Here is a 144,179-nt window from a genome sequence, read left to right as displayed (position 1 = left end):
TACATGTACAGGTGATAAACATGAACAAAAGTCATAAAAACTTGAAATGGTTTAATGAAAATGCAGAATTGTCATGTGGAAAATGTATGCAGGGGTATGTAACTGAAACCTTATTTAAACATCAATTACTTTAAGTAACACGAGGGGAAGCAGGTACTCATGGATCCAACAGGGTGCCTGGTCTCCCAGGGGTAGAAGCGGAACACAGGTACCTGTGGAGTCCGGATCAGGCGGGTGGTCTCTGGGAATGACAAGCAGGCTGTGACAGTCTCTCCCCTTCTGTGGGGGTCTCTGGCAATGGCAGGCAGGCTGTGATGGTCTCTCCCCCCTTCTGTGGGGTCTTTGGCAATGGAAGGCAGGCTGTAATGGTCTCTCCCCCCTTCTGTGGGGTCTCTGGCAATGGCAGGCAGCCTGTGATAGTCTGTCCCCTTCTGTGGAGTCTCTGGCAATGGCAGGCAGGTTGTGATGGTCTCCCCCCCTTCTGTGGGGTCTCTGGCAATGGCAGGCAGGCTGTCTCTGGCTATCTCTCCCCTCCTGTGGGGTCTCTATGAGGCTGGGGGTGGGCTTGGACAGTCTAGTCACAAAGGTCCCGCCGTAGTTGGGGATCCTTTGATGACTGCACAATGGAATGCACCTGGAGCGTCCGCCACCAGCCTCTTAAGCTCATGCGGGCTGCTTCCTGGTCGCCTTGGCACCTGGGGCACGCCGGCGCTGGCGTGCCTCGTTGCCCGGCAACAAGGCATGCCCCCTGGGCAGGGGTTGCGCTCTCTTGAGCGCAACCTTTGTTCCAGGACATCTGCAAGCACTGGAGCTCTGCGTGCCCACGCTGCGGATGTCAGGGCTGAGATGGCGTCAGCTAGACGCCAGGAGGTTCGCACTTCTCCATGGAGAGGTGTGAATCTCGCCACCTCCTCGCTGCCTGAAGAGGAAGAGACAGGTCGGGGTGGTGGAAGTCTCACTTCTCATCCTGCGGCAGCAGGATGAGAGGGGGAGGGGGAACACTAGACCCCAGGGATGAATAAGGCTGGTGACAGGGACATCCTGGGGGCAGGGATGATGTCAGCCTAGATGAAAGGCCATTTGGGAGGTGTGCGGCGAGCTAGCAGCAAGCTGGCCGGGAGGGAGGGGGGCCCACAATTATTGAATTAGGCCATTGAGTTAGGCCATTTGGCCGAGTGACATAGGGGACAATTGGAACGATACAGAGCAGGATGCTGAGGGCATGTGATACAGGGCATTAATAAGGGGATTAATAATTGGCAGGCCCCTATACCGTGACAGTATCAATTTTATTTGTTAGCACTGTCCGAATAAAAATCTGTTTGATATGTTGAAAAGCAAACAATTTCCAAGAGGTGTATTTTATTTTTCACATAATTGTATGCTATTGGATGTTTTCCCCATCGATTTTCTGGGACAAGACTGCTCCCAGGCCAGCATCAGAGGCATCTGTTTGCACAAGAAATTCCTAAATAAAAATGGGTGTTGGTAACACTGATAGCGTAAGCTGCTTGGTTGGGATGGATGGAATTGATAAAACATGCTGTAACAAGTTGCATAGATGCAGATTTTCACTGCTGCTGCTCATATGTGCTTATCCCCGCTGGTATATATTCATGAAACGGTATGCTTTATTTGTAATAACACCACTGTTCTTGCCAGGTTACACTTCTCATGTTTGGTCTTACTGAATTATTGAATTCTTTAAATTTTTGCATAGCTGATTTATGTCTTAGACTAACTAGCTTCCGACCGCCCTATAGCAGCTTTACTGCTACAGGGCAACCACTATGTGCAGAATCATTATTATACAGGATTTATATAGCGCCAACAGTTTGTTCAGCGCTTTACAATATAACAGGAGATAATACAATAACAATACAGTTCAATACAAGAGGGATTTGAGGGCCCTGCTCCTTGGAGCTTGCCCAGTGGCATTAGTACAGTGACAGTGCTTTTGATTAGCACTGATCACTGTATTAGTGTCACTAGAGATGTACGTGGCAGTTAGTCAGTTCCCACCCAGCATCAGTTAGTGTCATACTGCCCACCATACTATTACAGTCCTGCTATAAGTTGCTGATCATTGCCATTACTAGTATAAAAAAAAACTGTATTTATACAATTGCTATTATTTTCATGCAAACAAATTAATATACACTTACTGGGTTTTGTTTTTTACCAAATACATATAGCAGAATGCATTTTGGCATAAATCCAATAAGACATTCTATTTTTTTATTGGATATGTTTTATAGGTAAGTATTATAAATAAAAAAATATATACTTTTTTAAAATTTTTGGTCTTAAACACAGAGGTGAAAAAAACACCAGAAGAAAGCTCTATTTGTGTGAAAAATATTACATACATTTGTATTCGTGTACAGGGTTGTATGACCGCACAGTTGTCAGTTAAAGTAGAGCAGCGCAGTATAGCAAAAAATGGCCTGGTCATGAAGGAGGGTACATTTTCTGGAGGGCAAGTGGTTAAGAGCATCATACTTTATAACATTTTCTCTACGAATGCCATAAAGACAACTCCAAGCATTTCCTTTTCTCGTTCAAATGTTTTTATTTATTGTCAAGGGAAAAACTCAGCATTCACGGATACATCAGTAATCTCTTAGCTGTTATATAAAAGGAGTTTATATGTACAGTTGTGTCCAAAATTATTCAACCCCCAATGCTGTAAAGGGGTTTAGGGACTATAGTGTACATTTGGAATTGTATTCAGAATCAAATCCTACAAGGACGTTGTAACTACCCAAATGCAACTAAAATGACATCAATTGTTTATGTAATACAGTAGTAAATGGTTCTTATGTGGTTTCTTCATTGCCACAATTATTCAACCCCTTAAAGACTACCACTCTGAAGAACAGAGGTTCATACAGGTGCTTTCCATCAGGTATTGAAAACACCTGTGGATGTCACCGAGCAGCAATCAAGCATAATAAGCACCAATTAGGCAGCTTTAAAATGACTGTGATACTCAGCTCCTTCTAGACATTTACTGGTGTGGTTACAAACATGGTGAAGGCAAGAGAATGGTCCAGGAAGACAAGAGAAGAGGTGATTTCTCTTCACAGGAAGGGCAATGGCTATAAGAAGATTGCAAAGATGTTAAACATACCAAGAGACACCTTAGGAAGCATCATTCGCAAATTCAAGGCAAAGGGCACTGTTGAAACGCTACCTGGTCGTGGCAGAAAGAAGATGCTGACTTCGACTGCTGTGCGCTACCTGAAGCGTAGAGTGGAGAGAAGTCCCCGTGTGACTGCTGAGGAACTGAGAAAAGATTTGTCAGATGTGGGTACAGAAGTTTCAGCCCAGACAATAAGACGCACACTGCGTAATGAAGGCCTCCGTGCCAGAACTCCCAGGCGTACCCCCTTGCTGTCTCCAAAGAATAAGAAGAGTCGACTGCAGTATGCCAAAAGCCATGTGGACAAACCACAAAAGTTGTGGGATAGTGTTCTGTGGACTGATGAAACAAAATTAGAACTGTTTGGGCCCATGGATCAACGCTATGTTTGGAGGAGGAAGAACAAGGCCTATGATGAAAAGAACACCTTGCCTACTGTGAAGCATGGTGGAGGGTCAATCATGCTTTGGGGCTGTTTTGCTTCTGCAGGTACAGGGAAGCTTCAGCGTGTGCAAGGTACCATGAATTCTCTTCAGTACCAGGAGATATTGGATGGAAACGTGATGCAGTCCGTCACACACCTGAGGCTTGGGAGACGTTGGACCTTTCAACAGGACAATGATCCCAAGCATACCTCCAAGTCCACTAGAGCATGGTTGCAGAGGAAAGGCTGGAACATTTTGGAGTGGCCATCGCAGTCACCAGACTTAAATCCGATTGAGAACCTCTGGTGGGACTTAAAGAAAGCAGTTGCAGTGCGCAAGCCTAAGAATGTGACTGAACTGGAGGCCTTTGCCCATGAAGAATGGGCGAAGATACCCGTAGATCGCTGCAAGACACTTGTGTCAAGCTATGCTTCACGTTTAAAAGCTGTTATAACTGTAAAAGGATGCTGTACTAAGTACTAAGATTGAATGTCACTTGGGGGTTGAATAAAACTGATAATGCTGTGAGCACAGAAAAGACATTTGTGGTTATTTCATTATAACTGTTATGTTATATTTGTCTGACCTACAAGTGCCTCTTTAATGTAAATGTAAGCAAGATGACTGAATGATCAAAAGCAATGTCAAACTGGCCAAAACACTCAATTTCAGTGGGGGTTGAATAATTTTGGACACAACTGTAAGACACTAAATGCAAAGGTGTTAGAAAACATTGTAAATGCAGAAATAAGAAAAGAGAAGGGGGGGAGAAAGAGTGTGTTGGGGGTGCCATGAGTTTGACTGTAGAAGCAAAAGGGACACCAAGCTGACAAGGATGTTCAGTAGGTCAGGGCTCTAGCAAAGATTTATAAAAACAAGTAGGGAGGAATTATGTCACCCAGGGGTATCATAAGTCAGTGTATGCAGATACCCTGTCTCCCAAAGTGGTATCCATTTTAACATGAATCATGGCATGCATAACCATGTTCTTCATTTTAGTAAGGCACAGTCTAGGCATCTTCCTGACTTTTGCAAACCTTGCTTATCAGCAGTGGTAACCTTCAGGAGTAGTTTAAAATGTTGTTTAGAGAGCTCAGTAGTATTCCTCTTAAGAATCACCATGTTGGGCTCAGGAGTAAGGGCTCTATCAAACAGCTTAGAAAGGGTCCCGAACACTTCAGTCCAAATGAGGGGGAAGGTCCCATCACATATGAATGTGAGTGCCTGGCCCCCCACAACCTCTAAAACAAGTGGGTGAGTACTTTGGTACATATTTTTTGATCTGGAAGGGACCAAATACCACTGTGATAGTATCTTAAATGAATTCTCAGTGACGGCCATGGTCTGAGAATAGGACTCAAATATCTACCCATTCCTTAGGCTCTAAACTGACAGTAAGGTCAGTCATCCACTTATTTCAAATTCTACTAAAAAAAAAAGAAATCTGCAGGGCACACTGCATAAGAGCCAACTGCAGGAGCAAGGAAAAACATATAAATCTTGAGGAAATAAAGGCAATTTACAAACAGGATAACTTGAAGGACCTGGTCGCAAGTCTCAGGAAAAGGAACAGACAGGAAACAAAGCATAATAATCAACATATCTACCGAAACAAATGGTCAAAAACTGTTTTTTTAGGTGGACATCTCTCAGCAGAGAGAATCAGAGCATTGTGGAGAAGGTGTAGAGCCAAATCGGGAGAGATCATGACTCAGTGTGCATCATTTGTGCAGTGTGGTGCAGATTTGCATCCCAGAGTTGTGTAACACTGAGAAGACTGCTAGGGGGAGAGAGACATACCTCCAGTTGCCATGGAAGCTGTAGTTGGAGCAAGTCCAAGTTTCTGCAGGGTACATTGCCGTTCAGTGGACCACCTGCATGTATATTGAGTACCTCAGAAGGTGAAATGTAGGGCAAATTGAAATCCCCAGCAGTATTTAAAATGGTGGTCTGTAAGGACCTTGAGGTGGGGTTTCATCGCTCTCCTCTTGGTGGTAGTAAGTGGGGCAAGGTCTGTAAGAAGCTGGTACAAGTGACCCTGGAAGGAGAGATCAGATTCATCCTGCACTGCCTGCAGGAGCTCCTCTCTACATATGTAGTAGTGCAGCTTCACTGTTATGTTCTGAGGTATGAGGTAGGCCATCTAGCTGGAGTCGCATGCTGGCCTGGTGGACATAGTCTGGTTCCAAGTGCTTCATGGAGATAGCTGGAGATAACTTATGAAAGAAAACAATACTTGTGGATTAAAGTTCCAGTATCAATTCTGGGAGATGACAAATGTGAAGATTGGAATGCTGGGACCTGTGTGCAGGTGACAATTATTATTATTATTTTTTTTACATACTCTCACCAGTCAGTGTACCTGATTACCGCCGCACCAGTTATATAATGACACTGTATTGCATTGGTGACAGCATGTAAAAAAAAAATTGTGAAAAATATTTTTTCATTTCTTCATTTTCCACAAAATGATGACAAAATATGACAACTTAAAAAAAACTTGCCATGTTTCTTATTAAATACCTCAGACTGTCTACTTTCCAAGAAGCTGTCATTTGGGGGGTGTATGTACTGTCCTGGCGTTTTTAGGCCTCAAGAAACGAGATTGGCTGTCATTTATCAATTTTTAGATATATATCATAGTTTCCTAACAACTAAATAAGAAACATTGATTTGGGTTATTTCCACCAAAAAATGTAACAGAATACATTTTGGCCTAAGTTTGTGTAGAAAGATTATTTATTTGCAAAATTTTATAATAGGTTGCAGGAAAGAAAATCTATTTAAAATGAGGGGTGTAGCCAGACTTTTCTGTGGAGGCTGGAGAAAGCAAGGAACTCCATCACATGCTCAAGGCTGTGCTATACATTAGAGCCCACACACAGTAGCATGCAAGCTTTTACTAAGTGATTCCATACGCAGATAAGGGTTTCTGGCTTCATTGTGATGACATGTGAGTGCAATTCATTTGGATTTTATTTTATTCAAATTATTAAAGTGTTTAACTGCCTAGATTGTGTGCTTCCCTGTGTTTGTCTCTTTCTATATATCTGCATTTCCCTGTGCATATGTGGGATAGCTGCAGAGGACCAAAATGTGATACTTTTTATGCAGTATTTTGAATGGTTGATATTCTTAAGACCCTTCTTAATTGCAGAGAGCATGGATGATGTCAAGAATCTATTTGTTACCAATCACATATAAGGAATTAAAAACCAGCATTTTTGCTTCTACATAATTGGATAATGGAAGTCAGCAGAACTTCAGCTAATTTCCTGGGCTTTGGAAAATATTCCTTGCTTCCTAAAAGCAAGGAATATAAATTGACAGAATTTGCTGAAGATGTGCTCCTATTAATTTCTGAACCAATTACCCACCTTCCTAATGTTGTTAAAGAGCTGGCAGATTTTTGCATTTTTCAAACCTAAAAATCAACTATTTGAAATTTACTTTTTGATTATCACCCTTCCAACTTAAACAGTAGCAACTTGCCAACATAATTTTTCATTTACACAGCATACAGGAGTAATTACATATTTAGGGATACAACTGTCAGCCACTCTTTCAAAGCTTCACACTGATAAATTCTAAATATAATTAAATATAATTATAAATGAGGCCTTGTTTTTCATGGTTTGGGAGAGCATCACTTTAGAAAATAAATGTCCTCCCATGCCTTCTTTATGTTATGCCTATGATTACAGTAAAACTACCATCCACATTTTCCATCCACTTTAGTTCTTTAATCTGGAAGACTGCCACCACTAGAGTTAGTCTTTACCACCTGGCCCTACCAAAACATGTAAAGTGGTACTTTTGGGTCTACAAGCTGACAAGACCTACAGATTGGCACCTTCATTCAGCTGAAAGTATGGGTTGCCTTGATCAACCTTTAATGCAAGACATTTTTTAGTGACTTTGCTCATGGGAGAAACGCAAAGATATTGATTAACCTTTGCTTATCAGGGCATCATCTTCATAGCTTCCCCAGCGTATGTAAGTGGTCTTCTTTGTACACAGTCCTGGACCCTTAACCTCCCTGAGACACAACCCAGACTTTCCTCCTGGAATATACTGAACTTTCAAATCACTGTCCCTATTGGAAACTGGTAACTAGCCAATTTTTTGCAAAGGGTATATTTTAAGATGATCAGGATTTAACCTTTCAATCCAAACTGACTCTCATTACCTTGTGGCTCTACCTTCAAGTTAGGCAATTTATGAACCAACCCCAGAAAAGATTCCTATATAGTAGGAACTTATATCATTACAAAAGCTCTGTCTTTTGGATTCCCTCCAACAACATTTGATCTCAACTATTTATGTATATTTGATTACTGGTTTGCCTTCAACCAAAGGTACAACTTCCTTTGGGAAAAGGACTTAAAGCTAAGCATTTCAAATGAAGAGTGGGAAGCAATTCCCTGCATGATACAGAAGGGCTGCTTTAATGAAGTCATTCTGATGAAGCACTTTGGGTGGGGCTTGACCCTTGTGATGCTATCACACTTGTGAGGCCATTTACACATGCCTGCATACCTGATTTAATAATGATGTTTGTGCAGTGAATCTTGTTTTATCTTGCTCTTTTGCATGCTGCTGTTGTTTTTATATACTGTATGAGAGCTGCTTACCTGTGAAAGTACTGGATCATGGAGAAGAAGGAGGACTTGTGGCTTTTAGATCATATTATTGAGTTAAAGTGGCCAGTAACTTGAGGTGAAGAAATTACAGTGCAGCTTTTAAGAGAGGAGTGCCGTTTGCTTTAAGTTTGGCTAACGTTTTCACCTTCTCCATCACGTTATTGGGAGTGTTACTTTACATCAACACATGGATTGTTTCACATTTGCACATATCCCTTGGACATTGGAATTTGTTATGCAATTGTACATTGCAACAAGTTCATATCACAGCATACGGATAAATTGAGGTTTGATTATTATTATAATATTTAGTTAATATTTATGTTAATTATATATTAACATATTGGGGATAATTTCAATGTTCACGCGCTTAGTATTTATTACATAAACCTATAGGGTCAATATTTAAATTTTGTAAATTGGTTTAATTAGTGCTCTAATTATAGGACCTTAGGACTTAATAAGACCTATTGGTATATGTTAATCCTTTGATTTACCTGGCTAAAGGTTTAAATTGTTGTCAAAACACATGGGTAGAGATGCTAAAATGGCATTATATTGGAAAGAGAGATGGTGTAAAATGTCTCTACCACTGCTGAATAATGGATGTTCAAGTTGGATGCATGGGGCCTTTTTCACACTTTCTGTAAACCAGTTGTACCTGTTGTCCAAAATATGTACCTTACTGTCCTTAAAAGTTTTCATCATCCCTATTAGCTGTCATTGAACTATTGCCAACATTTTCATAGCAACCCTAAATGTGGGAACCTTGCAACTACACTGCTGTAAGTATAAATAGGAGTCTGGATGCCAATGACAGCTGGTGGATTTTGTACTGACTCGGGCCAGACTTGCTGTCATAGACTAATTACAACAATTGTAAAACAGCAATGCAATACTTTAGAAATTTAGAAAAAAGAAATTTCAAGTTATCGTTGTGTCAAGAAGAAATTACTTATGCCAGGGGTAAAAAGAAAAAATATTTATTGGTAGTCACTGAAACATTTTTTTCATATTCATTTCATAACATTACAGCTTTGATATAATAATAACAATAATAATAATAATAATAATAATAATAACAAGAAGAAGAAGAATATTGATAAACTATATACGTAGTGTTGCATAATCAGAGAGCCCTAAGCATCTATTAGTTTGCATTCAAACATGAGGGCCAAAATAGCCAAAAGCCATTTAGCCAGAAGACAATTAGACTTTTTTGCACTCTGATTTGGATTAACATAGGAAACATGTATTTAATTATGCATTAAGCTCTTTTTTCCCTCCTAATCACCAGAAAAATGGTTTTGCTTAGCATTCGTATAGGAAAGACAGAAGAGAAAAAGAGTGAGAGAGAGAGAGAGAAAAAACTGAATCAGGAAACATGGAAGCATAAAAACCCTGAAAGGAATCTTTTTTGAATTTTGATAATAATATTATTCAAAATATGAATGTCCAAGGGAATATACTCCCAACGATAAATTTAAAAACAGAGAAAATTAAAATAGGAAAAAGTAATAGAATGTTTTCTATGCAGGCAGATTGGTGATTAATGTGTAGGCACCATCTTTTTTAATAAAACAGAGTTATAATATTAACACTGTGCTACATGCATCACCTTCCATTCACCTACCCCAGAAGTCCTAATAAAACAAAATCCTTATCCCAGAGTCGAGTGCTCTCTAGAGAGGAGACAAAAGAAGACATTGAGTAGTATACAAATGTTAAGCCTCCTAGCATTATTCCCCTGCTGCTCTTCTACCACCCCTTTCGTTTCTTTCTTCTGACATGATGAATGAAGCAAATGCAGAAGAATTTTTCTTCATCTGGCTGAAAAAAAGCATTACCTTCGATGCTGAAACTAAATTACTACCCTGACTCATGATCTGGAGATATGAGACAGATTTTCGCCTTATTATTGCAGTTGAATTATTCAGTGGTGCCCATTAGCAAAACGATAGCATGACAATTTTATATTTAGACTATCTTGCTGACTGCATAGCAACTTACATCTAAAACTCGTTTAAACAGCTTCTGACAAGAGGCATGTACAGTCACTGCAATTAGTGAGTAGGTGAATATGCTAATAGCTTATTTTGACTAAAGTGGAAACATATTGTGAGCTAGCAACATCTATATTTCCACACCCATAGCCTTTTATCTAACCAAAACACTTTAATTACAAATGGAAGGTATAAGTGTTCTCTTTAATGTCATTACTGATAAAGCATATTCCCAGTAGAACCATGAAAGACTCATTCTTCTTATTAGTACATTTTATTGTAAAAATGCCATACATTTTCTTTCAGACTTTCTTCTGTGTAATTCATAAACTGTCAAACCAATCCTTTTCCACTTTGTTAAAAGCTGTTGCCTTCTCGGATTGTTATATTGCAGTGTTTCAAAATTGAATCTTGGTGATCTGATGTCATTTCAGTTTGACAGACTGTAGACTTCTCTGCAACTTTTTCTCAAGGATGTCCTATAACTTTCTTAATCTTCTGTGAACAGATGGTCTTTTTTAAATGAAGAATGATTAATCTGAAATTTAAAGTGGCATTGCATACTTCTTCAGAAGTGTGGAATATTTTAAACACCTGTAAATGCAATATTTAATGATGGCAAGCTAAAGAAGCATTCTGAGTTTTCCTGTTACATTTATCACTAATTATATTATAATCATAAGCATTTTTCACTCTGTAGTTGATTACATAGTTAGGTATTGTAAGCATAGGAAAACAAACAGATCGTAACAAAAGGCATCATCTTGCATAAATAAGACAGGATAATTGAAGGGAATGTAGGTGTATCATCAGAAGTCACATTCTCAGCTGATAATTTTAATGCACAATATATTATCTTATAGATAGCAAAAAATTCCAAAGCCTGTTCTGAAGCTTATTCACCTGTGTGAGCACTTTTTCCCAGCAAACATAGTATGTGTACTTCTAATCCAGTGGTGGAGGACTAATCTAGGGGGCAGGGGGGATTTGTTCCTGGGTCAGTTCTAATAGCAGATCTGGTGGCCCCATAAATCTGTACTTATTATGAAAGGTCTAATTGGTTGTGTTTGCTATCCAGGCCAAAGGTTTCCAATCCTCCTCCTTCATTGCTCATACTTATTTTTTTAGAGCCTAGTAAAGATCATATGTTTGTTAGTGGGCAGTACAGTGGCTAAATGGTTAGCACTTATGCCTGGCAGTACTAGGGTCATTGATTTGAATCCCAGCCACGCCACCACCTGCCTGGAGTTCGCATGTTCTTCCTTTGCCTGCGTGGGTTTCCTCACACACTCCAAAGACATGCTGGTAGGTAAATTGGCCCTAGTATGTGTATGTATGAATATAATTTAGGGACCTTACATTGTGCGCCTGAATTGTGAATTTACAATATATATGTAAAGTGCTGTGTAAACTGGCAGCGCTATATAAGTACCTGAAATAAACAAATAAAATAGTAATCTGGAACACAATATTTAATTTTTTGAGAATAGAAATTGGTGAATTATAGTAAAAAATAATGTTGCTATGGACTGTCCCATTTCATTGTGAATTTAAGTTCAAGCAAACTGATGCACTTGTGACTAGTAGTCATGGGATGGAGATGGATCCCTCTTTCTCAGCATTCTTCTTCTCTGTCTATAACTTTATTCCTCTTCCCTCTCTCCACCTCCCTCCCCCACTTTTTCCCTCCTCTCCTTTCTTATTCCCCCCCCCCCCCCCCCGCTCTTGTTGTTCCTTCTCTTGTCTTCCACAAACACAATTACCCTTTCCTTGACATTTGTTTTACACCCCATTTGCTAGCCTTGGAAAGTATTCTCTCCATTCTCTCATTATGGGATATGCTCATCATACATAACTAACATGTCTTTTTGTGCTTTAAATGGGTGTACCTGTATGAATACAAAGTTGTGATTATTTAGCAAACAGTACCTTTTGTTATCCCTTACTCAATTGTAACAATTGCGATTCCTTGTTTTTTTTGTATTTGCCTTCAATAAAGTGTTTGTGGAACTAAAAAAAAATTATTGATAGCATTCACCTTTTTTATTTTAACAACTCAAAGTCAAACACTTGTACATAAGTATAAAACCGAATATTTGTTCACAATTAAAGTAATTGGGCTTTCCAAAATATGTTGCCAAGAAGTTCACATATTTTAACTGAAATAGTTATAACTTTAACAATTGGGAGGTCACCCTGAATATACCCTGAGAGTGGATTTTTACTATATTTCCCAAGTTTTCTTGAATTCTTGGGGACAAGAATTTGCAGGGAGAATAAACAGCTAGATCATTGTTCCTTGTAAACAGAATTCTGTGTTTTGGACACAACCTATAAGTTTGAGTCAAAATCACTGGCTGAAATCAGCTGTGTCTGGACCTGGAAAAAAGATTGCAATATACAGGTACATTGCCCAGCCTGGAGCTGCTGCCCGCTCTCAGTACAACTACTGTAGGCAGAATTAATAAGTACCTCTCTCATTAAACTTTTACAAAAGTTACTATACTATGGAATTTTGATAATGCAATATCTAAAAAGGTGTTTAACTTTAATCCATATCAATTTGGCTAGTTTCAGGATAAGTAGGTGATATTTGTGAGGAAATAGCTTATGGGTTTTCAGGAATATCAACATCAGACTGATCTGAAGAACATGTGCCAAGTGTGTTTCCAAGTTATGGGGAACTACAGGGAGGACTCATGTAACTAGGTGTTTTGGCTGTCCTGCCAAGTAATATAAAAACATATCCAACAGGGCCATACCAACTTCCTCTTTAGGCCTTTGTAGTGTGGATTTTTTCACTTTAACTCCATTGGTACTCCATGCAAAGAATGAGAACTGGAGGGTAAAGGGGAACTTTAATTTCATGAAAAAATATAGCAAATAAAAATTTTTTATAATATATAGAATTGCTACACAAGCCGAATTGTAACACTGTTCAACAAACTTTTATTTTTTGCCAGTTTTGGAAACAAAAGGATCCATTTCTTAATGAATTTCACATTCTGAGTTCAAATATAACAATGAAATTTGTCAATTGGCTCTAGTTTTTCTGTAAACGGAAAGTTTTCTACTATAGGCGTAATGACTACATAATGCACAATAATTATATAGATAGATGTCTTTCCACAAATATAAAGCAAGTGATATTGACTACAGGAGATTCCACTGTTGTAGTCTTGACCCCAAAAGCTCTGCCTTGTTCTTCGGAAGATCCAGGTCTCTGATAAGATCGCTCAATTCCACTTGTGTAATGAGGTGTGGTTCAGTGGGTGTGGATGGAAGAAAGTCTGGGTCATGTGAGGTTGACGGTTGATGACTACACGCTTCAGGTTCTTCCTCACTTGACTCAACCACGAAGGATTCTGGTGCTTTAGGAATTGGTAGCCCCTCTCCATGAGGAACTGGACGTATTGCCGATGGAATATTTGGATAGTGCACAGATAACTTGTTCTTCTTATTTAGCCCTTTTACAATTGGAGGCACCATACAAAAGTAACAATTACTAACATGATCTGTTGGCTCTCTCCAAATCATTGGCACAGCGAAAGGCATAGATGCCTTTTTTCCATTCAACCATTGCTCCAGTGCCGTCCCACAAGAATTGCAGCATATATGTGGTGCCCAGCTCTTGTCCTGGTCTCCTATCTTGCAGCCAAAATACAAGTTGTAGGCTTTCTTAATCATTCCTGTTATCCTCCTTTTTTGTGAGATAAAAGTTATTTTACCGCAGATATAGCAGAAATTATCTGCTTTATTCACACAAGTTCGAGGCATTACTGAGTAGCCTATATAAGCATAAAACGAAATGTAAAGACGCTGTCGAACTACAATCAGCTACAGATACTGCAGCTTTTATGCAGTGAAGTGATGCAATTAAAGGCTAATATTGCATCATCTCAGTATACATGCAATTTTCTATTGGTCACCAGTATCAATTGCGCAATATGCAGCTGAAGTTGCATCATAATTTTGAATGGCTTATGTCATTAGATGGGTGAATATATCATGGAAACTAGAGCCAATCAACATTTTTTAGGGTCATTTTCGTTTTCAGCACCCCAAAATTATGTAAGATTAGCTAATTTTATGCCCAAAACTTTTTACCTGTTGAACAGTGTAATTTAATGTTAATAAAAATGTTTTTTTCCTTTTCAACCAGGGGTTGCTGAAATTTTCTGTAAAATTCAAAGCAAAATGGCAACCTGGAGGCCTTCTGTACATAGTCATTTCCTGCTTGTGTGATAGGCTCACTTATTTTCCCAGAAGTGTGCACTAACATACAAGTAACATTTTAGGCATCCTCTGTACTAGGAGTTATAAACCATTCAGAAACCAGACTTTCAAGGACATTAGGACTTAGAAAAATATAACTTTTTCTTAAGATCAGGTAGGACTCAAAGTTTGTTAAAATCCTGCAATATATACTGTATCCAGAGGGTTTTTTTAATCAAAAGTGAAGTTGCCCTTTAAGTTCCTTGAAAAAGGATTTTGGTACTGTCACAGGCATATGTGTAAGTAGATACAATTAGGCTGTAGGATGCTTCAACGTAAGTTGATTATGCCTGCAACAGACAGGGCCAGCTTAGACCACACAGGTACTTAAAGAAAGGCACACTGGTGAGAGGTTACAAATTTGTTGTAGAAGACATGGACTCCAGTGGAATCAGGACAGAGTTTTGCCAGGTAAAGTGATATTAAACCCAAAACCAAAAATGTAATATATAGCAGTTCACTCATTTCTAGATGTAGTGGCTATCTTTTCTTTTTTTCTAGGCTTTTTCCTTCTGTTTTCCCCTGGTGATCTGGCCAGTAAAACACCTCCTGTATTATACAAACACTACTCTGGATGAAAGAGCACAAGGGGTAGATTTAGACATCAGCATTGTCAGTCTACGGGAATGGGAGTGTTAGAAACACTAGTCTAGGGTCTCTCCTCCATCAGTTGGCCATGGGGCACAGCTGGGGTGCTCGAAGGGGTCGAGCAGGCAGGCAGGGAAGGCAGCCCCGCTACCCCTCCTCTCCCTCCATCCTGGCCCCTTCATCCCCGAAGGCCAGACCCCCATGGTCCTCCCTCTATGGACCGTCCCCTCCTGAGGGGCCGCATGGCTGTCTGTGTTTATCGTGTTCTGTACTGTACATTGTAAACCCTATTGAGATTCCCCCTGTATGGTAAATTTTGTTGCCCTGTATTACTTGCTTAAATGTTTGTAATGGCATATTTTTCACCCAATAAAAGACACAAATAAGAAAAACAACAGACTTACTGGCTGAATCACCAGATAAAAATAGTAGAAAGAAATCCTAAAAAGGAAAATAATACAGCCATCACTTTTAAGAATTTGTAAGCAGCAATATAATAAATATTTGCTTTTGGGTTTAATACTGCTTTAATCACCAAAGGGTAATCTCTTTAAAGTACTTATTTTACTTGATGTTAATGGCAAGGGTCTCTATTGCTCTAGCAAAAGAGAAGGGAAGCCGGGGGCAACCCTGCCTCACATTCATTAAAAGAGCAAAGGATGAGGAAATTAGTGTGAAGCATGAGGAAATTAGAAGTATCTACCCAATAAAATACATGGATAAGACAAACAACTGACTTATTTGGTGAATCACTAGATGAAAACAGTAGAAAGAAAGCCTAAAAATGAAAATAATACAGCCATCACGAATTAAGAATTGGTAAGCTGCAATATTTTAATTCTTTGCTTTTGGGTTTATTACTGCTTTAATCAACAAAGGGTAATCTTTCTAAAGCACTTCTTTTATGTGATGTTAATGGTAAGGGTCTTTATTGCTCTAGCAAAGAGAAGGGAAGCAAGGGGCAACACTGCCTCATGTTCATTAAAAGAGCGAAGGATGAGGAAATTAGTAATACAAGTACTGTATACTATACTTTGGGTAAGTCGTAGAGAATAGCATTTTATTTTCAGTCAAAGCATTCCAAACAAGCACATAAATTGGGTCATTCAATAGAGTCAAAAGCAGTGTCTAAATATGCCAAGGCACTTATCTCTTGGATGCACCCTTATAGCTGAGGCACAATTTGGGCAATGCTGATATTAATTATGGTTGACTTCCATGCATAAAGCCTACCTAGTCATCATGAGAGTGTGACAGCATTCATACTAGTAGGCAATATTTTGTTAACATTTTGTAATTAAGATAAATTAGAGAAATGGGTCTATAGTAGATGTATTCCAGCAGGTCCTTTTTAGGTTTCAACAGGAGTACAATAGTCACATCATACCTACTTTTCTGTAATTTCCCATGTGTAAATGCTTCCTTATAGACCAGTTTTAAGCCTGGAGCAATATTATCCATTTATCCTTTTCTGGACTTCTAAAGGCAGTCCATCAGGGACTGATTCTTTAACAGAATATAGATCTGAGACCGCCTATTTAATCTCGATCTCTATGATTTCTTTGTCCAACATTTGCACTTAGGCTGTGGACTACAGAGGGAATCCAAGTGCCCTTAAGTAAGATTGAATATCATTAAGGGCATTAGTGAGCATAGACGTAGAGTACACATTTGTCTATAGAATTCACATAAATGATTCAGTATGTCTTTAACATCAGTGATAATTAAACCCTCTGCGTTACAAATTTTAAAGACTGAGGTTGAGGGTTGTTGCTGCTTAGCAATACTGATTACTAATGCTAGAGCTGTTGCCACTTTTGTTAAACAGAAACTGTCCTTTGTTAAGCATTACCCAATGCTTCAAGGTGTTTTGAGTGGCACACGCACTTTAAGAATGGAAAAACATCACTGGAAGACGATGAGAGATCAGGAAGACCTTCCACGAGCTCAACACCCTAAAATGTCGAAATGTCGAAACCATTTAGCAACGTGTATGATGATCGTTGGAGAACAACTTACAACACTGCTGCCATTGTAGGAGTGTCATACAGAACAGTCCAGGCAATCCTCATGTAATTTGGACATGCTCCGTGTTGCTGCCAAGTTTGTCCCCAGGCTGCAGTGATCTCATTTCCGCACCCACCCTACTCACCAGATTTGGCTCCTGTGGACTTCACTTTCTTTCTGAAGATGAAGATCCAGCTCAAGGTTGCCGTTTTGACATTTCAGAGATCCAGCGTGAATAGCAGAAGCTGAGTGATGCTTCCAGGACATGTTCCAGAAGTGGCAGGAACACTGAGAGTACTGTATTGCTGTTCAAGGGGACTATTTTCAAGATGACAGTGTGTAAACATAGATAAACAAAGTCTAAAAAGAGCTAGTCTTGAAACTTTTTGATACCATGTTGTATAGTTGTGACACATTCTCTCAAGTCATATGATTCAATTCAGTAAGGTTTGCTACAAAAATAAGTTCAGCACCATACCAAGCCTTGACTAGTTCCTCTTATTTGATTTTGATTCATTAGTCCCTACTAAGGGTAGATGAAGGAAAAGTGGATGATGGTCAGGCATCTCTTGTTAGATAAGCTACAGAGTTCAACATAGTTAAAGTGGAGCTCCACCCAAAAGGGGATGTTCCGCTTTAAGGACTGCTGCTCAGCTCCCCATTAAGGATTGGCACCTTTTGGGAAGCGGGGGGGGGGGGGGGGGAGTTGCAGGTACCCGTTCCCACTTTCGATCTGATTGCCACGGTGATCGGAAATGGAAGGTGTTCTCCATCCCTCCCTCCCTGTAGTCTTTTGGGACACGTGACAGGTCCCAGAAGACTACAGGACCATTCACAAGGCACAGCGCTACTCGCGCATGCGCAGTGGGTACCCGGCTGTGAAGCCACAAGCTATCACAGCCAGGTGCCCACACTGAAGATGCCAGCCTCCTGGAATACAGGACGACGGCCGGTGAAATGAGCTGCGGGGAACACACCACGAGACCGAGGGACAGGTAAGTGGCTGTTTTTTAAAAGTCAGCAGCTACAGTTTTTGTAGCTGCTGACTTTTATTTTTTGATAGGTTGAGTTTTAGCGTTGAGCAACATAAGATCAATAAGACCAAATGGGGGGGGGAGGGGTGTTACTAAAACTGGTGCGCACAGAATCTTGTGCAGCTGTGAATAGTAATCTATAAGCTTCTATGTTTTATTGTCAAAGTTTAAAGTTTTACTAAACCCAGGACCCTGCATTCATGATATCTAGTCTCCTACAGTACACAGAACATGGAAATGCAATTATTTTAGTAAATATAAACTGCTAAATAACTTTTCTCATCAGCGGTATATAGCAGTCTTCTGACTTCTATCAGTTTCCAGCTGAGCACTAGTTAAAGCTTGTAGGAGGAGTTTTAATTCTCATCTGGCTGTCCTATGAGGTTGCATAACACCTGACCACCTATCTGGACAGTGCTGATTGGCCCTGTGATGATCAAATGCACCCTCCCAAAAAATAAAAAAACTCTCTAGCAATACACACCAAACAGAGCATGTACAGAGTGCCTCCTAGAGATCTGTACTATCAGCAAATGGACTGGGGACTGTGGAAGAAGGGGAGGATCAAAGAAGACAGGATCAAACAGCATTTTTATACAATGCATATGATTAACCCCTTAAGTTCTACAGTGAATATAACAAGCATGCTTCACTATATATACAGACTGATTTTCCTGTTGTGGGTTTAGTAACACTTTCTCTGAACAAGCTGAAGTTGGAAGGTTATTGGTTACTATGCACAGTTGCACCAGATTCTGAGTGTACCAGTTTTATTAAATCTCCCCATTGTCTCTCTGCTGTGGATGAAACCCAAGAATGCTTTAGTAGGACTGTCTCCAAAGATCAGTCCAGTCCAGCTCTGTAACTATTGTAGATTGGTAGGGCAAGGAAAGAAGGAAGGTTAGTACTGATTGAAAAGATACTTTTATTACAGAAGCATCAAAAACAACATGATACGTGTAATCGGGGTACATCTCACCCTATACTGCGACGCAGCGCACCACATAGCAATATAGTTCCAAGCATACAATAAATACATTCAGAAATAAATACATTCGCTCAGCGGTATGATGCCTGACGTGATGTGCAGAGGATGAATCCCCCGACCGCCACGTCATGCATAACGCCGCTTACCCCAAAAACTGTAACATTCTAATACACATTACGTTTCCTAATAATACTAGTGCATGCAAAGACGAAAACCGGATATTACGATCAACAATAGGCATCGGGTGAGTGTGGGGAGAGGAAGAAAAGGGGGGGGGGGAAAGAAACACAGGCCCGAAGCTTTATTGAAAGACAAAGACACGCAAGGGAGAGTAGGGGGAAGGGGGAAATCTTCAGACGTCCTCTTCCTCCTTAAAGTCCATCAAGGAATAGTCTCTGAGCAGACTGAAGATCAGTCTGTGGCAGTCCTCAATGGACATCCTCTCCCGCTGGTGGATGAGGCGCTTTCTGGCGCACCATAAAGCGTCCTTAAAACAACACAGCACCCGCCAGGCGCCGTCAATGTCCTCCAGAGAAAAGGTTCCACAGAACAGTCCATTCAACACCCCAAAGTGAGTGATGGCTGTCTGTGGTACAAAGTCCTTGAGTTCAGGTTCCAGGGCCCCCAACAGGGCCTGAGCAAATGAGCACTCCCAGAAAACGTGGTAAGACGTTTCCTCGTGGATGATGCAGAAGGGGCAGTGTCTGTATCTGCTCAGGTTCCTGGCATGCATAAATGTCCTGAGAGGCAACCCCCCTGGATTGCCATCCATGCCAGGTCTTTGTGCCTGTTGGTAAGAATGTTGGAAGAAACATTCCTCCAGACCACCTTGCAGGTGTCTGAAGGCAGGCCTGGAACCGACTCCAAAATGTCGCTGGCTCAGATGAGCTTGTAGATAGTCTTTGGCTTCCACAAGTCAGGCTTGACTCCCTGCAGCCCTTGCTCCCTGATGAACTTGAAGGTATCCAAGTAGTACCAAGGAGTGTCCCAGTTGTAGGGGATGGAACTATCCCAAGTGTCCCACCCCAGGGACCTCCAGAGAGGCAACAGGAAGAAGCGAGACATTGCGTTCCCGCCAGAATCCATAATCCGTCTGGGCAAAGTTCTGCGGACGCAGTTGCAAGCAAAGAACACCCTCAGCTGGGTGGCGATGTCGGGCACGCCCTTACCGCCCTTGAGGGGTTCCTTGAACATGACTGCCCGCTTCACTCTGTCCATCTTGGAGCCCCAGATGAAGTGAAACACCGCCCTGGTGATGGCCTTACAGGTGTTGACCCGAGGGGGCCAGGCCTGGGCGAGGTACTGCAACACAGGGAGAATCTCGCTGCGGAGTACCAGTGTCTTCCCTTCGATGGTGAGGTCTCTGAGGCTCCAGAGTCCAAACTTTTGACGCATCTTGGCCAGTCTCTCCTCCCAAGACTTCAGGGCTGCGCCCTCGGCACCAAACCAAACTCCCAAAATCTTCATGAAGTCTGTCTTGATGCCAAAGGGCATGGATGCAGAAGAAGGCAGGAACCACTTTCCGAAGAGCATGACTTCCGACTTCCCGCAGTTGACCTTTGCCCCCGAAGCTTGGCCGAAGTCCTCGCAGGTCTGGACGAGCAGATCGATGGAGCGCTGGTTGGCACAGAACACCGTCACGTCGTCCATGTAGAGCGAGCACTTCACTTCCCGTCTGTCTGGTCCCGGTGCGGTGATTCCCCCGATCTCTGGATTCCATCTGATGCATTCGGCGAAGAGCTCTATACAGCAAACAAAAAGCAGAGGTGAGAGAGGACAGCCTTGTCTGACCCCGGAGAGGACCGGGAAGGGGTCAGTCTTCCAGCCGTTCACCTGCACGGAACTACAAATGCCGTTGTACATCATATCCACAACCGAACAGAACATTTCCCCAAGACCAAACCTGCGCAGGGCTCTGCACATAAACCCATGGGAGACACGGTCAAAGGCCTTTTCCTGGTCAAGACTGACCAGGGCCGCGTGCACACGGCGGTCTTTGATGTACTGGACCGTGTCCCGGACAAGCGCTAGGCTGTCCGCAATCCTGCGGCCAGGAATGCCACAAGTCTGATCTGGGTGGATTATCTGTCCGATGACAGCCTTCAACCTGTTCGCCATAACTTTGGCGAGGATCTTGTAGTCCACGTTCAAGAGAGAGATGGGACGCCAATTTTTCAAGTCACATCTCTCCCCCTTACGCTTGTACAGGATCGTGATCATCCCCTCCCTCAACGAAGGAGGCATCTTGCCCTCCACCACCATCTCCTCGTACAGCTCGAGCAGGTTCCGGGCCCACGAGATCCCACAGCGCTACATAGAGCTCCGCTGGGAGACCGTCGCAGCCCGGGGTCCTGCCTCGCCTAAAGGATTTAGCGGCAGAGTGCAGTTCCTCCAACGTCAAGGGGGCGTTGGTGGCCGACAAACCTGCAGGATCAATAGCATTAGAGATACCTGACAAGAACCTGTCGGCCGCTGCCGTGTCTGTTGCTTTGGGGGAGTAGAGGTCGGAGTAGTAGTCGCTGACCACTTCCATCAAGGCCTCCTTCCCCTTCTGGAGTGTTCCAGTCTTGTCACGCAGCTCAGACAGGGGAGTGTGTCCTGAGTGGAGTTTCCTGAAAAAGAAAGAGTTACACTTCTCACCTTTCTCTAGATGCTCCCCCTTGGCACGGAAGACAATGTGCCTGGATTCTTCCTCAAAGTGCTTTTTCAAGCTCTTCTTGGTGTCCTCCAGGTCTTGCCTCACATCCCAGCCACAGAGATGAAGGTCCTGCAGGGACTGCAGCTGACGCTGCAGCCTCCTGAGTTCCCTCCTCCTGGCACACACTTGCTGGCGTCCCCTGGCCTGAAAGAAGCTGCGCAGCTTGACTTTCACGAACTCCCACCAGTCGCTTACCTTGGGAAAGAAAGACTTCTCCCCTCGCCAGGTACCGTAGGTTTCCCTGAGTTCCTCTAGCAGTTCCTCATCGTCCAGCAGGGTGCAATTCAGCTTCCAGGAGCCTGGGCCCGGGGCAAAGCCCTCTCCCAGAGCACCTTGAAAGTGAATGGCCCTGTGGTCAGAGAAAAAGCAGGGAACCATGGAGAACCCGCTTTGCCTGACTGCCCTGGAGGTGAGCACAAAGTCAATCCTGGAGCGCACAGATCCATCGGGGCGGCTCCATGAGTAGTTCACGGAACCGCGCCCCACGGATCCCACTGCGTCTCGCAGGGAAGCCTCCGCAATCATCTCCCGGAGCAGCTTCGAGGTGGCGTCGAGTTTTGCGTACATGCTGGAGCTGCGCCCATCCTCCTCTATCGGACAGTTAAAATCACCGCCGATTACTACTGTTCTCATTGTGGCGAGTTGCGTCCGCAGGGTTTGGAAAAGTTCCAGCCGCGCGTTCTTCTCCGGGGAGGCGTACACGTTGATGAGCCTAACGGGCTCCCCCGGCCACGAACCGTCTATGACCAGAAGGCGGCCACAGACGAGCTCATGGACGGAGTCAACAGTGAAACGTCCTCCCCTGATAAGAACCGCAACCCCTGCGGACTTGCAATCACCACCCCCAGACCAGTAGGAGGGACCGTGGGTCCACTGGGAGGACAAATGAGTGTACCTCCCCAGAGGGGGAAGTGCGCACTCCTGAAGCATGTACACATCACTCTGCTGTGTGGAGAGAAAGGTCAGCACAGTCTGCCTCCTAGACACATCCTTGATGCTCCTCACATTAATGGAAAAGATAGAGATCTCAGCCATCATGGGAAAGAGATGAAGGGGTTAGTCGGCAGGGGCTGTGCTTACCTCCCCTGGGGAGGGGGGGCAACCTCTTCGGCCTGGCCAGGGTCCTGGCTCAGTCCGATCTGGTTGAGGACCTCGTTGAGGACCTCGTCGAAGTCAGTGGAGAGATCTGGCCCCGACCGGGTCAGAGCCATCTCTTCTTCCACCTCTTCCTCTTCCTCCAGTGTGTCGAGGTCCTCCCCCACGGGGTCGGGACCTGCGGCATTCTGGAGGACGGCAGGCCATTTGGTGGCGGAGGAGGGTTCCTCCGCCGCCGGGCTAGCCTGCTCCTTCTTCCGCTTCCTGATCCCCGCCGCAGAACTGCTGACGGGGGTGGCAGGGGGAAGGGGCGGGAAATCCTCCTGTGAGGACAGGTCAGGGGGGGTGGAACCGGGCCGGGGAGGGGTGGGGCAGGGGGGCCAGGGGTGGGAGGGGCAGGGGCGGGAGGGGCTGGAGGGACAGGGGCGGGGGGGCAGGAGGGGCAGGGGTGGGGGGGGCAGGAGGGGCAGGGGCGGGAGGGGCAGGAGGGCTGGGGGCAGGGGGGGGAGGAGGGCCAGGGGCGGGGGGACCAGGGTCCGGGGGGGCTGGGGTGGGGGGAGGGGGGTTCCTCTTACCTGGGTCCTTTGGGGGTTTCTGTGTTGCTGGTTTGGCGGCAGAGCCCTTGCTCAGGGCCCCAGCATACGTCCTGCTTCTCTCTGGGCAGTCCCTGTAGACGTGCTCTGACCGTCCACAGAGGTTTCAGGTTTTGGACCTCGGGCAATCCTTGGTCTCGTGACCTGCAGACCGGCAGAACCTACATGAAAGCACATGGCAATCCTTACCCTCGTGCCCCGGCTGTCCGCACCTGCGGCATGACTGGGGTTGATCCGGGTAGTGTAGGAGTCCTGCTGACGCTCCCAGGGAAAAGCACTGCTGCAGGTGTTGGAGATCTCCAGCGGGACGATCTCTCAGCAATCTGCAAAACACAGACCACTTACCTGTCCAGAAGCCGTTGGCGTCTAGTATCCGGACTGGGTCCTTCAACACGACGCAAAACCTTTGGAGGTAGGTGGCGATGTCTCTACCAGGGACGTGAGGGTTCCTCATGGACACCGTGATCCGCCTTTCGCCCCTTTGAATGGGAGAGTTCGCGGTGAACTTTCGGAAGAGGGAGTCGGGTCCAGAGGTCTTCACTGCCTCCCAGTACCTTCTGCATACCTGTAGAGAAACAAAAGTCACGAAGAAAATACCTTTCATGAAGGATTGCACCGACAGGGTCTCTGCCTTGCTAAATCCTTGTTCAAGGATCATTTTCTTCCCAAAGACTTCCGGGGTCATGTCCGGGACTCTGCCTTCCACTTCTTTCAGCCGCAGCACGACTGTCTGCTTCATCCAGGGCTCCAGTGGAGGGAGACCGTCTGCAGGGCCGGAGCGATCTGAGGTGGAGGTGGAGGCGGAGGGGGCTTCTCCCGGGATCTTGGCGGGGGCGGTGGTGGCGTTCTGTGGCTTCTTCGCAGTTTGCTTATTCTTCCCCATCTTCTCAGGAGTTCTCAGGAGGGCTTCCCAGAGATCTTGATCGGATTCCTTTTCCTTCTTCTTCCTCGGCGGCTTCACTCTCGCTTGCTTAGCCTTTGAAAAGGCTATTGAGCGTCTACTGCCCGGAGGTAGTAACGCAGAGTGAACAAGGGGGGGAAGATCACAAACTCGTTCTGCGTGGGGGCTAAGCCAAAAAACCCAATAGCAGCAAGCAGGTGAAGCTGAATTTAATCGACGATCCTACAAGGCCGAGAAGAGGGTACCCCACACAGACCAAATGGCTGGGATAGATGCAAGTGGTTCTCAACATCCTAGCTGGAAGCAGGGACACCCCTAAAGGCAAGGTCGATACTACACTTGATCTTAGCCAAAAGGCCGAGAAGCGAAGGTTAGTACTGCCCTGTCTGTCCAAGGCAGGCTTTTTTTAATATGAATCCTCCATGCACATTTTTTCCAAACTATAGAGCTTGAGAAAGGGGAACAATTCAGGGAGATATGACCTGTAGCACTCAAGCTACAGTGAGAGGTGGGTGTGGTTAAATTACTCTGAATATTCAATGTGGCTTAAAAGGCTCAGAGCCAGCATGCAGTATACATCACACATGTATACTGCATTCCTTGTACTTACAAAATACCCCTTAGTTATAGTGTGCATAAATGGGATTCTTACAGGCATACAGTATATACTGTATACCTCAAACAAAGATCTTTATTTTTAAATTGAAAATTCTTCATTACATATGCCTTTCACAGCACAAAATATAGACACAGCTAATAGAGATGAGCGAATTATTCAAAAATTTGATTCGGCTGATTCGCCGAATTTGCGGAATAAATTCGATTCGATGCGAATTTATTCGCTGCGAATGTAACTTATTAAAAGGGTTTCTAGGCTTCAGAGAGCCTTTATATTAGTGCAGAACACTGTACCTTTAATTTAAATGCCCTTGGAGTCTGCTGGGGAAGAGAAATAATACTGTCAGTCAGTATGACATGCAGATGAGTGCCGTCGATCTTAGAATCACCGCACACTTCACTCATTTGGACAGTCACGGGGCACGACGAAGAAGATGAAGAAGAAGAAGAAGATGAAGAAGAAGATGAAGAAGAAGATGAAGAAGAAGAAGATGAAGAAGAAGATGATGAAGAAGATGATGATGAAGAAGAAGATGATGAAGAAGAAGATGATGATGAAGAAGATGATGATAAAGAAGATGATGATGAAGAAGATGATGATGAAGAAGAAGATCATGAAGAAGAAGATGATGAAGAAGAAGAAGATGAAGAAGAAGAAGAAGAAGATGATGAAGAAGAAGATGAAGAAGAAGAAGAAGAAGAAGAGGATGAGGAGGAAGAAGAAGAAGAAGAAGAAGAAGAAGAAGAGGATGAGGATGAAGAAGAAGAAGATGAGGATGAGGATGAAGATGAAGAAGAAGAAGAAGAAGGATAAGAAGAAGAAGAAGAAGGATAAGAAGAAGAAGAAGATGAGGATGAAGAAGAAGAAGAAGATGAGGATGAAGAAGAAGAAGAAGAAGATGAGGAAGATGAGGATGAAGAAGAAGAAGAAGGATAAGAAGAAGAAGAAGAAGATGAGGATGAAGAAGAAGATGAGGATGAAGAAGAAGAAGAAGGATAAGAAGAAGAAGAAGAAGGATAAGAAGAGGAAGAAGAAGAAGAAGAAGGATAAGAAGAAGAAGAAGAAGATGAGGATGATGAAGAAGAAGATGAGGATGAGGATGAAGAAGAAGAAGAAGAAGAAGGATAAGAAGAAGAAGAAGAAGAAGAAGGATAAGAAGAAGAAGAAGATGAGGATGAAGAAGAAGATGAGGAAGATGAGGATGAAGAAGAAGAAGAGGAAGAAGAAGAAGAAGAAGGATAAGAAGAAGAAGAAGATGAGGATGAAGAAGAAGAAGAAGATGAGGATGAGGATGAAGAAGAAGAAGAAGAAGGATAAGAAGAAGAAGAAGAAGGAGAAGAAGAAGAAGAAGAAGAAGGATAAGAAGAAGAAGGATAAGAAGAAGAAGAAGGATAAGATGAAGAAGAAGAAGAAGATGAGGATGAAGAAGAAGAAGAAGATGAGGATGAGGATGAAGAAGAAGAAGAAGAAGAAGAAGGAGAAGAAGAAGAAGAAGGATAAGAAGAAGAAGAAGGATAAGATGAAGAAGAAGATGAGGATGAAGAAGAAGAAGAAGAAGAAGAAGATGAGGATGAAGAAGAAGAAGAAGAAAAAGAAGAAGAAGAAGATGAGGATGAAGAAGAAGAAGAAGAAGATGAGGAAGATGAGGATGAGGATGAAGAAGAAGAAGGATAAGAAGGAGAAGAAGAAGAAGATGAGGATGAAGAAGAAGAAGAAGAAGAAGATGAGGATGAGGATGAAGAAGAAGAAGAAGAATAAGAAGGATAAGAAGAAGAAGAAGAAGAAGAAGAAGGATAAGAAGAACAAGAAGAAGAAGAAGAAGAAGAAGAAGAAGGATAAGAAGAAGAAGAAGAAGGATAAGAAGAAGAAGATGAGGATGAAGAAGAAGAAGAAGAAGATGAGGATGAAGAAGAAGAAGAAGATGAGGATGAAGAAGAAGAAGAAGAAGATGAGGATGAAGAAGAAGAAGAAGAAGATGAGGAAGATGAGGAAGAAGAAGAAGAAGAAGAAGAAGAAGAAGGATAAGAAGAAGAAGAAGAAGAAGATGAGGATGAGGATGAAGAAGAAGAAGAAGAAGGATAAGAAGAAGAAGAAGAAGAAGAAGAAGAAGAAGGATAAGAAGAAGATGAGGAAGATGAGGATGAAGAAGAAGAAGAAGAAGAAGTAGGATGAAAATAAGAAGAATTCCAGTACAGCAAAAAGTGTATCTGCAGAGAGCTCCGCTATTTCTGACAGTTCTCTGACAGTTCCTTCACATTTACAGCGGTTGAAACATTGTATCTATTTGTTTCCGAATAAAAACATCTGTATCCTAAATGGAAACAAATAGATACAATGTTTCAACCGCTGTAAATGTGAAGGAACTGTCAGAGAACTGTCAGAAATAGCGGAGCTCTCTGCAGGGACACTTTTTGCCGGCTGTAGAAGGGATGAAAATCGGCCGATCGGGAAAAATTTGATTCGTGCATCCGAAGTTTGCTAATTTTCGGATTCGGTGCGAATCAAATTTTTCCTAATATTCGAAACGAATTCCACTTCGCCAAGTTCGATTCGCTCATCTCTAACAGCTAACACTTTGTCTTATCTTACTGTAAAGGAGAACTTTCTGCATTTGCGGCATACAGTATGTCCCTGTAAGCATACAGCTCTGTATGCGATTTCCTCTGGGAACAGCATATAGCTGCTATGTATTTTCGCCTGTCAATGATTTCAACAGGTTTCTGATAGTGGACTGTGTGCTGCACATGTGCCTCTTGGGCACCAAATTACATCTTCATATCCAGCACATAAGCATACTGGATTTGCCATAGAATAAATGAAACCTTTTTATGTAATTTACTTTAGCTTTAATAAATATGGCTCTGTTTCTGTAGCTTCATAAATTAGTCTGGAAAGATGTAAATGGAGGAGTTCTTATAAATGATCAACTGCACTTTTAGAGTGCAACTGTTCTTGCAAAGTGCAATATCTATTTGTCTTTAATAAATCCATCCTTTTGGATTAGTTGAAATTTGTTATTATTGTGATTTGGGATACATCCAATTCTCTGAATCACGCAAATTTTGTTTGAATTTTGATTCAATTTGTAATAAAATAAATAGCACATGCCTACTTATCACCTTCTAGCTGACTAGCCAGCACCTGCCCATCACTTGTCTACTACCAACCAGTCCCTTCTCATTACCTGCCTGTTCCAATCTGCTTTTTACATGCTTCAAACACTCTGCCAGCAAAAGGGATTTGACAACTTAGCTGTCTCATTGAAATGCCTTATCCAAAAGACTGGCCTTGTTGTTGCTCTCTTCTTCTGCATAGTTGCTAGATGAACCAGTGCATACATCATATCCAGGTGAGAGCACTTCCAGTGACGACGCCCTTCCAGCTCTCCTGGCATGCACACCTCTGGTGGGTGTCCTTTTGGTGTTCAAGCTTTTACATCACCTCTCCCTCTTTTGTTCAAGTGGCCACAGTATTGGGTAATGTAAAGTCTAAGATTTAAAATCATAGCATAGAGCCACTGTACAGCATTAGTGGAGCACCAGTCTATGACATTACGATAATTAAAGTGAACTTTGTCATCATCTGGAAATTGTTTTGTATTGATTATTTGGACAGTTCCACTGACTCACCAGGTGCAATCACTACTATTATTTGATCTTTATCAGCATATTACACACTTGAGAGCACCATACTATTTGACATTTCCATTTCTTACCAACCAGACTCATTGGTACTGTTGGCCTGCACAAAGTGTGGATCAGTAGCCCCATGGCAGATGTACATAGTGCATTGGCACACAGACTATGTTGCCATGAATGCTTGTTTGTAACGCATTTGTTCTAACAATTGGAGCATAAGTCACATATAGAATAAAAAAGTGGAAAGTCATAGCATTGGGACTGGAGGAGCTTACTATCAGATGCAATGCAAAGCCAAGTTCTGGTAAGTGCAATTCAAAAAGGAAGGGAGTATATATGTTGGAGGTGGTTTTGTCCTTGGGAATTGCATTGGATGAGGGACGCTTTGCTTGTAAGTCACTCTATGCATTACTTGCTTTTGACCCCTGTACCCTCTGCACAGTGCCAGGACAAGGTCATCCAGCTCTCAGGCAAAACTGTGCTCCTCCTTTTTGTTCATAATGTGTGAGATTAGGGGATTCACTTAGGGAGTGTGCAACCTGCACCTCCTCCTGGCTCTCTCCTTTCTGCTCTAAACACTGGGCTGACAGGAGTAGTGATGTTGCTGCCACTACTCCTGTCAGCCTTGTAACATAAGGAATTCAGCACAGGGTGCCCACATCCCTGCAATAAACCATTGCTCCCAAGGCACCCCCTTCCTGCCCACCCCTTGTCCCGGCCCTGCCTCTGCATTCTGTGCTTTAATTACTCCTTACCCCTGCACCCTGTGTGTTACCTACTCCTCACTTGGGCACTCTGTGAATTTCTTTCTCCTGCCCTCTGCAGTCTGTGGGATACTTACCCCTATTTGTGTTATTTACTTCTGAACCCTGCATTATGTGCATTACTTGCTCCTGACCTTTGTATGTTATGCAGTCCTGACTTTCGCACACTGCCGGCTTAAGTTTTATTTAACCATACATCTTTAAACATATCCTACTGTTAAAACAATTTGGCCACATCTATCATTCCGTGTAGTGCTCTGTGCAAGTTGCTATTAGCCCCACTCCAATAAAAATGGGCATGGCCAGTAAGGCTTCCTAGAATTTCATTTTGAAAATCTGATTGACTTAGTCAAAAGTGTTTTACATTCTGTAATTGCCACCGATGAGTAAGTTAACTGTTCCAGAATACACTTCTGGGGTTTTCTGCCACCATCTGGTAGGTTTACTGGCATCTCAAACTGTATGAGTGCTACTGCTGTGAGGAAGGCTCTAGTTGTCATCTGGTTGATGCAATGTGGGCAAATTCCTGTTTGCTGCTTGTCTTTGCTCATGGTACATATTAGAGGGGTTCAGTCAGTTGTGGACTGTGATAACATGGCTGTTTGAACTTTCAATCTGTAAGATGGCACAACAATGTGAGTTTCCAGCTTTCCACACTGATAGTTGCCATGTCTTTCATGTTTTCCTACATAGGACATGGAAACAAGCCTAAGTGACTCAGCTATGCATGAAAACATAGGAACTGGGGTGCAGAGAAAAGGCAGAAGGTGCTGTGGACTGATGAATACACATCTGAAATATTTGACTGTAGCAAAAGGAAGTTTGTTCATGAAGGGCTGGAGAGTCATACAATAATGAATGTCTGCAGGCAACTGTGAAGCATGGTGAATGTTTATTGCAAGTTTGGGGCTGCATTTCTGCAAATGGAGTTGGAGATTTGGACAGGATCAATTGTGTCCTCAATGCTGAGATGCACATATATTTATCAGTCATGTCATACCATCAAGGAGGCGTGTGATCGGCCCCAAATGTATTCTGCAGAAGGACAACGACCCCAAACATGCAGGCAATGTCATTAGGAACTATCTTCAGTGTAAAGAAGAACAAGAAATTCTGGAAGTGATGGTTGGGCTCCCACAGAGTCCTGATCTCAATATCATCACGTTTGTCTGGGATTACATAAAGAGACAGAAGGATTTGAGGCAGCCTACATCCACAGAACATCTGTGGTTAGTTCTCCAAGATGTTTGGAACAAGCAACCTGCTGAGTTCCTTCAAAAACTGTGTGCAAGTGTGCTTAGAAGAATCGAAGCATTGATGTTGTTTTGAAGGCAAAGTGTAGTCCCACCAAATATTGATTTGGTTATGATCTCTCTTCTGTTCATTTACTTTCCACTTTTTTAATTGGTCCACATTTAATTTAATTGATAAAAATAAACAATTACATTTCTGTTTCCAAAAGTATTTTTAATTTACAGCATTTTTAACACCTTCCTAAGACTTTTGCTCAGATATATATATATATATATATATATATATATATATATATATATATATTTTTTTTTTAATTCATTTATACTCAAAGATATAAGTATGTTATATACACACACACACACATACTAGATATACAGTAAACATATAGATAGATGCATACATACACATACATACATGTACAAATACATACAAGCCAATGCACATATACATGCAATCAGACATATGCACATACAACCATAATACATACATTCATAGGTACATACAGTCATGGCCGAAATTGTTGGCACCCTTGATATTTTTCCTGAAAATCAAGTATTTCACACAAAAAAGGTATTGCATTAACACATGTTTTGCTATACACATGTTTATTCCCTTTGTATGTATTGGAACAAATATAAAACAGAGGCAGAAAAGCAAATATGACATAATGTCACACAAAACCCCAAAAATGGGCTGGACAAAAGTATTGGCACCCTTAACTTAATATTTGGTTGCACACCCTTTGGAAAACATAACTGAAATCAGTCGCTTCCTATAACCATCAATAAGCTTCTGACACCTCTCACCCGGAATTTTGGACCACTCTTCCTTTGCAAACAGCTCCAGGTCTCTCTTATTGGAAGGACACCTTTTCCCAACAGCAATTTTAAGATCTCTCCACAGGTGTTCAATGGGATTTAGATCTGGGCTCATTGCTGGCCACTTCAGAACTCTCCAGCGCTTCTTTGCCATCCATTTCTGAGTGCTTTTTGACGTATGTTTGGGGTCATTGTCCTGCTGGAAGACCCAGGATCTTGGACGCAAACCCAGCTTTCTGACACTGGGCCCTACAGTGCGACCCAAAATCCTTTGGTAATCCTCAGATTTCATGATGCCTTGCACACAGTCAAGGCACCCAGTGCCAGAGGCAGCAAAACAACCCCAAAACATCATTGAACCTCCACCATATTTTACCGTAGGTACTGTGTTTTGTTCTTTGTAGGCCTCATTCCGTTTTCGGTAAACAGTAGAATGATGTGCTTTACCGAAAAGCTCTATCTTGGTCTCATCTGTCCACAAGACGTTTTCCCAGAAGGCTTTTGGCTTACTCAAGTACATTTTGGCAAACTGTAGTCTTGCTTTTTTATGTCTCTGTGTCAGCAGTGGGGTCCTCCTGGGTCTCCTGCCATAGCGTTTCATTTCATTTAAATGTCGACGGATAGTTCGCGCTGACACTGATGCTCCCTGAGCCTGCAGGACAGCTTGAATGTCTTTGGAACATGTTTGGGGCTGCTTATCCACCATCCGGACTATTCTGCGTTGCAATCTTTCATCAATTTTCCTCATCCGTCCACGACCAGGGAGATTAGCTACAGTGCCATGGGTTGCAAACTTCTTGATAATGTTGCGCACTGTGGACAAAGGCAAATCTAGTTCTCTGGAGATGGACTTGTAACCTTGAGATTGTTGATATTTTGCCACAATTTTGGTTCTCAGGTCCTCAGACAGTTCTCGTCTCCTCTTTCTGTTGTCCATGCTTAGTGTGGCACAGACAGACACACAATGCAAAGGTTAAGTGAACGTCTCTCCTTTTTATCTGCTTTCAGGTGTGATTTCTATATTGCCCACACCTGTTACTTGCCCCAGGTGAGTTTACAGGAGCATCACATGCTTGTAACATTCTTATTTATCCGCAGTTGTGAAAGGGTGCCAATACTTTTGTCCAGCCCATTTTTGGAGGTTTGTGTGACATTATGTCGAATTTGCTTTCTTTCCTCCCTTTTTTTGTTTTGTCCCAATACACACAAAGGGAATAAACATGTGTATAGCAAAACATGTGTTAATGCAATACGTTTCGTGAGAAATACATGATTTCCTGGAGAAATATCAAGGGTGCCAACAATTTCGGCCATGACTGTACATGCACATACTTACACAACTACACATACATGCAGTATATACAAACACATATGAATTCATACACGTAGACATACATACATACTTGAAGTATATCCCCACCTTGCATGCGTATTTACTGTATATAGCTACACCTATATGCTCAAATACATACAGTACATGAAAGCAGAAGACTGGGTAAAGGGAAATATATATATATATATATATATATATATATATATAGTAAATTTAAGGGCTCAAATGAGACCCATGTGCAAAGAATATAGTGATAAATTGTTCAGTATGTGAGAAGCACAAAATATGCTTTGAAAAACGTTATATGGATAAAAACCATGTGACGTGGCTGTGTGTAGAAGACAACTGGTGATATGTCAGGACAACCAACTGAAAAGATCGGTTAGCAAAAAGGGTCAACAAAAAGATTTAAATGACTTTGTGATGAAGGATAGTACAATTTAGCCAGAGAGTGTAAAAATGAGAATAGGGCAGTATACCAAAAATGTTTAAATGGCCTCATGGTGACCATCAGGAAGCAGTGCTGAGACTGTGAATCTAAAAGTCTTTTCTAAAATAATTTGTTAAATCTATTATATACTCTAAATTCTCGAATTTCCTCCATGCAGTTTTGAGGAGATTATAATTCTTACAGCATTATGTTATAAATGACTTACACTGTGCTTCTTAAAACTTAACCTAATGTTTCATCAATGTTTCTTAAGCCTTTGCTAGAAAGTCTGGATTGTCCTGCCCATATATTGCAACTGACAGGGACATGACAATACATATGTGACATAATGCAAAGAACAGTTGAAAAAAGACCTAATTGGCTAGCTCATACCTGTGCTGTACGACTTTTTGTTGCAGGTATTTAGCAATAGTTAGACAACATAAACATTGAGGAGCACCACATTTGAAGCACCCAGTTATAAGGCTATTATAAGGCCTTGGTGCTAGCATTTTTTTGAGAGTTTAAGCCTACGAAATATTACTTTAGGATTTTCCTTTTTGAGAAGAGGAACTGAAGAGAGCAGTTATCAGTGTTTGGATAGAACATTTCAGTCTTTTTGTATTGCCCATTGTTGTCCTGGTGATAAAAGAGGTATGGATTAATTGGAAGTCTTCTTGTTGTAAACTTTCTGAAGGCATATTTCTTGGGTCAGGTTATTTGCTTTTTTCGTTGCTCTTTCTCTGGATAGACCTTAGTAATAAAACAACTTTTGAATGTTTCTGTTTGATTCAGGTAATGAACATTCTGTGTGCACTTTATCCTCAACATCTTGAATTGCCTGTATAGTATATTTTATAATCATGGTTTATAGTGACAGCTCCTGAAGTTGAGGTAGCTATTGCTGTCAACAAGAAGAAGGCATTTGAATTGCATGTCAAAATCACATCCAAGTACTCAGTTGAGGAGAAGTTGGCATAACTAGTAAAAGATGGTATTTTGGTTCCATTAGTGGATAAAGGATGGGACTCCAGAAGGGCCTCCTTTCCAAACCATTAAAGAACCATTAATATACCTCTTATAAAATATATTTTTGAGACAAATGAGTTGGATGAAGCCTTAATGAATTTCTATTCAAAATCCACCCATATAAACATAGGCAAGGATGGGTGCACTTTGGTTTATAGTTTTGAGTATGTATTGATGCATTCAGTGATGCTCCTTCTGCCACCTTTGTTGATCATCAATAATCACAAAACTCTGTTTATTTTTGTGTACCATTCTGTTTATTGTCACTTTATATTTTACAAATTTATTAGTTTCTTGTAACAGTCGCTGGATTCTTCTCTTGTAAAACAGATAAAAATGATTAGATGTGCAGCACCAAAAGAAAATGATCTAATAATTATGTAGGTAAATAACACGTGCTAAAACACTGAGCATATCAAGTAATATATCTCCAAACACACATGCAATGTGCCATATGGAAAAAAATATCCAGAAAGAGTCCCCTGAAGACATGCCTTTGCACAAAGTCATTGGGGAGAGCTTACGTGCTGATGCCATGCCGCTATTTGTTTTCAAAACGGTGGCCATACTAGTGAGTTCGGACATTTCTACTTATGTTGTTTCACTTTGCAGAATATTCAAAATCTCCATTGGATGCATTTTAAGTGATTTCCTTGCTCTTAAGTTTAACAAACACTGTACTATATTTGACTTCTGTGGCTCCATATGGCGACAATTCCTCCAAACATCAATTTTGCAATAGTGATTACCCCTTGGTAGTGAGGAGTGGTATGACCGGTAACTGCCCAAAGGAGATTAGATCTGGAGTAGAATATTTATATTCATGTGCGGTTTGCTGCTAATGGTTTCAGCTGGAAGTCTGGAGAGTGCACAAGGGTGGAGGACTGGAGACACTGGTGGTGATACGGTCACATGGCACAATATTTGGTGGAAGATACTATATAGTCAAATCTCATGGGGATTCTGGATCTTTTCTGTTATTCCCCACATTTAGCAAAAGACTCAAAGCCAAAAGTCATTAACATGATAGACCCTATCAGCACATGGGTTGGGACACTCATGAGATTAAAACCATAACACATTTTTTTTCATATAATAAAGTGTTAAAAACAAATTGAGACCTATTATTTAATGAAATGAGAATATACTGTGGAGCAAAAATCCCACCTAGCTAAATTCTGTGTCATGTAGTTCCAGGAGGCGGAGTTGAAGATAATAGAAATTCATAGATATGTCTGAAATGTAATATATGAGTTAAATAAATACATTCCACGTGTCAAAGCTTGCTTGTTGTTGAGAGATGAACCATACCGGGTCACGATGAATTATGGAAAGTATGGAAAGTTGCATTGTGCAAGGAAATTTCCCCAGAGCTTAGCGAAATGTGATGAAATTTCGCTTTGTATAGAATACCCAATCATTTGCAAGGAAAACATTGTCTTTGCTTGCACATGATTGGATGATGAAAGTCAGCTTCACTTTATTCAATAATCTCTTAGAACAATTCCCTTGCAAAGAACAACTTCTCTGCAATGTGAAAAGTCTATTCACAGTTAGTATATACAGTGCATCCAGAAAGTATTCACAGCACTTAACTTTTGCCACATTTTGTTATGTTACAGCCTTATTCCAAAATTGATTAAAATCATTTTTTTCCTCAACATTCTACAAACAATACCCCATAATGATAATGTAAAAGAAGTTAATTTTGAAATCTTTGCAATTTATTAAAAATAAAAAACAAAAAAACCCACATGAACATAAGTATTCACTGCCTTTGCCATGACACTCAAAATTGAGCTCTGGTGCATCCAGTTTCTGTGTCTTATGTGATCATTAACTGAATGATTGTGAATAAATATGGATAAATATGGATTTTCAACCTTAGCATCTTACTCCTCTTTGATTCCAACAGTGCAATTTGCTTTAATAATTTCAGCACTTTACAGCACTTTCTATACTGTATAACATCAACTTTCTCTACCTGTAAACACTCATGTGTCCCTATCTACATATCTCTACACACACTGACTAAAGACTGCTAGGAACTCTGACTTTTGTAGCGAGAGAGATAGCACATAAGGTAACCTCCATTACTGGTTCTTCAAGGCCACCGGACCATAGATCAAAGGCCAGGAAATTCATGAATGGTGATTGGTAACCATAACATTGAACGGCAACATTAGATCACCATTTTCCCAACTACCAATGACTTGAATTTTGGTTGAACTCATGATAGACCTCAACCCAAAACTCATTGCTAGAAATAATGCTATTTATCTGCAAAAATACCTCAATATGTTGTACTCACTAGTTACTAGAGGACACTTAGCTTTCCTTTTACATTTTTATTTTAGTATTAAAACAGCAGCATGTATTACGTTGCCCTTTATCATTTCAGCAGAGAAAGAGAATTACCTCACTACTTGTTCCCAGCAGCTGCAGTGGAGTTTCACATCAACCTCTTAACTTCTCATGAACTTACTGTATAGCTCCTTCTGGAAGCATCTGAAATACAGAAGTGCCTTATGCAGCTCTATGCAGACATGTAACCCCCTTTTTTGAGCATTTTAATCAAGATCTGATGGGGATGCACATCTACACAGTGGCATAGTAAAAAATAGATTGAACTGAGAAAATAATAAAAGGTTGAAACAATGAGTGCAAAGGCAATCGTGGTGCTGATTTAAATGATTAAAATGTCTGCAAATAAAGTTGGTGAAAATGTTCAAATTTGTTACAGTAATATAACAACCTTAACTTTACATTAGGCTAGTGAGCAGACTGGGAAGCTATTTTACATGTCCTAGAACTCTTTCATAGCATTTTATGCATCAAAGTGTCTAAAAGTACACATACACTTAATGACGTGAGCTTTTGGCTTTCTTGACTTGCTTAAACCTTTTCACAAGTAACACATACAATATAGCCTAAATTCTCAATTATTATACTAACCCCTTCCATCATGTTGTTCTGCCTCTCATTATTTTCTACCATTAGTTTACTGAAAGGAACAAAAGAATGCCATAGATCACAACATTTGGTATCTTTAGTGAAATAAAAATGGAGGTATCATGAATTCAAAAAGCTTTCCATGGAAAATTTTTGCCTAACAAGAAATATGTTTTCTTACGAAATAAGAACATTAAAAGACTATTTCAATGTGTTTTCTAATACTGTAAGACACCTCCCTTCTACTGAGAAAAACACACAAAGATCCAATTAAATGTGTAAATTAACAACTTATGTCCATTTAGGGCTTTAAATATAACATAATAATTTCAAACATAGCTGCAAAGTAAAGTTAAAATTCTTTACAAAATATTATTATTAGATAAAAACTTTCATTGAAACATATTTCTGTAATTCCTTTAAACAGTTTATGTAGTTTTAACTCAAGTGTTTCAGAATTTGTACATAACTACTTGACAGTGATGTCACAATTCAAGAAAATAATTCTTATGTTTACTGTGAACAAGTCAGATCTGAATATTAATGCTAGCTTATGTTTTATACATTGGGCAATGGAAAAGGTAGATTTAATGCATAATTTAATATTTTGGCAAAATTAGAAATGAGGTAAATAAACATTCAAAATGTCTAAATTAGGTGGGGGGCGTGGCGACCATACTGCAGCATGGCAGCTTAATCTCTCAGCTCCACTTCAGTGATGGGAATCTACAGCAACAGAGGAGGCTCTTGCCAGCAGTGACCCCACTAACAGCTCCCTAATGTGCCATTCAGACTGGGAATATGACCTTCAAGAGGAAGGAAGTGCCACAGTCAATGAAATTGTCACATTTCTTCCCTCCTGCAGATCGGAACTGTTCCCAAGATGGCATCAGTAGCCACTTAATCTTCTCTAGCAGATCCCAGTCAGCCTCTCAAAGCCTGTGAAACACTGGCACATTAATGGGATGTCAGCCACCCTCTCCTGGCACTTCCACTCCTCTATCAGGGTAGCCCTACTGAGTCCAAACCACAGCTCACAAATGGAAGCCCTGCAGAAGAGGTGAGCACAAACCGCAACTCCCTAGATGACACTAGAGAGATAGCAGTCACCATTAACTTCTTCCCCACCAGCAATCAGCCTGTCTCAGAAACTACTCTCAAAGACATGCTTGTCTTTCTGCGCAGTTCTGTTCATAAAGATATGATGACATACATGCCGCGTTTCAAAGCTGAAGTACAACAGCTGAGAGGGAGAGTGGATCACATGGAGCAAAAGATGGGTGTGTTTGCTTGCTCATACAATACACTAGTACAGGGCATAAAATTTCAAGTCCTGAGCTACTAGCCAGGCCTTAGAGTTACTCGCCACCAACAAACACACACAAACAGAGACACCTGTACACACACAGACATGTATATATACACACACACACACACACACACAGAAACATGTACACACACGCACAAAGACACATGTACACACACACACATACAGACACATGTATACACACACAGTCACGTATACACACATATACATGTACATACACAGAAATACACACACACAGACACATGTACATACACACAGACACATGTACATACATACACAGACACATGTACATACATATATACACAGACACATGTACACACAGACACATGTACATACATACACACAAACACACACATGTGCATGCATACACATATAGACACATGTACACACACACACACAGACACATGTACATACACGCAGACACATGTACAGATACACACATGTACATACACACAGACACATGTACAATTGTACATGCATACACAGACACATACATGTACACGTACACACACACAGACACACCACCCCCCCCCATAAAAAGTTGCAGTACTTCGTTGTTCACTCACAGATCTGGGTACTGCACTCTAGGGGGAGGCAGAGAGCACAGCACACACTCCTTGCTTTGCTTTCACTGCGCTCAACTATTGAGCAGTCTGACGGCTCCCAGTGCCAATGACAGATCTGGCCTGAGCTCCGAGCCTGCTCAGCAAGACGGACCTGAGGGACACACTCACCCCTCCATAATTTTTACTTGCCATTGGCAAGCAGGCGAGTGGAAATTTCAAGCCCTGCACTAGTAGATGCACACAACAATCAGGATGATGAAGTGGAATGGCTAAAAGCTAGAGTAGCTGATCTGGAGGATAGATCAAGAAGAAACAATGTAAAGATAAGAGGAATTCCTGAGACCATCCAACCAGCTCAATTTCAAAAATGTAATGCAACCTAATTCAAGCTGTGCTACTATCTGTACAGGAGTCTGAATTAGTGATCGACAGGATCCACAGACTTCCGAAACTGCAACACCTTCCTGACAACATTCCTAGAGATGTGCTTATTCAGGTACATTTTTCCACATAAAAGAGCAATTCATGTTGGTTCATCGCAAATCCACTCAACTGGAGAATTTTCAAATATACAACTTTTTGTGGACTTATCTCAATGCACCATGCAGAAAAGGAAGTCATTCCTACCTATCACTAAAGCCCTATGCAACCACAACATCATCTATCACTAGAGCTATCCAGTGAAACTGACCATTACCCACAGCAATTCCACCTCAGTGATCACCTCACTTGAAGAGAGCCTAAAATAGCTGAGATCCTGGGACATCATTCCAGACCTGGAAGAATCACATTCATCATCCTTTCCAAAGCTGGATACCCACTTCAACTGGCAAGTGATCTCTAAAAATGCAAGCACAAAACAAAAGCAACCTGACCTCCTCCTCGCTTTTACAACCTGAAGCTACTTGATTTCCTGAAACAGGAGCTTCAGACCCACGAAATTCCCTCCAAAGAAATGTGCAGATTTAACACATACATATTCCTATTTGAATCTCTTTTTTACACTTTTGCTCTTTTTCCTTTGTTTTCCACAAAGTTCTGTTTTTCTCCTTTTGTTGTGTTCAAGGTCTGCTACCAGTGCACTTTTTACTTCTGGTTTCTCCCATGATGTAACTATCACACTAAACTTTGACACAATATGGTACATAAAATTGTATCTTTCAATGTGAATGGTCTCAATCATCCTGCCAAAAGATCCTCACTATGGAAAGAAGCAAATAATTTGAAGTGCGATCTTCTATGTGTCCAAGAAACTCGATTTCAAACATCGGCCACACCTATTCAACACAAGAACTTTCCACCACATATCCTCCTTATGACTGAAAAATATGACAAACATTTTAAATATTAAAGTCATTATTCAACAACAAAACTGACAAAATCTTGGCACAAAGGCTTCAGGCCCCGTAAATTGTAAAATAAAAGCACACACTTAATTCATCCACAGTAAAAATATAGGTTGACTAACCCTAAAGAAATTGCAAACTCTTTTGCAGATGATTATCATTCATTATATAACCTAAACAATGACCCTATTACACCAGAACCATCTGATGCAAGTATAGAAAACTTTCTATCATCCCTCAACCTACCTTGTCTCTCTTCCCACCAATTGGACACACTAAATGCCCCCATTACATCTATAGAAATAATTAAAGCAATCAAATCCCTACCTATGGGTAAATGTACAGGACCTGATGGATTGTCTAATGATTATTATAAACAATTTCACCATCTACTATGCCCAATCCTGTCAGATTTGTTCTCTGCTGCAAGGTCTTCTGCTTCTTTCCCATCAGAAATGCTCAAAGCTTACATTGTTACTATTCCAAAACCTGGAAAAGAACCTACCTCACCAGCAAATTTTAGGCTGATTTCCTTGCTCAGTACAGATGTACAGCTTTATGCCAAAATCTTGGCTAGAAGGCTTCTTCCTATTTTCACCCACTCTGATCAAGCCCGACCAAACAGGGTTCACTAACGGGTGGCAGCCCTCTGATGCCATGCACAGAGCTATAAACATTCTCACCATGCAGGATCTCATTGGACGCCTTCCCTGATACTTTCTTTGGATGTGTAGATGGAGTTTGAGACAGTACATTGGGGCAATACGTTCCACATGCTCAAAGAAATTGTATTTGAAGTCCCTATTTTATCCTCAATTCTTGATTTATACTCCTCACCATCAGCGCAGGTATACACATCAAATACACTGTCTCACCCTTTTTCAATAACAAATGGTTCTCGCCAAGGTTGTCCCTTGTCTCCTACCTACTTCAATCTTCTAATTAAACCACTTGCAGAGGCTATCAGATCACATTCATGGATTTACATTAAAAGATAAATCACGTCATCAACTTATTTGCAGATGATGTTATAATTTTTATGCAACATCCATCCACTTCACTAGCCGCTGTCCATAGTATACTCACTTCCTTCAATCAATTATCTTATTATGAAGTCAACTTCACAGAATCACTTTTATTAGCCTTAAATATAGATCCTATTCTTAAGAAGACTTTACAATTTGCATACCCATATACGTGGAGCACCTCGTACATTCCTTATTTAGGATTATGCTTAACAGCTGACACTACTCAACTGGCCAATGCAAATTACATTACACTGATTGATAAACTCACTAAAGAGGCCTGCCGTCTAGCCAAAACAGAGCTCACCTGGTTAGGACACCTGGTATCCTTTAAAATGCTTCTGTTACCACAAATACTTTACCTCTTTAGGACACTACCTATCCCTCTTAAAAGAAACCACTTAAAAGATTTAAATTCCTTACTTACATGTCATACTTGGCATAACAACAAACCCAGATGCTCTTGTACAGTTCTTCTTAAGCACAGGTCTGTGGGTGACTTGACTATGTCCACGCTGCCCTTTTGTCACAGCTAAAACAATGGATCACACCCTCTACAGACGTCCCATGGAGCAATATAGAAGCATCACTCTGCCCCACACATAGCTTATGCTCATTCCTAATAATTGATATTAGGACTCCACACTCGCTAACACATCTTCCACCGTCCATCCAAGTGTCCTTAACAGCCTGGAGAAGAGTAAACTCTTTTTCTCAAACCTCCTTTACCAAAAGAGATACATCAATACCTATACAGACACTAGAAGACTCAATTTTAGACATTGCACTAGTACACTGGGAAAATAAGGACATAACAAATGCATCCGATTCTTTATTCAGCAAGAAAACTGAAAACATTTGTGACATTAGTTAGTGAATTTTCTCAACTTCATGACTACACAATAGGTTTCCCTACAAGAGGCAGCCCGGCAATTTTTTTACTACTACCCCTGTTTCTTGTAAAGATATATCCCTATTTTACAACGTTTTCCAAAATTTCACCCTATCTGAAATGGGAACAAGATTTGAACAGCTCTTACTAAGTTCACCAATGGCAACACTCTTTTAAAAAAATCTATAAAGCCTCTCATTGTGTAAACCATTGGGAACTGATCCAAAAGATTACTTTACATTAGTACCTCACACCATATAGAATCTCTAAATTTTCTAAAAGCCAATCCCCTATGTGCTGGAGATAATGTGGAAACATTAGCCACCTTATGCACATATTCTGTAAACATCTCACTAGCTTCTGGAATACATTTTATTTAATAATTTCTGGAGTTAACAGCATTATTTCCCAACCCGACCCAGCTTTAGCAATATTAAACATGAGCATAGAAAGGTTTCCTTCATCTTGCCATACCATAGTGACTCATATCTTCTTAGCAGCTAGAATACTCGTAAGTTCCTGGACATCCAATTTAGCACCTATCAAGCATACAAAACATTACTAGCTAACAGACAAGGATCCAAAAAGACCTTTGACAGTTATTGGCAACTCTGGAATATATGTCTAGGGGTAACTTGAAGATATCAATTTACTTTGATAACAATGTAGTTTAGCACTGCATTTTGTTTCTCTTTGTTTAATGGCAGACCTTTAAATAAATGGTTTTTTTTTTAGCATAGTTAATACGTGGTTTATGTATCTATCCTTGTAATTCCCCCTTTTTTCATTGTTCAAATACAATTTGATCTAAGTTAGCTACAAATGGCATATTGTCATTTTCAAGTATAAACTTCCAATACAACATTTGCAATGTTCTAAATAATAGATATACTTTGCCTTTTACTGGTATATGTATATCTGTATTGTAATACTTTTGATAACAATATTAACTAATTTAAAAAATGTCTAAATTAAAAATCCCTTCAATATCTTTTTGAATATCATGCAAAGTCACTAATTTGCTGTTATTTTTTTTAATGTGATAAACTTCTGGAAAGGCAACAGCAATTGGGTAAATTGAAATATTAAGCATTCATGGAAATGTGGCACTAAATGTTAGCCTTATTCTCCAAATATATTTCATACACCTCTACTGCTTAATGGAAATGTAATAGGTTTTTTACTGTTTTTTTTCTTCTTGCAATGTCCCCTGTGAGCTTCTGATCCTTTTCTTCTCCCCTTCACTTCATGTTGAGTGGAACAATCAGTGCACATGACTACAAGAAAAAGCACATTAAGGTCCTGGAGTGGCCTAGCTAGTCTCCAGACCTTAATCTGATTGAAAATCTGTGAAGGGAGCTGAAAGTTTGAGTTGCCAAACATCAGCCACCAAACCTTAATGACTTGGAGAGGATCTGCCAAGAGGAGTGGGCCAAAATCCCTCCTGAGATGTGTGCAAACCTGGTGGCCAACTACAGGAAACGTCTGACCTCTGTGATTGCCAACAAGGGATTTGCCACCAAGTACTAAGTCGTGTTTTGTGAAGGAGATCAAATACTTACTTCCCTCATGAACATGCAAATCAGTGCATCATTTGTTAGACATGCACTTCATTGGAATTTTTTGTTGCTATTCTGCCTCTCAGTGTTACAATACTGATCATTTCTTTGTGAGTGGGCAAACATTCAAAATCAGCAGGGGATCAAATACTTATTTCTTTCACTGTAGTTGTAGTCATGTGCACCGCTATGTACAAACATACAGTGGGACCATTGATTACAAATGTAGCCACCTTCTAAAGGAAAGTTGAATCACAGCAGCAAAAAAGAAAAAGAAAAAAAAGGATTTGGATGAGGTTGAGAGCAATAGAAGGTACTTTTTGGAGTTAAAGATGCATACTTGAATATATGTTTCAGACATTACTATCACTTTAAGCAAAGGTACACTTAGGTTGGCTTCACGCCAATATATTGCAGTAATGAGTGTGTTACAGAGCACTTTATTGCAACATGTGATGATGCCCTACTATGTGTTCTGATGTGCTGTGTTGCACAAAAAGTTCAGATACTTTTTTGTCTCTTCCATTGCATTGGCAGCCCATTCCAATGAATGGACTGCAGTAACTTTATGCATAAAACCACAACAGACTAGGCAGGTGTGAAGGAGTCATTTAACACCTCATGGATTGAATATGTTACTTTTTTCTTTCTTACATCTAGGAAAACATAAAAAGATTATTTGTTTAGTCATGTTAATATGAAATCGTGAATATAACATTTCCAAAGTTCCGGAACATGCTTTTCACTTTGCTAGAGAATTTTCATCTTGCAGGGGAATTTTCTCTTAGATTATTGAACAAGGAGAATATCTGGTGACTTCCATCATCCAATTATATGCAAGCATGATTGTACGTGATTGGGCATTCTTTGCAAAGTGAATTTTTCCACATTCACTAAGCTAAGGGAAAATATCCTTGCAAAAAAAAAATATCCTTGCAAAGCAAGCAGCCTATTTGCCTTTAGTAAATCAATGCCCTTATCTCCACCCAGGGGTGGACTGACCATTTGGAAACTTGGGTACTGCCCGAGAGCCGGGGTCAGTAGGGGGCCCCATGAGATGCCCCTGGTACCTTTTTCATAGGCTTTTTTGAGTTTGGGCAAGGACACAGTGGCCCCATGATCCCCTATTGCCGGGAGTTGTCAGTCCGCCCCTGTCTCCACCTACTGACAATAAATAGGTACATTTGGCATTTTTATTTGCATGTTTTCATAACTACTTGACTAAACGAGAGCAATAGGCTATTGGCTACAGAGCTACAGTTGTGGCCAAAATTATTCAACCCCCACTGAAATTGAGTGTTTTGGCCAGTTTGACATTGCTTTTGATCATTCAGTCATCTTGCTTACATTTACATTAAAGAGGCACTTGTAGGTCAGACAAATATAACATAACAGTTATAATGAAATAACCACAAATGTCTTTTCTGTGCTCACAGCATTATCAGTTTTATTCAACCCCCAAGTGACATTCAATCTTAGTACTTAGTACAGCATCCTTTTACAGTTATAACAGCTTTTAAACGTGAAGCATAGCTTGACACAAGTGTCTTGCAGCGATCTACGGGTATCTTCGCCCATTCTTCATGGGCAAAGGCCTCCAGTTCAGTCACATTCTTAGGCTTGCGCACTGCAACTGCTTTCTTTAAGTCCCACCAGAGGTTCTCAATCGGATTTAAGTCTGGTGACTGCGATGGCCACTCCAAAATGTTCCAGCCTTTCCTCTGCAACCATGCTCTAGTGGACTTGGAGGTATGCTTGGGATCATTGTCCTGTTGAAAGGTCCAACGTCTCCCAAGCCTCAGGTGTGTGACGGACTGCATCACGTTTCCATCCAATATCTCCTGGTACTGAAGAGAATTCATGGTACCTTGCACACGCTGAAGCTTCCCTGTACCTGCAGAAGCAAAACAGCCCCAAAGCATGATTGACCCTCCACCATGCTTCACAGTAGGCAAGGTGTTCTTTTCATCATAGGCCTTGTTCTTCCTCCTCCAAACATAGCGTTGATCCATGGGCCCAAACAGTTCTAATTTTGTTTCATCAGTCCACAGAACACTATCCCACAACTTTTGTGGTTTGTCCACATGGCTTTTGGCATACTGCAGTCGACTCTTCTTATTCTTTGGAGACAGCAAGGGGGTACGCCTGGGAGTTCTGGCACGGAGGCCTTCATTACGCAGTGTGCGTCTTATTGTCTGGGCTGAAACTTCTGTACCCACATCTGACAAATCTTTTCTCAGTTCCTCAGCAGTCACACGGGGACTTCTCTCCACTCTACGCTTCAGGTAGCGCACAGCAGTCGAAGTCAGCATCTTCTTTCTGCCACGACCAGGTAGCGTTTCAACAGTGCCCTTTGCCTTGAATTTGCGAATGATGCTTCCTAAGGGGTCTCTTGGTATGTTTAACATCTTTGCAATCTTCTTATAGCCATTGCCCTTCCTGTGAAGAGAAATCACCTCTTCTCTTGTCTTCCTGGACCATTCTCTTGCCTTCACCATGTTTGTAACCACACCAGTAAATGTCTAGAAGGAGCTCAGTATCACAGTCATTTTAAAGCTGCCTAATTGGTGCTTATTATGCTTGATTGCTGCTCGGTGACATCCACAGGTGTTTTCAATACCTGATGGAAAGCACCTGTATGAACCTCTGTTCTTCAGAGTGGTAGTCTTTAAGGGGTTGAATAATTGTGGCAATGAAGAAACCACATAAGAACCATTTACTACTGTATTACATAAACAATTGATGTCATTTTAGTTGCATTTGGGTAGTTACAACGTCCTTGTAGGATTTGATTCTGAATACAATTCCAAATGTACACTATAGTCCCTAAACCCCTTTACAGCATTGGGGGTTGAATAATTTTGGACACAACTGTAAATCTAATGGTAAATAATTTGCTAAATATAACTGTTAGTTACAATGTTAAATAGTTGACGCTCTCATTATACATTGTTAGTTAATGCGTTTATGTGAAATCTCTTTTAACAGATGTAAATAAGATTATAATTACAAGTATATTTTAGTTAGATGGAAATATACAGTATTTAAACCATTGCATATTTTGCAGCATAAAACTATTTCTAGCTTCCATACTGGTGTGAATGTATATAGTTTTCCACTATATAAGTTCTGGTCTTTTGCTGTCACTTTCACATTTCACATGAGTTTTAAACAGCAGCCTTCTTTGAATCCTCCAATCAGGCTGTGCCCAATTTACATTTGTTAGGTACAGTGACCATTTAGTGAGCATTATATTAGCCACAGTACAGAAAGGAGGGGGGGAATATAATGCTTTGTCACCAAGCTCTCTGTGTTGGGACACCCAGCAAGCGGCATGACCCGACCTGAAGTTGAGAGGTAAACTATCTTCATACTTGTATTGTACATTGTATTGTAAATATGGTTTTGTTGGTAATTTGAAAATATCATAGTCAAGTCAAGGGACTGTACATTGTGTTGTAAATACTGCTTGGCCTGTAATTTGTATATATTATGTAACCCTATCAATAAATGTATATTGCAGATGAAACTACCTCTTTTGTGTAAGAACTCTCAGCTCTAGCTGTGTATATGTAAATATTCCTACAGGGATTAGGGTGTGTTCACAAATACACTTAACCTCCCTAGCTGTATTCCCGAGTCTCGCTCAAGGTAAAATGCAGCTGTCAAAAGCGGTAACCCCGAGCCAGACTCAGGCTGACCGCAATATTAATACCTGGTGCTGATCTGTGTCCCTGGTCCTGCGCTGCCAGCAGCCATCTCCTTTCCCGCTTCCCTGCTCCTCTATTTCCCATCTATCTCACGCCGATCAGTGTGATCAGCGTAAGTCTGCTGTGACGTCGGGGGGCGGGGGATGCGGGGGGCGGGAATTATAAAAATAGCTCACTGTCAAAATAAAGTGTTACTCTGTGCATACATTGTAACTCCACCTGTCATATAGCCATAGTGCAGTTTTTGAGTTTTTTTTACTAAAAACGGTTTTGCGCTCATGGCTTCCAAAAAGCGCCTCGCTAGCGCTTAAGCGATTTATGAAGAACTAGCGAACAGCGACAGTGAGGAGCTTCTTGAATTGAGTGATAGCGACTCATGTGGCGATTTATCTTCACACACCGAAAGTGAAGACAGCGGCGAATCTGAGATTGACGTGAGTGATCTGCGCACGTGGTGCACTATTGATTGCGATACGCCAGAGCCGCCAAGATTTCTGTTTACCGGCACACCTGGTATGAAAATCCACGTTGAAGGTGACAACCCCTTGGCGTACCTGGAATTGTTTCTGACTGATGAGGTAATTGAAATTATCGTGATGGAGACCAATAGGTACGCAGCGCGACAACTGGGTGCTCCACAGACCCGGTTTTCACGCAGCAGAAAGTGGGAGCCTGTCACCAAAGAGGACATTTGGCTGTTTCTTGGCCTAATTACTCTGCAAGGAGTGGTGGGGAAACCGCTGCAGAAGTGGTACTGGAGCACCAACAAAATGCTTGCCACGCCGTTCTTTGGCACAGCCATGTCGGAGTACAATTTTTCCCTCATTATGAAATGTTTGCACTTCGCAAATAATGAGGATTTTGACTAAAGAAGTCATCCAGCTCCCAAGCTAAAAAAAATTTGGGAACTCTACCAAATAATTGTACGTAATTTCCAGCATAGCTATGTGCCAGAGAGAGATATCAGCATAGACGAAAGTCTAATGGCCAACAAAGGAAGGCTCAGCTGGATACAGTACATTGCGTCCAAGAGAGCACGATTTGGCGTGAAATCCTATCTGCTGTGCGAATCATCTACCGGCTACATCTGGAACGCAGTCATATACACCGGCAAAGGAACAAAATTTGATCCTAAGTACAGCAGCTACGGACTGGCAACATCTTCCGTCCTGTCACTAATCGAGCCTCTGCTAAACCAAGGCTACTGCATAACGACGGACAATTTTTACACCTCACCAGAACTTTACGAGGTTCTTCTTCAACACAGAATGGATGCCTATGGAACCGTTTGGGCTAACCGGCGCAACCTGCCATCCATGTTTGAAAAAAACAAACTAAAGTCGGGAGAATTAGTTGCCTGGCAAAAAGGCAAAATGATTACACTGAGATGGCGGGACAAGAAGGATGTGTGCCTGATGAGTACTGGTCACAATGCCTGCACAGTGATGGTCCAAACAAAAGGTGGCATAAACATCCAGAAGCCGCAGGTAGTTATTGACTACAACAGAACCATTGGAGGTATCGGCAGAGCTGACCAAGCTATGACATTTTATCCTGCGATGAAAAAGCAGCAGAGAAATTATTATAAAAAGATTTTCCGTCATCTTCTGGAACAGTGATTGTGGAATGCATACGTTTTATTCCGCAAAAACAGTGAAAAGCCTGTGGTTCTTGCAGACGTTATATGGAAATTGGCGGAATCCATCTTCCTGAAACATCAAACGCCATCAGTGTCTGTGGGTAGATCCGGATGACGTGCTGTGGATGTTGTCAACCCTGAAAGTCTGACTGGACGTCATTTTATGGACCACATCCCACCAACCCAAAAAAAGGCAGCACCTACCAGGATGTGAGTGGTATGTTGCTCTCGGAGAGATGACAGTGAAAAAAAAATCCACAAGGAAACGAGTATCCACTGTTCTGATTGTGATGTCGGACTTTGTGCAGTCCCATGTTTCAAAATTTTCTAAAAAAAAATGCAGTGTCTGTATAATATTGTTTGGACAGAGTTCCGTGTGTTTGATTTGATTACATTATTTATTTTATTATTATTTTTTATTATATTATAATTTATGATTTAATTTATTAATGTTTATTGCACCAAAGATGTCTACTAGACCCTTGTTTAAACAGATTTCAGGGAGTTATTCCTAAGAATTAGAGGCCTACAATAAAAAAACAACAAATTTCCATTGAAAAAAATGTACCGCTTTCTAGCACAGAAATACTGACATAATCATACCGCTAGGGAGGTTAACCTAGGTAACAACATGCAAGCTTAATAAGTAAATGTATAATGTGCTGTTACATTAGTATCATAGGTGCACCCTATATTAAAAGATTCTTTGTAACATAAATATTTTTTATGAATATGATATCATGTTAAAACATATATAAAAATGGCCTAAAATCTATTTTTAAATCACGTAAAAAATCTATTCATACTTCAGCCATGATTTGTGTATAGGGACTGATATCAATCAATTCAAGTCTTTTTGTTTTTAACTGTTAGGATGTGGGGAGGATGATAAGGGAGGTGGTGGAAGTCTTGTGGCTGGAGCTTCAAAGGGAAGAAACAAAAGAGAAATTAATAGTGGGTGTAAGCTACAGGCCCTGAACCTGCAGGAGGAAGAGGAGACTAATCTCCTTTCATAGTGAGAAATGGTAGTGGAGCAGGACAATGTGATTATCATGGGGGATTTCAATTATCCAGATATTAACTGGGCAGATGGATCTGCTCACTCAACTAAGGCTTATAATTTCTTGAATGTCTTGGAGGACAATCTCATGTGCCGTTTGGTTAATTCCCAAACAAGAAACAAAGCTCTGCTTGACCTACTAATTACAAACAACACGGTTATTGTGTTCACCGTAAATCATAGGAAAAGAAGACACAAGGGTAGGACAAGAACTCTGAATTTCAAGAAAGCAAACTTTACTAAACTACACTCCTTATTTCATGATGTTAAACGGCATTAAACAAAAAACACAGAGGAAAAGGGGGAGTGCTTTGAGAACATATTAAAACATTAATCAGTGTATTCCAAGGTTAAACCTGGGTGGCTAATTTTGAGCATTAAGAGGCATATTAAAGAGAAAAATCTATCCATTAGAAAATATAAGGCTGAAGGTACATTGCCAGAATTTCAACACAGCAAAGAATGCAATAAGAATTGTAAGAGCACAAACAGGACAGCAAAAATAGATGAGAAACGCAAAATGGAGGAGAGTAAAAAGAATCCCCAAAAATATTTTAAATACATTAGAAGCGTGGGTGGTGTGTGGCATAAACTTCTAATGTTGGCCGTGAAATGCCAGTATAGTAGAAGCATCCGCCCAAATGACCCCTTTTTCGAAAGTAGACACTCCAAGCTACAGTATTTCCTAAAGGGCTTGGTGAGTATTGTGCAGATTTTTGGAAAACGAAGAAAGAAAACAATGTATTTTTTCTTTTTCAAAACTCTGAGACAAATTATATCTGAAAAATACCCAATATGCCTCTTATCAAATTCCTTTAGGTGTTTATTTTCCAAAAAGGCAGCATTGGGAGGAGGGGGTTGTTTTTACTATCCTGGCAATTTAGGGCCTCAGAAACTGTGATAGTTAATGAGGACGTGATAGGAGGAAATATGCCCTTTGAACGCCTGGAGGTGGTCATTGGATTTTCAGGGCCTGTATGTAGCTAGACTGCCAAAAAGTCTCTAACATGTGGTATCCCCATACTCAGAATGTGTTTTGGGATGATATTCCACATATACCCATGATATACACAAGCAATATTTCATTTAAGTGTCAACTTTGTATAAAAAAAATTGTCATTTTCCAAAAATGTGTGGCAAAAAAATAAAATCTTACATGGACTCAACATGACTCATAGCAAATTTCTTGGGTGTCTACTTTCCAAAAAGGGGTCATTTGAGTTTTTTTTTTGTTTTACTGCCCTGGCATTTTAGCAACTAATACAATGTAATAGGCAGTCAGAAAGTTAAAGCTGCGTAAATTCCAATATATATATATATATATATATATATATATAGTAGTTTATAGATGCTATAGCTTTCACACAAACCAATTACTATACACATATTGGAATTTTTTTTACCAGAGACATTTACTGTAGCAGAAAACATTTTGACCTAAATCTGTGACTAACATTAAGTTTATTGGACATTTTTTTATAACCGAAAGTAGAAAATATTGTTTTTTTTGGTCCTTTTTTGCTTATATCACAAAAAATAAAAAACCCAGTGGTGATGACATAAAACTAAAATAAATCTCTGTTACTCTGAAAAAAGGACATAGATTTTGTTTGGGTACAGCAATTAATGACCATGCAACTACCAGTTGAAATAGCGTAGTGCAGAATAGCAAAAATGACCTGGTCATGAAGTGGGGGTAAATCTTCCAGAGCGAAGTGGTTAACCACTTAAAGACCAAGCCTTTTCTGACACTTTGTTTACATGAAAAAACAGTTTTTCTGCTAGAAAATTGTAGGAGGTCTAGTGCTAGAATTACTGACCTTGATCTGCTGTTCGTAGTGATACCTCACATGCATGGTGCAATCTCCCTTTATATACTGACATGGGGCAGATGCTTGCGTTTGTCTCTGTGCATGAGCATGGGGGTGAATTTTTTTTATTATTTATTTTGCTTTTTCTCATTTTTATACTGTCCCTTTCATTTTCTTTTTTGATCACTTTAATTGTTGTCCCTTATGATAGCAATAGACGGTGACAAGTACTGTTTTTTTATAAATCTGGGGTCTATTAGACTTTAGATCTTTCCTCTGCCCTTAAAGCATCTGAACACACCGAAATTAGTGTGATTAGATGCTATACCAATTTTTCTATTTCAATATATTTATTAAGAATTTTTAGAAACATTATACAGAAAGACAGGAGATGCAACCCACCAACATGATGAGTTGCAAAACATAAACAAGAAGACAGTAAATTCAAGTACAATATGTAGCAACATAACAACAGAATCAACCAATAAAGCGTATTGAGTAATACACTGGTAGCATAAACAAAGTTTGGTCGATTATGAGTGAATTGCTCCATAAACAAGGTGGTTATATCAATTTTTAAATGGTGCTGTTTATATTTGACAAAACTGAAATTATGAAATGCATTAGACCATATTGATGATTGGAGCCATTCTGCTCTCTGATCAGCATTATAATGAGCTGGTGGAACGTTTGGCTGCATTCTTGGGTTCTCTGGTGGGATGGGAGAGCCCAAGAAAGCAGTGGAAGACAGGGGGAGGGGGGAACATTCTTTCCCATTGCTTGTAAAAGCAAATCCAGCAGCTAATTAGCTGCTAGGATTGTTTTCGAATGAAAGCCGACCACTAGCTTAAAAAAAAACAATACTAGGATTATGCCTGTGGATTCAGGCATTGTTTTGGTATAACCACTAAACGTCCAGTAACGTACTTACCACTATATTGCTGGTCCTTTTTGGGGCACATATGAAATTGCAGAGAACATGGGCATATGATGAATTGGGTCTGTGGACCAATATGACAGCAATTCATTCTTTTTTGTAATACCATGTTGAGGGTTAGGCCCCCAAAAATTTTACATTTGAAAACTGTGATAGGTTTCCATGCAAATTGTCTGGCAAGAGCTGAATTTAGGTGGGAGGCAATGTATTGTTGTGCATATAAATTGCTCTGGCTCATAATCAATTGATGCAAACCTTCTATGAAAAACATCGAAGGAGCTAAACACTATTGTTGGCAAGGAATAGGGCTGATCCTGCTAACACTAAATTTTTGGGAACACTATACTAAGGAGGCACTAGTATAATTCTATTCATGATCAGTCTATTTATCTGTACAAACACTATACTAATAATGGCCATGATCAGCAACCTATAGCATGTGTGCAGGCAATCTAACGCTAGCTGACCCTGACTCAGAGGGGAGCTTACAGACCCTGGTGCTATATGATGTTGCTAGTGACAGTAATACAATGATCAGTGAAAACTTCTGTACTAATGGTACTGGCTGGGTGATGGGTTGATCAAAGGGTTAATAGAGGCTATCAAGGAGTTAAACGTCCTAATCTAACATGTGTGTGTAAAATGCAGTGCAGTGTCCTCTCTTCTCTCCCTGGACTGATGGGGGGGCAGCGGGGGGCACTTGCACGCTCAAACCCAGAAATAGAAAGCAACATAAGGATACGCTGCTTTGCCCCGAGCCGCCGCTCACTCGAACATTGCGAACAAGCAGGTGGATGGCAAGTAGTTGAAAAAAAATTCTCAGTATTTTAATTTTTTAACATTATTTTTCTTTTTTTTTACTATTTTTTTAAATACTTTCATCAGATTAGTTCAATGTTACTATTTTTGTTTTTACACTTTGCATTGCAGGAGCAAAAAGATTATTGCTCCTGCAAAGCAATGCTTGCTTTGAACTGTCATGAATGGCTAAAGTTCATAACAGTTAAAAATAACAGTGATCTGTGATTGGCTATAACTAATCACATGGTACAGGGTACGGTGATTGGCACATGACACATGTGAGACCTGTTGGCAAATCACAGCCTACTAGGAAGAGAAGCAAAGCTGTTATGAAACAGATTGATTCATAAAAAATGTGTTAACATTGTGATCATGTGATGGCATAGTCCGGTTCACACAGTGGTCGTGGGGGGGGGGGGGGGTAATGCGCAGCCCCACAGTGACATACGGCTATGTCTCTGGTCCTGTAGCTACCACCCGTCATTACACATTTCGGGCTGTCTATAAGTGGCCAATGTTAAAAAAGGGAAGTTAGAACATATTGGCCCGTGGTACCAATATGCAAAAAAGGGCCAAGATACATATCTGGAAACTACAGGTCAGTCAGCCTAACATCAATAATATGTAAACTATATGAGGGGATGATAAGGGACTATATCCAAGAATTTGGAAATTATGAAGGGTCATTCTTGCCAGACCAACCTGTTAACATTTTATGAGGAAGTGAGTTGTAATATGGACATAGGAAGGCCTGTGGATGCAGAGCATCTAGATTTCACCCAAAGCATTTCAAATAGGATCTCATAAACAGTTAATTTACATATTGAGGTATGTTGGCATTGATGATAGTGTATGTACCTGGATATAAAACTGGTTACAGGAGCATGTCCAAAGGGTAGTAATAAATAGAGTATCTCCTAAATGGTCTGGAATTGTAAGTGGGGTACCCCAATGCTTTTTTGGGGCCAATTATGTTTAACTTGCTCAAAAGCCACATAGGGGTTGGTATAAATAGTTCAACCTTAGTCTTTGCTGATGATGAAAAGCTAAGCAGGGTAATAACCTCACACATTATTTAGCAATTTTACAAGAAGACCTCAATAAAATAGAAGGGTAGGAAACTACATGGCAAAGGACGTTCAACGTAGGAAAATGTAAAGTAATGCCCTTGGGGGCTACAAATACAAATGCAAGTTATGTGCCAGGAGGAAACCTCTGGGGGAATCAAGGAAATGAAAGGATCTGGGAGTCCAAGTAGATGCAATGTCAAGCTTCAGCAAGGAGGGCCAGCAGACTATTGGCATGCATCAAAAAGGTATTTACTGAAGAGATAAAACTATAATTCTACCGCTTTACAAAACTCTGGTTTGGTCACATCTTGAGTATGTCATCCAGTTCTGATCACCAGTCCTCAGGAAGGATGTGTTGGAACTAGAGTCCAGAGAAGGACAACAAAGGGCCTGGAAAATCTCAGTTATGAGGAATGGCTACACACATTAAATTTACTTTCCCTGAACAAGAAACATTTGAGAAGATACATGATCTCAATGTAAAAATATCTATTCTTTATGGTTAGAGTGGTAAGGATGTGGAACTTGTTTCCACAATTGATGGTGTCAGCAGGAAGTGTTAAAAATGTTAACGAAAAACTTTAAATGAGCATCTTAGTGAACACAATATACAGGAATGTGGGAAGTGATAGAGTCATAATACATAAACACACCCACATCCACAAAGGTTTAATAGGAAGGACCGGTGTCTTATACAGCCTTACCAACAATGTAACTATAAGTAACATTCATGTAGATGAAGCAATCTAGTGCCAAATTTTGAGTTTGCCTAAATATGTCCCGTTATGATACTTTTTTAGAATTTGTGCAAGTTAAAGTGACCCCAACTGGTGTAAACTGATGTTAACTGAGAGTTTGCAAGTCCTTGCTTGCTTAGCCTGTTCTTTACCACTATACATAAGTGCAGGTTCTCTCTCATTGCCTGGAAGTTCAGATTACAAATATATTTTTTCCCTCATCGTTCTTTAAAATGTTGTTGATAGTTGCATAGTAAAAAGGCAACTGGGCTATAAATATCAAATACAAATAAGCATACATAAATAGTTTAATCTTAGCATCTTCTGATTATTTCATTTACATATTGTTTTTACATTTTATATCACACTGTAGCCAGCATTTAAGTAAATTATATTTAAATGGTTCTAAATTAGCTAATTTATTTAATTAAACATTTGTAGATTTCAAACAACCAAGTAACCATGATAATTGGCCGCTATGCTTAACTTTCGCTTAAATTTCCTCATTAATATTCTCATATGGCTTTCTATGTGTCAAACAGATGAGAATTGCTTTGAAAAGGACTATTAACCTTTGCTCAAATTAGACACCATAAAAGCAATAATAAAATCATTTAGTAATGTATTATACAATTAAAAGTGCTATGTAAATTTCTAAACATGTGTGTACCATGATTATAAAAACAATTTATGAATACATTTTTGGTATGAATCTATTGCAGCAACTGACCAATGCATTTTGGCTAAAGTATAAATATGAATTTGTTTTTTTTTTAAAGAATGCCAGTCAAAGTGGTCACATGTCATTAGTTTCTTCTTTTTATAAATATGTGGTATAAGCCCAAACCACTTTTTTTAAATCACAAAATATATAAGTGGGGTTATGGTGGAGAATCAGAAATGGGGTCTTAAAAGAAGAAATCCAATATTTGAGTTACTTCTGATTTGCTTATAGTTAGTTTATAGGCACTAAAGGCACAGATTGGAACTTACATTTTTATTTTGAGTTAGGTTTACTTTAGTAATACAAAATAATACTTTTATTAATAATAATGGCTCATTTCTGAAGGAAGTCCTACATTTGAAAAAAAAATCATGCAACAAATAAACTTGGTGCAGTCTTGTTACACAATTAAGGCAAAATTTGTAATGCTGAAAAGCATAGCAAGGTACAGAAGTAATAGGATATATACTCACTGGCCACTTTACTAGGTACTCCTTGCTGGTATCGGGTTTCACCCCCTTTTGCCTTCAGTACTGCCTTAATTCTTCATGGCATAGATTCAACAAAGTGTTGGCAGCATCCCTCAGAGATTTTGGTCCATATTGACATGAGTTACTGTTGCTTTTCTATCATCTCAAACCAGTCTGACCATTCTCCTCTGACCTCTGACATCAACAAAGCATTTTCGTCCACACAACCGCTTCTCATTGAATATTTTCTCGTTTTCAGACTATTCTCTGTAAACCCTAGAGATTGTTGTGCATGAAAATCCCTGTAGATCAACATTTTTCTAAATACTCAGACCAGCCCATCTGGCACCAACAACCATGCCACATTCAAAGTCACTTAAATCCCCTTTCTTCTGATTCTCATTTTGAACTTCAGCAAGTCGTCCACACCATGAGTTGCTGTCATGTGATTGACTGATTAGCAATTTGTGTTACCAAGCAATTGAACAAGTGTACCTAATAAAGTAGCTGGTGAGTGTATATTATAAATAGGAACAAGCTGAATGTACTTGGGTTTTTTCATGGGAGACTTGAAAAACTGTGATGAGGTTCTGGATACTAATCTGAACTCCACTGAAGTAATTGGGAGCTGAGTCTTTAAAATTAGTTCTAGCCATTTTTAATGCTAATAAGCAAGGGATTGTCAAACAAATAAGGATCTGGACACTGCCTTGGGGAACATAGTCCAATGCAAACATTAAAAAAAAAACTAACAGGGAGAAGCAATTTGTAAGAAAAGAATGCGTAAAGTGAAACATTAAAAATGCAAAAATTTATTTGAATAACATGCTTAACCCCTTCACACTGATGTAACTAAAATATGCTTCCTCACAAAACTGGGCTATTTTCCATGGGGCCGCATATTTACGTACCTGTCTTTGTGCTGGGAACGCACTGTACAGTGTGCTCCCAGCACAATGACTAGGGTGTCACTGAGAGCCCCGGGTCCTGTTCTAATGATCTGTGCTCAAAGCGGTACATTTTTTGCATGGAAATATGTTTTTTTTTATTGTAGGCCTGTAATTTTTAGGAATAACTCACTGAAATCTGTTCGAACAAGAGTCTAGTAAACATCCCGGGTATGATAAAATTTGAACCACAAAATCATAAATTATAATATAATAAATAGTCATAAAAAATAATACTATAATAAAAATACATTTAATTCAATAATATAATCAAACCAAAAACACTGAAATTTGAAACGGAGCGCCAAGTTTGCACATCAATGAGCTTAGTCGCAAAATCGTTTTCAGTGTCTGATGACTAATTTCCCCACGAATCATCATCACTCAATTCTGCAAGTGGTTCTAATTTACTATCGCTGTTTTCTAGCTGGTCTAAAACCGCTTTTGACATAAACGGACGCTTTTTGGACGCCATGGACATTTCTCAGTTTCCAGGCAGAAATAACAGTAAAAATACAGGCAGGGCACAGGACAAAGCACTAGGGACAAAATGTATGGAAATGGTTTGATACAGTAATGTAATACTGATATGTGATTTTAGTGTATTTCATGAATGTAATTTTTTAACATTTTTGAATTTCCCGCCTGTTCTGCCCCCCGTAGGTCCTGTACATCCCGATGCTCGCAGGGAACAGAACCCGGAAGACAGATGCTGGCATTTGCCGGAGGAGATGGCCGGGGATGCTGCAGGGGGGACATCGCGGGAGCGAAGGACAAGGTAAGTGATCGAGGGAATCCCAGAGCAACGCTGCAGGGTAATCCCGAGTGTAGCTCGGGGTTACCGCTTTTGGTACTGAAAGTTAACCCCGAGCCTCCAGGGAGGTTAAGATAAAGTTAAAAGGTCAAGGCGGGTGGGTGAGAAGGGGTTAAGACATCCCTTAAAACATGTTATTTAAAGAGTTTGTGTACTCTTAATGTTACCATTGAAGCTGCATGAAAAGACCATCTTCCTGTGGAACATTATTTTTTCATTGGCACATGTCCTTCCTTTCAGTACCCATGCCCTATTTTTGAAAAAAAATATGATTTAATCTAAAAAAAAAGCCAACAAATTGTTAATAACCCAGAGACTTCAATTGGATTTAGCAATTTTATTATTATTATACAGTATTTATAAAGCGGCAATAGTTCGCTCATGTGCCCATCTCATCCTTAGTGTTATATACCTTCAGCTGCTGAGGATCAGCAAAACATGGACCAACTTTTTTCACTTTTGATTTTGTAGTGAAAATGTCACTTTAAAGTTTCTTTTATCAATTAATAACACATGTTACAATCTGAAGGATCATGTCAGGTCTAATATCTCTTGTCTAAACCAGAAGACAAGATAACATGAGATTAGAAGAATCAAGAAAAACAAACTAGTTAAACCCCCAACATTGCGTCTATGTAGAGAATATGCATTTATGAATGATTGCCATATTTAAATATGCTTATAAAAATGCTTATTTATCTAAGAACAATGCACATGCAGACACATTTAATTAGTATCAAATTCTAATTAATCCCATAGTAGTTAGAAGTATGGTATCAGCAGCTGTCTTAAATGTTATATGCTAATTAACTTTAATATACTTTAGAAATAATTGTCTCCTTTCTTATATGTCATAACACTTCTCCTAATTGCACTTGTGAGATCACTAACTACAAAAAGTACAATGCATTTCCTTATAGTTTTGAACAATACATTTACTTAGAGGTTGCATTTACATACTTAGTATGTGAACACTTGTAAATGTACACTTGCTGACAATGTTAAAAACACTTCCAGTCAAAGGTTTTTACTTTAAGGGTTTTGCATATGGGTGCAATGAGCCCACACAACATAAATTCTGGTGTATTTCCAATACCCAGATGCTGTGTATAGCAGTCCATAGACATGAATGGCTGGGCTTCTTGAGCAGGGAAAATTAATCTCAATTTAGGTTTTAGAGTGAAATAAGGTTAGTTTTCATTGCTGTCTATGTCCCAGTTGTGGAGATTTCCCTTCATTTCAACTTTTTTTTTTTTTTTAATAAAAATCTGTTCTTTTTGTAGTAACATTTTTTTTTTTTGTTTCTTCATGGGAGAGATTTGACAGGCTTTCGAAATCAGAAGGACATATCTCTATCAACTACACAAACAGCAAACAACATTTAAAACCTGACAGAAGTTCTATTCTTTTTCCTAAATTATCTACAACTAAAGATAAAGTTTGGGTATAGCACCATGACTAGAGATTGCAAGTGCCTGGAAACAGAAGGAGACTCCTCCTCTCCCTTCGGTGCTAAAGACCCTTAACCTGCACTGCAAGTATAAAAGAATGTTCACATACATACAGAGGGAAGAACATCAATTTACTGCTTACTGGGACTGATAGCTGAAAGACCCCAGGTCTTTTTCTTTTTTTCTTGATGTATATTTTCCATTTTGCTTGCTTTATTTTATGCTTAACCAGCTCAATAAATTCAATAACGTAACCCTTCAGTATATAGTTCTTTTCTTTCTCAGGAACAATATTGTAACTAAAGATTGCTATATTGTTTTTATGTTTTTCTGGTTTGAGTACCTGATCTGATTCCATTTATACCATTAGTAGAGTCCTGTAGTCTCTTTCAGACATTTATATATTGGTTTGATGATGAGATTTACACCTTGCTATATACTGCTTCATATACACGTTTACCATGATTTGATTTTTCTTTGTTTTTTGTTTGTTTTATACTTTAGTGGTTTAACAACACACTGGTGAGTGTAGTGGTAAAAAACATACTACAATAAATCATTTATCCAAATATCTAAACAGGAAAAAGGGGATAATGGATCAATAAATGCCCACATAGAATCCACACATATTATTCCACCAGTCTAAAGGAAACTTGGGCAATAAATATCAATAGGATTCCAACATTATGACACGGGAAACTACAGAAAATACAACATTATGCCACACAGCAACATATCACTATTTACACATATAGAATAAACCCAAAAACAAAATATAATTGTGCTTGGGTTGCACATCCCATTAATCAAGCATCACCAGACATACTCTGGTCAGAACACGAATGCCATTACACCAAATTGCCCCATAAATAACACACCCAAATATATGTCATACACGTATAGGTCATAGTTCGTTACACAAAGAATTTGACATTTGGGAGGGCATGGTTTATTACAGAAAAAATAAAAAAATTATACTTTAATTAATACCAGGGAACTTTGTTGCCTTCAGTTGGAGAATGCATTTGGTCTTCAACTGAAGGGGACATTTGTTAATGTCCCCCCTTTTTGGGGATTGTTGATCATATTCAAGAGCAAAAAAACTAATTGAGTCAGAACTGAAGCTATGTGTTAGAACTTTTTATGAAAACATTGGGAATATTTTAGCATTTTTATTTTTGGGACTATAGGAGTCTTCTTACCAGACTAGAGATATGGTCCTATTTAACATTTAAACAGATTTTAAGCAAGTCAGAGTAATGTCTTCATTTTGAGTTTGACCTTATTAAACACATTCACCAATTGTAACAGAAGTTTCACCTTCTGAGCCAGGTGTATTCAAATTCTATGAATGTATTGTGTGCCATAAGATAAAAGAAGAAGTCAGGTCGACAGGAAACACACTGGATGACACACACAATTACACTCAGGTCATACAAACCATCTAAAAGGACAATCTACACAGCCATAATCTGACGCTTTACTGAATCTAGGATGCCCAGCTCCATCATGTCTAGACACCATTTTGGGAACATTTAACTCCATCCATTATTCAGCAGCCATTTTTGGGTCTGATCATCAGTTATCTAAAAGGTTACCTGATACTTGGAGGGTAATTATAATACAGTTAGGTCCCTATATATTTGAACACAGGCACAATTTTCATACTTTTGGCTCTGTATGCCACCAGAATAAATTAAAACTCAACAATCCAAATGAATCTGAAGTGCAGACTTTCAGCTTTAATTCAAGGGGTTGAACATAAATATCAAGTATAAATTTTAGGAACTGCAACCATTTTTATACACCATCCTTCCATTTTCAGGGTGTCAGGGAATGCGCATATGTATGTGCAAGCGTATAACCCCTGTTAGCGCTGCTCGTGCCTGATTAGGGAATCCACAAATGCAATCATGCACACACGTGCACGCAATTGCGAATGTGCAAATGTGCATTGGGGCCAGTCTGGCAATGTAAGCTGGGCTAGTGCCTTGCATTAATGCCGTTTGGTCTATTACTTTTGAGTACCCGTGCTTCCTGTTACCTGTGATTCCATTGCTGATATGATCTGTTATTGACCCTGTTTTAACGCTGCCTATACAGACCCCTGGCCTGCGCTTTGACTACTTACTCTTCTGCCTACTGTTTATGCTTGCTCTGCCTGCCAGTTGCTGACCCAAACCATCTGACCTTGCCTTACTCTGCCTCCTGCACCTGAACTAGCTTATCCTTGCCGGTATCCAGCTCTTGCTCCCTCTGCCAGTGTGTCGCCTGCCAAGCAGTTCCTGCACTTCTGCCAGCATGCCATCCACCAGCTGCTCCTGCACTTTTGCCAGTGTGCCATCCACCAGCTGCTCCTGCATTCCTGATGCATATCTACATTCATCTGCACAACTCCTACCAGGCACTCTTGCACCTCTGTGCTCTGGCACTCCCTGTTACCCTACCAGGGCCCCCAAGCCAGAGCTGTAAGGGAGGCCTTCCTCTGCACTTCAGGTTCTACCACCAAGTACGTTGCACAGGGGCTCAAATGTAATTAAACAAATTAATATAATCATAAATAAAATGTTCATTTTTAATATTTTGTTGAGAATCCTATACTGGCAATGACTGCCTGAAGTCTGGAACCCATGGACATTACCACACACTGGGTTCCCTCCTTTCTGATGCTTTGCCAGGCTCTAAATGCAGCTGTCTTCAGTTGTTTATGCCTGTAGATTTGCCTTCAGCAAGTGAAATGAATGCTCAATTGGGTTGAGATCAGGTGATTGACTTGGCCATTGCAGAATATTCCACTTCTTTTCCTTTAAAAGCTCCTGGGTTGCTTTTGCAGTGTGTTTTGGATCATTGTCTATCTGTACTGTGAAGCGTCATCCAATCAACTTTGCTGCATTTGGCTGAATCTGGGTTTACAGTATATCTCTAAACACTGCAGAATTCATCCAGCTGCTTCTGTCTTCTGTCACATCATCAATGACATTGATTTGCTTTGGATCATGAGCTGTTCCAAGACTTCTTCACACTTTTTTCTTCCCTTCATTCTGGTACAGATTCATATTAGTTTCATCCGTCCAAAGAATGCTTTTCCAGAACTGGTCTGGCTTTTTTAGATGTTTTTTGGTAAAGTCTAATCTGGCTTTTCTATTCTTCAGGCTTATGATTGGTTTGCACCTTGTGGCGAACCCTCTGTATTTGCTTCCGTGAAGTCTTCTCTTGATTGTAGACTTTGACAATGATACACCCACCTCCTGGAGAGTGTCCTTCACTTGTCTGGATGTTGTGAATGGGTTTTTCTTTACCATAGAGAGGATCCTGCGATCATCCACCACTGTTGTCTTCTGTGGATGTCCATGCCTTTTTATGTTGCTGAGCTCACCAGTGGGTTCTTCTTTCCTCAGAATGTACCAAACTGTTGAATTGGCCATTCCTAATATTGCTGATAACTCTCTCATGGATTTATTTTTTTGAAACCTTACAATGGCCTGTGACCTTTGAACGCATGATGTAGGTTCACAGCAATAGATTTCAAATGCAAATACCACACTTAGAATCAACTCCAGACCTTTTACCTGCTTACTTGATGAAGAAATAATGAAGGAGAAGCCCACACCTGACCATGAAACAGCTTTTGATTCAATTGTATAAATTACTTTTGGTCCCTTGAAAAAGGGGGGGTTGCTACTCTTAAGAGTTGTAATTCCTAAACCCTTCCTCCAATTTGGATGTAAATACCCTCAAATGTAACCTGAGAGTGTGCACTTTCAGCCCACATTATATAACTATGGTTTGAATATGTTTTGGTAAATACATGAAAAAATATATATGGACCTAACTGTATATCTTCTATTGCTTTTGCTTGATTAGATTACTACTGTAAGCCTATTGCCACCTTTCGTGTAATCACTCTCCCTACAATACCAACTACCCAAATTAATATTTTTTTATAATTATTTTTCTGTTCTTGGACCATATTGGCATACAGTTTTGTGTAGTTTGACGCATAGTCCTTCTGAAGGGGAATAACAGGTGAATAACGTAAAACACAGACTTTTGTCTGATAATAAGTTATCATTGGTTATTTTCTTGACAGGGAGAAATTAAGTATTGAATTTAATTAATCAATATAGTCCTTAAGGACCCCTAATTCTAGTTCAGACAATGGAAAAATTTGCCCAAATGGAATCTCAGAGCCGGGCAACAGGTCAATGGGACAGTCATAGGGGCGGTGGGGGAGCAGGGTATCTGCCCCTCGCTTACTGAAAACATCCAAGAAGTCATGATAGGCCGCTGGAATAACTTGTTTTATGTGCTCCCTTCGGAGCACAGGAGGACTTGGGGAGTTGCAGGGCCCGAAGTGCGACAGTGTTCCTGACAGTATGGTGAATGGAACAGGATAGACCCGGTCTCCCAGTCAATCTGGGGGTTGTGGGCCCGCAACCACGGAAGCCCCAAAATGACTGGGAAAAGGGGTGATGCAATGGCGTCTAGGCAGAGGAATTCCTGATGCTGGTTAGCTATTGTGGTGGCGATAAGGGGGGTCTCCTGATTAACCACTCCCGATTTAATCTGGGAACCATCAGCCAAAAATATATTAAAAGCCCTCTTTCTGGGCTGTAGGGGAATCTCCTGCTGGTGAGCAAAGTCTAGATCCAGAAAACAACTGCACGCCCCTGAGTCAACTATGGCTGTCACTAGAGATGAGTGAATTATTCAAAAATTTGATTCGGCTGATTCGCCGAATTCACGGAATAAATTCGATTCGAGGTGTTTCTAGGCTTCAGAGAGCCTTTATATTAGTGCAGAACACTGTACCTTTAATTTAAATGCCCTTGGAGTCTGCTGGGGAAGAGAACTAATACTGTCAGTCAGTATGACATGCAGATGAGTGCCGTCGATCTTAGAATCACCGCACACTTCACTCATTTGGGCAGTCACGGGGCCAAAACCAGAGTGTGGAGCCACAGTGTGGCGTTGGAGGCAGCAGCAATGGGAGGCCATACAGCACCCTATGACAAAATGGAACCCACCAGCAGTGTGAGGAGACCTGAAAGTGGCACATGGCAGAGTGTGGCGATGGAGACAGCAGCAATGGGAGGCCGTACAGGGACCCATGACACACTCTGGACCTGGCAGCAGCATGAGGAGGCGGTACAGGGGCCCATGACAGATTACAGGCCTGGCAGCAGCAGTGGGCGGGCGGTGGATGCAGCAGTATTCGGAAGCCAAACACAGGCCTCGGTTAAAAAGCGGAAGCCGTCAGCAGCGTGAGCAGACGACAGAGGCACATGGCGCAGGGTGGCGGTGGAGGCAGAAGCAATGGAAGGCCATACACAGGCCTAGGTTAAAAAGCGGAAGCCGTCAGCAGCGTGAGCAGACGACAGAGACACATGGCGCAGGGTGGCGGTGGATGCAGCAGTATTCGGAAGCCAAACACAAGCCTAGGTTAAAAAGCGGAAGCCGTCAGCAGCGTGAGCAGACGACAGAGGCACATGGCGCAGGGTGGCGGTGGAGGCAGCAGCAATGGAAGGCCATACAGCACCCTATCACAAAATGGAACCCACCAACAGTGTAAGGAGACCTGAAAGTGGCACATGGCTCAGGGTGGCGGTGGAGGCAGCAGTATTCGGAAGACATACACAGGACTAGTTTAAAAAGCGGAAGCCGTCAGCAGCGTGAGCAGACGACAGAGGCACATGGCGCAGGGTGGCGGTGGAGGTAGCAGTATTCGGAAGCCATACACAGGCCTAGGTTAAAAAGCGGAAGACGTCAGCAGCGTGAGCAGACGACAGAGACACATGGCGCAGGGTGGCGGTGGATGTAGCAGTATTCGGAAGCCAAACACAGGCCTCGGTTAAAATGCGGAAGCCGTCAGCAGCGTGAGCAGACGACAGAGGCACATGGCGCAGGGTGGCGGTGGAGGCAGCAGCAATGGAAGGCCATACAGCACCCTATCACAAAATGGAACCCACCAACAGTGTAAGGAGACCTGAAAGTGGCACATGGCGCAGGGTGATGGTGGAGGCAGCAGTATTCGGAAGCCATACACAGGCCTAGGTTAAAAAGCGGAAGCCGTCAGCAGCGTGAGCAGACGACAGAGACACATGGCGCAGGGTGGCGGTGGATGCAGCAGTATTCGGAAGCCAAACATAGGTGTCAGGGCCTGGACTTGAACCTGGGACTTCTACTGTGTCAGGCAGTAACTCTTCTCAAAGAATTTGAAGGTCCATGTGCCATCTGCTAAGTTGGGTCAAAAGTTTCTGGGTCCTTTTCAGATTTCTGCCCAAATCAACCCAGTCACCTTTCGCTTAAAGCTTCCGGATAGTATGAGGATTCACCCTGTTTTTCATATATCACTACTCAAACCGTTTCAGGAAAATCCTTTCCCTGGAAGAATTTTTCCACCTCCTCCACCTGTTGAGGTACAGGGTGAAGAAGAATTTGTGGTGGAGAAAATCCTTGATTCCAGGATCTTTAGGAATAAGTTACAGTATCTGGTTCAATGGGAAGGATATGGGCCAGAAGAAAATTCTTGGGAGCCTGAGGAGAATGTTCATGCTCCTAGACTAACAAGAGAATTCCACCAGAGGTTTCCACACAAGCCCAATCCTAAGACGTCCAGAGTACGTCCTGGGAGGAGGGGAGTACTGTCAGGGCCTGGACTTGAACCTGGGACTTCTACTGTGTCAGGCAGTAACTCTTCTCACTGAGCTACCTGGGATGCTGGACAACACTCTGCCTCTTCTATTGGATAATCCTGCCTTGTGCCTTATTTGCTCTTGAACCTTGAACTCCTTGCTCCTCCCATGAACTTCCTATATAAGCCATGTCCTTGGACTTCCTCCTTGCCAGATTATTGTGCCTTTCCAGCCAATATCCTGCTACTGTTCCTGCTGCTGTCTACTCCTCCGCTACTGATCTTTGGCTTGTTCCTGACCACGATTTCGTCTCATCCTAACGTACTACGATTGATCTGCTACCATTTGTGACCGACCCTTGGCTTGTGACCGACTCTGCTTTCGTCTGATCCCTAACCTGTTGATCCGCTATTGGTTCCCAGTCTGCTCATTCCCTGGTGGGGTGATCCTGAGATCTGCGACCTGGTATTAACACGCAGCCCAATCCATCTCCACCATTAGGAGCTCTGGTGAATACCGGTTAATACTTAGACCCCGCACCTCAGGTGAGCCTGCGTCATTCCCAGGGGGATCCGCTGGTGTACCTATCCTGCTGGTTCCAGGTAAGCCTTTTACTGCTATAGCAACTGGTCTCTGAACCTGACCTTACACCGTGACAATAGGCCTCGGTTAAAAAGCGGAAGCCGTCAGCAGCGTGAGCAGACGACAGAGGCACATGGCGCAGGGTGGCGGTGGAGGCAGCAGTATTCGGAAGCCATACACAGGCCTAGGTTAAAAAGCGGAAGCCGTCAGCAGCGTGAGCAGACGACAGAGACACATGGCGCAGGGTGGCGGAGGATGCAGCAGTATTCGGAAGCCAAACACAGGCCTCGGTTAAAAAGCGGAAGCCGTCAGCAGCGTGAGCAGACGACAGAGGCACATGGCGCAGGGTGGCGGTGGAGGCAGCAGCAATGGAAGGCCATACAGCACCCTATCACAAAATGGAACCCACCAACAGTGTAAGGAGACCTGAAAGTGGCACATGGCTCAGGGTGGCGGTGGAGGCAGCAGTATTCGGAAGACATACACAGGACTAGGTTAAAAAGCGGAAGCCGTCAGCAGCGTGAGCAGACGACAGAGGCACATGGCGCAGGGTGGCGGTGGATGCAGCAGTATTCGGAAGCCAAACACAGGCCTCGGTTAAAAAGCGGAAGCTGTCAGCAGCGTGAGCAGACGACAGAGGCACATGGCGCAGGGTGGCGGTGGAGGCAGCAGCAATGGAAGGCCATACAGCACCCTATCACAAAATGGAACCCACCAACAGTGTAAGGAGACCTGAAAGTGGCACATGGCAGAGTCTGACGATGAAGTCAGCAGCAATGGGAGGCCGTACAGGGACCCATGACACACTCTGGACCTGGCAGCAGCAAGAGGAGGCGGTACAGGGGCCCATGGCAGAGTGGCGAAGCGTAAGCAGCTTAAATTGAAGGCCATACAGAGGCCTATGTTAAAAATAATAACATGTTTGGGGCATGATTCATGGCGGATTTAGTCAGTTGTGTCAGGAACTGGTGGTTTGAAATCCAGACTAATCCACGCCTGATTCATTTTCACAAACGTGAGTCTCTCCACACTTTGGGTGGACAGTCGTGTCCTCCGCGGAGTTACAATACCTCCTGCCGCACTAAACACGCGCTCCGATGCCACGCTACTGGCCGGGCATGACAGCCTTTCAAGGGCAAATTCAGCTAGTTGGGGCCAAAGGTCAAATTTCGTTGCCCAGTAGTCAAGGGGATTGTCTACCTCGGTTGGCAGGGTGCTGTCCAAGTAGTCCCGAGCCTGTTGTTTGAGGTCCTGCTCCAGGTCCACCTGATGCTGCTGCTGCTGCGGCTGGTTAGTAGTTTCCTCACTGCGCTGGTGAAGAAAGCTACTCATCATCGACTGCAGACTGAGGCAGCCGCTGCTGGTGGAGCTGCCACTGCTCCTACCACCCCACCCCTCCCCTGCTGCCATGGCAGCGGAACGCGAGCGCACAGGGCCCACAGTGTCTGAGGATGGACGTTGGCGCACAAAGGCAGAGACCAACTGACTACATAGGTGGTTTTTATAGTACTTTATTTTGGCCTCCCTCTCAGCAGGTGTGAAAAAGGCCACCATTTTTGAACGGTAGCGAGGGTCCAACAAGGTGGACAGCCAAAAGTCATCTCTCTGTCTGATGGTTATTATTCTGCTGTCGCTACGCAAGCAACCGAGCATGCTATGGGCCATTTGTGCCAAGGAATGCGAGGGACTCCCTGCCTCCATCTCCACAGCATACTGCCACGGTGCGTCTGGGTCCTCTGTCTCCTCCTCCTCCTCCTCTACCAGATGCTCCTGCTCCTCCACTCCTGTCCGCTGAGTGGAAAAACCACCCATTTCACTCAATAATTCCTGAGCACCAATGTCCTCCTCTACCTCCTCCTCTTCTTCCTGTCCTGCCCCCACAGGGGTCATGTGGCGTTGAGATCTGTGCGCCACGTCTACCGCACCCTGACCAGCCATTGTTAACAGCATTTGTTCCAGGACGTGCAACAGAGGAATGACGTCGTTCATCCCATAGTCCTGCCGACTCACGAATAGTGTGGCCTCCTCAAAGGGCCTGAGCAAGCGGCAGGTGTCACGCATGAGCTGCCAATGGCTGACATCTAAGTTACACAGGGGAGTACCTTTATCCGCTTGTAACATCAGGAAATCGGTGATGGCCTTTCGCTGTTCGTAAAGGCGGTCTAACATATGTAGGGTTGAATTCCACCTTGTTGCAACGTCGCAGATTAGGCGATGCTGTGGAATTCCGTTCTGCCGCTGCAGCTCAAGGAGGGTGTGCTTTGCGGTGTAGGAATGGCTGAAATGCATGCAAAGTTTACGTGACATTTTAAGGATGTCTTGCAGTGGGATGGTGGATTTTAGGAACCGCTTGACAACCAGATTGAACACGTGAGCCATGCATGGCGCATGGCACAACCTTCCTTGACGCAGAGCAGACACCATGTTCTTTCCGTTGTCGGTCAACATGGTTCCGATTTTCAGTTTGCGCGGAGACAGCCATCTGTCGATTTCTCTGTTCATTACACTCAGAAGTTCCTCCCCTGTGTGACTACGTTCGCCAAGGCATACCAGGTGCAGCACAGCGTGACACCGTTGCGCCCTGCACATGTGATATGCGGGTCGGGTAATGGGACTTGGCACGGGGGTGGCGGCTGAGGACACGGCGGAAGAAGAGGTGGTAGAGGCGGACATCTTTGCTGGACCAAGGACGTGCAAACGTGGAGGCAAAAGCGGCGTGACCTGTCCAAGTTGCTGGTGCGGCTGTGCCGGCACCACGTTCACCCAGTGGGCCGTAAATGACATGTACTGTCCCTGACCGTAGTTACAGATCCACACGTCGGCGCTGCCGTGCACTTTGGCAGAGACCGACATGCTCAAAGACTGGCCCACCATCTCTTCTACATGTGAATGCAGGGCTGGCACTGCCTTTTTGGCGAAGAAATGCCGGCTTGGCACTCTCCACCGCGGCTCGGCACAAGCCATCATTTCTCGGAAAGGTGCTGAGTCCACCACTTGGAAAGGGAGGGACTGCAGCACCAGCAACTTGGACAGGAGGACGTTCAGCTTCTGCACCGTCGGGTGCGTGCTCGCAAACTGTTGTCTCTTGGAAACGGATTCCAAGAAAGACTGCTGACGGAATCCGTGAAGAGGAGTAGCAGGAGAAGGAGCATCTGAACAAGCGGAAGATGCCAACGAGCGACAACTCCCCTCAGCAGAGGTGTTGGAGCCTTGACTGGCTGATAGAGGGCGATTGACGTCGGGTGACGGAGCAAGTAACGGAGCGGGTGATGGAGCGGGGGCTGGGGCAGGCAGAACCACTGTATCTTTATCACGGTTTTCCCAGGCCACCGAATGGCGACGCTGCATATGCTGACGCAACGCTGTAGTCCCAACATGGGCCCCCTGGCCACGCTTGACTTTCTGGCCACATAGTCGACATACGGCTACGTTTACTTCCTCGGGCGGCTTGACGAAAAATTGCCACACCGCCGAGTAGGAAACTTTGCCCCCGATACTCCTCACTGGCTGACTGCTACTTCCTCCGTGCACACCGGCACCACTACTGGCCGTGGTGGTAGGCTGCAGTGGAGCTGGTGCTCTACTCCGTGGCCGTTTGCCTCCACTGAGACTGCTGCGACCCTGTTGCCTCCTGGGCAACCCACCGACTGTTTTGCTCGCTGCCAAGCTGCCACCCTCTTTTCCTGATGATGCGGAAGCAATAGCCTGATGACGACGAGGCTGCCAAGTGCGATCAGCCTCATCATCATCAATTAGGGTCTCCGCGTCACTACTAGCCCCCTCGGCTGCGTGTGGGTCAGGAGACAGACCTGTCTCTAGACCGGCTACCGAGCCACTCTCCTCGCCAGTACTTCTTCGCCTGGCTGCTGAAGAGGCGGATGTCTCCCCCCGTTCCTGACCGCCCTCTGTTAGCTCTTCCTCACTGTACAGTGGGGCTGAGCCCACAGCATGCGATACTTCGCTTGGTGAGGGAACACCAAAGGACAGGGGCAGGTAGAGGACACGTGATTTCAGTGGGCTTGCTCCCGGGCCATGCCAACTAACGGTTGTGTCTGACATACCCACCGTCCGTTGGCTGTAGGTGTCAGAGGTGACCTGGGAAGAGGAAGACGACCGAGTCAACCAATCGATGACGGCAGGGTTGTCGGTGGAGACACGACCACTGGATGACACCGGGAGCACTGGCCTCTGGCTGCGACTAGTGCTGCCTCGACCCCTTCCTCTGCTGCCACGTCTGCTCGCTCCTGAAACATTGCCTCCTCTGCCACTCCTCTGCGTGTTGTCTGACATACTCTTTAATTCAATAAGCACCCCAAACATAAAACAGGATTTAACTCTTTGAACGTACAATAGTGGTTGTGAAGCAGAAAGTAACGATTCTGTGTCCCTGAGTAACAATTCTGTGTCCCTGAGTAACGATTCTGTGTCCCTGAGTAACGATTCTGTGTCCCTGAGTAACAATTCTGTGTCCCTGAGTAACGATTCTGTGTCCCTGAGTAACGATTCTGTGTCCCTGAGTAACGATTCTGTGTCCCTCAGTAACGATTCTGTGTCCCTCAGTAACAATTCTGTGTCCCTGAGTAACGATTCTGTGTCCCTGAGTAACGATTCTGTGTCCCTGAGTAACGATTCTGTGTCCCTGAGTAACGATTCTGTGTCTGTCCCTGAGTAAGGATTCTGTGTCCCTGAGTAACAATTCTGTGTCCCTGAGTAACAATTCTGTGTCCCTGAGTAACGATTCTGTGTCCCTGAGTAACGATTCTGTGGCCCTAAAGTCTCTGTGGCCCTAACTCTGTCCCTAATACAGACAGGTCTGTCTCTCTTGAATGACCGGAGGCTAATGGAGAATTCTAAGATGGCCGCGATTTATAGCTCCACCATTACACAGTGCTGGCTGGCTGGCTGCTGATTGGCTAATGCGATCACATGTCATGAATGAATGCATTATGGGTCAGCGCGCCTCGTCTGCGCGCCTTCCCAGAGATCCCCGCTCCGTCGCCACACATGTCGCCGCCATTTTTGGGAAAATTCGATTCATGCATCCGAAGTTTGCTAATTTTCGGATTCGGCGCGAATCGAATTTTTCCTAATCTTCAAAACGAATTCCACTTCGTCATGTTCGATTCGCTCATCTCTAGCTGTCACCTCCACGGTTCTTCCGGGAAGCTGGAAGGAGAGGGGCACAACTAAGTATTTGGAATGACTAACATCCTCAATAGATAAGGAGGAACAAGAAGAGGTAGACTTACTCGCTTTCAGAGGACAGGACCGTACCATGTGACCGGCTTCACCGCAGTAGAGGCAGAGGTTCTGGGATCGTCTCCGCTGGTGTTCCTCGGGAGATAGTTTAGGCCGAGCCAGGCTCAGCTGCATAGGTTCCTGGGCATCCCCAGGAGGTGAGGTCTGGTGATCCATCTCTGGTCTATTTGGATTGCCAGAGCGATGAGATCTTCTAAAGATTCAGGTAGGCCTACTCGGGCCAACTCATCCTTGAGGGACTTTGAGAGTCCCATACGGAATTGGTGCCGCAGAGCGGCATCGTTCCAGCGAGTGTCCCCCATTAATCGCCTAAATTCGGAAGCATACTCTTCCGCAGCCCCGCGGCCTTGTTTAAGTGAATATAACGCCGATTCGGCGGAGGCTGCCCGCTGCGGGTCATCATAGAGAATGGCCATAGCCTCAAAAAAGTTTTTTACCGTTGCAAGGTGTGGGTCATGGTTCTCCATTAACCGATGGGCCCAGTCCTGGGGTTCGTCCTGTAATAAGGAGATTATGAATCCCACCTTAACCGACTCTGTCGTGAAGGTGCGTAGTTGTAAGTCAAAAAATAGGAGACAGGAATTCCTGAAGGCCCTGAAGCGAGTACGGTCTCCAAGAAAACGTTCCAGCAGGGGTAGTCGGGGTTCCGCCATAGGTGGTGGAGCAGAAGCTCCTATGGCAGGCCCAGGAGCTTCTCCAGCCGGAGGCGCGGAAGCAGGGGCCTGTGGGGTAGTGTCAGAAACGGAAAGGGTCTGAAACCGATTTTCCAAATGCATACATTTATCTTGTAGGGCCGCCATGGCCTGTGTCAGGGCCGTCAAGTGCCTACAAATGTCTTCCAGCAGGGAGGGCCCTCCTCTAGGCTCAGTCATGGCCATCTAGTACTGTAACGGACCGCCTGGTGGTACCACTAGCACTCCACTGGTCAGGTGCCCCCAGAGTATGGAATCTAAGCCCCATAGCACTTGTTCACCAGGGCCCCTGATGGTGGGGATGGACTTGGAGCGCTCTGAAACCAGGTCGTGACTACTGAGTACACCCACCAGTGGTAGGGGTGTTCGCCAGGGGCTCCCAAAGGGGAGACCCTGATATGAGGAGGTCGGGTGACCCCGATGGGATGGATGGATGGATGGCTGAGAAGGTGCGAGGTCAGACAAGCCGGGTCGGTAGCCGTGGGGACGGTGCAGTACAAAGCAGCGGGCAGAGAATAGTCGGGTCACACGCCAGGTCAGCAACAGAAGATCAGATCCAACAGGGGGCATCCAGGAGAGAGGTCAGGCAAGCCAATGGTCAGAGCAGGAGAATACAGAGTGGTCAAGGACAATCCAGGTCAGCAACAATCAGGATACAGGTTCACAGGTAACAGGAATGCAGAAAAGACCAGACGGCACTCAATGACAGTTAAGGGCTGTTTAAATATCGCGCCCTGCGCTGTCATTGGTGACAGGCGCACGGCCGCGGCCTCTAGTGCGCATGCGCGAGTTCGGATGCCGCGGCCGGCCCAGACCTAGTGCCCGCGTCCCTGCACAGGGCGGCGCACTGCGCCTGCGCCGGGACCAGTGCCGCGGTGATCCCTGACAGATAGTGTAACAATACTAACGCAAATTCATTGTAGCACCAGGCCAAATGATCCATCTCTCTCAAAAAATCTGAAACTATTATCACTCTTAAAGTGTGAGGAATTGAGCAATAAAGGAGCTCTACCTCTATGGTTACGAGCCACGATTCAGGAGGGACTATCAAGTCTTCCATAATCCTTAGAAGTTCTCTGGTATCCTGCACATATGAATGCAGTAATACTACAAAGGGTCCGAGGTAGTCATCTATCAGTCAACTAGAAAATATATAAGTAGTGTAGCGCTCTTAACAAATAAATATGTGCCCAATATACTTAATAGAATCCTCAAAATAAATAAATAAATGTATATATAATAATCCTTCATATAAAATAATAAAAGACAAATAAGATTAGTGCCAAACTAAAATCTATTACCCACTTCATATATATTACAAATAGTGAGTGCCTATTGGTAAATATCACAGTGCACACACACCTATAATAAACAGAAATAATCAAAGAAGCTATTTCCAATCAAAAACTATAAAGTATAATACACAGTGCTCACACAGTGCCAAAATAAAACAGTGTCCTCTCAGTTGAAAAAAACTCTTAACAATGTCCTCTTGTGAAAACAATATAATCATGCAGTGTGAGATGGTGATTGTGATTGTGTCAAAAAACTCTTCTCCTAATAACGGATAGATTGCCTCCTCACCTCCTCCCAATGACCCCAAAGGGCCAACAGGCTTGCAGGATCTCCCTGGATCCTTGGTTTATAATGGCCAGCAGCTATCCTCCTTTACTGGGTCTCCTTATTGGGGCTCCTATTGCCCCTGGACAGCCAAGATATTTTCTGAAGAATAATAGCTCACCAGTCCAGTGAGCCAAGAAGAAACTCTAAGTGCAGTACTTCAAACCACTTTCTTTTATTAAACAAGGTTTAAGAGTAACACTCACATTTCAAAGCAGTCTTCCCTCCTCACCGATGTGTGGGTACACTGCATGTGAATGGGACTTCCTGGGTGTAGCAAAATGGCGTCGCACGCCATTTCTCATCTCTCTCGAGAGAGAATGGTGTGGGCCGGGAACAGCCAGGTTAGGGAGGAAGACGCTAGATGATGCTGGGTGTCCTCCAGCCAGCAAATAAGAACCTAATTTGGAAAACCAGTTTTGGTTTTAAGTATATTAAGTATATTGGGCACGTATTTATTTGTTAAGAGCACTACACTACTTATATATTTTTTACGTATCACTAACACTGTTTTAGTATCAGTTTTGGAGTGTTGACAGCTTTAGACTAGGTTACATACTTTCATTTTCATAGCGCAGGAGGAACTCTGACCATTTGTTTATCAGTCAACTAGCATTTTCTGAAATACAACTTATTCCAGTCACTATAGGTCATCCAGGAGGACGTTCGGTAACAAATAGAATGTTGGTGTGATGGAATGTTGGACATTAAGAAAATCGTGTTTTTGTCAATAATCCCATTGTTAAGTGCTTTAGCTAGAAAACTTCTAAACTCCTTCTGAAATGTTTTAAATCTCTTTTCAAGAATTCATTTATATCATGCTGGATTTTTTAATATATTCATACACATCTCAACATATTTGGACCGATCCATTAACATCACATTTCCCCCTTGTCAGAGGGTTTAATTACTATATTAGAATTATTTTTCAAGTTTACTAAGGCTTGTTGCTGAGACGAGGTGAGATTAACACTACCAGATGGTTCATCAGAAAGATGTTTAATATCATATAGTACTTTGTGGACGAAGACTCAAATGTGTAAATTTAGTTGAAGAGGAGGAAAAAATGTAGATTTATTTTTGTATTCTAGCCTATGTATCTGATTGGATGTGGAAACATTATCATCAGCTAACATAGCTCTCCTGGGTTGCCCTCCTCCCAGAGGAGCATGAGGTCTGTAAGGGCTCAGAAATCATTGATTGAGCTGTCTTTCCATAATTCCATGTCTCTTGCTATAGCCGTCTATAGTCTTTCAGATTTGTCATAAATCACGTAGTGTAAGTTTCCTGGCAAAAAAGTATAATGTCTTTGGCCATTTCAGAATGGTCAGCACATTGGATAGGGCAAAAACTTAGTCCCAAACTGAGAATAGATTCATCATTAGTTAATCTATGAAAAGACAGATTCACAGTTCGCATTTTGTAGTTAGATATTTTTCACTAGATAGGGATCCAGGTTTCCAGTCCTCCTGGCATCGGTCCAGGAGCAGAAGGGGGAAAAAACAACGGATCTATTAATAGAGCTAGGCAGCTGCTTACTTGATGTATCTCCAGAAGGGCCTCCCATTGCACTACCACCATTGCATTGGAGATTAGAACCACCACAAGAAAATGAATAAGTCAAAGAAAGAGGCTGAGTCTGAGAGAACAAAATATTAGAAGGAGGTAAAGTGTGGCCACCAGAAAAGTTGCTGGTGTTTGGTATTCTGAGTTTTAATTCTTGCTGCCACGTCCATCTTGTTTATATTTCTTATCCATTAGTTGTTTTGGGGTGCCCAAAGTGGCAGCTTCAGCCTGCTATGATAATAAAGAAGACATTGAAGAAGTTTCATCAGTGTCATAATCAGTATTAGAAGTCAAAGGTATATTATGTGAAGTGGTGTGTTGGGGAGGGGGAGGACTAGGTGGTCTGATTCTAGGGATTGGTTGCCATTTATAGGCCCTGTTTGTATCATAGGCCAACAAGTCCCTCATAATTTTTTTGTTCTTGTTTAAAGACTATCATAATAACAAAAAACAATAACAATTTCATAACAGACTTTCCTTTACTTCCCTACCGATGGTGGGAAAAGCAAATAGAGATAGATTACCTGTAGGTGATGGGTGGTGTTCAAGTATTGTCTGCTGGATGTCTTTATTTATACAGGTAATGTATATATATATACTGTGTATATATATATATACATATATATATATATATATACTGAACTTCCTAGCCATCACACACCTGTATTGACATACCTATTTTTAGCAATGTGGGTTTCTTTTGTATACTCATTTATCATTCCATGTAGGTGTTTGGTCATCTAATTATTTGGGATTGAGAGGTGCTACTCCTCCCCATGCATTGTTCCCTGTACCTCTGGGTCGGATGTCTGGATGCCATTTTCACAGTGATTCTATCATTTGCCCTCCATGCTTGTTGCCACAGTTTGTAAGATTCTCTACCAGATCTGGTTATGCTCTCTTTTGATGGCTATTTGGTGGAATTAAATTTTGTAAAATTTACGTAAGCTTTTTAATATCTCTATGTATTATGTATACTGTATGATTTAAGCTTTATGCTTTATACTATATGTTGTTTCTTTTTAGCAGTCATATTCAACTGCACACCATGAACCCCTGAAGTAGAAAAAGTGCAAAACGTGTTGGGATTTGCACCTCCTCTCATTATATACCTTTGACCTGCTATAATGCTATACTTGTGAACTCATGTCATCTAGTGTTTTAGGAGGATAGATGCTTTCCTGGGGGCAGTTTAGCAGTTTACGATTTTCTCCAACCTTTACTATGTTTTTGTAGCAGTTCTTGTACCCCAAAAAAATTTTACATGGAATTTTGAAATAAAACTTGTTGATTTTATACGCATGTGTCTGTCTATCTGTTCTGTGAAAAGGTATCAGCACCATTCAAAATCCCATTTTTTTTCTTCTTTTTGTGTGTAGTTGAAGCTCACTCATGCCACCATGTTCACCAGTGTGGCTTGTTCATGGCAGTCACAAAGGTACAGTCCTGGTTAATACTTTCATACTGTAATTATGATGCAAACAAATTGTATAGTTAGACTTCAAGAGCTTTATCTCTATGAAATTTGGCTCCATTCCTTCATCAAGAAAAAAATGTAAAAGCAGCATCAATGGTAAGTGATATATAACAGAATTTAGGCTAACCAACATTGGAAATAACTGGCTCTTAATTAACTCTCTTTATGACAAAATTCATTTTCTTAAGGTATAAGACCAAGTAACCAGTAACTTATAAGCAACCACTTGGATTGTTAGCTGCAGAGTAGTAATGTCACAATTAAAATCTATTCAAAGTATGTAACACATTAATTGACCAAAATATGCATACTACAAAATTTTATAAAGAGGTACATAACAAGTTAATTCTTTGTATTTCCTCACTTATATTAAAGTTGTATTGCTCCTTCTAATTGCTTTTCCTCAGCATGAATGTTGATGACTATAATGTTGTCAGTATGTTACATCCTATACATTAATCAATATTAATCTAGTCCTTCACAGTATTGGATTTATTTAAAAAATGTAATCTATAATTATGCCAGTAAATCCCTGATATATTTTTAAGTACCAGTTATTTTAGTATGGTAGTGTATTTTGTGTTCTGTATGTTTATAGTAGTACCTATTCACAATAATGAACTACACAGATATCAAATCAACCTATCAATCTCTAACAGCCTGTATCACTTGTTAATGACCACTAGTGGTAGAAAGATGCACAATCCCTTTACAACAGATACATATTTTCTAAAATAGTAATGCAAGATGAAAAAAAGGTATATATATATATATATATATATATATATATATATATATATATATATATACACACACACACACACACACACACACTATTTTAATGCGGTGTTTCAAGTGTTTCAATGCTCTCAATAAAACCACCAGGAAGTAGGGTTCCTAATTAATGGACATATTGTTTGAGCATTACACAGTCAATTTAATCTATTATATTCATTAGAATCTGGAAAATGCTGGATAAGAGTTATAATTAAAGCTAAAAATATTTTTGTGGCACAAAGAAAAATGTCTAGATGCACTATGATGTTGAAAGATGGTCTATATGCTGAATGTATGTTTATTCAGATGTTTCCATAAGGTTTGTTTGGTATGTCCAACAGATTTGAACTGACAAGAATGTTCTGTTGCATAAATAACAAACTGTGTCCCACAGTGTAAATATGTGTCAGTTGGCCAGGATATATTATTCAACCTAGAGGTTATCAAAGCCTATTCATGTGTGATAGAGAGGCAACACAGACATCTATTTAGCTGACATTTATAACTTCCTACTTTTCCATCTTTTGATTTTTTATTTCTTGAATCCTAATTTTATTAGGTGTAACATTGTTTCAGGACAAGGACAAGCTGATAGCTAGAGAGTTAAAACCAGAAATGGGTAAACCTGGTGGAGAGATTAATGTGTTGTAAATTTTAGGTAAGTGAGAGTAATAACAAATATTCAGGTTAGGAACTTCAAAAAAGATAACCTCATCTCTTAGTGGTAAGCCCAATTGGATGAGCTTGCTCTATAAGCCTTGTCAGTTCCCATTATGTTCTTTGTTTTGTACAGCTGTTAGAGAAAGAAAGTGATTTGAATTCATTGTTTTTTATTTAAATTAATTTTGCTTACATGTATCTTTCCGAGTTTATTAAATTTCTTTTGTAACTGGAAAAAGGTTTCCATAAAAGGTCCTCCATAACATGTAGGATTTATGTAGATTTAGGTTTCAAGTCTGTGGAAATAGGCAAACTAAGTAAATTTGTTGCATGCAAATCAGGTTGATCTTTCATACTGTAATCGATAAATAGTCTTCTTCAAAAACAATGGTGTATACCTCTACATTATAATTCGTTACAAGTTTTACTTTTTTTTTTCTCTTCTTTGTGAAAGACCTAAACAGTGGGATAATTTACTTATGCAAGGACTGATCTGCCTGTTAAAGACTGGGGTCACCACTAGGACAAGAAACACAAATCAAAAGAATGTAGAAATAAAAGGTACTTGGTAAGGAAAATATAGGGGAGGAGAGAGTGGGACCAAGACAAGGGAAAAAAAAGGGAATGAATATATAGAGTAAAAATGGAAGAACAAAAATTCTGATACGCTAAATGTTCAAGCACAAGCTCAATTCTATACTATGGTGTGTTTGAGGGTATAACAATTAAAGTTATAAATTAGCATACTCCAACAACTCTCCAAAGTTTTTTCATTGTATTTATTCCATGATTTTATACCAACAGAAAACTGCAGTATTCAGTGCATCCTCAACTTGAACCATTAGTAGGTGTATAACTAAATGATTAGAGATTTATGGTGTGTAAGGACATACTGTAGGGTTTAAGCTGTATAACCAATTATAGATGAGTATTATCTCCAACTGAAACCATATATATTAATTTTTTCACAATTGTTTTTAGACATGAACACTCAATGTTCAGCCTCCATAATCTTATTTGCTCAATTCAAGATGGTTGGACTCCCAAAGTCAAGGAAAAAAGGCTTTTGGTGGCATTAAGCAAATGTGGAATGATGCATTTTTTATATGATTTGATGGAAGAGTGGGAGTCGTTAAAAAGGATCTGGAGAGGATCACCTGATGGGATTAATGGTATTTTTCCTTATCCACGGTAATATAGACTTTAAAAATTCTTGAATGCACTACCCCCCTAATTGCTTTAGAGGCTGTGCTGACTTGGGAACACATTATCACATATGGTGGGACTGCTCAATAGCCTAAACTTTCTGGACAGAAGTCTTTAGAATGATATCCAAATTTTGCGCAAACCCGCTTCAACCTACCCCGACAACGGCTCTTCTTAACCTACACCCCCCCGGCGTAACCACACCACAATTCAAACTCATCCTGCAAATAACCACAGCGGCCAAACAGGTTATAGCAAAATCTTGGATATATGGATCTTGGATGTTATAATACAAATAAAAAGTTTGAACAAGAAAAATTCTTGAATGCTAGAACATGTCCACCAATTATGTAGAAGGATATAATTCTCTGTAAAGCCTTTCTAGCATCTGTAAGAAGTACCCAAGAACATAGTGTTCAATTGTGAGTAAGTCATGTACCACCCAGATGAAAATATATATATGAGGGGCATTCAAGTCAAACCAGAACTTTTAATTTTGCAGTTATAAAATGGAATGCTAGCATGGCAGTATTACACAGCAGTAGTAAGTAGCAAGTGTGTCCTACTACTGATAGTCAACACACAAGTCGTGGGCCAGTCCAGAGACTGGTAATTGAAAAAGAGACAACAGTGTTAGTGCATGCATGGAACAGAGTGTGGTGATAAAGTTTCTTGTGAACGAAGGTGTAAAACCCTCAGGTATCTACAGAAGACTTCAAGCACAGTACTGTGATGATACTCTCAGACTCAGCAAATCATTTAAATGGTGTAAACATTTCAAAGATGTCTGTACGTCCATCAGTGGTGGTTCCCAGCCCATAGCAGTCATTCCTGTGAACATTCAGTGTGTGGAATACCTGATCCTGGATAATCAATGCATAACCTGTCATAAAATTTCACAAGAGACAAATATTTCTGTGGGAACTGTATGCATAAAGTGGAAGCATGCGGACTCACCACCACCTAAAAAATGTCAAACGCTCCGCCTGTTTGGACCCCTAAAAGAGTTCTTCAGAAGTCAGCATTTTAGCACTGATGACAAAGTGAAGCAGGCTGTACTAGGATGGTTCAGGCATGCAGACAAATCTTTCAATGATGAAGCTTTCCAGGAATTAGTTAAACGCTGGGATAAGTGTATAATGTAGCAGGGGAGTATGTTGAAAACTAAATGCAGTTTCCACTTTTTGAAAGTTGTTCTTTTATTATATAAACTCAAAAGTCCTGGTTTGACTTGAATTCCCCTCGTATAAGGATTCCTGTGTTTTAGTAGTAATAGCGGATACATGTGTAAGCATAATGGATTTAGATTTTTGGTTAGGAGTAAACTAACAGGCCAATTCTCTTTCTCACTCCTAAAAAATATATGGATCCTGGGTGGAATAGGTAAATGGCAATAGTTTATATATCTAGGTAAATAGATGTGTTGTGCTCTGATTATTTTAAAAATCATGCCACTATCTGTAGACCTGAGAGTGGGTGACAGACTGTTAGGAAAATTGAATAGCTGTAAATATCATTATTGATCTGTGGGAAATTGTCTTAGTCTGTTTAAAGGTCAAAAGTGCACTGTCAGGCACAAAATGTATGTGAAATGCTTTGAAACAGTAATGTGTTACTATGTGATTTTAGTGTATTTTGTGAATGTCACTTTTTAAAATGTTTAAATTTTCCGCCGATTCTGGCCCCCATACGTCCTGTGCGTCCCGACGCTCACAGGGACTGGAACCCAGAAGACGGATGCTGGCATCGGCTGGAGGAGATGGTCGGGGACTCTGCAGGGGGACATCGCGGGAGTGAAGAACAAGGTAAGTGAACCAGGGAATCCCAGAGCAACGCTGCAGGGTAATCCCGAGTGTAGCTCGGGGTTACTGCTTTTGGCACTGATAATTAACCCTGAGCTACACTCGGGAATACCGCCAGGGAGGTTAATATTAGGGAAAGGTTTGGATAGAGACCCTATAACCATCACCCAAGCCTCCAGCTTCTGAAAAAGGGACAGGATTAAACCTAACATTTGAGTGCCTAGGCATAGGGTCTTGCGTTTTTTTTTCAAAGGCTTTTTTAGGCAACCATTGAAAGTGTCTTAAAGAGTTGTAGGCCAGGGCTATGTTTTACTCAATGCAATATATTTACAGTATCAGATACATTGTTATGTGAGCAAGGAGGGCTTCCTTCCAGAATAAATTATAAGCTCTAATGGAAATAAAATATATGAAGATATTTTCAAAAAGAAAAGGGGTTAAGATTTTATATTGTGAGTTGGTAAAGCCATCCAGCCCCATGCTTTTTCCTATGGCCAAATTAATATAATTGAGTCAATTTCTTGGGTCATGATAGGTTACTCCTGCTCCTTAAAAAACTATGTAGGAAATTGTGGGAATTCAGTTTCTTGTATGTATTTACTAATCCATTCACTACATTGAAAATGGGAGATTTCTTTCTCTTGCCGTTTGGGTTTTAAAAGGAAATGAGGAAATACCAAAATTCCTTTTCTATTTTTGTGGTTTTTAATACAGCAGTACCCTTCTTTATTAATTAATGAATACGGCAGTATTCTTGAGGGTTCGTACTAACGGTCTATCACTTTTTGCCAAATTCATAAAACCTATGTGCAAAGTATCTGAGCTTAGTTCTTATTTTGCTAACCAGAGATTTTGACATCTTCGTATTCTCAGTATGGACATAATCAATATCAAATGAGGCCAGTGATAATGCCACACCCTCCTATTAGATTACATAGATCAAACCACATAACACAAATGGGTTTTCCCAGCACCAGGTACTGTATAAGTTGCAACTTCTTTGAAAACATATATGCAACTCATATATGGAACTCCACTATTGCTGACAAAAAAATATTCCCCTCTGGGTGATTTATGTACATTGCATAGATTTTAACAAACTTTATTGCAGATTCCTACCTTTTGTTATTCTGAAAATATATCTGTTTGTCTGTGTTTATGTGCTAAGTGAATTTGTATGAATCTGTATAGGAGTGGTTTCATAATTATGAATCAGCTGCTGCACCTGCAGGACTCTAATGATGAAAGTGGCAGGGTCTGCATCTCTTTAGACATGATTTTCGTTTGAAAGTATCTCACCAAAAATGATATTTTTGCTGCAGGGGATGCTCAAAATTTTAATTGTATCTTAGTGCAGACTGAAAAAACCACTGAGCCAATCACTCAAGCAGGACATGACATTTATGGAGGCCATTCTGTACACCAACTGTGTACAGAGTACCTCCAGGTAGCCATATTGCAATGTATTTTACAGAGGATTACAGTGCTGCAGATTAAAAAGGAAAAGTAATTTTTAATAACATTCAATTGCAATATGACTTGTGTAATAATTGTATACACTATTTTAGTTTTCATTTTAATTTGCTAATGTTTTCCCACAAAAGTTACCCTTTAAATCATATTCTGAAAGCAAAAGGTGTTGCTGCCCCTATACCCAAACTTCCAACCTTAAAGCACAAATGATGTAATGTATATGAAATAATCAACTGTTACATCCTATGTAGGCTTTGATAGTCATTGTTGCACATGAAATCTTCAATGATCAAAGAAAAAGAGGAATAGGGTTCACCGTTTGTCTCTACACATTTTGTAGCCAGTACAAACCACTGTTTCAGGAGCAAAAACAATCAGTATCTACAATTCAATGTATAGAGCAATGAATTTCATATACAATACACAATATCTTTAATACTACATAATATCAACATATATGCAAAGTTTCTTACCCCAAAATGTTTGTTAATCCGGATATGAATGCTGACTCTTGACAGTTCACTGCCCCAAGAGCTGAACACAACCACCAAGCAGAGCCACCAAAGCACACAGAAGCATTCCACAGGTCACAAAGGCTTCCCAACTGCAGTGTTATCTAGAATAGTGGAATTAATAGAGGGTATATGACACAAAGCATCTACACCCCAGGAATAATAACCAAAAGGGAATAAAAAACTATGAAATACTGTATTTTTCCACTCCATAAGAAGCACCTGACCATAAGACGCACCTAGGTTTTAGAGGAGGAAAACAAGAAAAAAAAATATTCTGAACCAATGAACTGCAGACATAGTACAGGAAATGACCAGAGACTGCGGACATAGTACAGGAGATGACCAGAGACTGCAGACATAGTACAGGAGATGACCAGAGACTGCAGACATAGTACAGGAAATGACCAGAGACTGCAGACATAGTACAGGGAATGACCAGAGACTGCCGACACAGTACAGCAGATGACCAGAGACTGCAGACACAGTACAGGAGATGACCAGAGATTGCAGACATACTACAGGAGATGACCAGAGACTGTTGTCATGGTACAGGAGATGAGCAGAGGCTGCAAACACGGAACAGGGGATGAGAAGAGACTGCAGACATGGTACACGGGATGACCAAAGACTGCGGACACGGTACAGGGAATGACCAGAGACTGCGGACACTGTACAGGAGATGACCAGAGACTGCAGACATGGCACAGGGGATGACCAAAGACTGCGGAAACGGTACAGGAGATGTTTAGAGACTGCGGACACTGTACAGGAGATGACCAGAGACTGCGGACACTGTACAGGGGATGACCAGAGACTGCGGACACTGTACAGGGGATGACCAGAGTCTGCTGACACGGTACAGGAGATGACCAGAGACTGTGGACCTGTGGGGAGCAGAGGGGGGGAGCGGGTACCCAAGTTTGACAGGTACCCGCTCCCACTTCCACGGAGTTGTCCTCCCTCCCCGTCTTCTGAGACACGTGACAGGTCTCAGAATACTGCCGGGCCATTCACAAAGCGCAGCGCTTCTCGCGCATGTGCAGTGGGCACCCATCTGCGAAGCTGCAGGCTGTCACAGCTGGGTGTCCACAGTAAAGATGCCGGCGCCTGGGAGAAAAGACGGTGAGGACAGCTCTGGACCGAGCAACAGGTAGGACCGAAGAGCACAGAAGAGCCCAGCGGCCAGCCCAATATTCTAACACGTGGTGGTGGGCATACCGGGCCAGATGTTCCATATTCGCTCTATAAGACTCACAGCCATTTTTCCCCATTTTTTTTGGGGGAAAAATGCGTCTTATGGAGTGAAAAACACGGTAATATTAAATAGCAAAAGCAACTTAGTCCTGGAATGAGAAGGGGGTAATAAATAAATTATATATGTAAACCAGAGGATAAAAGACTCCCAAGACCCTTGTGAAAATAACAAGCCACTCTAACCTCACCGCAGCAGCTAGCTAATATATTATGACCATTTTAATATTATAAAAGCTAAGTAAACTCCCAATAATTAACTTAAGGGCAAAGGGCAAAATAAATGGATATCACTACATATGCAGTCCATTATCACATGTACCCAATAAAATACCCCTGCAACAAAATCACTGGACTATGATACATGAGAGCACAAAGATGGGAAAGATGTTTAAGCAAAGGAAATACGTCACCTGCATAGGAATAGCAGCATTGGAGAACACAAGCTCAAAGGACTAGTGCACTCTTGATGACGCAAGCACTAACAGGAGGGTGGTATTCTTAGCAGTGTGCCAAACAGAGGTGCACCTAAAGGAAACAACCCACATCATGTCAGTAAGAAGGTGGGCCATGCAAATGTTGTGAGCATCAAGAGTGAGGAGAGAACAGAAAGACCCCACCTACAACAATCTCTCCAGATAGGGAAAGCCCCCACTTGCTGGGCACCCAAGTGGCTAGCAAGCAGGGGACAGTATGCAGCACCAAATGCTGCACCCCAGTCACAGGATCAAACTATGCAGCCTTCACATACAATGGGGAACATAAATTCAAATACAAAATAATACAAAACCATACCTGCTTTTAAATACATAGATTACAACTAAATAACCATGGTATTACCATATCACAAAGGCTGGAACACATATTCATTGTTGGTATGTAGTGCGGTTCAAATATTGCAAAATTAGAGTTATCATACAAAGGGCAATCAATACATTACCTTTACAACAGCATGATTCAAAGCCCTATATTGAATCATCATCTTACTTTTTATAGAAAAGGCTTAAAAATCAAAACATGATTTAGGCCAGAAGGGTCAGTCACCCTTAGGCGATAGATCCACCTGGTCTCTAGCCTTTATATGTAATTGTCAAGAATGCTCCACATATGCACATAATCAGATAGCCCACACCCATGGTCTGACAATCTACAAAGTGCTTAAGGACAAATCCACTCCCATTGGAAAGGATGGCCCTTTCTTCTTTTTGAACAACAGGCAATACTGATATTTACCACATCTATACGTGCCTCTTCTGTTGGCACATAGATTCCTGTCCCTTTTATAGTGGCTTTATAATACATAGTCCCTGATGGATAGACTGCACCTATATACCACCTCTGGGTGTTTAGATGCATACTTGGAGACAGTGGTATCACTGGTAAGGAAATGACAATTTGTTTTTGGATATCTTTTACCTGTGCTTGATGAGCTGAATACCGGGTAATTAGTTTAACAGTGTAATTTTTCCTGGGAGCTCTAGGTTTATAAAGGGGGACCACTCAAAATTGGGCTTTCACTTTTATGATAGGATTTTTAAAATAATTTATGGCTGTAGCCACATGCAAGCAATCTCAGCTTTAAGGTTCTAGCTTCTCTTTCAAAATCCATTTCCTTCATTCAGTTTCTTTGAAGACGGAGATACTGTCTACACAGTATACCTTGGATTAAGGGTTTTGGATGAGAACTGCTGTAAAATGATATTCCATGAGATTTTCTATCTGTGCAGATTGTTTATTACAGAACTGCCTGTCTGTATTGTAATTTGCACATCAAGAAAGGATATCGTCGCTTGTTTAGTTGTCATAATAATTTATAGATTTTACCTGTAATAAACTCAGAAAGGCCCTTGCATGTTCCAATCCAAATTACCAAAATGTCATCAATGTACCTGTGCCAGGCAAGCACATGGTACAAATATGAGGACATCATATCATCACAAAAGAGATGTCACTCCCGACCTCCAAGTACAGGTTGGTTTACAATAGGGAACAACATGTCCCTGTTGCCATGCCCTGCACCTAGTGCAAATGGGAGTGGTTAGCTATAAATATATTGCACGTCAAAATATGTTAGAGCAATTCAAGCACAAACTCTGTAAGTGGCCAGCTTGCTTAATCCCTTTATTTAACAAACTATTACACTATTTTCAGTGTGTTATCATGTGGGCCTCTATATTTTTGCCATCAAAAACACCCCTGGTGGAACCCCAGTATCTTCAATAATCCTTAATAAGTCCAAGGGTGGTTTTCAATGTTTTTATGGGTTTTGGGTAGAGCATAAAACATAAGAACTTTGGGAATTTAAACACACAAATAGGTACTTATCAACAATTGCTCCTGTGTATGCTCTTTGAATAATCTCCCTGAAGTCTTTCTGAACCTGAACCACCCAGGACTGAGGTATGGGCCTCTACCATTCATGATTATTCAATAATTGCTTGGCACATTTGCCTTATACTTACAGTTGTCCATCCCGACAATATTGTTCAAACACATCTCCAGGGGCACTAAAAGCAAAGAAATCTTTAAAGGAAAAAGTGGCTGCATCTAAAATTAATTGATTACCCAGTAAATTCTCATTTAACTGCCATGTCCACTCCTTCTGGGTGGAATTTGGGAGAAAAGAGTTAAGAAATGCTGTTTGTTATCTGAAATAATATTTTTGTTCAACTGATGTAGATTGCAGGGTATGTAAATATAACTGATCAGAGAAAACCAAATGAAAATATATGTGCATTTTAGAATAGTAGATGAAATCTTTAACTGTGCCATTTATAGCCCGCCAGCTATCCACTAGTTGTTATATTTGGAGGCATCGCTTGAAGTGTTTGAGTGCGCCTAAGGAGAATTGAACTTTCCCTGTAGTGGTGTCTAACTTTGGATGAGGGCACAAACTAAATTTCCCCTAGAATCAGCAGTATGGGTGAGCCAAACATACCTGAGTTCAGTTTGTGGGAAGGTTGCTGAACTGTTCTGAAGTTCTGAACTTTAATCCAAATGCTGTTGAAGCCAATGGGAGAAAAATCTTTAAAAACAATCCCAGTCATTTTAAGGCTAATAAGAAAAGGAATGTCAGACAAAGGGCAGGGGAGCTAAACATGAGGACATTTCTCAAAGCAAAAAAAAAAGTTTAAATTCAGTTTGATGGGAAGAAGCGGTTTTAGTAAAGTTAAGGGTAATAGATTAAAAATTGAAAATTCTTTCAAATAATATGCTTGGGAGATGCACTGAATGCCTGTGAAGTGGCAAATCTTTATGATGTATAAAGCTACAACAGCAAAAGTGCCATTTACAGAGGAAAAAAAAGTTGCTTCCAGGTCACATCCTGTTTATAAGCTAATGGCCAGGGGATCCCTTAATATATACTAAACTCTTACCCCAGATGAGAGTCTGGGATAAATGTTAATGGGGAGCCCAGCAAAAAATGGCATGGAGTTCCCCCTAAAATACACCCTTATTCTTGAATAGGGTCTGGCATTGATTTTATAGGGGAAACCCATGCAAAAAGCAATAAACAAAGTTTGGGGCCCACTAAAAATCCATACCAGACCTTTACTCAAGAGTGCAGCCTGAAAAGCAGAACAATACCAGGCCACATGCCTCCCCAAACAATACTAGGCTTACACATCCCCTTTGCAAAGCACCATTTGTCCCAATGTTGATAAGGACCAAGATATGTTCGCCACAACCCTAGCTGGTTGTTGTGGGGGACTATGGCCACATGTCCTCTGGACCATACTAGGCTTACATAACCCCCTGGCAAAACCCCTTTTGTCTCCATATTGATTAGGACAAGCGCATCTTCCCCCAACCCTAAACCGGTGGTTGTTGTAGTCTGTGAAAGTGGGATTTATCAGAACCTGGATGCCCTATTTAACTGTTTTACCCCCAGGCTAATTCTGACACTTCTCACATGCATGTAAAAATATTTTTTTTCTTACTAGAGCCCACAGGCATTATATATTTTTCAATGCAGAGACCCTGGAGAATAAAATGTTTTTTTTTTTGCAATTTTTTTATGTTATATAGTTAGTCTGGCTGAAAGAAAGACAAAAGTCCATCCAGTTCAACCATGCAAAAAAAAAAAAGTTATAATCTTATACCCACAGTTGATCCAGAGGAAGGCAACCCCCCAGCAAAGCATGACCCAATTTGCTCCTGTAGGGGAAAAAATTCCTTCCTGATCCCCCCGAGAGGCAATCGGATATTCCTTGGACCAACTTTACCTATAAATGTTAGTATCCAGTTATATTATGTGTTTCTAGGAAATAATTCAGGACTTTTTTAAAGCAATCCACTGAGCTGGCCAGAACCAACTCTTGAGGGAGTCTATACTCCATTTTCACAGCTCTTACTCTGAAGAACCCTTTGCAGATTAAATCTCTTTTCGTCCAGAAGTAAAGCATGCCCCCTTGTCCTCTGTGATGACCTTAGGGTGAATAACTCTACACCAAGTTTACTATATGAACCGCTGATGTATTTATACATGTTGATCATATCCCCCCTTAATCTCCTCTTCTCAAGTGAGAATAAATTCAGTTCCTCTAATCTTTCCTCATAGCTGAACCATGCCTCTTATCAGTTTGGTTGCCCTTCTCTGCACTTTCTCCAGTTCCCCAATGTCCTTTTTGTGAGTTGGTGCTGAAAACTGAGCAGCATATTCCAGATGAGGTGTTACTAATGATTTGTACAGGGGTACAATTATATCTATATCTCTGAAGTCTTTACCTTTTTTATTGCAAGAGAGGATTTTCCTTGCTTTAGAAAATGTGGCTTGGCATTGCATGCCATTATTAAGCTTATGATCTACCAGAACTCCCATAACCGTCACTGCCATGTTGCAGGATATTTGTGCAGCCATTTTTAAAATGCAAATTTTTAGTGCACACAAACACTATGTAATACCCATTATTTAAAAATATGAACAATTATGTCACTCCGAGTAAATGGATACCTAACATATCACACTTTGCGTACACCTGTGAAATGGCAACAAACTTCAGTACCTAAAAATCCCCATAGGCGACACTTTAAAAACCTTTACAGGTTACCAGATTAGAGATACACAGGAGGTCTGTTGCTAGAATTATTGCTCTCCCTCTGTCTGGCGTTTGCAGTAAATATTTCACATGTGTGGTGCTATCACCATTTACATACAGTTGTGTTCAAAATAATAGCTGTGTGTTGAAAAAAGTGAATAAAGCTCAAAATCCTTCTAATAGCTTTTATTTCCATACACACAAATGCATTGGGAACACTACACATTCTATTCCAAATCAAAACATGAAGAAAAATATATCAAATTTGTGTTGTTCCTCTAAAAAAATTGAAACTCGAACATTCACTATATAAACTGAAAAATGTTTGAATATTTTGCTTTCCTTTGAATCACTTAATGAATATTTAGTTGTATAAGCACTGTTTCTGAGAACTGCTGTACATCTGTGTTGCATGGAGTCAACCAACTTCTGGCACCTGTGAACAGGTATTCCAGCCCAGGATGATTGGACTACATTCCACAGTTCTTCTCTATTTCTTGGTTTTGCCTCAGAAACGGCATTTTTGATGTCACCCCACAAGTTTTCTATTGGATTAAGATCCGGGGATTGGGCTGGCCAGTCCATAACGTCAATCTTGTTGGTCTGGAACCAAGATGCTGCACATTTACTGGTGTGTTTGGGGTCGTTGTCTTGTTGGAACACCCATTTCAAGGGCATTTCCTCTTCAGCATAAGGCAGCATGACCTCTTCAAGTATTCTGATGTATTCAAACTGATCCATGATCCCTGGTATGCGATAAATAGGCCCAACACCGTAGTATGAGAAACATCCCCATATCATGATGCTTGCGCAACCATGCTTCACTGTCTTCACAGTGTACTGTGGCTTGAATTCAGTGTTTGGGGGTCATCTGACAAACTGTCTCTGGCCACTAGACCCAAAAAGAACAATCTTACTTTCATCAGTCCACAAAATGTTGCGCCATTTCTCTTTAGGCCAGTCAATGTGCTCTTTGGCAAATTGTAACCTCTTCAGCACATCTTTTTTTTAACAGTGGGACTTTGTGGGGGCTTCTTGCAGATAGCTTGGCTTCACATAGGTGTCTTCTAATTGTAACAGTACTCACAGGTAACTTTAGACCTTCTTTGAGCTTCCTGGAGCTGATTCTTGGCTGAGTCCTTGCCATTTTGGCTAATCTTCTATCCATTCGAATGGTAGTTTTTCACTTTCTTCCACGTCTTTCAGGTTTTGGTTGCCATTTTAAAGCATTTGCGATCATTTTAGCTGAACAGCCTATCATTTTCTGCACTTCTTTATATGTTTTCCCCTCTCCAATCAACTTTTTAATCAAGGTACGCTGTTCTTCTGAACAATGTCTGGAACAACCCATTTTCCTCAGAATTTCAGAGAGAAATGCACTGTAACCAGCATGTACAACATTTACTGCCTTCCTTCCTTAAATAAGGGCAATAATTGCTAGCTGTTTTTCAAATAATGAATGACCTCACTAATAGAACTCCACACTTCTATTATTTTGAACATGCCCCTTTCAATTAGTGATTCAATTACACAGAATCAGCAGCATGCATGTCATGACTGTTGAGTCTGTTGGATTTCTATTACTCTACTACACCTGCTAGTAAATTATTTGCCATGTAGAAATATAATTTCTACCAAAAACAGTGATTGATCAGGTTAGTGATGTTTGACTGCTATTATTTTGAACACAACTGTATGTGTGTGGGACCTACAGTGGATATGATTTTTCATTTGCACATGAGCACAGGAGGATTAAGGGGCTTTACATTTTTTTAAATGTCATTTTTTTTTTATTTAATTTTTCTTTACACTATGTCTTTTACTTTTAATTTATGTATGTATTTATTTTTTAATCAACTTTATTGCCATCACAAGGAATGAACACCATCCCTTGTGACAGCAATTAGCATGACAGGTCCTCTTTATGGAGAGAGTTGGGGTCTATTAGACCTGAAAGAATGTGATCAAACTAAGATCAGTTTGATCGGATGCTTTACAAGCCAGTAACAGCTTGTAAACATCAAACTGAAACCTGAACTGGCCAAGTCCTCATCATTTCCGGTTTCTTACATCACAGAGGGGAGTGCACAAAGGGACCAAGGAGCAGCAGTACTGGGCTCCTGCATTAGAGAGCCCAGTGAAGGCAGTAGACAGAGGTGGGAGGGGGGCCCCTTCTGTGCCCTATAGAAGTGATTGAGCAGCTGTTTTGCCACATTGTGGGATGAAAATGTGCAGGCGCAGGCGTAGGCATCAACCCAGAATAACCACTTCAACCCGAGGACGTACCTATACATCCTATGGGGTTGAAGTCTTTAAAATAAGTGCCTCCCAGATATCCACGCCTACTACACAGTATCCTACTCATTTACAAAAAATTTAAAATCAATAGACACAGATGCACATTCTGACAAGTCCTTATTAAAAAAAGTCACACAAAAAAATGCTGAATGTTGACGTGATTTGCTCTTGCCATGAATCACAGCTACCAAGTTGAAATCTGAATGAGCAGGGGCACTATGTACTCCTAACTCATTTAAATAGGGAGTGGTCAGATATCTGGGTTTTTTTTTTAAAGATTCCACTAAGCTCCCTTCCTGCAGACCTTTAAAGCAACTGGGCCATGTTTGTGGGGAGGAGATGTTTGTCCTCATTAACATGGGTACAAGGTGCATTGTCAGGGGAATGCCATATCCCACATCATTTTTTTGTTTGTTTTTTAAATGTTTCTAAGATACATGTCTGGTATTGATTTTGGTGGGAGTCCATCCAGAAAAATGTGTAAAATCCTATTGCAGAAATACTAGTCAATTGGAAAAGTTTAAACCAAATGAGGAAGACTAGTCTAAAGATGGTTTTAGTAGCATGGAAAGAGCCCAATGTTCCTTTTTACAGTTCACAGAGCAAATTCCAAGGGGTATGTGGGGGATCAAAATCCAGTAATTCAAGTTTGTGAGTGCTGGGGTGAATAAACCAGGAACTCATAACTATTGGGATAGCTAAACAAGGATGTATTCAAGCAGCCAGTGGCTCAGTGTAAAGAGCATGTAGATATAAGTGATAGAGGCCAGCCTTGGCACATTCCACAATGGAAATAGAAAGCAGAGAATATCCAGACATTCATGCACAATATAGTTGTGAGAGATTGATATAACAGTTAACTTAGGCAATAAACCCATCCCCAGTGCCAAACCTGCCAAGGGCTGCATATAGATAAGGCTATTCTACAGAATCAAAGACCTTTTGGACAACAAGACCAGGATTCTATTACCTGCACTCAAGTGTGGACATTGTGTATCATCAAAAACTCACCAGATATTAATGAAAGTGTTTATTCCTGGAATGAAACATGTTTGATCCATGTGCCCAAGAGAATCAATGACTTTATTAACTCTCTTAAGGAGAATTTTTAACAATATTTTAATACTAGTAGTTAAAAGAGAGACTGTTCTGTGCAGTTCACAATATCTAGAATACATGATTGGTTTACACAATACAACAATTACAAACTCAGAAATAGTTGGAAGTAGTCTCCCTCCCTCATCCACCCCAAAGACTCACTGAACATTTGTAATAAATGCAGTGCTAACACGGAGGCGTAGTATTTATAGACATGCACACAAAACGCGTCGGGTGGAGCCTACATTGCTGACATAACGCCACCGCTGCCGAAGGATGGAACGGTGGCCATTTTGGTATTTGTTATTTGCTTATCTTTTACTCCATGTGGATTTCTATACTTTGTTGGAAGAATATAAATAAAATACTACACTATATACATATTTCTGGCTCTTGGCATTGAGCTATTTTCCATAGGACAAGGGTCCCTTCTTCCACCTAAGCCCCGATGGAGCAGTTTGATTAACCCCCTGGCTGCCGCTTCACCTCCAGATGTGACATATCATATATATGCCTGATACCATATATCTTCTGATAAGTGTACATCTGTCCAAGGTGGTGGATTCCTTTTTGTGATTGTTCGCACTCTCACCTTCATGCACGTTGAAAGTATTGCACTTTACAACATTAGGACACTATTCAAACAAATTTGTTGGATGAAATTGTAATTTAATATGTATAACCACAAACATCGCTAATGATTTTTTTTATTCACGGACTTTTATTTATGTATAGCTGTATTTATACTTACGCAAGGTATATACACAATTATGCTGCACTTGACTGTTCCACCTAATTTATTGATTGTGTGTTTTTAGCGCTGCCCTTCTTTTATACAAATATTTTTATATACCATACATGATATAACCATACTGAAACATTTTTGTTCTGCCTGTTCCATCATTTTTTCTTTATAATTGAAGAGACCACCTGTATTCCCTGGACTAATTGCTAGTTAGGTAATCATTTCCAACCCATTACAACTCATTCATGCCTTGATTAATGTATACAAACATAACATTACCTGTATGCTATTTTACAATCACACATTTCTGTATCTGTTTAATATGTCTTGACCTCATAATGCCAATATGGTATTTCCATTGTATTTCAAACTTTTATAGCTTGACTTGCCTGTGTTTCAACTTTGTTCGCTTAAACACAGTTACTCTTATATACTGTACATTTTAAACCCAATAAAATTCAAGCCAAAGGGGCTTGCCGCACGGCCAAGATGGCTGCTTGAACAGGAGGCTCAGCTGCACACGGGGAATAACTTTAACTTTTCACAGCTATTACCGCCTAGTCATGGGGAAAATAGGTCGCTTCCAGCTGCCCAGGACTCCACACACACACAGCTGAGCTGGAATTTGCCAGAAATATTCTGCACTCAGGCTTCGGACACACAGGCCAGTCCCTCTGGAGACTACTCTCCCGCCATGACAGTGCGTAGCACACAGCTGTCTCCAGGTAAGAAGAAACCTAGATTGGACACAGAGACTATGGTGGAACTATTCTAACAAATGCCCAAAATGGCAGATCTATTGCCTTGGATATTAAACATGCCCTTTCCATGGAGGTATCAGATCTGAAAGAGGAGCTGAGGGGGGGAGGCAGACCGCTTAGCAGAGGTGGAACAGGCTACTGCCAGACATGGTATAATGCTTTCTGAGCTCCAGCAATCCTCTAATAACTATGTTAACCATTTAATTAATATGAACCTTAAGCTGGAGGACTTGGACAATTGCAGTAGACACTGCAATTTGCGGATTTGGGGCATACCAGAGATGGTGGAGTCCGAGCATATCGCTACTGCTCTTCAGACAATGTTTAACAATCTGCTTGAATGCCCGACTGACTTGTCCATAGAGTTAGAGAGAGCACACAGAGCATTGCGACCTAGGCGCATTGCGCATTGCAACCACAGACCTATTGCGACATTATCTGTTGTTTTATGGACTTTAGGCTTAAGGAGGAAATTGTGCAGAAGGCCAGGGATTAGGAAGCCGTTATGTTTAATGGATCGGATGTTAAAGTGTTTCAAGACTTATCACCGATTACTCTCCAACACCGTAGGGCCTTGCACCCCTTGCTCCAATCCCTGACGGATCAGAACATTAACTATAAGTGAAAATTCCCGTTCGGCCTATCAGTTGCACATATAGGCTACTCCACCATTTTGCACACCCTGGCAGATCTACTACACTTGTTTGAGCAGCTCCACATCCCACCTTTGAAGGTATCGGAATGGTACAAGGATTTTTTGTCCCCATCTGTCTAGACTCTCATCAATAGCCCTCCACAGATGGAGCAGCACACTCCTCGCAGGTGAGACTGGTTTTCTGGGCCTTATTCTGGAAGAGCTCCACCTGAGCACCGTGAGGAGCTGGATGCCTCCTAATTTGCCATATTTGTAATCTACATACAGATCTCCTGTTTGCACTATATGTGTTTTGCCTGAAGACCCATACAGACTCTGCGTCGGAGGCATTGTGGCCTCTCCTGCAACATCTCCTGGTGGGTTTATCACCCACCTGGGGAGGTTTTTGGGGAGATAGAGTGCCCCATGCTGTCAGGATCACTACTTTATTATCTTACATGATAAATGCCTTTTGCAGACTTCGGTTTGCCATTATTGTATGTATATGTTTGGGGGTTTAACCTGTTCTACCATCATTATTTAGTCTACAGGGTCTTGCTACATTATTTAATGGGCCTCGCCTGCATTTTCTCCCCCTCCCCACCCTTGTGCGCTTTTGATTTTGAACTCATTCATTTCTTATCTCTTCGGTGGCAACCCAGCTTTGAATGGGCATCTAATATAATCACAGCGTGACGGCTTTTTTTTTTTTTTTTTTACAGTAGCCTGGCTGAGAAACCTAAGCACTGGGGATGGGGGGGTTGGGGAGCTTGCATGTGAGACCCTTGCGTGACTGTTGTGTAGTATGACTATGGGCTTGGTACTGACTGGTGTGCTGAACATGAGCGCTTCACAAACTGATGCTCTATAGTGGTGGTGGACGTATCAGGGCGCACTGATCGTCCGATAAACGACCTTTGAGTGAGCATCTGGTTCACGGATTCTCTGAATGCTGTTTTTGATTATTTTTGGCAACCTATTGGACACCATGTTACACTTAGCGCTCTCCGTTCTCCTGCCAGACGGGACCTGATTTTGCTACAAACCAGCTTAGTTTGTTCATTATTGTATTCTATCTGTAGTCCGTGGGGTGTGGTTGACGGATGCTGTGTGTTTTATGCTTTGCCTTTATTGTTTTGCTGTATCTGTTATCCATGGTTTGATGGTTGGACCGATTTCCCCATGTCTTCATTATGGTAAATAAAAATTATTGTGGTGTTGCGCTAATAAACTATGTGAACAGCAATACATGATATTCAGTGATTGGGTAAACAATATACCCTTATAAATCAATTAAATCAAAATATGACATATACCCCAAAATATGCCTCTACACCACCTCTACTAAGTGAGTACATAAACAAAATATTCCACACACACATACATACACAATAATTATACACATATATTAAATGCCGTGATGTCGAATGAACTCCTGAACGGCAACACGAGTGAATAAATAAAGTGACATAAACGCATGTAAACTTTACATGCCCTGGATAAGCAGGTTGAAAGAAATAATAGTGATCCGACTAAGGGGTAAAAATCAAAGTGAATCAGTGAAACCACTCCTTGTGGTAAACATGAGAAAAAAAAAGGAAAAGAGGAATCAAAAAGGTAAACAACGCATGTATATGCTCAAAATGATTTGTGAATCTAAACAATGGCAGTGATCCCACTAAGGGAGAAATACAGTGGATCCGTGAAACCACAAATGGTGATAATTGTGAAAAAAAAAGAAAATCAGGCTCACCGCCTGTAACTCATTAACAATCACTTAAATAAATGATAGTGACCCCCTGCTGGGGATAAGTGAACACCAAAAAAATAGGCTAAATGCCTATAGATACTGATGTGATCAATTTCAGGTCAAATTGATTTCACTAAATGCCAAGGGCCTGAACACCCCAAAGAAGAGATCACAGCTATCACAAGAGTTGCATAGGAAGAGGGCTCAAATAGAGTTCCTTCAGGAGACACATTTCAGGGGTTCAAAGCTCTCTAATCATAGTGTATCACGCATCCTCAGTGGTCTCTAAAATGAAAGGAGTGGCCATTATTTTTGCCAAGGAGCTGCCTATCCAAATTGAGGAACAGCTAGTAGACCCGAAAGGCCATTACATTTTTGTGAAAGGTAAGCTGGGCCACAGACCAATTACTCTCACAAACATTTATTGTCTGAATGAGAAGCATCTACCTTGGATCTGTTATTGACATTTAGATCTGGGCTGCTTGTTCTTGGGGGGGATTTTAATGTACCGCTTAATCTGCTCTTTGATTCTTCGATGGGTCACTCATCTCTACCTTTCAAACTGCTAAAAAAGAAATCAGACATAGTCTATCCTCCCTCTTACTGCACGATATCTGGCGAACTTTATACTCTTCGGTCAAGGACTACTCTTTTTCTACTCAGCGCTCATGATAAGTACTCAGGGATAGACTATTTTTTATTATCGAAGTCAGATTTGACCTATTTAGCTGTGGCCTCCATTGATCAACACTCAGATAAAGGAGTATTTTCAAGATAATGTTACTGAGGACATCTCTGCCATGACAGTCTGGGAAGCTCACAAATGTATCCTTAAGAGCGCCTATATCGCCTTAGCAAAAAAGCGTAAAAGGGAAAGTCAGGCGAAACTTGATTCTCTGACTAACAAAATCCAGAGACTGGAGCTTAAACATAAACGTTCGCAGCTGTCTTATGGCTTCCTTGATTAGAGATAGGGACTCATTATTGGAGGAGCTGGGAAAACGAACTAGACGTCAGTTCATTTTAAGCCGCAAGCTGTTTTATGAACATGCCAATAAGAGTGGCAAGCTTTTAGCTAAAATGACTTTGGCCCGTAAAGCGAGTATGACTGTACACAACATTAGCAATCAGGCTGGCACCCATCATCATAGTACACAGGCATTAGCTTCCCAATTCAAGACCTATTATGAGACGCTTTATAACTTTCGACCTTCCTCGACTGATAATGAACATCCTACAGCCAAGCTTTTTGAGGACTATTTATCTTAGTACTGCCCTCAGGCTATTTCCCACGAAGCAATGGTGGACTTGGAGAGACCCCTCACGGAGGTGGAGATTAAACAGGCCCTTCAGCAAAAGAAAGCAGGGAAAAGCCCGGGTCCTGGTGGACTATCTGTGCAATACTATAATTGCTTTGGTGAGGTGTTACTTCTCCATTTGCGATCGGCTTTCAACGCGTGGTTGCAGGACACTTTGTACTCTAATCAGTTGTTGGAGGTTCATGTGGCGCTTATTCATAAACAAGGGAAAGACCCAACAAATGTGCATGACTACAGACCCACATCCTTACTTAACCACTTGCCTACCAGGCACTTATACCCCCTTCCTTACCAGGCCAATTTTCAGCTTTCAGCGCTGCCGCACTTTGATTGACAATTGCGCGGTCATGCAACATTGTACCCATATGAAATTTTGATCATTTTTTTCTCACAAATAGAGCTTTCTTTTGGTGGTATTTAATCGCCACTGGGCGCTTTACTTTTTGCGCTATTAATTTAAAAATGTGCAAAAAATTTGAAAAAAAAAAAAAAGTTTATTTGTTTCTTTTATAAAATTTTTCAAACAGGTATTTTTTCTCCTTCACTGATTTGCGTTGATGAGGCGGCACTGATGGGCACTGATAGGCGGCACTGATGGGCACTGATAGGCAGCACTAAAGGGCACTGATAGGCAGTACTAATGAGGTGGCACGGATAGGCGGCACTGATAGACAGCACTAATTAGGGGTCACGGATAGGCGGCACTGATATGCAGCACTGATAGGCGGCACTGATAGGTGACACTGATGATGGGTACTGATAGACGGCACTGACTGGCATCACTTCTGGGCACTGACTGGCGGCACTGACTGGCACAACCCCTGGGCACTGACTGGTGGCACTGACTGGCAGCACTGGTGGGTGGCACTGGTGGGTGGCACTGGTGGACAGCACTGGTGGGTGGGCACAGGTGGGTGGCACTGGTGGGCACAGGTGGGTGGCGCTGGTGGGCACAGGTGGGTGGGCACAGGTGGGTGGCACTGCTGGGCACATGTAGGTGGCACTGCTGGGCACAGGTAGGTGGCACTGCAGAGTGGCACAGGTGGGGGCACTGCTGGGCACAGGTGGGGGCACTGCTGGGCACAGGTGGGGGCACTGCTGGGCACAGGTGGGGGCACCGCTGGGAATGGGTGGGCGGGGCTAGTGGGCGCACAGCTGATCGGAACTTGCGGGGGTCACTGCTGGGCACCGATCATCAGGGCACTGATCATCAGTGCCCTGATGATCGGTGCCGATCCCCGCTCTGACAACTGCCGGTTCTCGGCAGTACTTTCCTCACGATCTGACAGCGTGAGGAAAGTGCAGCCGAGAACCGGCACTTGCATTTTCCTGTGATCAGCGTGTCATTGGACACTGCTGATCACGTGGTAAAAGGCCGGTGGGATCGGCCTTTCACCACATCTCGTGATCAGCTGTGTCCGTAGGACACAGCGATCACGGAGATCGCCGGGTGCGCGCCCCCTGGGGCGCGCAGGAGAGCGCGTTCTGGGAGGACGTCATATGACGTCCACTCAGAACTGGCCGGCCGCGGTGAAGCCGTCATTCGGCTATGCGCGGTCGGCAAGTGGTTAATGTAGAATATCAAACTTTATGCGAAGGCCTTGGCATTTAGATCATTGCCCTTTCTTAATACCTGGATCTCCCTAGATCAGGTGGGCTTTGTTTCGGGCCGAGAGGTCTGGGATAATACAATTAAGGCTGTAGGTATCATGCACTGACTTAAATGTCCCAGGTTTCCTTCTGTCTATGGATGCTGAGCAGGCATTTGACAGATTGGCTTGGGATTACATGCTGTCGGTCTTGACCCACTTGGGTTTGGGGCCTTGGATGTGCAATCACATTGCTACTCTGTACTCCAACCCTACGGCCAGAGTTAAGGTTAGTGGCCACCTGTCAGACACCTTCCACATCCACAATGGTACACATCAGGGTTGTCCCCTGTCACCGATTATTTTAATTTTGACCCTGGAACTTTTTTAAACTGCCTGTGGCACTCGGACTCTATCAAGGGCATTTCCATTAAGAATAAGATGTACAAAGTGGCTTTTGCCAACGACATGCTACTTTTTTTGTCTGACCCTCTCGTCCCTTCCATCGCTGATAAGGGAGCTGTACCATTTCGGTGATCTGTCTAATTTAATGATTCATTTCTTTAAATCTTATGCTTTAAACATTACTTATGATTCCTAGTTGGTTTGGATATGTGCTGGCAAGTTTCTGTTTTAAACATAAAATTAGTGAAGCGCTTGTATCTCATGAATACAATCATGTGTCTCCATAAAGTATAATAGTAAATCAAAGTGACCACGATATATATTAAAAATATGTGAACTCCCTCTAGTGGATAGAAAAAATAATGTCAACCGAAATGACTATAATGGCTAAATATCACACATTAAGAACCTAAATAAGTAGTGCATAAATCAGATATACTAAACAAAGTATATATACATGAAAACAGAATAATTGGCCACATACAATGGTGTCTAAATCAAACATAACTAATATATGCCATAAGTGAAAAAGACAATATCAAAGGTGAAAAAATATTCCATGCATGTGACTGTGCTTTAAGCTGGAACACACACGTGATCTCCACTTCTAAGTGCAAGTACTCTCCTTCAAATGGCAGCAATGCCTGCTCACCTCCCTTCCTCGACCCACACAGGGCCTCAAAGCAGTTACCACCTCAGTGGTGTATTCCTCTGGCAGACTCCTTAATCCTCCTCCTCTCTTATGCAACTCATAAAAAGACAAGAAAGCCTTCCATAGTGTAGTAAGTTTTAATAGGCAAAGTAAAAAGTGACAAAGTAAACCACTCACATGCTCCTTTCCATAAACAAGTGTTTTTCCCAGCCTGTGGGTAGATATGCATGCACCTGGGGGAATCCAATATGGCCACTGTGTCCGGACATACGTCACCAGGAAGTAGACAAACCGACGCGTTGCGTCACGTGCGTCGTGAAAAACACTTGTTTATGGAAAGGAGCATGTGAGGGGTTTACTTTGTCACTTTTTACTTTGCCTATTAAAACTTACTACACTATGGAAGGCTTTCTTGTCTTTTTATGAGTTGCATAAGAGAGGAGGAGGATTAAGGAGTCTGCCAGAGGAATACACCACTGAGGTGGTAACTGCTTTGAGGCCCTGTGTGGGTCGAGGAAGGGAGGTGAGCAGGCATTGCTGCCATTTGAAGGAGAGTACTTGCACTTAGAAGTGGAGATCACGTGTGTGTTCCAGCTTAAAGCACAGTCACATGCATGGAATATTTTTTCACCTTTGATATTGTCTTTTTCACTTATGGCATATATTAGTTATGTTTGATTTAGACACCATTGTATGTGGCCAATTATTCTGTTTTCATGTATATATACTTTGTTTAGTATATCTGATTTATGCACTACTTATTTAGGTTCTTAATGTGTGATATTTAGCCATTATAGTCATTTCGGTTGACATTATTTTTTCTATCCACTAGAGGGAGTTCACATATTTTTAATATATATCGTGGTCACTTTGATTTACTATTATACTTTATGGAGACACATGATTGTATTCATGAGATACAAGCGCTTCACTAATTTTATGTTTATTTCTTGCACTTATTGGTATTAGTTAAAGTGACAGCAGCTGTATTGTGTCAGTTATTCCCATGAGCGCAGGAGGATCCCATACTATTTAAGTTTCTGTTTTAGCTGGCAGGCCGCTGAAATTACCTAGTTGGGCATACAATTGACAGCTGATCCCCAATCAGTATACACACAAAACTTTCTCCCTTTCTCCAATATATTCAGCAGGGTTTGAAAGATTGGGATAAAGCATGTTTTTCATGATTCAGTAGAGCAGCAACAGTGAAAATTACTGTTTTGCCACGACTGCTGTATGTTTTCCAAACGGTCCCTATAAGAATTCCAGGGGCATTTTTCAAATCACTGAGAACTGTGATACAATCATTTGTATGGAGCTCTAAATCTCCTCGTTTCAATCAAAATACTCTTGTTCTTCCCTGACTTAAGGGTGGTATGGGCTTACCAGACTTTAAATTATACTACAGAGTGTGCCACCTAGTGCAAATTGTAGATTGGCGTCTTTATTTGCCTCAGAAAGCTTGGATTACCATTGAACAAGCATGTGTCCCCAGTCCCCTGGTTTCATTGCCTTGGCTGGGACTTGGCAATCTGCGTGTTGTGACCATGGACGGACTATCCGTTCATAATGGCTTCTTTGAGTAGCTTCCGGGAAGCATGTCAGATCGTGCTTTTTCTTCTACCATGGGTCTGTTAACACCCCTGAATTTTAACTTGGACTTTCCACCCAGGATTGAGGGGGGTATCCGGTTCCCAGGTTGCCCAGTGGATCATTTGGAGGCCACTCACTTTTTTAAGAAAGGAGTATTTAAGACTAAATCTCAATTGGCAGGCGCTTCTCCCCCCTTCTCTTTTCCTTGGTGGATGTATTCTCAGCTGCAGCACTTTGAATTCTTCTCAAGAACGACTTGCATTTGGTAGGCCTCTTTCCCGCTATGAACAATTATGTTGCTTGAAGTCCCCCCAATGTCACTTAATCTCTACAATATACGCGTTTTTTTTTTACGACCATTCCCCCAAGACTCTCAAATTTGTAGAGTCTTTGGAAATAAACCTCAACCTTTCACTCTCGGAGGAAGAGTGGCAAACAGCACTTGCGGTAATACATAAAGGATCCAGTAATGTTACAGCCCGGGAATAACATTTTAAAGTGTTTTCTAGATGGTAGGTATTGTACCTCTGTGATTCTCAGGAAGATGTTTCCGAATACCTCTGACCATTGTTGGAGATGTGGGGTGGCTGAGGGCAATATGTTGCATGTTTGGTGGTCATACCCACTGATTCAGGCCTTTTGGAAAGCTGTGCATAGCTTAACCACTTCAAGTCCGGACACGTCCACCCCCTTCCAGTTCAGGCCAATTTTCAGCTTTCAGTGCTATCACACTTTGAAAGACAATTGCGCAGTTATGCAACACTGTACCCATATGAATTTTTTAGCATTTTTTTGAGACAGATAAAACTTTATTTTGGTGGTATTTATTCACCACTGGAATTTAAATTTTTTTGCTATATAAATGAAAAAGTCCAACAATGTTTTCTTATAACATTTTGCAAATAAATAATCTTTCTTCATAAATCTTATCCAAAACGTATTCATCTATATTTTTAGTAAAAGAAAAATAACCCAAATTAGTTTATAACTAAAAATTATAATTTTTCAAAATTATTTTACATTTGTATTTTATTTTTTTATATTATTATTTATGTTTTTTTTTTAACATACTGTCACCCTAGCAGTACAGTGTCATCATAGTGACACTGTACTACTTGTGGGGGGTGATGAAGATTTTTTGTTCTTTTTTTACACTGATTGCTTTTATACCCATAAAGGCTGTAAAAAGCAATCAATTCTCCTTCTCTCTGGCTGCATTCCTGCAGCCATTGAAAATTACTGGGAGAGCTGTGATTGGTCACAGCTTGTCACATGGTACTAGGCTGCTGTGAATAGCCTTGTACCATGTGACCTCTGTGATCATTCACAGATTTCACAAGTAGTAAGCAATGATGTCAGGAAGTGATATCTTTTTTACTACTATTCATGTGATCACTGATTGGCCAATCAGTGATTACATGAATCGGGACCTCACACAGAGGTCCCGTACAGCGAGGCACAGCGGGCATCGATTGCAGTGCCACGAGCTCCCAGGGAGCACGCACAGGCAATGGATGCGGGGGGATGTTTAAAAATGTCCACTTGCTTCTGCAGCGCTCCCGTCTAGCCATTTATCTACATGGACCGCATGGGAAGTGGTTAATTGTCTGCATCACATCTTTTGACCTAGATTTTAGTCTTCCTCAATACCTATTCCACCACTGTTCAGTTATGGGGGGTCATCTTATCGCAGATCCTTACCCATGTTTTTGATTATGGCAGCTCGTATGTGTATCCCGACACAGAAGGGGGGAGAAGCGCCTGCCAATTGAGATTTAGTCTTAAATACTCCTTTCTTAAAAAAGCGAGTGGCCTCCAAATGATCCACTGGGCAACCTGGGAACCGGATACCCCCCTCAATCCTGGGTGGAAAGTCCAAGTTAAAATTCAGGGGTGTTAATAGACCCATGGTAGAAGAAAAAGCACTATCTGACATGCTTAATTTTTTTATTCAGATAAAAGTTTATTTGAGTTTAAAAGTTTGTTTATCTGACTAAAGCATAGAGGCAATGTAAGCATGATACTGTAAGTATTGATAAGCAGTTCTCCAACTGACTGTATTTATAGCTAAAAGATGCTCTTAAACAGTCCTATATATTCTAAGGTAGACAAATATGTATAGTAATGTTCATAATAGCAGTATTTTATTTCTAAAAATATTTAGAAACATTTTTAAACATAATAATTTAAGGGTACATGCAGTGTGTTTTACTGCTATTTTTCTCCATCATCATTCTGCCAGCACTTCACCTAGGGCCTTTGTCTCCTGTAGTGAATTTCGGATTAATCAATGTGTTGATAAAGTTCTAGAGATGACCAGCTTCAGTTTTATCTCCCACTGACAAGCCATTTGTTGAAAAAAGCACACTACACCAGTTGTTCTTAGTAAAAAAAATATATATATATATATATAATGGCATGCTGTTAAAGCACATCCTGGCTAAAAGCAACATGATTTATCCTCATGAGTTATCAATTCTTTATAATTACTGTTTATATGTCTGATATATTCAATGTACATTGTTAGCGTCAGCACCAAAACATTTTTCACAGCAAGGAACTTGATGTCCTTTTCCTACTAATGATCAATCCGTATATTGTCTATTTGGACGAGGACTTGTCTCCTCATGTAAAAGCTTTAGAAAATTAAAGACCAAATGAGTTAATTTATTGTGAAATAATTTGTATATGAGTTTTTATTTATTTTACAAATGCTTCAAGTAACAATGTTCTAATACAGAAAACAACCATTTTAATTTTTATTTTTATTTTATTTTAGCAAATGTGGGCTTTTTTTGTCTTAAAGAAGCTTTCCTATGGAATAGGACCTTTCTTTATAATTGTTCATGCAGGCATTTGGAGATTTGCTGATATGCTCTTTCACTTGTCTTGATCCTCTACCTAAAGCCTAAGGTGATGTTTTGATCTGGCTCTGCAAATTTCAATATTTAAAAAGGCTGATTGTTGAGGGAGGTTCTATAACAGTAAACATTGCCCAAGAACCAGTTCATCTTGGTGTTTAAACAGATAGGTTATATACTTACACAGGATTAGACATTTTGTCCAAATAACCAAATTAAGGAATGAAAATTATTGACAATTCTCAGAAATAAGCAGGAAATTAACTTATTAAAGAAGATGTTCAATAATAGTGAACAATAAGCAAACAAAGTATTGGAACTATAAGGTGTGAAAAAGAGGAGTAGGAAGAAAATAGGCATGGGGTAGGGTAAGTGGACAAAGGGGAAGAAAGAATAAAGGGAGGAAGAATAAAGGATAAGGCAAGATAAGGTCTGGGGGAGTGTAAGTGAGGTAATCCCAACCATCACCAAATTAAAATAGAAGTTAAAAAGATCCACTAGGTCAAAAGATAGTTACACAATTACTGAAAGACATGCCAAGAAGCACATATCTGATTGTAAAATCCTACATATAATTTTCCTGGGACAAGCAAAGTGCCATTCAAGAGATGATGTGGTGACCCATTCCAGGGGAAAAGGACCACCAGATAAGCAACATTGTTCCTAGATGGTTTTGATATCTCCAACCCTGGTCAGGGACTGATGAAAATATTTAGTTAAGTACACTGGGACATCTGTGCCAGCACTTCAGAATCATAAATCTAGTTTACTGGACTTTGCTTTCCCAATATAGTCAGAGTGTCCATGCAATTGGAAATCAAAGGATAAGTTCAGGAAAAAAGGATAGCATAAGTTAAAGTGGGTGTAAAGGCAGAAGGATTTTTACCTTCATGCATTCTATTTATGAAGGTAAAAAAATATTTTGCATTTAGCTTTATCTCCCCCCGGCCTCCTTTTATTCTTACCTGAGCCCGATATTAATCCAGCAATGTGCACAAGACCCGAGGCACTCTCTCTCATTCCTCATTGGCTCAGGTACAGCAGTGGGAGCCAGTGGCTCCTGCTGCTGTCAATTACAGCCAGTGAAGAGTGAATAGCAAGTGGGGTCGAGCCATGCTGTGTGTGCCTTATAGACACACAGGGCTGACTGGGCTCAGGAGCAAGCACACGAGTGCCTCCAGAGCAAGCGGCTTGCTGTGAAGGCACTCGGGGAGAGGAGCCAGGAGCACCACAGGGGAACCAAGAAGAGGAGGATCAGGGCTGCTCTGTGCAAAACCACTGCACAGATCAGGTAAGTATAACATGTTTGTTATTTTTAGGAAAAAAACTGAACATTTAGTATCACTGAAGAGATAATATAATTGGGGAGGATAACTTTCTTCTTTATTTTGGTTCAATCTAGGGGAGGGTTTAAAAAGCACTGGGAGTTAGGGCTTGTCTTCACATGAGCAGGGCTATCCTAAACTCTTGTCTTAAGATGTATTTTAACTGTACTGTCTCCCTTTATATTGTAAAGTGCTGTGCAAAGTATTGGTGCAAAATAAGTTGTTTATATTAACCACTTGCCGACCACACACTGTAGCTTTACTGCTACAGTGTGGGCCGGCTGTGCAGAATCACATTTATATACGTGATTCTGCTTTTCCGGGTAGGGGGCATATTCACAGGGGCCTACCCACAATGTCACTGACACTGATCACTGTATTAGTGTCACTGGTGATGTCAGTGTCAGCCAGTGTCAGAATGCCCACCATACTATCACAGTCCTGCTATATGCTATAAATTGCTGATTGCCGCCATTACTAATATATAAACAAACCAAAAAAAATATTCCAGTATATATACCATCATTTGTAGACACTATAACTTTCATGTAAACCAATTAATATACATTTATTGTGATTTTTTTTTTGACCAAAGACATGTAGCAGAATACATTTTGCCTGAAATTCATGAAGATATTTTATTTTTTGAATTATTTATTGGATATGTTTTATAGAAAAAAATTGTTTTTTGTATATAGTGCAAAAAATAAAAACCCCAGTGGTGATAAAATACCACCAAAAGAAAGCATTGCATGACTGCGTAAATGCCAGTTAAAGTAGTGTAGTGCTGAACTGCAAAAAATGGCCTGGTCAGGAAGGAGGTAAATCTTCCAGAGGTTAAGTGGTAATAATATTTATAATTTGGACCCACATTTTGGAAGACTGTCTATAGAACCAATTTACTGATCTTGTGACAACAGTGGAAGCATAGTAAAGGAATGTATTAGGGGCAGTGGTTACATCCTTTCATTTTTGAGGGGAAAGAACCATCCTAAGCAGTCATTGGTGTCAGAATCCTTGGATGAATTTCATGAATGATCGTTGTAGGGTTTGGTGAAACAAATGTGGACAACAATAAGGATTGTATGGAACGTATAAAGAAAGTGCACAACAACACCCATTTTTTAACTATTTATTCGACTGAAACATCAAAAAAGTTTAATGCTAAGTTTTTAAATCTCAGAGGGTTTTTTTAAGAAAAGATGTGTAGTTTGTAACAAAGAGTTGGTAGATGTTCGCAGGAATATGCATTTCCAAAAATGTTCTTACATTTGTGGGTGATAGGAGGCATGTGAGAGTTAGAGGAACTAAATTGAACACCTGAGGGGCTGAGAGTATTGGCTAGGCATTCCATAATTAGAAAACAGTCATCAAAAAAAAAAGCCATTACCTTAACAGAGAGTAGGCCGTAGAGTGTTAGGGTTTTTGTAGAAGGTCAGAGATTAGACTTGGTTGTATGAGAATGTGTTGGAGAAAAGGCCAGCTGATTCTTTCTAATGCTTTTTTGCATCTACAGACAAATGTCTTAAAGGTGTCTTCTTAATTAGGGCATGGTGTGTTAGCAGGTTTATTGTATGGTGCTGTCATGAGCCCTGCACCCCTTCATGGTAGAACAAGTTGAAAATGAGTGACAATTATTTTAGCATAAATTTTAATGACCCTTATCAGTGACAGAGATGGATCAGGTCGTAGCCATAAGTTCCTCATCTATGAAAGAGGAAATAAATCTGTATATTGTAGTGAAGACCTGGGGGAGCTGTCTCTGGCACATACTCTTCAGATTGGTTGTATTTTGTTTTTCTTGTTTAGTGAGAGATCCAGGGAGGTTACTTAATGTAAAATAATAGTCACTAAACATTTGAAGGATGGGGAGACTATGGGGGTATTTACAAAAACTGGTGAGTGCAAAATCTGCTGCATCTCTGCATAAATCAGCTTCAGGGTTTTATTGCCAAAGCTTAATTGAACAAGCTGACATTAAAAGCTGATTGGCTACTATGAACAGCTGCACCAGATTCTGAGTGCACTGGTTTTAGTAAATCACTCATTATAAGTTTGCCTGAGGAGTTTTTATTGAAGGGAATATATGTTTAGGTGGTGCAACTATGGAGGATCCATGTTGAGGGACAATTTGCATTTGTTGGCATATGATTTTAATCTTAAAATATTTATGATCCTTATCTTAAGTTGGAGGAGATAACATCTAGTTGTTGAATTTTCAGCTAGGGTGTCTGGCAATCAAGATTGTGCATGCTCTCTAAAATATGTAATGTAAAAAGTGTCATTCGGATGTGTCTGGAGCATGCACTTTTGAGTCTAGCCCCTTAGTAAATGTAGACCCTCTCAGGACTGCTATAAGTGCTTCTCAATAAAGTGTGAAAAACTGTTATCCTTGTGATCAGCTATAAAGTTGGCTATTGCATCACTAACGGACTTTTGACAGGAAAGGTCAGTGAAGAGAGTATCATTAGGGCACCATGACAATTTGGTACCTGCTACTTGGGGTACCTGGTACCTTGATGGTAAGCATGAGTGGGGTGTTAGTGGCCACGCCAGTGAACAATGTCAGGGCATGCTCCTAATGAGATGGCGGATGGTGTCCTGGGGTATTTCCTCCCAGATCTGGACCAGGGCATCACTGATCTCCTGGATAGTCTGAGGTGCAACCTGGCTTCGTCGGATGGACTGAAACATGATATCCCAGAGGTGTACCATTTAATGTTAAAAGCTTGCATAGTGTAATTCAGAGTGTGGAGGACACGTTCCAGTATCATTGTAGAATCCATTCTTGGCAGAAAATGGAACCACTGGTGATCTCCAGTTATCAGCTACTGCCCATACACAGGCAACAGAAGGGGCATGAATCAACCTTTGTATAGGGGGAGGAGTTCCCACAATAGGAGCAAAAAGCAATCCATTCCAGAGATTCAAATGTATAAGGTGACCTGCGATTTCAGAGGATATTTCCCGAATACGTTGCCAAAGTGGACTGACTACAGTACAGTCCCAAAAGATATGAACAAATGAATCCACTATGGAGCAACCACAAAAACAAGTGTTAGGTACTGCAGGAAACAGAATGGAGGCGGAGCGGAGTGTAATACCAAGTGATAAGTTTCAAGGCGGTTTCTCTGATTAAAATAGATTTTGTACATTTGCAGAGATTTGTTAACATAACATTCCAGTCCTGATCTGACAGTGGCAGATTGCACTCCTCTTCCCATTTAGTGAAATAGAGTTTTTTTTTTTAGAGGTACAGGAACCCAAAAGTTGTTTATAAAGTTGGGAGATAAGACCCTTACCTGTGGGGGAGCTATTGCATATACGTTCATATGCAGTAGGGAAAAAGACAGAGGAACAATCCGTTGGAAACGTGGAAGCACCACGTGAAAGAAAAGGAGGCATGGAGAATGTCACATATGGGGCAAGGTACCGCTATCGGCATGGCCATGGATTTTGTAAAATTGACTGAGAGCCCGAAAAGGGTAGCAAATTTGCGTAGTGATAGGTCCAAATAAGGCATAGAAATGAGAGGTTATGTAATAAATTGAACCACAGTGTCTACATACATGCAAAGTTTATAAGAAAGGTGTTGGTTAACATACCCATGAATATCTGGGTGTAAATTAATGACCATAGTCAAGGGTTCCATGGCTAACACAAATAGTAAGGGTGAAAGGGGGCAACCCTGTCTGGTCCCTCGTCCCAGTATGAAAAAGTCCTTACAATCCCACAAGATCTTAATTCTAATCTTAGGGAGGTGATATAATGCCTGAAATCCCTGAAGAAATTCGGCACAGAATCTTAGGTAAGAGTGTTGATAGATATTCCCACGATAGACTATCGAAGGCATTCTGAATATCTAGACTCAGAAGGAGCAGGCTTTGAGAGTGCATGTTTGAATCCTGTATAATGTCTGAGACCAACCAAATATTATCAGTGATCAAAATGTTGGGAATAAACCCAGATTGAAATAATGGAGGAAATAATGGTAGGAATAATAGATGCCAACCTGTCTGCCAATAGTTTGCTAAAAATCTTTAAATCATTATTTATTACAGAGGTTGGGTGATAGTTTTGGGGGGAGAGATGACCTTTATTTGGTTTCGATATGAGTGTCCTATTAGCCAGCAGTATTTCTTCTGGAAAAAGATTGCCACTTAGAATATAATTAAACAGGGAGGATAAACGTGGGGCCAAGACATGCTCACATTTTTTAAAAAATCCATCTGGGCCAGGGGCTGTAGACTTTTTCAATAATTTAATGACTTTAGTGATTTCTTCCAGACTACAAGGGGCATTTAAGATGTCCACTTGGGCTTGAGAGAGTTTAGGGATGGAGATGGTATCCAACCATTTCAAAGCCGAGTGGGGAATACTACCAGAAGAGGCAGATAAAATGTTCGAATAATAGGATTCAAATATTCATAGAACATCTTTTGGGAGTGAAGCCACTTGATTTAAGGAATTGCACAATTTATAAACATGAGTAGGGTGTACAGATTGGTTCAATTTGTGGGTGAACATAGAGGAAGCAGAATTACTGTGTAACAAGTATTTAGCTTTCGACCAGCAAAGTGCTTTTTCAGTTTTGTTAGACAGAAGCAGATTTAACTACAGGCGTTTATTAGCGATTTGTTGTAATAGATCTGATGAATGAGAGAAAGCATGATTTTTATATAAAAGCTTCAACTCTTTGGTTAAAATATGGATCCTGTGCCATCTTAATTTGTTGCAAGATGAGACAAGACCTATCAGACGATCACAGAGCACAGATTTATGTGCAGTCCACAAAGTGGTCAGGGGTGTTATTAATTTGAAAGAATCATTAAGCCACCAAGAGTAAGGTATGTTTGGCAGACCTATGGCCTGAAATGTACATGAGACCATATGGTGATCATATGGTGACCAAGCGCACGGGTCAATATTGGCTTCCTTGGAGTTAGCCAGACTCACTGGGATGCAAAACATATAGTCAAGGCTGGCTTGTGAATTATGGGTGTGAGAAAAAAAAGGTAAAATATTTGGCACTTATATTATGAGCCCTCCAGGAATCAATTAGTTTAAATGAGTGCAGTGATCTTACTAACATCTTGGGAAAGGCTCCAGTGTGAGTAGAGTTCCTGCTTCTGTCTAAGACCGGGTTGGCGACGAGATTGAAATCACCTCCAACAAACATATGTAGGGAATGGTACAGGTTCAGCTGATGAAAGAAGGAGATAAAGAAAGAAGCTTGTGCTTCACAAGGGGCGTATACATTAGCGATAGTCACTTCACGACCCACTAACAGGCCCTTTAAGATGCTAAAACTTACCTGCAGCATCTTTATAGACTTGTTGAACCTCAAAAGGAATGGAGCGGTGAACAAGAACAGCCATCTCCCTCTTTTTAGAGGGAAATAAGGTATACAATGCTTGAGGGAAGGCTTTGTGAAATAATTTTGGGTGGCTATCAATCGAAAAATGGGTCTCCTGTAAGAGGAGTATTTTAGCCCCTAATTCACTATACTGCATGAAAGTCTTCCATCTTTTATGTGGGGAATTACAACCCTTTACATTATGCAACAAAATTTTAATATCCATGATAGATTGTAGGGGAAAGACTATGGAAAGGATGGAATCCATCTGGGTGGTGATAAATAAACTAAAAAAGGAAGGGGGGGGCACAAGGCCACAGTTCCGTTCCAATCTTCAAAACAAAATGTAAATGTACAGTCAATACATGCAAAACATGGTGCAAGTGGTAAGAAAATAAAACCAACTAGGGTCGGTGTAAGCAGAATCACACTAGAGTGATAACTAAAAAGCAGATCTGGGTATCTAAAAGACCCAGCACAAGGGTCGGGAAAAATAAAAAAAACCTGACAAAAATATAAACATCAGGGGACTAAAAAGTTCCAAAACCCGTGGGAAGACATCCATCCTGCGAAGGAATGGCAGAGATGTTCAGCCCAGTATCTAGAGGCATGGGCGTAGAGCCAAAAGGATTACCAATCCCATTGTCAGGGCATGGTGGGACATAGCCTGAGTCTTAAGGATATCAGATGGGTTACCTTTTGTTCTCAACAGAACATGCACAGCCTAAGTCCCAAAAGGGTTGAGGTCCAGGAGTGCAAATATCTGTGGTGTGCTGTTCTGAAGTGCCGCCTAAGAGAAACAAATTAATCATACATATGAAAATTAAACATTTAAAGACATTAAATGGTTCACCATGTCCTGGTCAGGGTATGAAAGAGGTACACAGTGTAGGTATAGGCCAGGTGGTGTTTTCTAGTGAAAAACTTGTTAGCAGGAAAACTGTCACTTGAGGAATTACAACTAGAATTCAGGCTGCTACATGGTGTATTCTGCGTCTGTCCCTTCGAGGAGATGTATGTATGCTAGATCGTTGTAGACTGGGGGGTGAAAGGAGGATGAGACGGGGCTGCTGTTTCAAATAGGCTCACTTTAAGTAAAGGCTCTTGACCTTCAGCCAGGGTGGTGATGGTATATGTGCTGCCATTATGAGGTATTGTAAGCTTGAAGGGGAATCCCCAACGGTAATGAATCCATGCCATAGCTAATACAGAAGTGATCTCATGAAATTGACAACGCCTGTCCAGAGTTGCAGGTGACAAATCTGGGGAAATTTGCATCCAAATTGACATTGTGACTGTGCCTGTCTTTCCTGAAGTTTCAAGTGATGTATTCCATGACTTTTTCAGCAGAAACATAACTATGCATTCTAGATGAGGGAAGGACACTCTTTTTTTCACCCTAAGCAAGCTATGGGGTATCTATATCTCATAAAGCTGCTTGTGTTGCCAGATTCACCTTTCACACTCTCTTGTAAATAATCGTACTACCTCTATAGTTGCAACTTTTAATGGCATATTAATGATCCATTTGACAATGATGCATCTTTCCAGCTACACTGTCCAGTCTACCTTGGTCTCCTACCAGCCTAAAGCGTATGCATGTTGTCAGCTGGTCATGTCAGGAATGGACTGGCCAGCAATGGTGGGACTCACCTGCCTTTTGATCTGCAGTACCAGGGCTGGCCAGCGGATGCTCCCAGCAATCAGAGACTCAACTTTGCAGCCAGCTAACACCTGGAACTGATTATGCTGGGGTATTTAAGGGATGGCCAGACCCACAGACTCTGCCTTGGTGTTGTGTCTCCTGCTCTGATCCCGGCTCGCTCCTGACCATCCCTCTGCCTGACCCTCTGTACCACGCTGCTTGCTACCTGTTCTGATCCCTGGCTTGTGACCCTGACCATCCCTCTGCCTGACCCTCTGTACTACGCTGCTTGCTACCTGCTGAACCTGGCCTGTGACCCCGACCAATCTCCGCTTGCTCCCCCTGTACCTACCTGCCCTATTGATATTGACCCGGCCTGCCTGACGACGCTTGCTTGTATGTACTGTTATCTGTGGGTGGTTGGTTTGGTTTGGTTTGGTTGCACTGTATTATGTTTTAGTATTGCACTGCGTTTATGTTTGTATTGTTAGTGTTAATAAATTATATTGTTTATAACATATCTGAGGTCTGCGTTTCCCTGCGTCAGCTACACACTTCTGGTCACACCTGGGAGCCCTGACATTACACCAAGGCCAATCCTGACCAGAAGTGGCTGCACAGGGAAGCCATCTTGGCTTGTTGCTGGGAAGGATGGATCTGGATGAGGTTGTGTATTTATATCTGCTAGTGTTTGATGACAGGGAGTATGCTTATCAAACTCTGAAGGAGTATCCCAGGGATCAACTACTAGAATGTATACGGCTCGCTCATGTTCTAGTAGATCAGGGCACAGAGTTCTCTGAGGTGCAGCCTTTGATTGAGGTTTGTGCTGAGTTGGTTTCATCTGGTTCCCCCGAATGCAGGGATGAATTTTTGCCACCATTTAGTGCAGACCAGGTAGAGTCCCTGGTGTGGTTATTAGAGGATGATGTGGGTTACTTTCTGGAGCGTTATTCCACATGTTCACCACAGACACTAAGAGATTGTATAAACGCAGTGCAGTCATTGACCAGACAGGCTTTGTGTAAGCTCAGCTTTGTTCAACCCCTACTGCAGACATGGACAGACTTGTTGCACCCAGCCTCAGTCAGCTTACAAAAACCCAGTCCTGCTTCTAACTCTACTCCTGTATTCCCACCAGCTCCTCCAGTTACAGCCCAGTATACTTGGCTATCTACCGCATGTCAGTACCCTGTTCCCACTCGCTGCACCTATCCTGCCTTTAACCCTGTAAAAAAGCCCTCTGTAGCAACTGCTCCCTCTCCTGTTCCATCCTCCAGTTTTTCTCTGTCTCCAGCTGCTCCATTCGTTTGCAGACCTGCGTTTACTTGCAGTGCTCCAGTAGTTAAAACCAGAAAAAAGCGAAAATTCTTTCCAACCAATACCATCCTGCCAGTATCCAAACCGGTGAACCTGCCTTCCGTGACTCAGCCTGAAGCCTCTACTCAGCCTGAAGCCTCTACTCAGCCTGAAGCCTCTACTCAGCCTGATGCCTCTCTTCAGCCGGATGCCTCTCTTCAGCCGGATGCCTCTCTTCAGCCGGATGCCTCTCTTCAGCCGGATGCCTCTCTTCAGCCTGATGCCTCTCTTCAGCCTGATGCCTCTCTTCAGCCTGATGCCTCTCTTCAGCCGGATGCCTCTCTTCAGCCGGATGCCTCTACTCAGCCTGAAGCCTCTACTCAGCCTGAAGCCTCTACTCAGCCTGAAGCCTGCATTCAGCCTGATGCCGCTACTCAGCATGATGAACTGATCCAGCCCGACGATCCTATTAGGCCAGTTGACTCGATGCCCGCTGTTGATCCAGATGATCCGGTACCTGATCCAGTGCCCGCTGTCATGCCAATTGACTCAGAGCCCACTGTCATACCTGGTGACCCGGTGCCCACTGCCTTGCCAGATGACGCGGTGCCCGCTGGCAAGCCAAATGACCTGATGCCTGGTGACCCAGTGCCCGCTGTCATACCTGGTGAACCGATGCCCGCTGTTCCGCCAGTTGACTCGATGCCCGCTGTTCCGCCAGTTGACTCGGTGCCCACTGTTCCGCCAGTTGACTCGGTGCCCGCAGTCTTGCCAGACGACTCGGTGCCCGCAGTCTTGCCAGACGACTCGGTGCCCGCAGTCTTGCCAGACGACTCGGTGCCCGCAGTCTTGCCAGACGACTCGGTGCCCGCAGTTCCGCCAGTTGACTCGATGCCCGCTGTTCCGCCAGTTGACTCGGTGCCCGCAGTCTTGCCAGACGACTCGGTGCCTGCAGTCCCGCCAGTTGACTCGATGCCCGCTGTTCCGCCAGTTGACTCGATGCCCGCAGTCTTGCCAGACGACTCGGTGCCCGCTGTTCCGCCAGTTGACTCAATGCCCGCAGTCTTGCCAGACGACTCGGTGCCCGCAGTCTTGCCAGACGACTCGGTGCCCGCAGTTCCGCCAGTTGACTCGATGCCCGCTGTTCCGCCAGTTGACTCGGTGCCCGCAGTCTTGCCAGACGACTCGGTGCCCACTGTCGTGCCTGGTGACTCGGTGCCCGCCGCTTCGTCTGGGGGCCCGAGACCTGTTGCTCCGCCTGAGGGCCCGAGACCTGTAGCTCCGCCTGGGGGTCCGGCGCCCGCCGCCCCGCCTGGGGGCCCAATGCATGTCGCCCCGCCTGGGGGCCCGATGCCTGTCGCCCCGCCTGGGGGCCCGATGCCTGTCACCCCGCCTGGTGGCCCGATGCCTGTCGCCCCGCCTGCGGGCCCGAGACCTGTCGCTCCATTTGGGGGTCCGGCGCCCGCCGCTCCGCCTGAGGGCTCGAGACCTGTCGCTCCATCTGGGGGTCCGGCGCCCGCCGCTCCGCCTGAGGGCCCGAGACCTGTCGCTCCATCTGGGGGTCCGGCGCCCGCCGCTCCGCCTGAGGGCCCGAGACCTGTCGCTCCATCTGGGGGTACGGCGCCCGCCGCTCCGCCTGAGGGCCCGAGACCTGTCGCTCAATCTGGGGGTCCGGCGCCAGCCGCTCCGCCTGAGGGCCCGAGACCTGTCGCTCCATCTGGGGGTACGGCGCCCGCCGCTCCGCCTGAGGGCCCGAGACCTGTAGTTCTGCCTGGGGGTCCGGCGCCCGCCGCTCCGCCTGGGGGCCCGAGGCCTGTCGCCCCGCCCGGGGGCCCGAGGCCTGTCGCCCCGCCCGGGGGCCCGGTGCCTGTCGCCCCGTCCGGGGGCCCGGTGCCTGTCGCCCCGTCCGGGGGCCCGGTGCCTGTCGCCCCGTCCGGGGGCCCGGTGCCTGTCGCCCCGCCCGGGGGCCCGGTGCCTGTCGCCCCGCCCGGGGGCCCGGTGCCTGCCGCCCCGCCCGGGGGCCCGGTGCCTGCCGCCCCGCCCGGGGGCCCGGTGCCTGCCGCTCCGCCTGGTGGCCCGCTGCCTGCTGCTCTGCCCGGAGTCCAGCTCGATGTGCCTCTGCCCGGAGTCCAGCCCGATGTGCCTCTGCCCGGTGTGCCTCTGCCCGGAGTCCAGCCCGATGTGCCTCTGCCCGGAGTCCAGCCCGATGTGCCTCTGCCCGGAGTCCAGCCCGATGTGCCTCTGCCCGGAGTCCAGCCCGATGTGCCTCTGCCCGGAGTCCAGCCCGGTGTGCCTCTGCCCGGAGTCCAGCCCGGTGTGCCTCTGCCCGGAGTCCAGCCCGGTGTGCCTCTGCCCGGAGTCCAGCCCGGTGTGCCTCTGCCCGGAGTCCAGCCCGGTGTGCCTCTGCCCGGAGTCCAGCCCGGTGTGCCTCTGCCCGGTGTGCCTCTGCCCGGTGTGCCTCTGCCCGGAGTCCAGCCCGATGTGCCTCTGCCCGGTGTACCGCTGCCCGGAGTCCTGCCCGGTGTGCCAGTCTTTGATATCCCACCAGTTACCAGACCCGGGCGGTGGAACATTTTTCCCAGCTAGGACTGTTTGGAGCGTCCTGAGGCCGCTCCTTGAGGGGGGGGTACTGTCAGGAATGGACTGGCCAGCAATGGTGGGACTCACCTGCCTTTTGATCTGCAGTACCAGGGCTGGCCAGCGGATGCTCCCAGCAATCAGAGACTCAACTTTGCAGCCAGCTAACACCTGGAACTGATTATGCTGGGGTATTTAAGGGATGGCCAGACCCACAGACTCTGCCTTGGTGTTGTGTTTGTCCTGGGCCCTGTATCTGTCCTGCATCCTGTTTCTGAACCGCTGCTGACTTCTCCTGCTCTGATCCCGGCTCGCTCCTGACCATCCCTCTGCCTGACCCTCTGTACCACGCTGCTTGCTACCTGTTCTGATCCCTGGCTTGTGACCCTGACCATCCCTCTGCCTGACCCTCTGTACTACGCTGCTTGCTACCTGCTGAACCTGGCCTGTGACCCCGACCAATCTCCGCTTGCTCCCCCTGTACCTACCTGCCCTATTGATATTGACCCGGCCTGCCTGACGACGCTTGCTTGTATGTACTGTTATCTGTGGGTGGTTGGTTTGGTTTGGTTTGGTTGCACTGTATTATGTTTTAGTATTGCACTGCGTTTATGTTTGTATTGTTAGTGTTAATAAATTATATTGTTTATAACATATCTGAGGTCTGCGTTTCCCTGCGTCAGCTACACACCTCTGGTCACACCTGGGAGCCCTGACAGGTCAGACCATTTATAATGTGACATATATCTGAATATTGCTTCTCAGACCTTCACTCAACTGTGGTCTAGCCTCGAAGTGGTCATTCAGTGTTTTCCTGAATGTATTCCAGAGGACATGTCTCATTCCACAACTGAGAGGGTGGTCTAGTGCCACCTTTTTTGTGGGAACTATTTATTTGAATTTTACCACCACCACCACCTGCAGTTGAGCCCCAGATACTTATGGACCCACATGGATGAATTTGAGGTATTTAAGGATATCAATTTGTTCTTGAGAAAGGTATTTTTGAGATTAGTACATAATAACTCTCAAACATTAAAATTTGAACTCAGGTACATCCATGGAAGACAATAAAGTACTGTAAATGCTGATATCTCTCATGGAAGAAGGCGATGAATATAATGATGATGGTCCAGAAGAAGATGGCCACCATGATATGGTTAGAAGAGTTGATTTAAATATTAGATCAACAAAAATGCCCAAAATACGCTCTAATATGAGGATAGCAGCATTTCTGGATTTGGTAGCAACCGACCTTAAAAATCTTGAATGGAAAATGCCAATAAGTGACAACCTCACTAAAAAAGAGAGAAGAGCACTTAGAGAATTAAAAGAGGCTAAAAATATTATAAATAAAAGAAGTGATAAGGGTGGTAATGTAGTAATTTTAAATGAACAGAACTATGTAAAAGAAGTGAAACGCCAATTAGGCGACTTAACTACATACCATAAATTAACTGTTAACCCCTTTCCCATCTTGGTCAAAAAGCTAAACTCTATTTTGGTATTGAGAAAAGAGGCTGGCCTTCTTACTAAAAGGGCATTTGAGTATCTCAGGATTGAGGAGTTTAATTATCCTACCTTTTATATCATCCCAAAAATACATAAGGATTTGTTAAACCCTCCAGGAAGACCTATAGTTTCCCCAATACAGGGTCCCCTTGAGAAAACGGGAAAGTATATTGACCTGTTTCTCAAGGATATGGTTTCAAATTTATCTTCCTATGTAAGAGATACCAAAGATGTATTAGCAAAAATTGAGAATTTGAAAATAGAGAAAAATTCCATTTTGGTTGGAGTGGATGTTGAATCACTATACACATCTATTCCACATGAATGTGGACTAAGATCGGCTTCATATTTCCTTGACAAATCATATCCCAAAATGGGAGGGCAAAATGAGTTTATAAGTGAGCTACTAGACTTTGCTTTGCAACACAATTTGTTTCAATTTAACAATACATTTTACCAACAGATTAGGGGCACTAGTTTGGGAGCACCATGGACCCCAGCTTATGCCTGTTTGCACTTGGGTTTTTGGGAGGAGCAGTTTGTCTACAGGTCACCAATGTTTCTCACACATGTCCAGATCTAGTTGAGATACATTGATGATGTGTTCCTCATCTGGAGGGGGTCATTGGAGGAACTAAAACTTTTCTTGGAGGAGTTGAATCATAACTCCTTGAATATCAGACTTACATATATCTTTGACAAATGGCGTATTTCCTTCCTTAACCTCGACCTTAGACTTGAGGGTGACAGGCTGCTCACCAAAACATTCAGAAAACCAACTGCGGCTAATACATTACTTGAGGCCAGAAGTTATCACCCACATTCATTAATTACTGGGATTCCAGTTGGACAGTTTCTAAAGTATCGAAGAAACTGTTCCAACATTAATGACTTTAGATTAGAGGCACAAGACCTCTATAAATGATTTAGGGAACAAGGATATTCCCACTCCCAAATCAGAAGGGCTAGAAAACGGGCATATCAAACTGATCGAAAAATGTTACTGTCTCCAAAAAAGGAAGAGAAAGGGAAACAGGCTGTACAACCGGTCAGGATGATAACCCAGTTTGGAGCACAATGGGAGGGAAGTAAAACATATACTGGAAAAACATTGGAAGATTCTTACACAGTGCCCTAAGCTTGGTAAAATTGTAGGTGAACGTCCACTAATGGTAGCAAGAAGAGCACCAAATCTTGGTGATTTGCTTATTTACTCTGACTATCAACCATTAAAACAATCAACATGGTTGAAGTCACGTACTAAAGGGATGTATAGATGTGGAAAATGTCAAATTTGTAAGTTTGTAGATCGTACAGATATATTTTCAGATTCAAATAACAAAGCTCACTTTAAAATTCAAAGCCATATAAACTGCTCTACAGCTAGAGTACTCACATGTTGACCTGTCCATGTAAAAAAATGTATATTGGTAAAACTAAAAGGCAGCTTAAAGTGTGAATAGGTGAACACTTTAGGGATATTAAGTATAATGACCCTGAAAGCAATTTAGCTCAACATTATGCCAAGTACCATGGAGGCAGATTAGAGGGCACCAAAGTTAGAGGAATTTATGCACTCAATTTCAAAGAGAGGAGAGGTGACTTTGATAGAGAACTCCTAAAACGTGAAAAACACTAAATATATAAACTTGATACTCTATTTCCAAAAGGGTTAAATATTGAATGTGACCTCCAAGTGTTTTTGGAAAAATAAGTAGATGTATAGTATAATAAATTGGTTGCACCACCTTGTGGCAATTAGGATGGCTATCATCAAATCCCTCTAGCTAATGGCTATTTGAAAGAATGAATAGTCCCTCTTTCAGTGTACCCAGGTGTTTATTCTTTTAATTGCAGTGTATCACCAGTTTTTTGCTAAGTAATTAGCCTCTTTTCCCATTGAGTACTATTGCCAATAATTGATTTGCATACGTGGGCGGTTACAAGCCCATTATAAATAGAGTGTGAAAGGCAGGTGTCTCATCGGTCCTGACGAAGCCGAGTGAGATACGCCCATCGGCAAAATGCGTTGATGTCATACGTCAGACACGTCACTTCCAGCCGCACGCATTGGCGCCATACACGCTGACCAGCAGGAAAGCCAGCCATACACGCTGGCCACGAGCGGCACAAGGCTGCACAAGCACCAAGGGAGGAGCAGGGCCCGCTAGATAACAGTCCTGATGGTGGCGGCTGCCTCCGGGACAACGTCTGGTCATTCAGACGAAGGAAACTCTGGAAGAGTATCACCTATGGCTTGGGTAGTGAGTGAATTGCTGCACAGCTAAATGAAATAAGGCGCATGTCTGGCATTTAATACATTTACCACAAGGAACACATATTGATTGACTGTCCATATGTCACCTATTTGTTACAGGATGGGGATGGTATGTTTCACAATATAGGTGCAAGGCACCCTACACTTACTACAAGACACGAATGACCCAGCAATCTATACTACTACATCAATACTAAGGTGGTTAATAGCCCGCATGTCGCAGTGAAGAAACACCTTGGGGCAGGGCTCATACTGAGGTGATGATGAACCAAGGTATTTACCTTAATTGTCCACATGTATATTGTGTAATAAAGCATAATTTTTGGAACTACTTCTAGTATCGCATTCTGTCCATAATGTGACCACTTTTTTGTGAATCTCTTTTCACATTCCCTTTTTTGTAGGATGTACTAGGCTGCTGGTGGTCGCCAGTTCACCAAAAGGTATCGCGTCGCTAGTACTAGGAACCCTGCTGCATATGAGACATGCATTCCTAGCACTTTAGCTACATGGGGTCGGGTACACCTGATCTTAGCAGGGACCTCTTGTCCGAGCTACTTATCAGGGTGCCGCTGCTCTCTGCAGGTTCATATTCTGAGGTAGAGTCTGTCAGTGAGGACTCTCCTTTGCTCTTATCTGACATGCTCAGAATCTTGTAGGCCTCTTCACTAGTGCACCTTTCTTCGGACTAAATTTATAGGTACCTAGTGCAACTCCTGGCAAAAAAAGCTCCTGGCTGTCAGGGACTGCTTGAACTGCTAGAAATAAAATTCACCTGCTAGTGCTAGCAGAGATCAGGTGTCAGGAATGGACTCAGCACTGGTGGTGGGACTCACCTGCTGTGTGGGCTGCAGTACCAGAGCTTACCAGCAGGTGCTCTCAGCATCCAGAAGCTCACTCCTGCAGTCAGCCAACACCTGGGGCTGATTGCAGGAGGTGTATTTAAGGAATGACCAGGCCTGTGATCAGTGCCTTGGTGTATGTTTCCCATGAGCCCCTGTACCTTGTATCTTGTGTTCCTGTTCCTCTGCCTATCTGATTTGTTGCCGACTCTGCTTTGTTCCTGACCCTGCTGAGCATCACATGTTTTAACCCCTGGCTTGCCTGACCATCCTTCTGCCTGATCCTCTGTACCGTGCTGCCCGTGAGTTACTGAACGCGGCTTGTGACCCTGACCATTCTCTGCCTGATCCTCTGTACTGCGCTGCCCGTGAGTTACTGAACCAGGCTTGTGACCCTGACTATTCTCTGCCTGCTCCTCCGGTACCTCAGTGCCCACACGTTGCTAACCTGGCCTGAATGATTTTTCACTTTAATGTTTTCTCTGCATTAAGGTAAAATACCTTCTATGATCAGCTCCCCCCAACTCCCACTAAATACTTACCTGAGCCCAACCTCGATCCAAAGCTGTGTTCAAGAGCAGTGGAAGCCATTGACTCCTGCTGCAGTCAAGCAAATCCTGTAAGGAGGGAACAAGCCACGCTGTGTATGTCAATGGATGCACATTGAATAGCTCAAAATCAAGCCCACATGAGGGCCCCCCTAGCAAGTGGCTTGCTATGGGGGCACTCAGAAAGGAGAAGGAGCAAGAGCACCAGCGGGGGACCCTATAGTAGAGGAGATTTGGGGTTGATTTGTGCAAACTATTGCACAGAGCAGGCAAGTATTACTCTCTTTAAAACCTTTACAATCACTTTAACCCCAATAAGATTACGTAATATAGGTAGTTTACTATCCACAAATTGAATATCATATTCACAGCCCAAGCAGATTTTATCCACTTCATTTAGTTGTGCCTGGTGATATCCTTATACTGGAACCAGTTTATTTATTGTTCCTGGTGGTACCCTGTACTCATGAAAAGTCTCTTTAAATGTTAACATTCTTTTACACTATAAATAATTTCTTACTGTGGTATGTTAGGCTTTCTCATGATCTGAGTAGATACTAATTCATCTGTTGCTTTATATCATGCATTCAAATGGTGCTTCAAATGAATTTGTAAAACTAATTGATTATCTACCCAATTCCCAACTCTCACTTACAGAGTCCATACTGGATACTGTTATCAGTAAAGTGGCTAGTCCATTTATATATAAAAAACTGACTGCTTTAATTCATTGTTCAATGATTGAGCAATTTTGGAGTACACGGTGCTTGTTGATAACATACCAGGCACCCCTAGGCCACCTCTATATCTAGGAGATACAAGAACAGATCTCCCTATTCAGGGTCTCTTATTATGCCTGAGAAAAAAAGACATTTTACGGAGTGTAGTTGGGACTTCCATAGGCATTCCACTGGTGAAGTAGAAAACGTATCTCCCTAAACAAAGAGGGGAAATTTTCTTCATACAGTAAAGGGAGTAATGAGGAGTAATGTGGGTACCTTGGTATTTAATAGAATGGGATATCTCACTGCATACTGTTGGACCTGAATCCAGTTAATGGATACTAAAAAACATATATCACTACCCTATGTTCTTACTTAGCAGCAAGAACATAGGGTAGTGATATATGTTATTTAGTATCCATTATCCCATTATAGGTGTTTCCCTTTAAAGCTTGATTCCCAGGTAAAGAGGGGTTAAATATATTAACTGGATTTGGTTCCAGCGGTATGCGGTGAGATATCCATTTAAATGGGTGGGTTATGAGAGCTTTCCGCCCAGTGATAATGATTGACCAATAGCAGCAATGAGGAAGGTATATGAGATAGTCGCCGCATCGTACAGTCATCCCTATGACAAGTGACAAACCCATCAGAGTGAGGGTGTGCTGCTACCGGAAGTGACATCAGGAGCTGGAAGTGACACAGGAGCACCATTTTGAGGGGTCTGACGGTGGTGAGAGCACAACACTTACATTTGACGTCAATTCAATGGATATGATAAGCTTCTTTTAAACCTTTTGAGTGGATTTTTAAACTTATTGAATAAAATGTAGAGCATTGGTTACTGTACCATTGGAGTATATTTTTTACTTTTTTCATGACAATGATACCTGATGGAGAGGAGTAAGGAAGTTTATGAAGTCTATGAAGTTTACACAGTGGTACTGCAATTGGAGGTCTAACAAGTGATGCATGCCAATCATGAGAGTGGGAAGCCTGTTTGTCTAGTGAGTGCACACCCAAAAGGGAATGTTGTTTCACAAGCATGCAGTGATTTTTGTTTGGGATACCACGTAATAGGAATATTGAAGCACTGAAAGTGATATTCACATTATTTGATGGTCTTTATTGTTTCACAGTGATGGATGAAGTTATATTATATTGTGAATGATTTTTAATAAGTTGTAGTTTTGATTCACTGTTCACAACATCACTGTAGAGGGTGTTTTGTGTATTATTTGTTCACAGCACAGCACACCACTATATACGTTGTTTTTTTATATTTTTAGTCATTTTATTTAAAGTGGCATCAGTGATTGATATTCACTTATCTTTGTTAATTGTCACAAAAGGGTGATAATATTTTATTCATAGGTTACATTTTAGCACGCATTCAGCACAGGGGTTTTTACTATTGACTATTCTTAATTTAGCTTAGTTTCTTTTCAGGCGAGAGCCACCTGCAATAAGTTTTCCTCTGATGTCATAGTTTGGCCACAAAAGATGTTTTCCGAGAATCGTGTTTTGAAAAGATATGATCTGGGGAAATTCCAAATGTCATATTGTTTAGACATATTTTGATAAAGTGGTTTTGTAGTAATCTATTTTGATAAAATGTGTAATCATAATGTTTGATTAATGTTTGGTTAAAGACGTGGCTAAACAATAAGCCATGAGAACATGCTGACATTTGGCATGATATAGAAGATTGAAACATGCTGACATTTGGCATGATTGAAAAGATTGTGTAAGGTTACATAGGAAAATTCTATCCTCCCTGTATATGTGTCCATAGTTAGAGTGCCAAAAATATGTGTACAAAAAGCGAATGTTCTAAACATGTAATCATCACACTGCATCTTACTTGTGGTCTAATGTCATTGTATTTTGTGAATAAACCATATACAGATAACGCAAGCTTATTGGCATAGATATCCATCATTGAAAGGCTAACTTAACAGGCCTTATGGGCCTCCCACAAAGTAGATGCTTTGGAAACCGAGCCCTCGTTAATCTTAAAATATTTCACTATGGCCTCTGAAATAGAATGTTGAATATCAATCTGTCTGTGCTTTAATTTAAATGCCAGTAACATGTAAGGGAGACTGGCTTTCCCATAACCAGGTCTAGGGCTAGAAAGGAAAGATGTGACCATGAATTGGGTATGAGGTCTAACTCTGCCATCATCTTAAGGAGAGGGTTTGATACCAAAAAGTATATGTCTAGTACAAGTATTGTGTACTGGTGAAAAAAAATTTATACTGTTTGCCATTTGGGTGTTTCACCCGCTGGGAGTCAAACAATCTATGTTCCCTAATCCATTGGCGGAAAGAGGCAGATTGTTTAAGAGCTTGTTTAGAGGGTTGGTTGCCATGAAGTGATTTCCAATTTCTAGAAGGAAAGGTAACCAGATTGAAATCCCCACCAACTACTGTGAAAAAGTGGGCTTATGACACAAGATGGGATATGGAGTCTTGAAGAAAATGGATTTTACCTGAATTTGAGGCATATAAGATTAATATTGTTATAGGGGTTTCATTGCAGTTGTATATATGCAGGAGTATAAAATGCCCTTGGGTGTCTAGTGTAGAGGTTTGAATCTGTAAGATGCAGTTATGTTTGATCAGAGATAGAGATAGCAACCCCAGCCTTACCCATCGAGTCAGATGCTATATAATCTGTGGGGAAATGTTTAAGGGTGAATTTAAAAGAGCTCCCCTCCTTCCTGTTTCCTGGATTTGAATCACATCCGCATGGGATTGTCGGAATTCCCTAACAGCCAGCCACCTCTTCCTCAAAGAATTTAACCCTTTAACATTACAAGAATAAATTCATAAAGACATTGTGATATAATAAATGTCCATAGCAAAATTCTGTAGGTCTGAGAAAAGTATATATCATACTGTGGCAATGTAAGAGAAAACCAGACTAAACATAAATATGTAATATGTCTGTAGAAATTGAATGAAACCCAACTATATATAAAATGGGGCCTAGGAAAGGCCTTTGTGTCCAGTAAACCGTAAAAAAAATAAAGCATAGAAAAAAATCTGAGAGCCTGAGCGAACTCAGGAATCCATGGAAATACCACAGATAAATTGGTGAAGCATAGGGAGGTCGGAGAGATGGCAGATGCCTCCTCCCACCTAACCAAATTCAACAATACTCTAGGAGTATGGCAACCTTATTACCTATAAAGTTGATACATATGGGAATAGATAGGCATCCTGTAAAGAATATAAAGGATGAGAATTTAAGGGCATTAATGCCATACGAAAACTGCCCAGCCGGGCTATCGATGAGAGAAGTTCAATCAAGTGTCTGCTGACAGCCGAGACATAGGAGTACATTGTGGGGCCAGGATCCGGGTCTTCATCTTGGATTTGGCAGGTGTCCAGATCTGGCTAGGAGTGGTTGTAGACCTGGGCCATAGGATGGGGACCACCAAGGCTTTTTCTGGCAGAGATGGTTAGCCCAAATTAATTGGTAAAGCTCTTCCTTCCTGAAGATCTCTAAAGTTGTGTTGAATACCATCATTGGTCACCGTAAGTCTAAAGGGAAACTTCCAGAGGTAAATAATATGGTGTTTTTGCAAGTGGAGGGTAATTGGGTGAAGTGAACACCTCCTTGCTAGTTTGTGCAGATTTAAGGAGGGTCTCTTTGCTATTCTAATAATGAAACCTGACAATGATGTCTGTAGGCCTAGATCCAGCTGGTGGTTTAGGAACCAGGGAGTGGTGGGTTCTGTTCATCTGCCAGTCAATATCCAGCTCTGCTGGAGCTAAATTTGTAAAAAGGCCCATTAGATATTCCTGTAGCTGAGCGTCCCCTACTGACTCTGATACTCCCTTGATACCCAGGTTTTGCCTCCTCTCCCTATTTTCCAGGTCTTCCTGTTGAGACTGAAGCTGAGAGACCTGTTCTTTAAAAATATGATTATCCTCCTCAAGTACTTGGACATATTAGAGTAAGTCATCAAATTTGGTTTCCAGGTGATCTGTGAATTCCTCAACTAGTGCAATATCTCCTCTCAGTGCTTGAGCTATCTTCCCCACTTCAACTGAGATGGTGTGAGAGATATTTTGTAATAAAGCATGCAGATTGGCATTTAAAATGCTTTCTATGAGGAAAGGAGAAGAAGAGCAGTGTGCTGTGGATGCAGATGAGCGGATTACCTCAGCCATGTGGTCAGTGGTGCTGACAGAGCATCCCACTGTGATAGCCGGATCACTCGAGGCCATGGATGCAGAGCACATGATGAATTTCTCCATGTGGCTAGGTCACAACTCACTGGTGGGCATAGAGAGAGGTTTCTCATGCTCAATTTTGCCCATAGGGATCTCCGGATAAATCAGAGTTCATTGCCTGTGCTCCCCTGCTGATGTGAACCAGTGTTTGCTGCAAAGGAGACGGGTGAAGTGGCATTTTAAATGCCAATCTGCATTCACTTCACCCAATTACCCTCCACTTGCAAAAACACCATATTATGTACCTCTGGAAGTTTCCCTTTAGACTTGCGGTGACCAATGATGGTATTCAACACAACTTTAGAGATCTTCAGGAAGGAAGAGCTTTACCAAAAAAAATGGTTCCATCATTGTAATCCATCATCAATCACGGCATCCAGTGTTGTCAAGATGATGCTGACTCACCAAAATAATTAAAAATACAATGCCTGCCGACTCATACACACCCGCCATGCACTCACCGCAATCTGACATTTGCCAGTCAGATGCAAAACAATTGGGTGGAGCTAGCAGTCACATCACTGCAAGCTCCACCCAATTGTGTTGTGATTGACCAAAGCAATGCACCTGACCTGAGGTCAGGTGCATTGGTCTGGCCAATCACAATGCACTGTGAGAGCCCAGTGCATTGTGGGGCCCGGTGGGTGAACAGCCCACCAAATGCCCTTACCATTCGTGTGTTTGCCAAACACACAAATGGCCGATGTTTGAATCAAACTTATGTTCAACTCAAACATCAAGACCATTCACTACACTCCACTACAGATTGATCAATTTCTTTTAAACTGTTACAGAGTATTATACTACCCACACTGTGCTGATGCAGTGCAACTTTATTTTACTGCCTCTGAAAGTACCAAAACAAAGAGATAATTTTGTTCCCAGCCACACACAAGACCTCTACATAGCAACTGAAAAGATTGAGGGTTTATTGAAACTGCCCCAAGATTCCACATTCATTGCTGATGAACGCAAGATTTCATATCTAGGCGCTTCTAGAATTGAGGGCTGTAAAAGTTGATAGTTTCAGCTACCTATCTCTGATACCACTAAACAAATCAATACAATGATTAGCTCTCAGCAGAGGTTACCATCATACCACCCACCATATGCTCTGAACTGCTCTGTTCTGATTACCTCTCTTTCTCTCTTCCCTAGCTTACAATGCCTCATTATCAGAACAACATTTTACATCCATATTTTCATCTGCACCTTTACAGACATGTAAAAAATGACAAGGGGTTCAGTATGCAGGTTACTTTCTAGGGAAGACCCTTTCACCATAAAAGTGATATAGATACAAATTCATGTCAATACCATGTTGAATGATTATTTTTTATGCAGTTCTCATTATTCACTACAGCCTGCCTGACACAGACCTTATTCCCCATCTTCTAGAGCACATTTTTTATCCTTTATGACACAATTTGTTGTGTTTATTTTTGTAGCTGGGCAGCCTAGTGTCAAATGATGACCTTCTGGAGAATATTATTCATTCGAACCAACAATATTATTTTCGTTTGGAAAAAAATAGTCTAGGTTGAAAGTATCTAGTGATAATATTAGCATTGTAATTCATCACAATAAAAGTACAAATACATTTGGACCTTGAGGATTTGAAAATATGCCCAAAATAAAGTTCCTGGCATGTTCTTGCACCCAGAGAGCTGCAGGTGCCATGTACAGCCTGCTACACCAGCAAATGGGTGTATGATATATTTCTCAAACATGGAAGGTTAACACCTGTGGCTGCCTTGACAAGGCAAAATACATAGAATTTTGTTATGGAAATATTTTCAGCCTCTCACTGTTTGTGTGCACGAGACCTGAAAGTTGAACCCAATTCATAACAACAAATAATGTTTTTTAGCAAGGAACTTACATTCCACAATAATAGTTATGCTAAAAAAATTAATGTGTGCTGTAAATTGCCGTCAGCATTGTTCTTGTTTCTTTTTGCTGGAAGCTTCCATTTTGCTGATGCCCAGAGCCCTGAACAGCAGTAAACCTTTAGATTGTCAGCAGATCTATATTTTCAGCACAATGCCAAGAAATGGAGAGCAACTGAGCATGTGAAGAGTAGGATGAGACAGTGTATTACTGGTTTTTAAATAATATAGTGCCTTTTTTATGTTTTACATAAAACATACCTGCAAAAAGGCCAAGCCTGAAGTGATTTAGTAGAACCTAATTTTCTGACTAAAGTTCCTTCTCTAATGCTTTTCTATAGTGTCACAATATATATAATTTGAACAAGTGTAACATTTTCTGCTGTAGCTCATACGTTGAGCATAATGAAATAGTGTCATGGTTATAATGTATGAAATGTATAGGAGGAGTAAAGCATGACTGATGAATTAATACTGTGCTATGTTTTGTGTTTTAGTTATGGAATATTCTATAATTTGGACATAAACCACATATTTCCCTTTTTCAAATTAGTAATTCTAAAGGAAAGCTAATAACCTGTCTGTCCCTGACTTTAATACTCCACATCACTAATGCTGAACAAGCATGCAGATCAGGAAAGCTAGAGTGTCAGAAAAAAGACAGAATCTGCATAGTTTCAATGACTTAGAAAGTAAAACTGTTAGGCAACAAATAGTTTCAGATGTAGGGGTCAACAGTAGTATCTTCCATACTTCTTTAATACATGTTCCATAAAGCTTAAAATACAGTATGTTTCATAATGATATATATGACAAAAATGCACTGAAATGGTATTATTCAATTTCTAGCCACTGAACAACTGATAATATGTTGTGAATTCAGAAACAGTGAGATTTATAGCACAAAGGGCATTCCTTTACACCCTGTGAAGAAAAATTACATGTTTACTACTCCAGTGGCTCAATTAAAGAGCTCTACGTATTCATTTATCGAGTACATCACTGGGGAAGATTTAACTTCAACAGATTTTTCAATGGATACTACAATCAATCTTCTTTTAAATTCTTAAAAGGTCATTTTCTAGTTCATTGAGAATAGAAGTAAAGCTATTGAAAAAAACAAAAACTTGTGTGGATTGTAATGTAATGGGTAAACTATTTTTTAAATGTCACCAATCAAAATTGGTACATTTTTAGTTATTTTCTTTTAATTTTATTCTAGTTATGCATTAACCAAATTGATGTTTTACCTTTTGATAACATTCTTATTTTGTTTACCCTAAATACAGAATATGTAACATTCTTACCTCTGGGGTTTTTTTCACCAATGTTTTCACTCAAAAGTTAAAGATTTATGCATAATATACAAAAAGTGCAGGTTTGAATTTCTACATTCTTTCTATTTATCACAATGGAGTCTACCCCCAAAAATAGGGTCCTGCTCTCTGATGCTGATGGGCACCGAGCTTTTCTGCACTTACATTGCCCAGAAGAGAGCCCCATCTATTGTTACACCTACATACACCCCTATGAGGGTCAATTAAGTGGTGACCCCTTCCCTGGTAAACTTTTAGGAATAACTAAGACCACTAATCAGTTCATTATTTTGTGCAAGTATGCAAGTTTTTTTTTTTTATTAATATTAACCATTCAAGAGTTCAGCAATGTCTGAGGAATTCTAATGACACCTGATACAGGTTTAGCACTGGATTGGACTACAGTATGTGAGACACATTCAGACTTTGCTGGACACTGGAAAGGTAAGAAAAAAAAAGAATAATAAAATCATTCTTAACCTTTCTTTCCTTGTACTAGTTAAGGGTCCAAACAACTACTAAAGCAACTACTAAAACCAATTTATAGGGAGAGGAAAACAACCTACTTGCCCCTTGTAGAAGAGATGACAGGGCTCACTGTAAATTAAATCACATATGATAAAACAAGGCATAAATGATCTCTATTATAAACAAAAACATAAGCGTCTATGAATACCATCTACCAAAGTCCTTATTTATTTTAATCTATCTATATTCCAAATTTCTTCAAATATCAGGTAAAATCAATCCACTGCCAGAAATATGTATCTCAATAGCTTCACCACAGTGATAATTCCAGTCCCTGGTGTTCCCACAGTCCTTTCTGTCATCCACCTTTACAAAAACTCACTCATCAGATAAAATTAACCTTTATAAAAGAAGGAAGAATTTGTTTGGAGAAGAGAGATTGGCATACAAAGAGACAAAAGTATATATTAAAAAGAAGAAGCTGTAGAGCAGGGAGGAAAATACAGAGGGAGAAAGTTTGCATGGAGAAATTAGTTTTCAATTTAAGTTTAACCAACCTAAATAAGGAAGAGTCATTAGCGTTGGGTGAGAGCCTTCAAATTTTCCCCCCAAAAAATCTGTAACAATTTTGATGTGTTTATAAATATCCACAAATATATAAGAAAGTTAACATCAAAAAGTATTTTCTGACAGGTTCAGGACCAACAATTAACATTAATCTCATAGTTATCTAATGTGAATATGTATCTTCCTATTATTAATAACCATTTTTAGAGACCTTTAAGCTGTGTTTTGGATAAAATACTTTTGATAACACACAGGATCCCTCCGTTTGTGGAAAGAGAATTGAAAAATTGGCTATACGGCAAGATATTGTTAAATGTCCAAAAATAAGAGAGAAGGGATAGTTATTCTTGATAAATCTAACTATAATATTTTCATAGCCAATCCCACCACTCAATATGAAAAAAATATTAAAAGTGTTACATTACATCTACGTAGGTAAATATGTAGTTGTCTTTTTGAAGACCCTAGTTGACACTAAACATGTGTTTCAGTTGTTAAGTAAGGAATATAGTTCTTATTATATACTATGCACAGTGGAGATCTCGTAATTGTATACACATAGTGCCATTTAACAGGGGATATAAGTAGTTGGGAATTTTTAAACAAAAATGCCTCTACACACCAGAAAAAAAAATTTGTTTTAGATTGCTTAGTGTTTTCTTTGCAACTCCCTTTTGGTTTCATAATAAATATTATTTACACATAACAAGTGCAGTAGTGGGTGGAAAATATGCTCCCAGCCTAGTCAACCTGTTTATGGCTTATTGGGAGAAGAGGGCCATCTATGAGTATACTCTCCCCAGAACATGTTTTCTTGGGGAGGCACATAGATGTCATCTTGCAAGTGGATGAGGTCTCACTTCAGGAATTTCATTAATATTAAAGGTGCTCTAAACATTCCTATCTGCATCTTGTGTTTTTCACCTTTATAAGATGTGCATTGATCATGAAGTTTCATGGTGTTATTTGTTGCCCTGTACTCACAGCATTTAGTAGATTAAATCTTCACATGATGGTGTCAGAAGTTTCCGTTTGTGTTCAAACATGAGGCATGCGACATGAAACTACACATATTAATACATAACCTCTGTCTGTAGTCTTAGAACTGACACTTCCTGTGAAGAAACTTCATATCTTGCAATCCCTGAGTCTCTCAGTCTAGTGTTCTGCAGGTGAGAGATACATGGTACTTCTTCATGCTATTTTTTTTACCACATTAGCATTCTCATATTTGTGATGCAACACAGAGGAAAAGGAGGGAATTGATCAGCAATTATACTACATTTGTAGCAGTCACAACACGTGAGCCTATCATTACAAAGAAAGGAAAAAATGACATAAGGAATATAACTACAATAATACCCAGTTAAAACAACAAAAACATTTGCAAGTGTACAATGTCTTTGAATGATAATCAATGTTGGATTCAGTTATCTTCTTGTATGGTCAAAGTGTCCATTATTTTTGTAGATCTGACCATTTTCATTGATAATAACAATATTTATACCTAAACCTATTTTCAATGTTTAGATAGGAATACCATGATTCAATTGCCACTATCCAAGGTGGACCAGCAATGTCACACAAGAACATGTTAAGGATGAATTATGTTTTGCTGTGCAATATTTGGAGTTTGAGTAATAATTGTATTTAGCATTAAATGCGTTACCTTGTTCCTGCTATGCCTGTGATGTTATGCATCTGTGTAATGGTATGGGGGATATTTTTTTGGCACTAGCAAGGTGTTCCTAATAAAGTGGCCAGTGAGTGTATACTTGTTCAGTGCAGCTTGCATTACCTGAGCAACTTCTCCAGAGCTCTTGCTTGCTTACTATTATGTGTATCCTTTGTCTGACTACCTGTGTACCGATTCTGGCTTGGTCCACCATCTGTGCTTGCCTGCTGTCTGCCCCGACCTCAGCTTCCTTCTTCATTTTCTTCCAGTCTTCAGCCATTGTGCATTGTACACACTAGTGGTCTCTGCATCCTTAGCTGGGCATACCTGGGGCCCATAGCCTGGTTTCAGCTTCATGCCCACCATCAGGGGCCCTGATGAAGAAGCAGGATGGAGCTCAGAGTTGGCAATCCACAAGGGCTCAATGTCACAGACTCCTGACACCCCCACAGAGGAGGTTTTCATGGTTCAGCAACCTTGGCTCAGTCTCAAGCTAGTCCACACTGCTTACTCAGGTGTGTATTGCTCACAAACAGGTGAAGACAGGTAAAATTCTGAGTCCCTAATGAAAACTTACCAATAAAGAGAGCACTGAAAATATTCCCTCTCCTCTCCAGACTGACTAACCTGAAACCCTACAACCTGCATGGGTTAGAACCCCTGGGTACATGCCTTAAAGGGACCACAATCCAAATAGTGGGGAAATATACCTGCCATCCAGGACCTATCCCTGGCGTAGTGTACAATATATATATATATATATATATATATATATATATATATTTTTTTTTTTTTTTTTTTTTTTTTTTCCTTGTGGAATTGAATATAATATTTATTTTTCACAATGCCACCAATCAAGACACTGTTTCCAGGTCCAAAAGAAATATATGTAATTTCAAAAAGGACACATAACCATAAAAGCCATGGTAGGTAGACAAACAGTTTAAACCCTCTTCCCCCTGTTAACCTACTTTAAAAAAATTCCCTTCAGATAACCCTTAACAGACGTATCTAATTAAAAAAGTGTCAAAAATATGAAGTAAACACAAAAGAAATGAACTAGTGAAAGAGCAGCTAGCACAAAGTAATAAACCCTCCTAGACCACTAAAAACAGAAACGTATACAGAAAGTGCAGAGCTTATGTCTAAAGCATCTGAAGAACACAAAATGACTCATGTGTAAACTTATATAGAAAATAATTATACTAATATATATATAAGATTAACTTAAATCATGAATAAATTCCAAAAAGTGCAGTGTCCAATGGTGTTGTAGAAATCAATCATGACCAGTGACATAAGGTGACATCTGTGAAGAGGGCATCTGTGAAAATCCTCCACCGCTATGCACTCACCAGAAGTAAGAGGCAACTAGGCTCTGTACAGAAATCCCGCCGAAAGATCTAACGTTTCCACTACAGGGATAGATGGCTAACTATCCAATGCGGCTGGGTTCTATATAGGGATCCCTCTAAGGCACATGTATCAGCTCCAGTGCATGGATAAACAATCAATCCGGAGATAGTGAATACTAGATAAAAGAGCTCAGAAACCAGAGCCCAGAGATGGTGGCATATAGTGTAGTATTTTATTGCATAAAAATATCAACATCCATGTGGAGCACATAAAAGCAATACAGCTTAATTTACAAACATGGCTGCCAGACCATCGTATGGACTCGGTGGCGTGACGTCAGCACATAGCCTCCTCCCTAAGGGAGGACGTATCTAATTATTGGCCAAGCTCAATATGAGTTAATCCTTCAGATTGATCCATGTTGCCATGATCATAAATAAATACCCAATAATACAGTGGAATCATCCATCCCATATGTTCACAAGCACGAAAGATAGTAAATATTTTATAGCATTCACTTAAGGAGGATCCCCCAATTAACAATGGGTATAAAAGTACTACGTATTATCCTGTGATAAAAAATAGCTGTATTTATCCTTTTAAAGTATCGTTATCCTTCCTAATGAGACATAACAGCCATACTGATTGGCATCTCCCCAATATTGTTCACTTATTGAATCAGATTTCAACAAATGACATCCACATGGTTGTTTACGGTAGACACAACAGGCATACCAGATGAGTATTTGGCAATTTAGGCCACTTTCAGACACAGTCCTGTTCCCACAGTATTGAATGAGTTGACACATACTTTGTATACTCTCTCATCATGAACATTGTCTCAAGGGTTGAAATATATTTTTCAAACAAGGCCAAGTCTACAGGTCATGTTTTATGTGGAATAACATCTGGTAAACATATGCCACATGAACCCCACAATATTCACAAAACAGCAAAACATTTTTATCAAAACTATCATTAGGATATCTTCAATATCAGGTGAGTTCACATTAAAGTGGTTGTAAAAGCTCAAAGTTTTTTACCTTCATGCATTCTGTGTTCAGCAGTGCCCCCAGCCCCCTCAATAATTACCTCAGCCCCATCGAAATCCAGCGATGTGCATGACAGTCTTGGCTGTCCTGGGTCTTTGCCTCCTCAGCTCCCACAGCTGTCAATCACAGCCAGTCAGCCAATGAGGAGAGAGAGGGGGCGGGCCAAGCTGCAGCTCCATGTGTGAATGGACACACAGAGAAGTCAGTGCCCCCATAGCAAGCTGCTTGCTATGGGGGCACCTGATAGAAGGGAAATGCCAGGAGAGCCTGCAGTGGACCCGAGAAGAGGAGGATCCAGGCTGCTCTGTACAAACCCATTGCACACAGCAGGTAAGTACAGACATGTTTGTTATTTTACAAAAAAAACGAACCTTTAGTATGTGTTTAATATTTTATAAAGTGTACTATTTCTTAGTGTGCTGTCTTTGACTTTGAATATAATACACTGTACATACAGTTGCAAGAAAAAGTATGTGAACCCTTTGGGATTACGTGGAGTTTTGCATGAATTGGGCATAAAATGTGCTCTGAACGTCATCTAAGTCACAACAATAGAAGAACACAGTCTGCTGAACATAATACTACACAAACATTAGATGTTGCCATGGTTTAATTGCACATAACATGTAAACATTCACAGTGCAGGGAGGAACAAGTATGTGAACCTTTGGACTTAATAACTGGTTGACCCTCCTTTGGCAGCAATAACCTCAACCAAACGTTTCCTGTAGTTGCAGATCAGACCTGCACAATGATCTGGAGTCATTTTGGACCACTCCTCTTCACAAAACTGTTTCAGTGTAGCAATATTCTTGGGATGTCTGGTGTGAATCACTCTCTTAAGGTCATGCCACAGCATTTCAATCGGGTTGAGGTCAGGACTCTGACTGGGCCACTCCAGAAGGCGTATTCTCTGCTGTTGCAGCCATTGTTTTGTTGAATTACTTGTATGCTTTGGGTCATTGTCCTGTTGCATCACCCATCCTCTGCGGAGCTTCAGTTGGCGGACAGATGGTCGTACGTTTTCCTGCAAAATGTCTTGATAAACTCTGGAATTCATTTTCCCATCAATGACAACAATCCGTCCAGGCCCTGAGGCAGCAAAGCAGCCCCAAACCATGATGCTCTCTCCGCCATGTTTTACAGTGGGGATGAGGTTTTGATGTTGGTGTTCTGTGCCTTTTTTTCTCCACACATAGTGTTGTGTGTTCTTCCCAAACAACTCAATCTTGGTTTCATCTGTCCACAGTATATTTTGCCAGTAGTGCTGTGGAACATCCAGGTGCTCTTTTGCAAACTTCAAACGTGCTGCAATATTCTTTTTGGACAGCAATGGCTTCCTCCGTGGTGTCCTCCCATGTACTCCATTCTTGTTTAATGTTTTCCTTATTGTAGATGTGTCAACAAAAATGTTAGCATGTGCCAGAGATTTCTGTAGGTCTTTAGCTGACACTCTGGGATTCTTCTTTACCTCATGCAGCATTCTGCACTGTGCTCTTGCAGTCATTTTTACAGGACGACCACGCCTAGGCAGAGTAGCAACACTGCTAAACTTTTTCCATTTGTAGACACTCTGTCTTACCGTGGACACATGAACATCAAGGCTTTTGGAGATACTTTTGTAACTCTTTCCAGCTTCATGCAAGTCAACAATTCTTGATCGTAGGTCTTTTGAGAGCTCTTTTCTGCAAGGCATGGTTCACATCAGACAGTGCTTCTTGAAACCAGTAAACCCAAAACAGGTGTGTGTTTTTTAAGGGCAGGACAGCTGTCAGCAACACATCCAATATCATCAAACTGATTGCAGTCAAGGTTGGCTCACTCCTGGCTCCAATTAGCTCTGGGAGAAGTCATTAAGCTAGGGCTTCACATACTTTTTCCTCCCTGCACTGTGAATGTTTACATGTTATGTGCAATTAAACCATGGCAACATCTAATTTTTGTGTAGTATTATGTTCAGCAGACTGTGTTCTTCTATTGTTGTGACTTAGATGACATTCAGAGCACATTTTATGCCCAATTCATGCAAAACTCCACGTAATCCCAAGGGGTTCACATACTTTTTCTTGCAACTGTATATTATATATCCTTCCTTTTTCTTCCTTAATTTTTTTTTCTTTTATTTATTTAGTATTTTTGCCTTTAGTGTCCTCTTTTTGATGGTTTTCATCAGTGCCACTAGGGGGTTGATCCACTTCTCGTCACAGTTCCTGGCCAGAACGGTTTATGCTGGTGGGGTATCCTTCAGTCGCCATCTATTTTCCTGGATGGTCTTTCAACCTTGTATTAATGTAAAAAATATTTTGACATGGATTGATTTGGTGGTATGTTTTTGACTTTTTTTATTTCTAATGAACTGGTCTCACCTCAGATACCATTTCATATGCTATACATACAAGCTTTGTTTTCTCCTGAAGAAGTGAACGCTGCTTCATGAAATACATAAAGAGATTTTGTGTAGAGAGCTTGCTTTATGCAACTCATGGTTCAAGTAGATTTTGCATTTTTACTTGTATATATTATAATCTTGGTGTATTATGTATATCGATTTTCTTGAATATTTTTAATATGTATTTTTTCTAATAATAATAATGGGATTTTTAAATATAGTTTGTGTATCTTGCAAAGTCCCTTGTGCAACTTTTCTTTCTTGTAATATCATTGTATTGGAGACTAAGTCACACCTTATCCACATTCACTACTGCCTCTTACAACTGTAAACAGTTTTCTCCACTCACAATCGATATTCCGGAGTCCTGGACTCTGCATACTTACAAACACTCTGTCCGTTTTACAACCATTTTTACAATGACAAGGCCTCTCACTGCCAATATATGTTTAAAGTTACTTTTTTTTAGATATTCTATTGTGGACTCTGCAACAAGGAAAATGCTAGGCGACCGGAAGTGACATGGACCGGAACCAGAAGTGACATGGGAGCGTCTGAGAGCAAAGACCGGCGGTGGTGAGAGAACTGTTTAGTCTTTTCTCTCTGGTTTGGTAAAGCTATATACATCTTTGGGCTTGATTATTTTAAACTTCTTGTAAGTAGCATTTTCTGGTGGAGAATAAAGTGTTTTAAAGAAGTACTGCACCATGTGGGGTTTCTATTTTTTATCTTCTATGTGATATATGTTTGGAGTATTGGAATTAATTATTACTTATACCCTGGAGATCGGGAACCATTATTAGAGAGATCCATACTACTGATTGAAGGGTGATCTGGTCCTTAGAGAATTATAATCTTAAACTCAGCATGCCAACCATGAGAGTGAGAGTTAATTAAGTTTGGCGAGTGCACACCTGAGAGGGGAGCACTACACAGATTTATATTTTGTTTTGTTTTTTTGCACAGTTATTCACGCGGTGATTATTGGAGGATAGAGGTGATTTATTCTGATGAATTTTGCATAATAATTTTTTCTTCACGTGTGAATCACAAGAATGGACTGAATTATTTGGACTTTTATATATGTTTATTAATTGAAAATTATCATTATTGATGCATGCACCGCATTAGTATTTATTTATGCAAGTTTAATGGAACAGGGGTTAAACTATCATTCCCGTATTCCTTGAGCACTGCAGATAATAGTGTTTCAGGGCAAGGGTTAAAATAGAATAACTCATACTTAGTGCTACATGACTTCTCCTGCTTATGCCCATGATGAAGTTGAAAGGATAAAAAGTGCGGGTTGGGACTTAGTAGGATATGTCACATCATTTCACATGACTGCTATGAAGGAGAGCCTGGGGTTTGTGGCATCAGTCAGAAGGAGTCAGCATTATAGTGACAAATAGAGATGAGCGAATTATTCAAAAATTCGATTCGGCTGATTCGCCGAATTTGCGGGAGAAATTCGATTCGATGCAAATTTATTCGCCGCGAATTTAACTTATTAAAAGGGTTTCTAGGCTTCAGAGAGCCTTTATATTAGTGCAGAACACTGTACCTTTAATTTAAATGCCCTTGGAGTCTGCTGGGGAAGAGAAATAATACTGTCAGTCAGTATGACATGCAGATGAGTGCCGTCGATCTTAGAATCACCGCACACTTCACTCATTTGGGTAGTCACGGGGCACGACGAAGAAGAAGAAGAATGAAAAGAAGAATGAAAAGAAGAAGAAGAAGCATGAAAAGAAGAAGAAGAAGAATGAAAAGAAGAATGAAAAGAAGAAGAAGAAGAATGAAAAGAAGAAGAAGAAGAAGAATGAAAAGAAGAAGAAGAAGAATGAAAAGAAGAAGAAGAAGAATGAAAAGAAGAATGAAAAGAAGAATGAGAAGAATGAAAAGAAGAATGAAAAGAAGAAGAAGAAGAATGAAAAGAAGAATGAGAAGAAGAATGAAAAGAAGAATGAGAAGAATGAAAAGAAGAATGAAAAGAAGAAGAAGAAGAATGAAAAGAAGAAGAAGAAGAATGAAAAGAAGAAGAAGAATGAAAAGAAGAATGAAAAGAAGAAGAAGAAGAAAGAAAAGAAGAAGAAGAAGAATGAAAAGAAGAATGAAAAGAAGAAGAATGAAAAGAAGAAGAAGAATGAAAAGAAGAATGAAAAGAAGAATGAAAAGAAGAAGAAGAAGGATGAAAAGAAGAAGAAGAATGAAAAGAAGAAGAAGAAGAATGAAAAGAAGAATGAGAAGAAGAATGAAAAGAAGAATGAAAAGAAGAATGAGAAGAATGAAAAGAAGAATGAAAAGAAGAAGAATGAAAAGAAGAATGAGAAGAAGAATGAGAAGAATGAAAAGAAGAATGAAAAGAACAGGAAGAAGAATGAAAAGAAGAAGAAGAAGAATGAAAAGAAGAATGAAAAGAAGAAGAAGAAGAATGAAAAGAAGAAGAAGAATGAAAAGAAGAAGAAGAAGAATGAAAAGAAGAATGAGAAGAAGAATGAAAAGAAGAATGAAAAGAAGAAGAATGAAAAGAAGAAGAAGAAGAATGAAAAGAAGAATGAAAAGAAGAAGAAGAAGAATGAAAAGAAGAAGAAGAAGAATGAAAAGAAGAAGAATGAAAAGAAGAAGAAGAAGAATGAAAAGAAGAATGAAAAGAAGAAGAAGAAGAATGAAAAGAAGAAGAAGAAGGATGAAAAGAAGAATGAAAAGAAGAAGAAGAAGAATGAAAAGAAGAAGAAGAATGAAAATAAGAATGAAAAGAAGAAGAAGAAGAATGAAAAGAAGAAGAAGAATGAAAAGAAGAAGAATGAAAAGAAGAAGAAGAAGAATGAAAAGAAGAATGAGAAGAATGAAAAGAAGAATGAGAAGAAGAATGAAAAGAAGAATGAAAAGAAGAATGAGAAGAATGAAAAGAAGAAGAAGAAGAATGAAAAGAAGAAAAAGAATGAAAAGAAGAATGAGAAGAAGAATGAAAAGAAGAATGAAAAGAAGAATGAGAAGAATGAAAAGAAGAATGAAAAGAAGAATGAGAAGAATGAAAAGAAGAAGAAGAAGAATGAAAAGAAGAAGAAGAATGAAAAGAAGAATGAAAAGAAGAAGAAGAAGAAAGAAAAGAAGAAGAAGAAGAATGAAAAGAAGAATGAAAAGAAGAAGAATGAAAAGAAGAAGAAGAATGAAAAGAAAAATGAAAAGAAGAATGAAAAGAAGAAGAAGAAGAATGAAAAGAAGAAGAAGAATGAAAAGAAGAAGAAGAAGAATGAAAAGAAGAAGAAGAAGAATGAAAAGAAGAATGAGAAGAAGAATGAAAAGAAGAATGAAAAGAAGAATGAGAAGAATGAAAAGAAGAATGAAAAGAAGAAGAATGAAAAGAAGAATGAGAAGCAGAATGAGAAGAATGAAAAGAAGAATGAAAAGAACAGGAAGAAGAATGAAAAGAAGAAGAAGAAGAATGAAAAGAAGAATGAAAAGAAGAAGAAGAAGAATGAAAAGAAGAAGAAGAATGAAAAGAAGAAGAAGAAGAATGAAAAGAAGAATGAGAAGAAGAATGAAAAGAAGAATGAAAAGAAGAAGAATGAAAAGAAGAAGAAGAAGAATGAAAAGAAGAATGAAAAGAAGAAGAAGAAGAATGAAAAGAAGAAGAAGAAGAATGAAAAGAAGAAGAATGAAAAGAAGAAGAAGAAGAATGAAAAGAAGAATGAAAAGAAGAAGAAGAAGAATGAAAAGAAGAAGAAGAAGGATGAAAAGAAGAATGAAAAGAAGAAGAAGAAGAATGAAAAGAAGAAGAAGAAGAAGAATGAAAATAAGAATGAAAAGAAGAAGAAGAAGAATGAAAAGAAGAAGAAGAATGAAAAGAAGAAGAAGAAGAATGAAAAGAAGAAGAAGAAGAATGAAAAGAAGAATGAGAAGAATGAAAAGAAGAATGAGAAGAAGAATGAAAAGAAGAATGAAAAGAAGAATGAGAAGAATGAAAAGAAGAAGAAGAAGAATGAAAAGAAGAAAAAGAATGAAAAGAAGAATGAGAAGAAGAATGAAAAGAAGAATGAAAAGAAGAATGAGAAGAATGAAAAGAAGAATGAAAAGAAGAATGAGAAGAATGAAAAGAAGAATGAAAAGAAGAAGAAGAAGAATGAAAAGAAGAAGAAGAATGAAAAGAAGAATGAGAAGAAGAATGAAAAGAAGAATGAAAAGAAGAATGAGAAGAATGAAAAGAAGAAGAAGAAGAATGAAAAGAAGAAGAAGAAGAATGAAAAGAAGAATGAAAAGAAGAAGAAGAAGAATGAAAAGAAGAAGAATGAAAAGAAGAATGAAAAGAAGAAGAAGAATGAAAAGAAGAAGAAGAAGAATGAAAAGAAGAATGAAAAGAAGAAGAAGAATGAAAAGAAGAAGAAGAAGAATGAAAAGAAGAATGAATAGAAGAAGAAGAAGAATGAAAAGAAAAAGAAGAAGAATGAAAAGAAGTATGAAAAGAAGAAGAAGAAGAATGTAAAGAAGAATGAAAAGAAGAAGAAGAATGAAAAGAAGAAGAAGAAGAATGAAAAGAAGAATGAAAAGAAGAAGAAGAATGAAAAGAAGAAGAAGAATGAAAAGAAGAATGAAAAGAAGAAGAAGAAGAAGAAGAAGAAGAAGAATGAAAAGAAGAAGAAGAATGAAAAGAAGAAGTATTCCAGTACAGCAAAAAGTGTATCTGCAGAGAGCTCCGCTATTTCTGACAGTTCTCTGACAGTTCCTTCACATTTACA

This window comes from Staurois parvus, unplaced genomic scaffold (genome assembly GCF_062004578.1).
Source record: "Staurois parvus isolate SC_StPar_1 unplaced genomic scaffold, SC_StPar_1.0 ptg000045l, whole genome shotgun sequence".
Taxonomy (NCBI): domain Eukaryota; kingdom Metazoa; phylum Chordata; class Amphibia; order Anura; family Ranidae; genus Staurois; species Staurois parvus.
Note: the sequence above shows the minus strand (reverse complement) of the source record.